Consider the following 144,179-nt stretch of genomic DNA (forward strand, 5'->3'; position numbering starts at 1 on the left):
TCCCTGTAGGATCACTGGCAGAGTTGGCCATCAGGCCATTGTAACAGCAATCAAGAACCCATTCAAGAAGAATTAAACTTGAATCTGATGCTGCTTCCTCTTCTTCCAACTTTTATTCCATCCAAGCCACCATCCTATTGAATGGTGATGCCCATGCTTAGGGAGGGTCTCCACTTTGGTTTGCTATCCCACATGCCAATCATTCCTAGAAACACCCTCACTGACACACCCAAAAGCCTCTTAATCTTCAGCATCATTTAATCTAATCAAGTTGACAATTCAAATTAAATTAACCATTACACCATATTTTCTTTATCCATATGTCTGTGAAAAGGCACCTAGTTTGATTGTATGGCTTACTAATTGTGTATTGAGCTGCTATATACATTGTGTGGCCACATCTCTGTAGTTTGCTGATTTTAAGTTCTTTGGTTATATACTGAGGAATGGGATGTTTGGGTTAAATGGTGGTTCCATTCCATGTTCTCTGAGAAATCTTCATATTACTTTCCAGAGTGGTTGCACCAGTTTGCAGTCCTACAAGCAATGTATAAGTGTACCTTTTTCTCCATATCCTCGCCAACATTTGTTTTTGCTTGTATTTTTGATAATTGCTGTTCTGAGTAGTGAGATAGAATCCCATTGTGGTTTTGCATTTGCATTTTTCTAATTCCTAGAGATGTTGAGCATTTTTTCATATATTTGTTGAATCTTGTATTTCTTCCACTTTATTCCAATCTTAATTTGTCACACACACACACATATTCTATTATATATATGAAAAACTAAGAAAGGGTTAAAGCAGACATGGGGCTTCAGGAAGCTGAACTGAGAGCAAAGAGAAAGACCAGATGCAAACAGTCACTGTAGGAGGTAGCAGATAAGATTAAGAACCAGTCTAAGAACTTGCTCAGGGTGCAGAGCTATCAAATTCAGGAACTTATTCCAGAGCAAGGTCCAGATGAACTTCAGTTTCAGTGTATCAGCTTGAAATGGGAGCTTAGAGTAGGTCCTGAATAATCATGCTGGGCAGGAGAAGCTATGCCCCTCTGAATTCTAAAGACAGCTATTCAAAATTCATCCCTGTGGTGATTTTACTGTGCAAGACTCCTGATGAGTGACCAGGTGACAGCATCAGGATACCACTGTGTCAGGTCTTAAGGTGCTCCTTCTTTTATTGGCCTCAAGTGAGGGGATTGCTTCATTTGGTGGTTTGTTGTGTTTCCTAAGATCATGAACCTGTTTTTTCTGACACAAGTTTGGATTCACCCATGCACCCATGTGCTTCTGATTGATTGGAACTGAAGCCAGATTTAAAGTTAGGTAGTCAGTGTAGTTAGGTAAATCTGATCTAATATTGAGTAAGATCCAAAATGGAGGCCATGTTTAGAATGAATTCCGGGAAAAGCTGAACAACTCATGGAATGTTAATGAAGTCCAGGAAAAGCCCAAGGCCAGAGCCCATCCCAAAGAAGTGCTAATGAACAGCCCCCAGCAAACTTGAAGATGCTGACTCAGAAGTCCTTCCTGACCAGATTACTTCTTTGGCCCACCTGTGTCCCACCCCTTGGGCCTTCCCACCTACATTCCATCACTGAAAGAACTATAAAAAGGGGAAACAACCGCACTTCCACAGATTCCATCTCTTGGGACCCCTTCTTCCTCCGGGAGAAGTCTTTTCTGCTGTCCTTTAATAAACTTCTATTTTCCACTCTGACCTTGCCTCGGCGTGCTTCTCTGGTGTTATTCTTCAACATTGGGGAAGCAAGGACTAGTCACTGGTAACAGAACACCAGAGGTTGTTTTTATTACCACAATTAATTTAATTATCAGTTTATGCCTTATGGTTGTGCCAGACGAATGGTGGTTGTTTACTTGAACAAACAAGTTGTAGAGTCATTTTGTAAGGGGACAAATAGATGAGAATGTTAGGAACACAAACTTAAGAGAATAATTTTATAAAATAAGTCCATTGTGTTGATACCTGCCCCTGCCCAACATGATTTCTTTGCCAAAAAGCAATATGCCTATAGCCCTGCTGCCAGGGGTAAAGATCAGGCAGTCAGTGTAGGTAATCAAGCACAGGGTTTGAGAGAAGTTGATTACTGGTTATCAGAGAACAAAGAGTTGTTAACCTCTGTGATCTTGTTTTTGGGCACTTGGGGTTGCTAACAATTAACCCCTGTGTCCCTGCTCCCAGGCACATAAATGGAAAAGAAAGGATAGGCAATAATGAAAACGGAGGTCTGTAAAAGAACATACCCCCTCCCACAGACACCTAGCTCTGGAGCCTCTTCCCTTTGAAAAAGTTTCTATCACTTTCTTAAACTTGCCTTCATGTTTCTAAAGCCAGATTTAAAGATAGGTAGTTAGTGTAGTTAGGTAAATCGGGTCTAATATTGAGTAAGATAAATAAAATGGAGGCCATTATTGAGAATGGAATCCAGGAAATCAGAGCAGCGCTTGGGGAAATTGAAATGTTAATGTCCTCAAGCCCCAGAGTCCATCCTAAGGAAATGTTAATGAAGCAGCTCCCAGCAAACGTGGAGATGCTAATCCAAAAGCCCCCCCAGGCTCTTCCTTCCCAGATTACTCCTTCAGCCCACCTATCTCCCACCTTTTGGGCCTTCCCACCTGCATTTTATCACTGCAAGATAACAAGGGACAGGAGTGTGGGAAAGCTGAAAGAAGACCTCAATTATAAAAGAGGGAAGACCTCCCCCTTCCATGGATTTGCCTTTTGGGTCCCCTTCTTCCTCCAGGGAGAAGTCTTTTCTGCTGTCCTTTAAGAAAGCTTCTACTTTCCACTCTACACTTGCCTCAGCGTGCTTCTCTGGTGTTATACTTAAGCATTCGGGGAAGCAAGGACTCACTGTTAAAGAGTGGTAACATTTCTTGGGTGGTTATTCTCCAATATGGGGGAACAAGAACCCATTCCTGGTCTCCAAGACCAGTATCACTTCCACCTTAGCACTTAAAACAGAGCAGCTTTTGGCAAACTGCTGCTTTACAAAATTGAGTAATTCAAATGTAAGTATAGTCTGAGAATTACTGGTCTATGCATCATGTAGTAACTCAGCCGAGCACAGCCTACTCTTCACATTTTCTAACTTGAATTTTATATTAAAAACAGTTTCTAAAGTTTTTTTTTTTTTTTTCCAATTTGTTTCTCCATTATTGCCCTGAAATAAATCCAGTAAAAGCAAGACAAGAGAGAGGAAAAATTTCCACCTGGAGGAAAGACAAAGAATGGAGTTCATTCAGAAATTTGTCCTTTTGATAATTTAGCCATTGGGATAATTGACTTTTACTGAATTAGCTCAAAGGGAATTGGCTGTCTTTCTACAACTTTAGCTTCTAAAACTGAAAGTTTCCTACTGACTTTCATAGGAGAGAAAATTTGTTTTCTCTTGACTGTGAAGTTCCTATAAAACTATAGAATACAATCTTGCCAGAGAAAGAAAAACTATTCAAAACAAAGGTCATTGTACCTTTTTCATGCTTTTTACAATTGTTAAATATGCAACTACATTAGTTAAGTGGGACAGAAGTTAAGCAGACAGTATAATGGGACTCTTGAATATAAGTGAAATTATTTGTGCTAGAAATGATAATTCTCTGAGAGCAGTCTAACAAATCCCAGTATAAATAAGGATGGTTGTAGAGCTGAGTTAAAAGAATCATTTCTGTTTTCAAGGATTTCTTTCTTAAGTTTGCAAGAGAAAATACTTCTGGTGGATTGACAGCACTAAGCTATGTAGTCACGCTGAGCCTTTCAGAGAATAGCAGCTGTTGGTCAGAATAAGAGAAATGTAAAGTCAGACTATAATCAGAATTTGGCCTGTGATAACTCAGGATTGAAAACCTACTTTGGGAAGGTAAAACTAGATATTATGAAGTGGGAGTATTCAAATTTAAACAACTGGCCCATTTTCTTCTTTTCTGGAAGTCTATTTCCCACACATGAGTGTTGATAATGTCAGAAATTTAGACTGGACTTCTGTTACTTTGCATATTTACCACATTGTCGAAGAGTTATTTAAAAATTTACAAAAATAAATTTGTTTGGAGAATTTGTGTTGCTAATGTAATGAAGAGATGACTAAAAATATTAACTTATCTGTTGATAATGATTTTAAAATGAAATGTTGTTAAAACTAAGTATAAAACCACTTATTTTCACAAATATTCAAGTAGTTTTCCAGATGTATCTGCTCTCTCTTTTCATATGGGATCAAAATTCAAGAGATAAACAGGACATTCAGTAGTCAGATTCTTCTGGGTCCATCATTGGCACATAATACAAGAACTACAATAAGGAAGAGGAAGATGAGCTGCATCAGAAAAGTTACTGAAGGGCTGAAGTGAAAGAGTTCAACTGAATATCATGTACTGGGAACTATTAATCAGTAATGATGCCATTACTAGACTCTATCCATGCAGGAATCTAGCGATTGATGTTAATGTAGACAAATGACAGGTATCCAGAGGGTCCTAAACCATCTCTTGAGAATTTTCTAAATTATGCTGAAATCAATTCCAAGCTATTTGGAAGGAACAAAAAGGTTATTTTCATCAGATATTACATTACTATTCTTGTGACATAGTGACTTGGTCCTTGCAATCTGCAGAACCCTTAAGAAAATAAGCATTAGGAGATCCAACATGGCGGCCGGCAAGGAAGCAGCACTTTCAGTATCTCCACATTAACAGGATCAGAAACACCCATTAAAACAGCTACATTCTACCTACTGAGGAACTTCTAGCAAAATTCCGCTGAAAGGAGACCTGCCAGGAATTAGTAAGTTATATTAGAGGTGACAGTTGGCCCCAGGCAAGTGAATCTTGGCCGGCCACGCGGGCGCAGAGGTCCAATCCCGCAGCCACCACCCAACCGGCTCTGCAAGCGGCGGCCCGGGGCAGCAGTGAGAAGGGTCCCCGCCTAGCCCGGCAGACGGCTCCCACCATCCCGGCTCTCCTGGCGGCCCCGCTCGCTCTGTGATCGGCCACCCCGCCCACCCGGCTCTTAGCCACGAGGCCGCTGCCTATCAAGTTCTACAAGCGGCCCCCAGCGGCCGGCGCGGCGAGAAGGGTCCCCGCCGGGCCTGGCAAATGGCCTGCGCCCTCCTGGCTCTGCTAACGCACCCCCCCCCTGCCCTCCCGGCTCTGCTGGCAGCCCCGCCCCTGGCCGGCTCTGCAGGCGGCCCCCGGCAGCCCGAACAGCGAGAAGGGTCCCCGCCTGGCCCAGCAGACAGCCTGTGCCCTCCCGGCTCTGATAATGCCCCGCCCGCACGGCTAATGGCCCCCTGCCCGCCCGGCTCTGCAAACGGCCCCGCCCACCTGGCAAACGGCCCCCCCTCCACCCTCCGGGCTCTGCTGGTGCTCTGCCCGCGTCCAGCGCCGGGCGGCTCTGCAGGCAGCCCCCAGCGGCCCCGTGCGGTGAGAAGGGTCCCCGCCCGGCAGACGGCCTGTGCCCTCCGGGCTCTGCTAACGGCCCCGCCCACCCGGCAAATGGCTCCCCCCCCTGAGAGGACGTGAAGGAAATCTAACCAAGCCTTTATGAAATAGCAAACTGGGAACTAAAACCAGAGATTGTGTCAGACCAGAGACAAGCCAGTTCCACCCCTCCCTTCAGACACTCCAGCAAGGAGGCAGGAGCCCGCCATAGCAGAGAGGGGAAGTCACCAAAGTTCAGCCAAAGAGATTCCTTCCCAGTGGAATCTACTTTAGCAAGTGTGTGACTCCCACCCACATCAGATACAAACAACCGGGAAATTTCAAAATCTCTCCATGGGTGTGACCATAAGGGCCAAAGGACTCTCGACCCCCAACTCCCAATACTGCCAGTGACGTGGGCGTGACTGTAGGGGCGGACCCCAACTCCCCCAACCGCCAACTGAGAGGGCGTGACGGTAGGGGAGGAGGCGTGACGGTAGGGGAGGAGGGAAACAGAGGACACTCCAGACCCCCAACTCCTCCTACCGCCAGCGGAGTGGTCGTGATTGTAGGGGCTGAGGGAAGCAGAGGGGATTCTCGACCCCCAACTCCCATTACCACCAGTGGCGACACCAATGGTCTTAGCCGCCAGACTCCAAAGGTGTGCCCACCAAAGGGGTCCGGAAAAATTAAACTATTGACTCCCAGAACACAGCTCCACAGCACTGGGGCTTAGATGAATGACAGAGAGAGTGCTCAGTCATTAGGGAAATAGAGCACTCGGAGGGGCTGAAAGTGTAACCAAATCCTTGGAGAACCTCCTCCGGTGCACAGGACCTGGCTGGCTGGCAGGAGGAAGGGGAGGAGGGGCCGTAGAAGTGAAATGGCTCTGGACCAACAGGATCGAAAGACTCCCAGGAGCCACCTTACAGGGATTGCTCTTCACACATTGAGGGCAAATCTCAGCCTGGAGGGCACAGCTTTGCCTACGGGAAGAGAAGAAAATGGATCTCTAAGACCTAATTTTATTTCTTATTTTATTTTATTTTTTCTCTCCCTTTTTCCCTCTTTCTCTCCCCTTCCAAGTTTTATTGTTCTTTCCATTCTCCTCTATGCTATCTAACTCCCCCTCCTTCTTTCTTTTCAAGAGCACCTTCCTTCCCCTTCCCCCCAACTTTCATCCCAAGCATTACATCCTCCATTTCGTGTAACTGTCTAAATGCAAACAGGTGAATGTTTCGAGGCCATCTATAGTGCTACTAAATACCTAGCTACTACCAACACCCTGATCCAATTGACGGTTAGCATCCCCCTTCAGTAGAGCAATCTTCTAAAGTAGCCAAGACATATTAACCCTTATACCTTCATAGCACCTAACCTAAAGTCCTAAGAACAAAAAACAAATCACTATATGCATACAAAATCCGGAAGCCCTTTATAAGTTGAATGAATCAGCTCTAAAGTACAATAAAGCCCAACATCTATAGGCATAATCTCCCACCAAAAAGGAGAGACAACAGATACAAAGCCAAAACAAATGTATAGGAGAAAGCAGTTACAAAGCAGTCAAACAGAGCAGGAAAGTAACGTGAACAACATGAAAAAACAAGGGAAAAAAGGATTACAGATAATGCAGGACAACTTAAATCTACAGGAGGACCTAGAAGCATCAGAAATATGGAAAGGGAAAGAAATCAAGGCATACCTAACTCAGATGGAACGGAATTTTAGAGAAGACATGAGACAGCAAATCCAAGAATTGAAAGTATATTTTGAAAACCAACTAAACAAACAAATTCAAACTGCAAAGAACGAGCTTTACCAGGAGATAGAGATCTTTAAAAAAAAAACCAAACAGTGATTTTAGAAATTCAAGAAACCATAAACCAGATTAAAAATGCTAACGAGAATATTACAAATAGACTAGATCAAGTAGAAGTCAGAACATCAGATAATGAAGACAAAGTTTATCAACTTGAAAAGAATATAGTCAATACTGAAAAGATGCTTAAATCTCACGAGCAATCTATTCAAGAGATATGCATCTCATCAAAAAACCAAATTTGAGAGTCATTGGGATAGAAGAAGGCACAGAGATTCAAGCCAAAGGAATGGACAACCTATTGAATGGAATAATCCTAGAAAACTTCCCAGAGATGAAAGATGGAATGGATTGCCAAATCCTGGAAGCCTACAGGACCCCAAACATCCAAAACTGTAATAGGCCAACTCCAAGACATATAATTATGAAGATAGCCAACATACAGAACAAGGAGAGAATATTAAAAGCTACGAGGGAAAGGAGGCAGATTACATTCAGGGGTAAACCAATTAGGTTAATGACTGATTTTTCATCACAGACTTTGAAAGCGAGAAGATCCTGGAACAATGTATTTCAAATGCTGAAAAATAATGGATTCCAACCAAGAATACTGTATCCAGCAAAATTAAGCTTCAGATTTGACAATGAAATTAAAATCTTTCACGATAAACAAAAGCTAAAAGAATTCGCAGCCAGAAAACCAGCACTGCAAAGCATTTTGGGCAAAATTCTACAAGAAGAGGAATGGAAAAACAGTGCCCAAAACCAACAGTGGGAGGTATCTCAGTAAAGGGGGAGGAAAACAACCAAAGAGTAAAAACTGGCCAAACTAAAATAAATAAATAAATAAACATGACTGGAAGTACAAATCATATTTCAATTGTAACCTTAAATGTTAATGGAATAAACTCACCAATCAAGAGACACAGGCTGGTAACCTGGATCAAAAAAACAAATCCAACAATATGCTGCCTTCAGGAGACTCATATGATAGGAAAAGACATACACAGGATGAAGGTAAAAGGTTGGGAAAAATCATACCACTCACATGGCCCTTGGAAGCAAGCAGGAGTGGCCATACTTATATTGAATAAAATCAACTACAAACCTAAGTTAATCAAAAGGGATAAAGAAGGAAACTATATCCTGTTAAAAGGAACTATTCACCAACAAGACATAACAATTATCAATTTATATGCACCAAATAATGGTGCAGCAATGTTCATAAAACAAACTCTCCTCAAGTTCAAGAGTCAAATTGACCACAACACAATAATTATGGGTGACTTCAACACACCGCTCTCGCCATTAGACAGATCCTCCAGACAAAAGCTGAATAAAGAAACTATAGAACTCAATGACACAATCAATAACCTAGACTTAACCGACATATATAGAATATATCAACCATCATCAAGTGGATACACGTTCTTCTCAGCAGCACATGGATCTTACTCAAAGATACACCATATATTATGCCATAGGGCAACTCTTAGTAAATATAAAGGAGTGGAGATAATACCATGCACCATATCTGATCATAATGGAATGAAACTGGAAATCAATGAAAAAAGAAGGAAGGAAAAATCCTGCATCACATGGAAAATAAACAATATGTTACTGAATGATCAATGGGTTACAGAAGACATAAAGGAGGAAATCAAAAAATTCTTAGAGATAAACGACAATTCAGACACAACATACCGGAATCTATGGGACACAATGAAAGCAGTTTTAAGAGGGAAATTCATTTCCTGGAGTTCATTCCTCAAAAAAAGAAAAAACCAACAAATAAACGAACTCACACTACATCTCAAAACCCTAGAAAAGGAAGAGCAAAACAACAGCAAATATAGCAGAAGACAAGAAATAATTAAAATCAGAGCAGAAATCAATGAAATTGAAACAAAAAAAACCATTGAAAAATTGATAAAAATAAAAGTTGGTTCTTTGAAAAAATAAATAAGATCGACAGACCCTTAGCCATGCTAACGAAGAGAAGAAGAGAGAAAACTCAAATCACTAACATACGGGATGAAAAAGGCAATATCACAACAGACACTACAGAAATACAGAAGATAATTAGAAAGTATTTTGAAACCCTATATTCTAATAAAATAGAAGACAGTGAAGACATCGATAAATTTCTTAAGTCATATGAGCTGCCCAGATTGAGTCAGGAAGACACACACAATTTAAACAGACCAATAACAAAGGAAGAAATAGAAGAAGCCATCAAAAGACTGCCAACCACAAAAAGCCCTGGACCAGATGGGTATACAGCGGAGTTTTACAAAACCTTCAAAGAAGAATTAATACCAATACTTTTCAAGCTATTTCAAGAAATAGAAAAAGAAGGAGCTCTTCCAAATTCATTCTATGAGGCCAACATCACCCTGATCCCGAAACCAGACAAAGACTCTTCAAAGAAAGAAAACTACAGACCAATAACTCTAATTAACATAGATGCAAAAATTCTCAATAAAATCCTGGCGAATCGAACACAAAAGCATATCAAAAAAATTGTGCACCATGATCAAGTAGGATTCATCCCTGGGATGCAAGGTTGGTTCAATATACGGAAATCAATAAATATTATTCACCACATCAATAGACTTAAAGATAAGAACCATATGATCATCTCGATAGATGCAGAAAAAGCATTCGACAAAGTACAGCATCCCTTTATGTTCAAAACACTAGAAAAACTGGGGATAACAGGAACTTACCTCAACATTGTAAAAGCTATATATGCTAAGCCTCAGGCTAGCATCATTCTAAATGGAGAAAAACTGAAGGCATTCCCTCTAAAATCTGGAACAAGACAGGGATGCCCTCTCTCACCACTTCTATTTAATTTAGTCCTTGAAATACTAGCCAGAGGAATTAGACAGACAAAAGAAATTAAAGGCATAAAAATAGGAAAAGAAGAACTTAAAATATCACTATTTGTGGACGATATGATCCTATACTTAGAAGACCCAAAAGGGTCTACAAAGAAACTACTAGAACTAATAAATGAATTCAGCAAAGTGGCAGGATATAAAATCAACACGCATAAATCAAAGGCATTCCTGTATATCAGTAACAAAACTTCTGAAATGGAAATGAGGAAAACCACCCCATTCACAATATCCTCAAAAAAATAAAATACTTGGGAATCAACCTAACAAAAGAGGTGAAAGATTTATACAATGAAAACTACAGAACCCTAAAGAGAGAGATAGAAGATGATCTTAGAAGATGGAAAAATGTACCCTGTTCATGGATAGGCAGAACTAACATCATCAAAATGGCGATATTACCCAAAGTTCTCTACAGGTTCAATGCAATGCCAATCAAAATCCCAACGGCATTTCTGGTAGAAATAGATAAAGCTATCATGAAATTCATATGGAAAAACAAAAGACCCAGAAGAGAAAAAGCAATTCTAAGCAGGAAGTGTGAATCTGGAGGTATAGCGATACCAGATTTCAAACTGTACTACAGAGCAATAGTAACAAAAACAGCATGGTACTGGTACCAAAACAGGCAGGTGGACCAATGGTACAGAATAGAGGACACAGAGACCAATCCACAAAATTACAACTTTCTTATATTTGATAAAGGCGCTAAAAGCATGCAATGGAGAAAGGATAGCATCTTCAACAAATGGTGCTGGGAAAACTGGAAATCCATATGCAACAAAATGAAGCTGAACCCCTTTCTCTCGCCATGCACAAAAGTTAATTCAAAATGGATCAAGGAGCTAGATATAAAATCAGAGACTCTGCACCTGATAGAAGAAAAAGTTGGCTCCGATCTACACATTGTGGGGTCGGGCTCCAAATTCCTTAATAGGACGCCCATAGCACAAAAGTTAATAACTAGAATCAACAAATGGGACTTACTCAAACTAAAAAGTTTTTTCTCAGCAAGAGAAACAAAAAGAGAGGTAAATAGGGAACCTACATCATGGGAACAAATCTTTACTCCTCACACTTCAGATAGAGCCCTAATATCCAGAATATACAAAGAACTCAAAAAATTAAACAACAAGATAACAAACAACCCAATCAACAAATGGGCCAAGGACCTGAACAGACACTTCTCAGAGGAGGACATACAATCTATCAATAAGTACATGAAAAAATGCTCACCATCTCTAGCAGTCAGAGAAATGCAAATCAAAACCACCCTAAGATACCATCTCACTCCGGTAAGATTGGCAGCCATTATGAAGTCAAGCAACAATAAGTGCTGGCGAGGATGTGGGGAAAAGGGTACACTTGTACATTGCTGGTGGAACTGCAAACTGGTGCGGCCAATATGGAAAGCAGTATGGAGATTCCTAGGAAAGCTGGGAATGGAACCACCATTTGACCCAGCTATTGCCCTTCTCGGTCTATTCCCTGAGGACCTTAAAAGAGCATACTATAGGGATACTGCCACATCAATGATCATGGCAGCACAATTCACAATAGCTAGACTTTGGAATCAACCCAGATGCCCTTCAATAGATGAATGGATTAAAAAACTGTGGCATTTATACACAATGGAGTATTACGCAGCACTAAAAAATGACAAAATCATGGATTTTGCAGGGAAATGGATGGCACTAGAGCAGATTATGCTAAGTGAAGCTAGCCAATCCTTAAAAAACAAATGCCAAATGTCTTCTTTGATATAAAGAGAGCAACTAAGATCAGAACAGGGAAGAAGAGCATGAGGAAAAGATTAACATTAAACAGAGACGAGTGGGGGGAGAGAAAGGGAGAGAGAAGGGAAACTATGGAAATGGAAGGAGACCCTCATTGTTACACAAAATTACATATAAGAGTTTGTGAGGGGAAAGGGGAAAAAAAAACAAGGGAGAGAATTAAACAACGGCAGATGGGGTAGAGAGGGAAGATGAGAGGGAAGGGGAGGGGGGATAGTATGGGATAGGAAAGGTAGCAGAATACAACAGTCATTAATATGGTATTATGTAAAAATGTGGATGTGTAACCTATGTGATTCTGCAACTTGTATTTGGGGTAAAAAATGGGAGTTCATAACCCATTTGAATCAAATGTATGGAAGATGATATGTCATGAGCTTTTTAATGTTTTGAACAACCAATTAAAAAAAAGAAAATAAGCATTATTCTCACTGCCATGTCCAGCCACAGTAATGATCATTAGGTAATATATAAAATAACCAAAAATATTTCCCAGTAGAAAAATGTGCAGATGTGGTAATAGTATCCCTGCTACTTGGTAGGCTGAGGTAGAAGGATCACACATTCAAGGTCACCTGGGCAATTTAGAGAGACACTGTCTTAAAATTAACAAAAAGGATTTTTGATAACTCAGTAGTGGAGTGCTCTTGGGTTCAATCCACAGTACTACTGCAAAAAAAGAAAGAAAGAAAGAAAAGAAAAATGTGAACTATAACATAGCTATTATCATGAGATATTGGCTGAAAAGAAAGCTTTCATTGTATTTCAAAAAAAAAAAAAGCAGTTTGATATGAGATTTATTATTCCAGATTCAAGTTCATTTTGACTTTGCTCTTCCATTTATAATCCTAAACTCAAAAGATTAAAACTCCACCTGCTTCTGGTCTGAATTCTTCCTTTTTCATCAGATGAGAAAAGCTGTGAAGTTATTTTCTTCTTCCAGGTTTGTCCCTTAATTGCTAATCTCCAGTCATTTGGTTTTTCTGTCTTTGGCTTTTAATTTTCCTCCTTTCATTAGCTTGGTTTAAAACTATGTGTTTTTTTACTCTACCTCCACCACCTCAAGCCTTTTTAAAATAAATACTTCAAATCGTCTGTAAATAAATCAATAACATCTTTTTTGATCAAGGGAGATTAGTTACAAGTCTTTTTTACAAAGTCTCAATTCCTAGAAATATTTGTTCACATAAACTCTTATTTTGCTATGAGCTTTGTTTAGCATATCAATTAGGTAAATTTGCTTAAACCTATTCAAAATGTCAAATGATTAGTAGAAAACAATCGGCAATTTGGTTGCTGTTCTTATTCTTATTTTTGATGCTATTGTCATTGTAATTTTACAAATAGAAAAGATAATCTCATAAATTCAGTAGTGTACAGTGATTAAAAGATGCAAATGAAATTGTAAAACTTATTTGATCATGCCATTTTTGACATCGTGGTTAAGGATCATATGATTAGACTTCAAATGGTATTATGTAAAATCAAATCATTACATCAAGAGAGATTCATTTAAAAATTAAACTAAGGCTAGTGATAAGGCACATGACACCAGAGCTGAAAGATGCTTAAAATCCCAGAGCTAAACAATATACTCTGTGTCAGTAAGGGGTTCACAGGGTTATTAGAAAAGCAAAAACAAGAAAGGAATAATAAACAAATACATAAAATACATTACAAACTTTAAAAAAAATGCTGTGCTATTGTACAACCTGTCAGCTTAACTGGTGCTTTAGAAGACTATTAAAACACCCTATATATAGTATTTACATCATAAACCTTATTTATTTACTTGTTTCTTATGTTGAATTGATATTATTTTTCTCTTTCCAAAACAAAGTATATTATATCTGGGTCCCTTCAATTTCAACTAATGACTAGGAGCAATAAAAGGGCTGGGGAAAAAATTACTATGGGTACTTAATTAGAAATAAATGTGCTTCAATATTTTACCATGTGGTAGGTACTTTTAATATAGAGAATATTTTTTTTTCCTTTTAAACAATACACAAAAGATATTTATGCCTTTGGTAGAATGACCTAAGTCACACTTTTCTAAAACATTTTAATAAATGTTTTGAGCTGGGGATATGGCTCAGTTATAGAGCACTAATGTAGCCTGCTTCAGGCCCTGTGTTTGAACCTCAGCACAGCAAAAATAAATAAATAAAGGAATAAATAGATAAATATTTTAAATGGTTATTCCTCCTAAGATGTTCCTAATTTCTACCTTTATTTATTATGATTCTATTTCCAGTCTCCCATTCAATATTTATCTATGATTAGTATTAGTCCCCACTTAGAAACAGGTAGGGATAGTTTCCAGCTCCATATGCAAGTGATTGCAACCAGGATCATTTTAGTGATCATGCAAACCATACAATATAAATTATATGAGAGACTCCAAGATGACGGCGAATAGAGTGCATCACACCCCATGTACCGCATCACTGTGCAGGTGAATAACTAGTTAGAGCGACAAAAAGCTATCTTGTTAGGAATTTACAGCAAAATAGGGGTGCACCGAAACCTAGAGGAAGAATTTCCAGCACTGAGGACCAGTTATTGAATCTCTAACACGAGCCAACTGTGTGACTGGAATTCCAGGCTGACTGATCTGCCGCCCGTCTCACGGCCCACCCCGTGGCTACAGATGGCGGGGCGCTGCTGAGAAGCGACCAGCAAGCAGAGAGAAACAGTGCTACAGATTCTGTGGAATCCTGACGGCTGTGCCCTCACTGAGCTTCGGGCTGAGTTTGGGATTTGAGACGGGGAAGGAAGCGGTCCAGTTCTATCTCCCACAACAGAAAGTCCACCAAGAAAGCCAGCAGCCACCATCTTGGAGAGCTGACATCACCACCGCCACTCTCCAACAGATTGCAACAATAAAACAGGTGTGTGTTACTCATCCCATCTCCCATACAGCAGGGAATTTGCATAAAATCTCTCCCAGGCTTTCCGGGGGAGGGATTATCAGAATGAGCCTGCATAGAGACACGGAGAAAGGTAGAGACACCTGACCTTCAACTCCCCCTCCCATCAGCAGTGAAAACGAAACCTGTCTAGCCAGCGCTGGGGGAGGGGCAAACAGAAAAAATCAAAACAATAGGGTGCCGGGGTTCCCAATAGCCACCCTCCACACCCAGCAAACTGCAAGCCCAGAGGACAGTTTGAACTGCCAATAGGCATCACACAGGGGAAGGCCGGGCTAGCAGGAGAAACCAGGGCTAGCAGGAGAAGCCAGGGGACGAGAGGCCAGGCCCTTGCGACTGGGCGGCTAGAGATCGCCTGCCCGCTGGCAACAGCCCGCCCACTGCCCACGCGATTGGGCAGCTAGAGACTGCCCACCCGCAGGCGACTGCCCGCAGCCCCCGTGACTGGGCGGCTGGAGACCGCCCGCCCACCAGCGACCGTGCGGCTAGACCCCGAGGTGTGGCACAGCAGGTACGGCGCAGAGACTCTAGGAAGAGGTTTTTAGCCAAGCCTTCATGAAGTAGCTAACCGGGAGCTGAAACCAACCAGAGACAGACCAGTCCCACCCCTCCCTTCGGACACCCCAGCAAGGAGCCTGGGGCCCGCCATAGCAGAGAGGTGACGTCACTGGAGCTCAGCCATCAGAATTCCTTCCCAGCGGAATCCACTTTAGCAGGCATAGTCTACCACCACAAAGGAGCAACAACAGAGATATACAAAACCAAAACAAATTTATAGGAGAGAGCAGAAACACAGCAATCAAACAGAGCTGGAAAGTAACGTGAACAACATGAAAAAACAAGGGAAAAAATGATTACAAACAATGCAGGACAACTTAAATCTACAGGAGGACCTAGAAGCATCAGAAACATGGATAGGGAAAGAACTCAAGGCATACCTAACTCAGATGGAATGGAATATTAGAGAAGACATGAGACAGAAAGTCCAAGCAATGAAAGTATATTTTGAAAACAAATTAAACAAACAAATTCAAATGGCAAAGAACGAGCTTTACCAGGAGATAGAGATCTTTAAAAAAATCAAACAGTAATCCTAGAAATGCAGGAAACTATAAACCAAATTAAAACTCAAACGAGAATATCACAAATAGATTAGATCAAGTAGAAGTCAGAACATCAGATAATGAAGACAAAGTTTATCAACTTGAAAAGAATATAGTCAACACAGAAAAGATGCATAAATCTCATGAGCAATCTATTCAAGAGATATGGGATATCATAAAAAAACAAATTTCAGAGTCATTGGGATAGAAGAAGGCATAGAGGTTCAAAGCAAAGGAATGGACAACCGATTAAATGAAATAATCCTAGAAAATTTCCCAGAGATGAAAGATGGAATGGATTGCCAAATCCTGGAAGCCTACAGGACCCCAAACATTCAAAACCATAATAGACCAACTCCAAGACATATAATTATGAAGATAGCCAACATACAGAACAAGGAGAGAATATTAAAAGCTACGAGGGAAAGGAGGCAGATTACATTCAGGGGTAAACCAATTAGGTTAATGACTGATTTTTCATCACAGACTTTGAAAGCGAGAAGATCCTGGAACAATGTATTTCAAACGCAGAAAAATAATGGATTCCAACCAAGAATGCTGTACCCAGCAAAATTAAGTTTCAGATTTGACAATGAAATTAAAATATTTCATGATAAACAAAAGCTAAAAGAATTCGCAGCCAGAAAACCAGCACTGCAAAGCATTTTGAGCAAAATACTACAAGAAGAGGAATTGAAAAATAGCGCCCAAAGCTAACAGTGGGAGGTATCTCAGTAAAGGGGGAGGAAAATAACCAAAGAGTAAAAACTAGCCAAACTAAAATAAATAAATAAATAAACGTGACTGGAAGTACAAACCATATTTCAATTGTAACCTTAAATGTTAATGGCCTAAATTCACCAATCAAGAGACATAGGCTAGTAACCTGGATCAAAAAAACAAATCCAACAATATGCTGCCTTCAGGAGACTCATATGATAGGAAAAGACATACACAGGCTGAAGGTGAAAGACTGGTAAAAATCATACCACTCACATGGCCCTTGGAAGCAAGCAGGATTGGCCATACTCATATCGAATAAAATCAACTTCAAACCTAAGTTAATCAAAAGGGATAAAGAAGGACACTATATCCTGTTAAAAGGAACCATCCACCAACAAGACATAACAATTATCAATTTGTATGCACCAAACAATGGTGCTGCAACGTTCATAAAACAAACTCTCCTCAAGTTCAAGAGTCAAATAGACCACAACACAATAATTATGGGTGACTTCAACACACCGCACTTGCCATTAGAAAGATCCTCTAGACAAAAGCTGAATAAAGAAACTATAGAACTCAATAGCACAATCAATAACCTAGACTTAACCGACATATATAGAATATATCAACCATCATCAAGTGGATACACATTCTTCTCAGCAGCATATGGATCCTACTCAAAGATAGACCATATATTATGCCATAGGGCAACTCTTAGTAAATATAAAGGAGTGGAGATAATACCATGCACCATATCTGATCATAATGGAATGAAACTGGAAATCAATGAAAAAAGAAGGAAGGAAAAATCCTGTATCACATGGAAAATGAACAATATGTTACTGAATGATCAATGGGTTACAGAAGACATAAAGGAGGAGATAAAAAAATTCTTAGAGATAAATGACAATAAAGACACAACATACCTGAATCTATGGGACACAATGAAAGCAGTTTTAAGAGGGAAATTCATTTCCTGGAGTTCATTCCTCAAAAAAAGAAAAAAACAACAACAAATAAAGGAACTCACACTACACCTCAAAACCCTAGAAAAGGCAGAGCAAAACAACAGCAAATGTAGTAGATGACAAGAAATAATTAAAATCAGAGCAGAAATCAATGAAATTGTAACAAAAAAAAACATTGAAAAAATTGATAAAAATAAAAGTTGGTTCTTTGAAAAAATAAATAAGATCAACAGGCCCTTAGCCATGCTAATGAAGAGAAGAAGAGAGAGAACTCAAATTACTAACATATGGGATGAAAAAGGCAATATCACAACAGACACTACAGAGATACAGAAGATAATTAGAAAGTATTTTAAAACCCTATATTCCAATAAAATAGAAGATAGTGAAGATATCGATAAATTTCTTAAGTCATACGATCTCCCCAGATTGAGTCAGGAAGACACACACAATTTAAACAGACCAATAACAAAGGAAGAAATAGAAGAAGCCATCAAAAGACTGCCAACCAAGAAAAGCCCTGGACCGGATGGGTATACAGCGGAGTTTTACAAACCCTCAAAGAAGAATTAATACCAATACTTTTCAAGCTATTTCAAGAAATAGAAAACGAAGGATCTCTTCCAAATTCATTCTATGAGGCCAACATCACCCTGATCTCGAAACCAGACAAAGACACTTCAAAGAAAGAAAACTACAGACCAATATCTCTAATGAACTTGGATGCAAAAATACTCTATAAAATCCTGGCGAATCGAATACAAAAGCATAACAAAAAAATTGTGCACCATGATCAAGTAGGATTCATCCCTGGGATGCAAGGCTTGTTCAATATATGGAAATCAATAAATGCTATTCACCACATCAATAGACTTAAAGATAAGAACCATATGATCATCTCGATAGATGCAGAAAAAGCATTCAACAAAGTACAGCATCCCTTTATGTTCAAAACAGTAGAAAAACTAGGGATAACAGGAACTTACCTCAACATTGTAAAAGCTATATATGCTAAACCTCAGGCTAGCATCATTCTAAATGGAGAAAAACTGAAGGCATTCCCTCTAAAATCTGGAACAAGACAGGGATGCCCTCTCTCGCCACTACTATTCAATTTAGTTCTTGAAATACTAGCCAGAGCAATTAGACAGACGAAAGAAATTAAAGGCATAAAAACAGGAAAAGAAGAACTTAAATTATCACTATTTGCGGGTGATATGATACTATATCTAACAGACCCAAAAGGGTCTACAAAGAAACTGCTAGAGTTAATAAATGAATTCACCAAAGTGGCAGGATATAAAATCAACACGAATAAATCAAAAGCATTCCTGTATATCAGCAACAAAATTTCTGAAGTGGAAATGAGGAAAACCACTCCATTCACAATATCCTCAAAGAAAATAAGATACTTGGGAATCAACCTAACAAAAGAGGTGAAAGATTCATACAATGAAAACTACAGAACCCTAAAGAGAGAGATAGAAGATGATCTAAGAAGATGGAAAAATGTACCCTGTTCATGGATAGGCAGAACTAACATCATCAAAATGGCGATTTACCCAAAGTTCTCTACAGGTTCAATGCAATGCCAATCAAAATCCCAACGGCATTTCTGGTAGAAATAGATAAAGCTATCATGAAATTCATATGGAAAAACAAAAGACCCAGAAGAGAAAAAGCAATTCTAAGCAGGAAGTGTGATCTGGAGGTATAGTGATACCAGAGTTCAAACTGTGCTACAAAGCAATAGTAACAAAAACAGCATGGTACTGGTACCAAAACAGGTGGGTGGACCAATGGTACAGATAGAGGACACAGAGACCAATCCACAAAATTACAACTTTCTAATATTTGATAAAGGGGCTTAAATCATGCAATGGAGGAAGGATAGCATCTTCAACAAATGGTGCTGGGAAAACTGGAAATCCATATGCAACAAAATGAAACTGAATCCCTTTCTCTCGCCATGCACAAAAGTTAACTCAAAATGGATCAAGGAGCTAGATATCAAATCAGAGACACTGCATCTGATAGAAGAAAAAGTTGGCTACGATCTACAGTCGGTGGGGTCGGGCTCCAAATTCCTTAATAGGACGCCCATAGCACAAAAGTTAATAACTAGAATCAACAAATGGGACTTACTTAAACTAAAAAGTTTTTTCTCAGCAAGAGAAACAATAAGAGAGATAAATAGAGAGCCTACATCCTGGGAACAAATTTTACCCCTCACACGTCAGATAGAGCCCTAATATCCAGAATATACAAATAACTCAAAAAATTAAACAATAAGATAACAAATAACCCAATCAACAAATGGGCCAAGGACCTGAACAGACACTTCTCAGAGCAGGACATACAGTCAATCAACAAGTACATGAAAAAATGCTCACCTTCTCTAGCAGTCAGAGAAATGCAAATCAAGATCACCCTAAGATACCACCATACTCCAGTAAGATTGGCAGCCATTATGAAGTCAAGCAACAATAAGTGTTGGCGAGGATGTGGGGAAAAGGGTACACTTGTACATGGCTTGTGGGACTGCAAATTGGTGAGCCCAATTTGGAAAGCAGTATGGGGATTCCTGGGAAAGCTGGGAATGGAGCCACCATTTGACCCAGCTATCGCCCTTCTCGGACTATTCCCTGAGGATCTTAAAAGAGCGTACTATAGGGATACTACCACATCAATGATCATAGCAGCACAATTCACAATAGCAAGACTGTGGAACCAACCTAGATGCCCTTTAATAGATGAATGGATTAAAAAAATGTGGCATTTATACACAATGGAGTATTATGAAGCACTAAAAAATGACAAAATCATGGAATTTGCAGGGAAATGTATGGCATCAGAGCAGATTATGCTAAGCGAAGCTAGCCAATCCTTAAAAAACAAATGCCAAATGCCTTCCTTGATATAAAGAGAGCAACTAGGGGCTGAGGATGTAGCTCAAGCGGTATCGCGCTCACCTGGCATGTGTGCGGCCCAGGTTCGATCCTCAGCACCACATACAAACAAAGATGTTGTGTCCGCAGAAAACTAAAAAAATAAATAAAAATTCTCTCTCTCTCTTAAAAAAGACAAACAAACAAAAAAAAAAACAGAGCAACTAAGCACAGAACAGGGTGGAAGAGCATGAGGAAAAGATTAACATTAAACAGAGACGAGTCGGGGGAGAGAAAGGGAGAGAGAAGGGAAATCATATGGAAATGGCAGGAGACCCTCAATGTTACACAAAATTACATATAAGAGGTTGTGAGGGGAAGGGGGGGAAACAAAGGAGAGAATTGAACAACAGCAGATGAGGTAGAGAGCGAAGATGGGAGGGGAGGGGAGGGGGGATAGTAGGGGATAGGAAAGGCAGCAGAATACAACAGTCACTAATATGCCATTATGGAAAAATGTGAATGTGTAACCGATGTGATTCTGCAATTTGTATTTGGGGTAAAAATGGGAGTTCATAACCCACTTCAGTCAAATGTATGAAAGATGATATGTCATGAGCTTTGTAATGTTTTGAAGAACCAATAAAAAAATAAAATAATAAATAAATAAATAAATTATATGAGGCTCTTCATTTAGAAGGGCCCTGAACTTGGTGTAATTCTCTGAGTCTAATGCCTTAAAATTCTTAATAATTTTATTATGAACTTAGGTTTATAATTAAAATCTGATGAATTAATGGATATATATATATATATATATATATATATATATATATATATATATATATATTTCCACTCCTCCTTGTCCTTGCTGCTCTATTTGCATCTGGTGCTTGCACAGAACTTGGAATACCAAAAATATCAATAATTCTTACTCAATGCTCAACTGAGTACACGCAAGCATGTTTTAGTCAGTTCAGTTGGTCATAACAGAATACCATAGGCCCGGTGGCTAAACAATAGCATTTAGTTGCTCAGAGTTTTGCAGTTTGGAATTTGAAGATCAGGGATTTCACAAGATCAGGTTTTGGTGAGGACTCTTTTTTTTTTTTTTTTGGCCTTTAAATTTCTGTTTTTTCACTATATCTTCACATGTGAGACAGAAGGATCTCTGGCATCCCTTCCTTTTCCTATAATAGGAACTACTCCCATAATAACTGTCCTACCCTCAGGACCTCATCTAAACCTCAATTGCCCCCAAAGACCCCATCTCCAAATGGCATCACAAGAATGATCAGTGCTTCAACACAAATCCTGAATGGAGCAGGGATTCAGTCCACAGAAGCTTGTTGCATCTGCAACTGACTGAGGACTGCCTACAGCCATTTAGGCTAAACCTTCTTTTCAAACCAGTCATGCTTTTTAATATAGAGAACATCATGGTTTCCTAAGAAGCATAGATGACTCTGAAACTTTATCGTATCCTTTTTACTTGTATTTCTGTCAATGTTAGCCAGTGTATGCTGAAAAGGACACAGAAGGAAAGAGAAAGACAAACCCACAGTTCAATTTCCTTCAATTTTTTATTATTCCTCCATAAATCAAAGTTAGAGGTGTTGGTAGCATGTGTACATGTCAAAATGCAAAATAAGAACAGTATAAATTAGGTTCATTCAACAATTTTATTCTTCTTTCAAAAACCATGTCTGTGTACATATAAGCAAGAAACTTCAAATAGTGGATTTCAGGATTCTATATTTGTGGCCAGTATTTAATTATCTGTGTTTGAAACTGGTGTTGCCCAACAAAAAGATAAACAGTTAAACTTCATTCTAGAAACTAAAAAGTTTAGTTTTTTTTAATTTAATACAGTAATCATATCAAGTAAAAAATAACCCAAGAGGTCAAGACATTTTCTTTTAGCACCCTGAAAGATACTTTGTTTTAAAGAAAGGAAACAACGAATTTTGTACCTGGTCCCGATCATGTTGTTCTGAGAAGACTCTGGTCATTTGGGGTGAATATGGAGTGACAAGTACCAACCTGTTTTGCAGGAAAGATGCAACAGTGTCATAAATGTCGCAACCCCTCGCCGGCAAGGGAAAACACGACACAGGATTCTTCTTTCAGCAGTTTATTCAGGCCTTGTTTCATGTATCATCTTCTAGTGACCCCCCGCGGAGCGCCCAAGCACAGCCTAATAAAGCCTCCCGCATAGCAATCCCAAGCTGCCATGTGGATCTCTCTCATAGGGTGGGAAGGGATTGCACGCCAACTCTCCAAAAAAGGAGTTGTTTATCACAGGCCACAGTGGAAGCCGGCGCCATCTTCTAATGGCGGCCAAGGTCTATAAGAATGGCTTACCACACATAAACATTTAATTGAAGGATAAATTCTCTGTTCTAGATCCATTGAAGGGGAAAGAGAATTGGTGCAGAAGCCAAGTCCTTAACTGAAAGTTACAATCAAAGGTTAGTTAATCAAGCACTAACTTCAGGGCTTCATTGATGGAGACCAGTCTGCATGACTAAAATGTTGTAAAAAATTGGTGGCATCAGGGGAACTAGCTTCTGTGTGTGAAGATGACCAACACTTAAACTGGCCCTTGTTATGCTTCAGATGCTATATATGAATAAGGAGTCAAAGGAAATTTTTTACTGTGTTTTAGCTGTTGAAATGAAGATATGCCTGCTCTATCTTCTCCCTAATGTCCATTTATAGACAGCAAAGCACAAAGGTATATTCAATGTGAGTTATAATTCACAACATGTGGTAGTGGTTAATATTCAGAAATTACCACCAGTAATAAGAACAGTGTCACTTTGGGATAGAAAGGGTACAACTTTACAGAAGAGGAAAATCGTCCACTTTCTTCTTGTCTCTGAAGAAATATACTTCACAAAAGTTGTAAACAAATGCCAAATATTTTGTCTGATATAAGGAGGCTGACTCATAGTGGGGTAGGGAGGGGGATCATGGGAGCAATAGATGAATTCTAGATAGGGCAGAGGGGCGGGAGGGGAAAGGAGAGGGCAGGGGATTAGCAAGGATGGTGGAATGTGATGTACATCATTATCCAAAGAACATGTATGAAGACACGAATTGGGTGTCAACATACTTTATATATAAACAGAGACATGAAAAATTGTGGTATATATGTGTAATAAGAATTGTAATGCAAAAAACAAGTATATGTATAAAGACATGAATTTCATGAACATACTTTATATACAAAGATAGGAAAAACTGTGCTCTACATGTGTAATAAGAATTGTAATGCATTCCACTGTCGTGTATTTAAAAAAATAAAATCAATTAAATAAAAAAAGATTCCACTTACATATATTAAGGATTAAATTTTCAAGTCATTTGTGGTATCACTTATGTTCTTCCATATATCAAGGGTCCACCGATGATGACCAATATGTTTCTTTCCTTTCACAAAATCCAATTTTCCTTATTAAAGTTTACCCTGTCACAGATGAATCTCAAAGTTACAATGGTGATATTTCAATGGCTCCTTTCATATTTTGAAGCAAAATGATGTTGAAATGAATAGATTGGTGTGATATTTGATGCTTTATTCCCCATTTTCAATTGGGGGCAGATAGTTTTCTGAAATATTGGAACAAAAGAATGAGAACTACCAATATGACAAGAACAAATAAAAGAGTGTAAATTTCTCCTGCAAGTGGCAAGTTCCATCCTATAAAAATATGGTTTGCTATTGTAGGGCAATAAGAACTCTAGAGTACTTTTTATATACTGTACTTTTAGGGCAATTGTAGAAACACTGATTTCTGACTAAAAGTACTTTTTAAAGGACTGACACAGTGTATAGAAAATTGAACATTTGCCTGTCCTTTATAAGGTAGTTTAGAGAAGGTTTTTATTATTTTTTAAATGGGACAACTTTTCCAGCTTTTAGGTAGCCCTCTATAGCAAATATTTAAATTATGTAATCCTCTGCAGAGACTCTGCTCTAGTCTTGTATCTAAAGATTTAGATTTTCCTAATGGTTAAGAATTTGGTGTTGGTGTTAAGGAGCCTGGCTTTAAATCCTGGATTTGCATTTTCCAGCTGTGTGCTCTCAAAGTATTGTTTAAGACTCAGTTTTCTAAAAATATTAACAAATTATTGATAGTTGTCTGAGAAAGCATTACTAGATTAAGGGACACTGTGTTAGTCAGCTATCCATCTCTGTGATGAAATACCTGAGATAATCAACTTAAAGGAGAAAAGGTTTACTTTCACTTAGGGGTTCAAAAGTTTCAGTCCATGTTCACTTAGCCACATCACTTTAAATCTGTGGTGGCAGAATACATCATGGTAGAGAACGTAGAGCATATGGCAGAGAAGGTCTCTTCACTTCATGGTGGCCAAGAAGTAGAAAGAGGGGAGAGGTCAGGGCTCCCATATCTCCTTCAAAAACATGCCCGCACTGACTTCACTTCCTTTCACTAGGCTGTTGCTCATAAAGGCACTGCCACCCCTAATAATAATATGTCGCAAGCTGAAGACCAAGCCTTTGATGCATGGGTCTTTGGGTAACACTACAAATCCAAACTATAAAAGATATTACAATGAATGACATTAATCTATTAAAATGTTGTTCATGTAAGAAGATCTTATGCTGTAATTAATGTTCTCATTTCTCCTGTCATTTTCTTTATATATCCTTAAGCAAATTCTATATAGATGGAAATCGAGAGAAAATATAAATCAGTAGCTTATTACTACCCTTTCTGTAATAGAAGAATAAAAATTTGAAAAGATTTTGAAATTGTCCTATCCCTCAAATTTCCATCAGAAAGTAGCAGTTTCTTTATTTTGAATATTTGCAAGCATATCTTAGGGATATTATTATAGGCTTAGTTGCAGAACACCATAATTAAACAAATCTTGTAATAAAGTGAGTCATATGAAGTTTCTGATTTCTCAGTGCACATAAATAAAAACCAGGGCAATAACTTTATATCTAAAAAATTCTGTTGCTTAATTGAAAAATACTTTGCTAAAAATGCTAAAGATCATCTCAGCTTTCAGCAGGGTCTTAGCCTCCATGCTAATGGCTGCTGACTGAAGGCTGGAAAGGATGTGGTAGTGCCCTAAAACAAAACAGTGATGTTTCTTCCTTTCTCACAAAACTGTTCTCTGTAGAATGCAATGCTGTTGATAGCATTTTACCCACAATAGAACTTTGCTATAGTTAGAAGGGTGTTTTGACTATATGAAAATCTGTTGTTAAATGTAGTTACACTCATCAATTATTTTAGATAGACCTTTTGAATAAATTGCTGCAGCTTATACTTCCACTTTTGCTACTTCAACCATTTCCCTCTCTCTTTATGTATACACATAATCAAAAATAGGGATACTTGTTTCCTTAAACTTCATGAACCAACTTCTGTTAGCTTTGCATTCTTCTTCTGCAATTGCCTTGCCTCTATCAGCCTCCAAAGAATTCAAGAAAGTTAGACAGGGCACAGTGGCACCTGCCTGTAGTCTCAGTGGCTCTGGAGGCCCAGGCTAGAAGACTGCAAGTTCAAAGCTAGCCTCAACAACTTAGTGAGGCCCTAAGTACCTTAGTGAAACCCATCAAAATAAAAAAATAAAAAATAAAAAAGGCTGGGGATGTGGTTCCAGTGTTTAAGCACCCTTGGGTTCAATCCCCGACACTGAGAAAATAAAAAAATAAGTTAGGATTTTGCTGTTATTAGACTTTGCCTAAAGGAAATTATGGTATCTGGTTTGGTTTTCTATCCAGACTACTAGAACTTTATTCAGATCAATAATAACACTGTTGTCCTTTCTTGTTATTTGTGTGCTCACTGAAGTAATGTTTTTAACTTCGTTCAAAAACTTTGCTTTGCTTTCACAACTCAGCTGCTGGGCATAAGAGGCCCCTCTTCAGCCAGTCTAGGCTTTTGACATGCCTTTTCTACTAAGCTTAATCATGTCTAACTTTTGATTTAAAGAATGAAAATCATGGCTCTTCCTTTCACTTGTACACTCATTTAGAGGACACGGTAGGGTTATTCACAGCCTACTTTCAATATTGTTGTAGCTCAGGGAATAGGAAACTCTGAGGAAAAGGAAATAGACTGGAGAACAGTAGATTGATGGTGCCTGAGAACACACCCTGTCTTGATGGATCAAATTCACTGTCTTATATTGGGATGCTTTGTGGCACCCAGGACAGTTACAATAGTAACATTGAAGATCACTAATCACAGATCACCTTAACATATAACAATGATGAGAATAGTTAGCAAGTTATTAAAATGACCAAAATGTGACATAGATGAAACAAACAAGTTATTGAAAAATGGTGTAAATTGCTCAATGCCAGATTGCCATGAATTTTCAATTTGTAAAAAAAAAAAAAACACAAAACACCATATCTATGATGCATAATAATGTGAAGCAAAATAAAATGTGCATGTGGAACCCTTATCTGTGATCTTCACTTATGATTTAAGATACTGATAAATTTATACATCATGTATAACCAGAAGAATGAGAAATTATACTCCATCATACACGATGTATCAAAGTGCATTCTACTGTCCTGTATAACTAATTAAAACAAAAAATTAAAAATTATATTTTAATAACTAATTAAGCACAGGATATGAATGAAAGAGACTGAAAAGATGTTTATTGCCCAGTCAGTGACTGAACTTAGTATTTTATTTCATCCTTTTGGGTACACCTCAATATTATAATATTAGATATGGTTGTATTATTAATAACAGTGACTAATATTTATTAAGCACTTATAGCATTATAGACATTTTTTGATGGTGCTGGGGATTGAACCCAAGGCCTTGTGCATGCGAGGCATGCACTCTATCACCTGAGCCATATCCCTAGACCAATAGACATTCTTCTCAGTGATTTTTTTTATGTATTAGAGTCCTTCATTTTTCACTACAACCCTTAGGAAAGTTTTTTTTTTCCTAGAAAAATTATTTTATTTAGCTATCATGTGCATCTCCAATAGCTTATAATATAAATTTCCTGGTCTGAACTGTATGTTACTTTCTTTTAGAATGTTCCTTTTTTCTTTAAAATAATCTCCAACCTACTCCATGTGCTTGATTTTTCTAATCACTCAGAAATGAGTTTTTGAAAGTCCAAAAGTCACCAGCTCCATGAAGTGGTGAGCTGGTTCTTGTTTTGGTAAACCATCTAAGTGTTTATACAGAGATATATGTTCATTAAATTCTCAACCATCATCATCAAATCCTGCTTCCCACTTAATTGGTAACTCTCACAGTTTCCCCTTTTCATTCACTCTTCAGACCCAATCTGAAAGGGTTGTTCATTTACTGTGGTTAGTTGTTTAGCAAATTTCACATCCCAAAGAGAAGACAGTGTCTCTGTTTCAAGTGCTTTTTCAGTAAATGCCTCACTGTCAAAAAGATTGTCTCCTCTTGAATAAATTTTTCATAATAATTTGTTGTTGTTGTTGTTGTTTTCTTTTGTTTTTAAGATCAGCTGTCTAGCTCTCTTTTCCTGGCCACAATAATCTGATGCTCTAGTCTTGTACTAACTCTAACTGTAGCAGATTGGGTAACTTTCATATCTGATATTAGGTTGTTGAAACTAATTTTAGGTTTCTCTCCATCTTGCTGTGCCCGCGAGTTTTTCTCATGCTGCCAGAACTATCCAAGCAGCTCTGACTTGGTTATCTACTTGTCAAAAGGGACAGAATCTGTCACAGCCACCACCAACTTAGGGCACGGTACTCGTTTTGCTTCCTTGGAGCATCTCCTAAAGTTCTACTAAGCCAGTTGCAACCTCCAAACCTTTAAGTGGTTTTCTGCCAGGTGGCTTTGTTATGTGAACATTTATAAACTTTCATGTCCTTAATTCCTAAACAATTCTTCTTTTATATTCTTTTCCTCTGTTTGGCTTCTCTGAGGTCTTCTTGGGAATTTCACCAATTGGAACACACTGCTCATCTTTCTTGTTAAATATCACCCTGCTAAGTGCCAAAATGTCTTTCAATATTACCTTTTGTTCTGACCTTTCAGAGAAGAGCATCAAGTAGCACAATCACAGCCACTGATGCCTCCTGTCCTCTAGAGGACAAAGGGAGACAGATAAGAATGCAGAGACTTTATGGAACATTGCAGAAAAACAATCTAGGAATGATGCTTAAGCAAGTTTTACTATTATCATTCCTAGTTTACAGAGAAAGAATTTAAAGCAAAAGGAAGTAAAGCTTCTTGCTAAATTTCACAAAGTTAATACATAGTAGATTCAGAATAGAGACCCAGGCATTGTTGATCCAAGATAGGCCTTACACTGTAGAGTCAGTTCAATTTATGATAAATATCATGTCAGAGTGCAGATATGTCTGTGTGTACGTTTGTGTAAACTGAAAAAATCAAAGGAAAAGAAATTTGAATCAGTGATAAATCCATGGAGGAAATGCATTTTTGAAGGAACACTAAGATTCTGAAATGGCAAAAAGAATACTCAGAAAAGTTTTTTCTTTGTATTAAATCAAGTTTTTAAGCTTCTAAAAAGTAGGTACAACAAAAATTTATGTAGTATCTCTTGTGTCTATTTTAAAAATGTAATTCTCATTTGATTAAGTGATGCTCCTTTAAAATTCCTATATCATGAAAATTTCACAGATAAACTAATAATATTCAATACAAAATTTAGATATGCATCTTTGCTAATGGACATGAGATATATTCATTAGACTAGTTCTCTTTATTATCTTTTGTGATTATTAAAATCTTTCTATCATCATAATACAATTTAGGTACCCAGAAAAAGCCTCTCCCACCCAAATAATTAAGAAAGGGTAGGGTTAGGCAAGACAAGACTTACAAAAAGGTAAGACTTATAAAATGCTTAATTTGTTGATACTTTATCTTTAATGCTCTTAATCTTTTCTTTCTAACCCATCTTCTTATCTATAGGGATTCTTTTCTCATCCTTTCTTGTTTCTTCTTCTGAGATCCAATCAAATATATGCACAATAAATATCTCAATAATAGCCCCTAATGATTCAGCTTCCATTTAAGTCAGTTTTACCTTTTCTGAAGGCTTATCAGTTTAAGACTCCTCTCTCAGTGGAGGCATTGAGAGTCAGGTATTTGAAGGATGCTTCTCCAGGAGAATTTGCTTGATGTCTTTCTAATGCTCCTACTAGGGTTTGGGTATTCAAAGGCAGACAACATAGGTGAAGTGTCGTGCTCATCACACAACTCCAAATGTCTCTACTATCAACACAATATATCTCTGTCAGTGCTGACCTTTACCACTCTGTTGAGTTAATGTTTATCAGATCACTCTTTTCTCTGCTTTTCCACATTATATTCTTTGGATAGAAGTCTCTATGTACATCCTACACTAATGGGGGTGGGGCAAGGTGGATGCATGCTCACCTCCTTGAGGGCAGAGTTTCTACATAAATTATCTGGGATTTTTCTGCATAGCTGATTTGTTTCTTATATTTATTTACTTATTTAGTCCATCGTTTATTTATATCAGTACAGAATATTGGGTATTTACTTTGTGTTTTACATTACAATTCTACACTGCTTTAAGTGTCTTTCTTTCTTTCTTTAACTTCATTATTTTCTGGTTTTGATCATTGGTACTTTTCTGTTGACACAAGTGTCCCCTGAACATTCTGATCAGCATAAGACTAATTTGCTTTTAACAGTTGCTCAATTTCTGGCATTATCAAAGGCTCTAGGTTTATCTTACATATTTTCTTCTCCAGTTTTAACTTAAGCCTTTCCCCAAGTGACCCTTGTTGCTTATACTAGGTCAGAGCAATGGAAATGTGCTAAGTGTGCTTACTGCTACTGGATGTCATTTCTTTCAGACCCTAACATCTGACAGAGCAAAGAATTGTATGTGTGTATATGAACACGTATATACACATCTGTCTTTCTTTATGTACCATTTGAATTTACATTAAGTAAAAAACTTATTCATAGTAATGTCTTCAGCTCTAATTCCTTACTACATGTGTCATTCTAAATTACAAAGAGTTATCAAATGTTAACAAAGATTAATCTATGCAATCTTCTACAAGGTAAAAAAGGCGTGAATAACTCTCAATTCCCATAATAAAGATATTACCATAATGAAAACACAAGAGGAAAAATATAAAAAGGAAAACCGCAGATCAATATATCTATCTCTTATGAACAGAGAATGAGTAATCCTTAAAATATTACCAAATAGAATTCAGAATGTGTGAGTGCACTTGTGTTTATGTGTGTGTGAGGGTTGGGTGTGTGTATCCCCATCCAAAATGAAAGACTGGTTTGGTAGCCCATCATATTAGATGGCTAAAGAAAAAAAAATCACATGATAATATTAATGTAGAAAAACACTCCATATAATTAACACCCATTTATGACATTAATGCTCAGAAAAATAGAAATAGATAATACAGCCTATTCGTGAGGAACATTTACCAAATATCTGTAGCTGTTTCATTTAATGATGAAAGACTGAATGCTTTCCTTCTAAGATCAGAAGCAAGGCAAGAGTGTCTGCAGTCACCACACTCTAATTCAACATCAGCTGTATGTTCTATCCAGTGCAATAAAAGAACAATAGGAAATAAAAGCTGTATGGATCAGAGAGGAAGAAGTAAATTTTCTCTATTTGTGGATGATATGATTGTGTATATAGAAGATCCCTAGGAATCTACAAAATGACTACTATTAATAATAACTCAGCAAGGTGGCAAATAAACTTATAAAAGCAAGTAAAAATATAAGAAGCAATGAATGTATGGGCACAAAAATATTAACACCCCTTAAAATCATCTTTCTTGTTGTCCTCAAAAAATTCTTAGATGTCAAGTTAACAAAACATTTATATTCTGAAAGTGGCAAAACATTGATGAGTGAAATGAAAGGATATTAAAAGAATTGGAAAGATGTATTTTGTTCATGTATTGAATGCTTAGTATAGTAAATACAGCAATTTCCCCAAACCAACATATAGGTGTAATGCGATTCTTATCAAACCTTAGCAATAAGGTTTTACAAATGTAGACAAGATACATCTAAGATACATCTGGAAATGTTGAGGAATTGGAGGAGCTAAAGCACCTTTTAAAAACATGAATAAAGTGCAATTCTTATATCTCATTTCAAGAAGTATACATATAGTATGTATATTAATATATACTATTATAATGAAATATTCATACAGTATGTATATTAATATATATACTATTATATATTTGAAATATATATAGTAATTGAGACTGCCTAGTATTTGCAGAGAAATAAACACTCAGATAGAATAAACCAGAAATTCTGAAAATGAAACCACTTAAATGTCCACAAGTGATTTTGATAAAGTTATAAATGCAAATCAATGAAGAAAAAATTCCCTTTTCAAAAATGATTCTGGAGCAAATAGACACAACACACACACACACACACACACACATACATCCACACACACATCCACACACATCCACACACAGAGCTTTGACCTAAAAGTTACATTTTAAACAAAAATTTAATATGGATCATTTATGTGGAGGTAAAATTATATGATTTCAAAAAATCAATAATAGAAAATGTTTGGAATTGAGAGTGAGTCAAAGGTTTCTTAGATTTGACCCAAAATGCATGATCCATAAAGGAAAAACTGATTAATTGGAACTTATAAAATTAAAATATCTTGTTCTCAAAAATTTCTAGTTAATAGGATTAAATAAAAACTCCACTGTGGAGAAATGATTTGGAAACCCCATCTGACAAAAGACTAGTATCTAAAATATTAAAAAGGCTCTTAAATTCTTTAGATTTTTAAAAGACATATTTCATCTAAAAAGACATTTTATTAGGAAAGATATAGAAGTGAAAAATAAGCACACGAAAACACATTCAAAACTTTAGTCATTAGGGACATGCAAATTTAAATCACAATAAGATATAGTTAGACATCTATGAGAATGACTAAAATAAAAATTAGTGGCAACACTAAATTCTGGTAAAGATATGGAGATTCTGGATCACTCACATATTGCTACCATACATTTCAAGTTACTCTTGAAAACAATCCAGCAATTTCTTAAAAGACTAAATATGCAACTACCATATGACTCAGAATTACTACTATCATTGGCATTTATCTGCAAGAAATGATAACATATGTTCACACCAACACTGAGCATGAATATTCATAGCATATTTCTTCCTAATAGCCCCAAATGGAAACCACCCAGATGCCCTTTAAGTGGGCTAAATGGTAGGCAATATGTAGTGCATCCGTACCGTAGAATACTGCTGAGGAATAAAAGAAATAAACTGTTAAAACAAAACAACCTAGATGAAACTTCAAACAAGTATTTTGAAAATAATATAAAAAATCAAATCTTCAAGGATTATACAATTTCTGATCCCATTTATATATTATTCTTGATCAGGCAAAATTATAAAAATGGGTAGCAGAGTCCTTTGGTTTTGTAAAATGAAATAAAATGACAATTAGTTTTTTTTTTGGTAAAGAAAATATTGCACATATAAATGTCAATATCATTATCTTGGTGATAATATTGTCTTATAATTTTGATATTTTCTTTGAGGTAATTTGGGCAAAAAGCAAGTGGACTATCTATACATTATTTATTACAACTATATGTGAAGTACAATTGCTTTGAAGTATGTTTAATTTAAAATAAAACCAAAAATTATAAAGAATATTTCAAATATTTATTTCATTTTTGTTTCCATTTCTAAGCACCTTAACCATTAATAAGAGAGACATTCTTTTTTTCCTCAAGAATTTTCCTAACTATTGAGTTATCACTCAATAACAACAACCATGATAGAAACAATGTACAATTGAATATTGCTTTATAATGTTTACCATATTTTCATAAAAAATTCCATGGCATAGTTAAAATTAATTATAGTTAATGCTATATTATATATGATAACTTTGAGACTTAGAGATAATAAGTAATCTATAGGAGCTGAAGTTTTTGCTCTGGGGTAGAGCTCTCACCTAGCATATGTGAGGCACTGGTCGATTCTCAGCACCACATGAAAATAAAATAAAAAGGTATTGTGTCCACCTACATTTAAAAAAATAAATGGTTTTTTTTAAAGTAAACTATAAAATATAGATCACACAAAACATCTATAGTACTAAAATTGTACATCTATAGTTTATACATTTTAAGCTCTGAAACCAAAATAATGTAGGATTAAAAATCACACAAACTCAAAGCTTAGAAATCCCATTATAATGTAGGCAAGCACTTACCTTCTGGATCCAATGAGAACTGTGAATGATAGCAACAAAAAAGAAAACTTGCATACATAATATGAGATAATATAAGGCTAGTAAATTATTTTAGAATTCAGACTTAAATATTAAATTGAGTTTAAAATGTGTAAACTATAGATGTACAATTTTAATACTATAGATGTATTCTGTCATCTATATTTTATAGTTTACTTTAATTAGTGTAGATAAACAGGTGTACCATGGTTTACTCAGCCATTTTCTTCCTGGGAAAACTCCTCAGTTTTCCTATTTCTTCTTACAAATGACAAATAGCATGACAACAAATATAGTATCAAGTCCCTATTATGGCTTTTAATTATTGTTTTTAACTTTAGGCCAGCTTTCCTTTGTGTGTGTGGTGTGTGTGTGTGTGTGTGTGTGTGTGTGTGTGTGTGTATAGGGAATTGAACTTAGAGGCACTTAACCACTAAGCCACATCGCCAGCCTTTTTTGGTACTTTATTTAGCGACAGGGTCTCACTGAGTTTTTTTAGATCCTCAATAATTTGCTGAGGTTAGTTTTAAATCCTCCTGCCTCAGCCTCCTGAGTCACTGGGATTACAGATGTGTGCCATGGAAACCAGCTAGCTTTCCTTTTAAATTTATCTTTTCACTTTTTGTTGATATTTATTATTTAGTTCTATGTATGTATGTATGTGTTTATTTGGTACTGGGGATTGAACTCGGGGGCACTCAACCACTGAGGCATATCCCCAACCGGATTTTGTATTTTATTTAGACAGGGTCCCACTGAATTGCTTAGCCTCTCACTTTTGCTGAGGTTGGCTTTGAACTCGCAATCCTCCTGTCTTGGCCTCCTGAGCTGCTGAGATTACAGACATGCACCACCATGCCCAGCTTAGTTGTATTTTCTTAATAATTATGTTCTACCTTTTATAATCTTCAAACTTGTCAGTTCCACCAATTTTCCTATTTTAACACTTATTTTAATCACTCGATAAACTTGCTCTTCTCAAACAAAAACTGAAGACCACAGTTTCACTTTTCATTAACAATAAAGGTCTGGGATTATAATCTACATTTAATTATCAGTCACAGATGTTTTATATTATATCATACTTTTCTTAAATGCTGCCTTACAAGAAGCAAAACACATTTTATACATTTTTATCCTAAATGAAGAAATGGAAACCTAAATAAATAAAATTATCTGTCCAAGAAACAGGAGAAATTAAGTGAACAAACCACAACTTTTGTATTTCATCTCAAGCCTTGAAACTACCTTTGAAATCTTAATTTTATGTTTTTGACTCCTTTTGGTTAGGAATATTTAATCATAATCATCCTTCCATTTGTACATTTGTAACATGGTAGTGTCTAGGCTATCACAGTGGCCCAGTTGTAAACATGTCCATGAAAAAAGGAGAAGCTCTGAATCAAAATCATTCAAATATTAATAATTTATCCTTATAAAATCAACATTTGACCACAGTTGTTTTTCTGAAATCCAGGAACTTATGTTTCCTTTGTTTTTACTATAATCTTAGTAAAAACATGCTCAGTTAATAGTGCATAAGCCCAACACTGAAAGGAGTTTAAATTTTGCTCTAAGAAGCTTTTGACTCTCATAGCCTGAACAAAGAAGTCAGATGCAAAAAGGAGAACTAGAAGAAGAAAGAAAAAAAAACACCAACTTGATTATTTTATATCTGAGAAACTATGGTAAAATTATTTTTGTTGACCGGGGAGGACTTTGGCTTTAAAGTGGAAACAAATACATTCTGGTAGTTCATAAGCCTATTATTTCAAAAACGTCTCAGGATATCTTCCTGCTTCTCTTCAGATGTTCTCACTGAAGAGGAACTGGCTTCATGGTGCTGAGCTTTAATGTGATACGATGTTTCATACTTGCCATTCTAAAGCTATGGGGCAACTGTCTCTTGGGAAAGAAAAGGCTATATTTTGTTTCAGAAAAAAAATAATAATTAAACCCTTTCTAACTTAGTCGATCCCGGGCTAGAAGGAAAAAGAAGATGCTAATTCCTAGGGGATCTATATAATCTGATGTCCTGAAAAATCATTTGGCTCATAAGTTAAATAACTTTTAAAAAATAAAATTCAAAGAAAAAAAAGTGACAAAAGCCAAAATAAATAAATAACAGTTCTGTTTTAGTCAGCTTTGTTGCTACTGCAACTAAAAGACCGGACCAGCTCAATTATAGAGGAGGAAAAGTTTAAGGACTCATGGTTTCAGAGGTCTCAATCCACAGACAGCAGCCTCCATTCCTGGGGCTGCAGGTGGGCAGGATATCATGGCAGAAGTGTGGCAGAGGGAACCAGGACACATGATGATCAGAAAACACAGAGAGAGTTTTCCACTTGCCAGATACAAATATATACCACATTGCCATGCCCCCAGTGAACTACTTCCTCCAGCCACACCTCACCTGCCTCCAGTTACCACTCAGTTAATCCCACCAGGGATTAATTCAATGATTAGGTTGAAGATACAACCCAATCATTTATTCTCCAAACTTTTTCTCATTCTCACGTGTGAGCTTTTGGGGGACCCCTCATGTCCAAATCATAACAAGTTCTAATGCTAAAAAACTTTCTTCCAAATAAAGGAATACTGAAAAAGATTGATTCTGAAAGAACCACCTGTGGTAAATTATTTAAGTCTACAAGCATTTATTGTATTAACTTTCACAATTTTTAGTCAAATTTGAAATTTCAAAAAGCAGATTGGCCTTTGTCTAATGAATGAATAAGTTCTATGTTTTTAAAATACGTTTTTTTCTTCTCATGCAAATCTAAAATAGTTTAACTCAATTTTTTCTTCAATAGAATATATGAGTGTGGAAATTAGTAATTCAACCTGATTATGGCACATACTTTCTTTATTTTTCTAAGCTTTTAATTTTCATCTCCCTTTGACTTTTTTATCCTGTCTCAGAAATAAAGCCTCTTGAACTTAAATTTTGAGCATTATGTGAGAGAATTGGCACAAGGAAAGTGAAAAGAAGCTGAAGATTATTAAGCTAAAATTATCATTAGTGAATGTGCCAATGTTTTGTGAAGTCTCAGTGCTATGGGTAAGACCAATGAGACATGGAATCCCACTAAGGAGGCATATTAACTTAAGAAAATAAAATACCTCCCTGAGTCTTCCCAGTTCCCAGCACAGACATTAATTAGCTTTATTTACATAGTAAATGTGTCAAGAGGAATTTGAAACAACCTTTAAGGAAATATAATCTGATGTATTCTAGCTGTTTTGACTTTCAAGGTAAATGCAGAAGAAATACTTTATTTTAAGGATAAAAATAATTAAATGCCTTTCTAAACTTGTACTTCAGTGTTATCAGGGAACACTGTCTTGACCATATCAGTTAAAGGAAGGGGCTCTGTATACCTCATACTTGTAAATTCAGCTTATACACAAAGTCTATGAACAAAAGCATTTATCTATATGTAAAGGCAAGGTGATATAGATGGCATATTCGAGCAATTAATACTGTTTTCTCCCATTTCTATAAATGATTTTCTGACTATAATCCCCTCTTCCATGAATTCTACGTTCCCAGTAGGCCTCATTACAAGTCTTGGAAAATTATCTTTCATAAGTAATCTAGATATGGAGAACTTTGGGGTTAGTGGTACATTTGCTTTCCAAATGTACTTATCTTGTTTATTGAGGCTACACAGTTTGATCTCATGATACTAAAATTTCTTTAAAAATGCTGTTGAATTTTACCATCTAAAAACTATACACGTTGATTATTCCAAGGAGTTCAGAAAATGAAATTGTGATGATGGAGTTTCAGTTACATTTTTCAATGACTTGAGAAATGTAGTTCTTCATTGCATCTTCCAAATTATACCACATGAAAAGTGGTTTCCATCAAAGTTGATATGATGAAAAATTGTATTATAGCTCCTCTGTTATATCAACTAATATAATATGATGACTCTCTGTTCATTCAAGGGAAGATAGGGAAAGGGAAGTTTATAATTTGATTTAAAAAGTATTTTAAAGGTGCTGTAGTCTTTTCTGACAATAGTATATTTAGGTAGAAAAACTCAATTCTGTGTTCACACACTCATACCCCCACAAGCATATACATAAGTGTCCAGGCTAACAGTGATGTTATGGTATTGTAATATATGAAATATTTAATTGAGCAATGTTCCCAGAGAAGCTAAGATGAAAGATAATGACTTCTTTAAAGGATGATGAAACCAGTGACTTTAATACTTCAATCCTGAAAAACTTCTGTTCCTATAACCCCTTTATCACCAGGCCATCCATCAGAAGATAAGTTATCCTGGGCTCCCACCCCAGGAGCAGCTGACATAGTCTGGATTGTATGCTTCAAGCACAGTAATCACATGAATGATGGAAAAATCACAACCAAGGAAGTTTAGGCATGAAAACAATCAACAGGTATTAAATTAATTTCTTAGTTAAATAGCAAAAATATTATACATACACAACACTGTTCCAATTTGTCAGAATGGGTGTTGTAAACAGAAAAGAACCTGGAGTCAGAATTGTGATATTTTCACCCTCCAAAAAAGGATCAAATTCATAGAACTTTTAGAAAAAAAACGAATCTTGTGGAAATGTAGTGTACATTTTTAAATAAATGGCTAAGTTCTAATTTTTTGATGTATTGGCATTTTGCTATGAATATTTTTAATGCATATATAAAAATGGATAACATTTACTGAATGCTACAAAATGTCTGGTACTGTTTTTTCTAGACGTTTCATGTGCATGCAATTATCCCTTGTAATAGTTGCAAAAATATTCTCATATTTCATATAAGGAAATTGTGACAAAGATTGACTAAGTGACTCATTCAAGGTCATAAAACTATTAATTACAAAAACAAAATATAAACTTAAGCAGAATGACTTGCAGTTTACTTATTTAAACAGTAGGTAAATGGTCTATCCACATAGAACATCAATTTATTCTTGCTCAATATGTCCTGATCAACTTGATATGCTTGATACATAAAAACTTTTTTTTCAACAAATATAATTTTAATTACAGTGAAATCCAAAATTAAAAGATTAGAAGAAGGCTAGATTAGACGTAGCTTATTTATTATAGTATTTAATCAAATTTAATACTTTATATACAACCAGAGATATGAAAAATGTGCTCTATATGCTTAATAAGAATTGTAATGCATTTCACAGTCATATATAAATAAAAAAGTAATTAAAAAAGAATTTAACTCTTTTAATCTTTCCTTAAATTTATTTTTTAAAAAACATTTATTGTATGGAAATTATAATCAATAAACTAGCTTATCAACCAAGTGATTTAAACATAATGATGCTTTACATTTTCATTTGTTTGTAAGGTCATCTGTTTCTGTACAAACTACTTTGATTTGACGACAGGAAATTTCAGGTTATAGGAGACTTCTTAGTATCCAGCATTTACATCCTGCAACTATACCATAAGTTGGTGGGAAATAATGAAGACTGAAAAAGTTCTGAAAATTTCATTTGATTGCAAATTTTACTAATCTAATACCATTCCAGGTTCCCAGATTATTTTTTCCTTTTTTATGTACATGCATAATCTCATTTTTTTATTTTTTGTAAATGTGCTTCAAATTGACAATTTCAGAATTCTTCTCTTTGAAGGGATATTGGGGAAAGATGGGCCTTCACTGCCACAGCACTGCAGAATAAATTTAGATTAAGGTATTCTTTGATGAGCTATTGAGACCAGCAAGCCACCTTTAGAGTCTTGGCTATAAATACTAACAATGTCACTTCCCATTAGGTGTGCAAGTGTCGGGAATATTAGCAAATCATATCCTGTTTGGGTTTTATTATCCTCTTTAATTTGGGGCCAGAAAAGTTGATATGAATGATGTGACTTCTAAAATCATATCTAAAACGAAGTTTATGTAATTTCTGTATGATTTGCCTTGATAATTTTTTTTGTCCTTTATAAAAGAACAATGTGTAGCCAAAGCCCAGCTAGCTCTAATAGCTTCCTGAGCAAAACACTCTAGCCACTAGCATCTTAATTCTCATTCTAAAGCCATGTTTAAATTTAGCATTATTACACACATTGCTTTGTTTCAATTTAAGCAGTTTGATAGGAAGAACATTTCTATATACAGTTGTTGAGATAATATACTTGTCTTATATTTAGATTTTAATTTTTTAACCATCAAAAATTCAATAAAAGATTTTGCATATTTTACTAATCAGTCTAAAGTAGATCACTGTGTTCATCAACCCTGCCATATCTTTCAGTTTGTGCCTGGAAGGTTTCAAGATCTTCATCAATGTTGTCATATTCCATTTTCACAGCTACCCTATGTTGTAGGAATTATCATTATCTTCATTTTCACTTATGGAAACAGGTACAGAGAGGAATAGAGGGTGAAGGAGTCAGAATACAAACCCAGGCAGATGAGTTCCAAGTTCATGCTTGTCTAGCATAGGAGCAAGATCATAGAAAAATTCCATTTGAAAGTTTTAGACAAATGTAGACAAATCCCAAGTGCCAAAAACTCATTTTAAAAAATAGTTTTGTGTTCCTAGGCCATGGGAATAAGGATGATATTTGAATTTTTAAAAGGGAATCTTATGCATAGGCAACATATTTAATGACAAATGTGACATTTATGTCAAATAGAGTGAACATGCAAGCACTGAAATTCCACAATCAATATTGTGATCGGTGTTGAGCTTCTAATATCTTGATGTGAGTATCTTTACTAGACAGCCTTACTTCATAAAATGAGAGAGTTACAAAAAACAATAGTGATCAAGTTCTTTATAGAGTAAGGTCACCCAGAAAGTGTATGGACAGGAAAGGAACTACAGTAAACAGCCTTCACTCTTTTTTTTTTTTTTTGAAAATTTTTATTTGATTTTCTTCCAAGTCAGAAAATTTTGCACATTTTAAAATAACTTTATGATATGAGCTTTAAAACACTTTAAAATCAGCAACTTGAACTAAAGAGTATAGCCATAGCCTAAGCCAGGTTCCTATCCTGCTTCTGGCTCAGATGAAGGGTTAATGGGCTGCTTCTTCCTGGGTCTATTTGGCAATCTCAGTCCACTCCATGGTTGTGCTTTTGAATGGATTTCAGAACATATGAAACCACATCCCTAAAGAGAAGTGATCATCCAACCCTACTTTGCCTAGTAGGTTCGATGGCAATTGTCTAACTTGGCTACCAAATTTACTGAGAAAACTTGAAGGCAGCCTCTGGACAGTCAGATTCTTAGAGCTGGAGAAGGCTTTTATAAAGACCTTGTGAGACAGGAATAATAGAGTAAGATCTAATTCTTGGGATCAGAGCAGAAGTTTTTAATATACATGGTTAGATTCTATCACAGAGACAATAGCGTACTAATATTGATGGATTAAAGAAAATTAGATGGATTTTTAAAATTGGCTACTGAATGTTTATCTGAAGAAGATATTTTAAAGGCACAGGAAAACTTTTCTTTTTTGTTCCTTTCACTTAAGTTTTAGACAAATGTAGGACTCCATTCTACATTTTCTTTGGTCTATTCTTTAACCTCATCCAGGAGTTAATTTCATTCCAATGAAGAAAAAAAAAATGTTGTTTTCCCAGAGATATGAAAAACTAGTCCTAAAGAAAAGGAAAACACCTGTACTTTTCTCCCAAAGAGGTATTTACTTTCCTTCTTTCATCAAAAATAAGATGTTGTGTCCGCCGAAAATTAAAAATAAATAAATATTAAAAAAAAAAAATATATATATATATATATATTTTTTTTTTAACAGTTTGGCCCTCTATCTTGAGACTTTATAAGTTGTGATGGATGAGATTTCTGAGAACTCCATGAAAGTTTCTTATATGTGGAATCTTAAAGAGAGAGAGAGAGAGAGAGAGAGAGAGAGAGAGAGAGAGAGAAGATGACACGAAAGCAAAAAGGAGAGTAATGGAGATATGGAAGAGGATGGGGGAAGGGGAAAGCAAAGAGTAATGGGGTTAATATGATCAAAACATGTTCTATGCATGTATGAATATGCCACCATGCAACCCATTATTCTGTATAATTAATGTGCACTAATAAAAATAAAAACAAGTAAATTAAAGGACATCACACACATATCTAACAATTTGAAAGTTAAAAAAAAGATGAAATACTTGAATGTTTTATCTTGAATGTTTTTATCTTTAATGTCTTAAAAATTACTTGGTAAAAATTGTTCTTAACACTTACACATTCATCCACAACCCAAGCTCTTTTATATATTTTATTTAGAGACAGGGTCTCGCTGAGTTGCTGAGGGTGGCTTTGAACTCGTGATCCTCCTGCCTCAGCCTCCTAAGCTGCTGGGATTACAGGTGAGCACCACCATGCCTCGTCTCATCCATTCTTTTTTTTTATTATTATTCTAATTTGTATATGACAGCAGAATGAGTTATGGTTCTTATTACACACATAGAGCATAATTGTTCATCTCTCTGGTTGTATACAAAGTATATTCACACCATTCATATTTTATCTGTGATTTCAGTTCATGAATAAGTAAGATGTTCACAATTGAATTTTATTCTCTTTTTTCTTGGATTATTAGGTCTACAGAATTTTTTAGTCAATTTTTATATATATTAAACTTTCACAAATTACCAAAAAAAACAAACAAACAAAAAACACTCTGTTTTTTTCGGTCATCATGTCCTTAACAGAACATGAAAAAAAATATAAATAATTTTTGATCTTCACATTTCTTCACCAAAAATATGAGTATTTTTGAAAGAGCTTTTACAATTTGGAATATCTTTCCTGAGCTCAAGACCTTTAAGCACTCTGTGGAGTACAAAGTATTTTGGCACAGTGCTCACAAGAGATGCATTGCATCTGTGAGAATAGTGTAGTTAATGCTTATATTAAGGCCAATAAATGCTGTACTATGACTTTGGTATGCTTTATATTTTTTTGCAAATTGTTTTTGCATTTGTTATGATCTTGTGAAGTATTAAAATGAAAAAAATACATGTTCTTAGTAGAAAATTGAAGGTAATAAAAGCTAAGAACATTTAAATTTCTCTTTAAAATAACATCTATTTTTAAAATTATCTTATAAAATGAGAACTTTTTGAAGAAACATAAATACCCAAATGCAATGACTAGAGTGTTAGTATCCAATATTTTAAAATTTAAATAAGTCAAATAACAGCTTGAAAAGAACTCAGAGATTGGAGTGTAAGGAAAAGATATTATGCTAAGTAGCATTTAAATATTTATTAATCATTTATTCATATTTGAAATCGCTTATTAAGAAAACAATAATTTCAAATTACTTGGAAATAAGCAAGAGGATAACTGTATACCTTCTCAGTATTTACTAGAGCTTACTAGGTGGCTCAAACTGTCCTATTTAAAGATTAATTTAATTCTTTGCTTAGCTTAAGGTGCTTTGTTTTCCCTGACTTACTATTTACTACCAGATAAGATATTTTACAACTCTGTAAAGGTTGATGTTTGCTTGTAAAAAAAATGATCTTTATACAATAATAAAACACATTAATTTTGTTTTATACAAGTAATTTATGAACATAATAAAGCTAATTCTACAGGTTATAGTTTCCTTGTCTTGTAGGACAATATCCAGTATTGAATCTGTTTTAACAATCTTATTTCAATATTTCTTCTTTCAGTGATTCTAAATTACTTTATTCCTTCTACATTTTAGGGGGGTGGGGTTTAGTACCAGACATTGAACTGAGGGGCACTTAACCAATGAGACACATCCCCAGCCCTTTTTTTGTATTTTATTTAAAGATAGGGTCTCACTGAGTTGCTTAGTGCCCTGCTAAGTTGCTGAAGCTGGCTTTGAACTTGAGATCTCCTGACTCAGCCTCTTTAGTGGCTGGGATTACTGGTGTGCACCACCAGGAATCTTCCTTCTACCATTTTTGAACCAGCATTCCCTGTATGACCCAAGTGATCTTTGAAACATGTTCATCCTATGTTTATTAGAAAGTCATGGTTTTTCACCTTTTGAAATCTATATTTTAACAGGCGTTTATTTACATTTTTCTTTACTCTTTAGTTAAAATATATATGAGATTTGAATTTGCATATAATCTGTTGTATATTTCTATAATACTAATTCAAAGCTTGCACCTCTTAGTAACATTATAACTTATTAGGTCCTCTTTTAATTGCATTTTCATTATTATCTATTATCTTAAATTTTCTCAAAAATCAATTAAGATTAACCTAAAAACTTTTCTCCTAAGTTTACCCCAGGGCTTTGACTCCCAATCCCGATCTTTATTTTAGAATTAACAACTAAATATGTTTATCATCAAAATTGTCATCTTTGTCTGCCATTATTATATGTGTTTCAACATTCTTAATTTATATAGACCTTCGATTATGCTTTTTATGACTTTGTGAAAGTTTTATTTAATTATAGTTTATTGTATTTTTGTTTTCTTTCTCATGTGAATCTCTAAATCTATGTATAATTTATTCTAGTGCATGGTGAGGTAAAAACTTACTTTAATGATATCATTTCTTTGAATTTCTTAAGTTATGCCAATACTAATAATTGACAATTCATCCTTTACCCACAGATAAACTTTACTTTCTATTAAATCCCAAGTTCAGTTGGGATATTTCTTAATTTTCTGTTCTGTTGTGTTTATATGAGTACTCAAATGTGACTACCACCTTCTATTACACATGATACATATAGTAAAGAAAGACTATAGGGACTATATAAAAGGTTGGACAAAATTCAGTTTTTAGTCTGGTAACTTAAAGAATTGAGACAAACTTTTTTCCTACCCTTATGGCAAGAAAAATGATAGGTACACTGCACTCTCATGACTCTTCTTAGAATCACCTGAAAACTGATGCCCAAGGATAAATCACTAACTCAAAGTCTGAAGAAAAGCAGATACCTCTAGGCAAAAAAAAAACAAAAACAATCAACAAACAAAAAAGGCCAGGCATGGTGGCACATGCCTATAATCCCAGCATCTCAGGAGGCAGAGGCAGGAGAATTGCAGGTTCAAAGCCAGCTTCAGCAATTTAGCGAGGCACTAAGCAACTCAGTGACACCCTGTCTCTAAATAAAATATAAAATAGGGCTGGTGGTGTGCTCAGTGCTGGAGTGCCCCTGAGTTCAATCCTGGTACCCACCCTTCAAAAAGAAAAACAACTGCTAACCTAGGACAGGCTCCAATGGGTACAAATAAGCCATTAAGAAAATTCCCCATCCTCTCTCTATTTTTCAGAATAGGGGAAAAGAGATGGTACAAAATGAAATTGATGAAAACTCAGAGACTGTCCAAAGTTTTCTTGAGGAAAGTCAAGGAGTATTAAACACAATACTAAAAGTGGGTAGTGAATTTAAAAACATATATCAAAGACCTTCATATTACCCAAAGAGAAAAGATTCATCTTTGACTTGGTTAAACAATTATTCTCCTACAGTCTTAGAATTATCAAACATGGACTACAATAGTAGTCAAAATACCTAAATAGTAGTCAACATATTAAGTCTTTAAATCAGAGTGTATTATGAGATATGGACTCCTTGGAAAATAACAGGCCAGAATTCTGCTGTACAGAGTCATTACCAAAGGTCCAAAGCAGGCAAAGGATCACGAATGTAGGAATCAAGTAAGAGAATCAGGGAAAAATGAAGCTTACCTGAAGCATCATTTTCCAACTCTTTCTATATGTGTCCTGCCAGGGTAGCAAAGTAATTCATGCTATGGCTCACCTGACCCCATATTATTGTGGAATAATAATAATTGTCACAACCTAATAATTCTAACTTATATTATTTGTACACATAATATTCTGTCTTTTCTCTCTCTCTCTTTCTCTAATTATCATAGGAAGTGACTACTATTATTTTTCTCATTTTTATTAGAAAGAAAGTGAACATGAGAGAGAGAAAAGTATACCAAAGATCATTCTATGTCTTAAATATTACATCATATTATCACTTACAGAAAATGATGCTTTGAACAGGCAGTGAGAGGTTAATTATAAATGTTTTGAGGAATATTATATAACTTACAATGTTACAGGAAGAAAGCCTGACATCCGATTGCCATGGACTCCACAGAGCGGCATTTCCCAGTCACTGAGATCAGATCCTCATTCTTTTATATGAGAGACTATTTAACCCAGAGACAATGAGACTCTCGGTGATAGAGTCAAACTAGACTGTTGGATAATAGTTTATATATGCATTCTGACTCACTTATGTACAGAAGGATATACACTTTAAATGAATAAAATGTCATAATGCTTCCTAGGGCACTTTCTTTTTCAAAATCAATATGTACATGACATCTATTTGTAACCAGAAAGTTACTTGATATGGGGTAACAATAGAAACAAATGGATAGCCAGAGATACACTTAGGTAATAGAGAAGACTGAGTAATTTTGTTTTTATGGATTTTGTTTTCATGTATTTCCCCATGAAGGACCCATATAGAGAGGTGTAGTTATGGTTACATTGTAGAACTTAATGTCCCAGATATTCAAGGTACCTGGGAGATAGATCACTGTTTCAGATACACAGACCCAAATCAGAGGTTTGTGGTCAGATTGAATGTGTGAAGAGGGTTGTAAAAAAATCTGAAAAGTATAATTGTTTTCATTTAGTGTTAAGTCTGGCAGAGGCTCTTGATCTTACAGAAAGAGCTATTTATATTCTGACTTAAGCAGTCATGATATGTGATTGGATGATAACTAGCTGCTTTATACCCTCCAGTGAAGCAGGGATCTCAAAGTATTGGGACTCAGAATCCTGGAAGTCTTCTTTCTCAGGAAGATTCTCTGAGTAAAATTCTTCCAAAATCTCTGACTTTTACTCTTGTCTCCCTCTTGTGAACAAGGCAACATTTATCAGGAGTTTATCTCATTTTTAGGAAGTAGAAGCAAGAAATTGACTAGTCAAGAAATAATATCTCTTGTGAGCTCTTCTTTTTCATGTGACTCAGATTATTGTTCCTTAAAATTGGCCTCTTCTCTGAATATGTGAGACTTACTTTTATGAAAAGAATTAAATGCCAAAGTATTGCTACTTTGATATTAGACCATAAAACAAAGCTGTTAGTTTGTAACAGAATTATTAATGAGCAGAAAGTACAGAAAATATTTGGTCAAGGGACTGAGAGCTGTCAGAAAGAGCCCAGACAAGATGACTTCTAAGTTTTCTTTGACTCTAGTATTATAAGATTTTTAGTATGTAGAGCTTAATTGTCTTTTTGTATTCTCATATTATGTTAGGAAAGTGCATTTTTCTCTTTTATGTACACCTTATTAATGTAGTACTAAACAAGATATTTGGTCTTCCCACTTGTTTTTCTGTACCTATTATTGCACAGAAAATTCAGTCAGGAGATTTAGCATGCCTTTGATTTCAACTGAGTCAGGTTTTTGTTGTTTGTTTTTATTACTTTGGTCTTGCATACCTAAGAAAAATCTTGCCTGGCTTCTACAAATTATTTTACTTTCTTTCTATTTTTGCTTTATTACATGGGTGAATTGATTTCCTTTGTCTATTGAGTACCTTCTGCTCTGATCTTTTATTTTTCTGGAGTAGTAAACTGCGTGACAACTGTAAAAGGAAGACAATAATTTATACCCATTTGCTTTAAGAATTTAACTCTAACTGTTCACCCATTGCATCAAAGAGTCAAATTATTCACTATGAGTTCTAAGTTAGTATTGACAATATTCAAGGAAATGTTTTTTGCTGAAAGTCTTTTGTTGGAGCTGAACAATAAATCATGACTTAGTTTTCATGCTCATTTTGTCCTCTTGATGACAATAGGAAAATGAATGTGTTCTATTTCTTTTTCTTTTTTTTTGTTTGTTTGTTTTTTTTAAATTTTTTATTGTGGGTTGTTCAAAACATTACAAATTTCTTGACATATCATATTCCACACTTTGATTCAAGTGGGATATGAACTCCCACCTTCACCCCATACACAGATTGCAGAATCACATCAGTTACACATCCATTGATTTACATATTGCCATACTAGTGTCTGTTGTGCTCCACTGCCTTTCCGATCCTCCACCCTCCCCCCTCCCCACCTCTCCCCTCCCCTCCCCTCCTCTCTCTCTACCCCCTCCACTGTATAACCCTGAGGGTCTCCTTCCATTACCATGCAATTTCCCTTCTCTCTCCCTTTCCCTCCCACCTCTCATCCCTGTTAAATGTTAATCTTCTTCTCCTGCTCTTCGTCCCTACTCTGATCTTAGTTACTCTCCTTATATCAAAGAAGACATTTGGCATTTGTTTTTTAGGGATTGGCTAGCTTCACTTAGCATAATCTGCTCTAATGCCATCCATTTCCCTGTAAATTCTATGATTTTGTCATTTTTTAATGCAGAGTAATACTCCATTGTGTATAAATGCCACATTTTTTTTATCCATTCGTCTATTGAAGGGCATCTAGGTTGGTTCCACAGTCTTGCTATTGTGAACTGTGCTGCTATGAACATCGATGTAGCAGTGTCCCTGTAGCATGCTCTTTTTAGGTCTTTAGGGAATAGACCAAGAAGGGGAATAGCTGGGTCAAATGGTGGCTCCATTCCCAGCTTTCCAAGAAATCTCCATACTGCTTTCCAAATTGGCTGCACCAATCTGCAGTCCCACCAGCAATGTACAAGTGTACCCTTTTCCCCACATCCTCGCCAGCACTTGTTGTTGTTTGACTTCATAATGGCTGCCAATCTTACTGGAGTGAGATGGTATCTTAGGGTGGTTTTGATTTGCATTTCTCTGACAGCTAGAGATGTTGAGCATTTTTTCATGTACTTGTTGATTGACTGTATGTCCTCCTCTGAGAAGTGTCTGTTCAGGTCCTTGGCCCATTTGTTGATTGGGTTGTTTGTTCTCTTATTGTCTAATTTTTTGAGTTCTTTGTATACTCTGGATATTAGGGCTCTATCTGAAGTGTGAGGAGTAAAGATTTGTTCCCAGGGTGTAGGCTCCCTATTTACCTCTCTTATTGTTTCTTTTGCTGAGAAAAAACTTTTTAGTTTGAGTAAGTCCCATTTGTTGATTCTAGTTATTAACTTTTGTGCTATGGGTGTCCTATTGAGGAATTTGGAGCCCGACCCCACCGACTGTAGATCGTAGCCAACTTTTTCTTCTATCAGACGGGGCGTCTCTGACTTGATATCAAGCTCCTTGATCCATTTTGAATTCACTTTTGTGCATGGCGAGAGAAAGGGATTCAGTTTCATTTTGTTGCATATGGATTTCCAGTTTTCCCAGCACCATTTGTTGAAGATGCTATCCTTCCTCCATTGCATGCTTTTAGCCCCTTTATCAAATATAAGATAGTTGTAGTTTTGTGGATTGGTTTCTGTGTCCTCTATTCTGTACCATTGGTCCACCCGCCTGTTTTGGTACCAGTACCATGCTGTTTTTGTTACTATTGCTCTGTAGTATAGTTTGAAGTCTGGTATCGCTATACCGCCTGATTCACACTTCCTGCTTAGCATTGTTTTTGCTATTCTGGGTCTTTTATTTTTCCATATGAATTTCATGATTGCTTTCTCTATTTCTACAAGAAATGCCGTTGGGATTTTGATTGGCATTGCATTAAACCTATAGAGAACTTTTGGTAATATCGCCATTTTGATGATGTTAGTTCTGCCTATCCATGAACAGGGTATATTTTTCCATCTTCTAAGATCTTCTTCTATTTCTCTCTTTAGGGTTCTGTATTTTTCACTGTATAAGTCTTTCACCTCTTTTGTTAGGTTGATTCCCAAGTATTTTATTTTTTTTGAAGATATTGTGAATGGAGTGGTTGTCCTCATTTCCATTTCAGAGGATTTGTCGCTGATATACAGGAATGCCTTTGATTTATGCGTGTTGATTTTATATCCTGCCACTTTGCTGAATTCATTTATTAGCTCTAATAGTTTCTTTGTAGAGCCTTTTGGGTCTGCTAGGTATAGAATCATATCATCTGCAAATAGTGATAATTTAAGTTCTTCTTTTCCTATTTTTATGCCTTTAATTTCTTTCGTCTGTCTAATTGCTCTGGCCAGTGTTTCGAGAACTATGTTGAACAGAAGTGGAAAGAGAGGGCATCCCTGTCTTGTTCCAGATTTTAGAGGGAATGCCTTCAGTTTTTCTCCATTCAGAATGATGCTAGCCTGAGGCTTAGCATAGATTGCTTTTACAATATTGAGGTATGTTCCTGTTATCCCTAGATTTTCTAGAGTTTTGAACATAAAGGGATGCTGTACTTTGTCAAATGCTTTTTCCACATCTATCGAGATGATCATATGGTTCTTATTTTTAAGTCTATTGATGTGGTGAATAACATTTATTGATTTCCGTATATTGAACCAGCCTTGCATCCCAGGGATGAATCCTACTTGATCATGGTGTACAATTTTTTTGATATGTTTTTGTATCCGAGTGGCCAGAATTTTATTGAGGATTTTTGCATCTAGGTTCATTAGAGATATTGGTCTGTAGTTTTCTTTCTTTGAAGTGTCTTTGTCTGGTTTAGGTATCAGGGTGATGTTGGCCTCATAGAATGAATTTGGAAGTTCTCCCTCCTTTTCTATTTCCTGAAGTAGCTTGAAAAGTATTGGTATTAGTTCTTCTTTAAAGGTTTTGTAAAATTCTGCTGTATACCCATCCGGTCCTGGGCTTTTCTTAGTTGGTAGTCTTTTGATGGTTTCTTCTATTTCCTCAATTGATATTGGTCTGTTTATGTTGTCCATATCCTCCTGACTCAATCTGGGCAGATCGTATGACTTAAGAAATTTATCTATGCCTTCACTATCTTCTAATTTATTGGAGTATAAGGATTCAAAATAGTTTTTGATTATCTTCTGTATTTCTGAAGTGTCTGTTGTGATATTGCCTTTTTCATCCCGTATGCTAGTAATTTGAGTTCTCTCTCTTCTTCTCTTTGCTAGCATCGCTAAGGGTCTGTCGATTTTGTTTATTTTTTCAAAGAACCAACTTTTAGTTTTGTCAATTTTTTCAATTGTTTCTTTTGTTTTGATTTCATTAATTTCAGCTCTGATTTTAATTATTTCTTGCCTTCTACTTCTTTTGCTGTTGTTTTACTCTTCTTTTTCAAGGATTTTGAGATGAAGTATGAGATCATTTATTTGTTGTTTTTTTCTTTTTTTAAGGAATGAACTCCAAGCAATGAATTTTCCTCTTAGAACTGCTTTCAAGGTGTCCCATAGATTCCGATATGTTGTGTCTGTGTTTTCATTTACCTCTAAGAATTTTTTAATTTCCTCCTTGATGTCTTCTATAACCCATTGATCATTCAGTAACCTATTGTTCATTCTCCAAGTGATGTATGCTTTTTCCTTCCTTCTTTTATCGTTGATTTTCAGTTTCATTCCATTATGATCAGATAAGATGCATGGTATTATCTCTACTCCTTTATATTGTCTAAGAGTTGCCCTGTGACATAATATATGATCTATTTTTGAGAAGGATCCATGTGCTTCTGAGAAAAAAGTGTAACTGCTTGATGTTGGGTGGTATACTCTATATATGTCAATTAGGTCTAGGTTATTAATAGTGTTATTGAGTTCTATAGTTTCCTTATTCAACTTTTGTTTGGAAGATCTTTCCAGTGTCGAGAGAGGTGTGTTGAAGTTTCCCATGATTATGGTATGGTGGTCTATTAGACTCTTGAACTTGAGAAGAGTTTGTTTGACGAACATAGCTGCACCATTGTTTGGGGCATAAATATTTATGATTGTTATGTCTTGTTGGTGTATGGTTCCCTTAAGCAGTATGTAGTGTCCCTCTTTATCCCTTTTGATTAACTTTGGCTTGAAATCTATTTTATTTGATATGAGTATGGACACTCCTGCTTGTTTCCGAAGTCCATATGAGTGATATGATTTTTCCCAACCTTTCACCTTCAGCCTATGTATGTCTTTTCCTATCAAATGCGTCTCCTGTAGGCAGCATATTGTTGGGTCTTGTTTTGTGATCCATTCTACTAGCCTGTGTCTCTTAATTGGTGAGTTTAAGCCATTAACATTTAGGGTTATTATTGAGATATGGGTTGTTCTTCCAGCCATATTTGTTTATTTCTGTTACTAAACATGGTTTGTTTTCCTCTTTGATTATTCCCCCCCCCCTTTACTGTCCTACCTCCCACTGTTGGTTTTCATTGTTATTTTCCATTTCCTCTTCCTGTAATGCTTTGGGGAGGATGTTTTGAAGAGATGGTTTTTCTAGCTGTGAATTCTTTAAACTTTTGTTTATCGTGGAAGGTTTTAATTTCATCTTCCATCCTGAAGCTTAATTTCGCTGGATACACAATTCTTGGTTGGAACCCATTTTCTTTCAGTGTTTGAAATATGTTATTCCAGGATCTTCTAGCTTTCAGAGTCTGTGTTGAAAGATCAGCTGTTATCCTGATTGGCTTACCCCTAAATGTCATCTGCTTCCTTTCTCTTGTAGCTTTTAAAATTCTCTCCTTATTCTGTATGTTGGGCATCTTCATTATAATGTGTCTAGGTGTGGATCTCTTATGATTTTGCACATTCGGCGTCCTGTAGGCTTCTAGGATTTGGGATTCTATCTCATTCTTCAAGTCTGGGAAGTTTTCTCATATTATTTCATTGAATAGACTGCTCATTCCTTTGGTTTGGAGCTCTGTACCTTCCTGTATCCCAATGACTCTTAAGTTTGGTCTCTTAATGTTATCCCATATTTCTTGGATGTTCTGCTCATGGTTTCTTAACAGTCTTGCTGAGCTGTCTATGTTCTTTTCCAGTTGAAATACTTTGTCTTCATTGTCTGATGTTCTATCTTCTAAGTGTTCTACTCTGCTGGTAGTATTCTCCATTGAGTTTTTAAGTTGGTTTATTGCTTCCTGCATTTCTAGGATTTCTGTTTGTTTGTTTTTTATAACCTCTATCTCCCTGTATAGTTGATCCTTTGCTTCCTGGATTTGTTTGCGTAATTCATTGTTGAAGTGATCTTTCATTGTCTGATTTTGCTGTTTAATGTCTTCCTTGATACTCCAGATCATCTGAAGCATGTATATCCTGAATTCTTTATCTGACATTCCATCTGCTGCAGCTGTTACCTCTTCTAAAGTTGCGTTGACCTGCATTGCTTGTGGTCCTTTCTTTCCTTGTCTTTTCATACTGCTTGCTTATCTTTCCTGCAGGCGCGGGCGGCGGCTCTGCTCTCTCCTTATTCCAATTGGGGTGTCGTGACTACCACGCCGGCAGGTTACTGGGCCTGTTCTGGGCGCTGGCGGCGGCTTTGTTCTGCCCCTACTCCAATTGGGGTGACGAGTGTACCACGCCGGCAGGCCACCGGGCCTGATCCGCCGGTCGGTTGCAGGTTTGCCTACCCTGCAGGCGCGGGCGGCGGCTCTACTCTGCCCCTACTCCAAATGGGGTGACGTGTCTGTCATACCGGCAGGCCACTGGGCCTGTCCCGCTGGTCGGTCGCAGATCTGCCCACCTTTCGGGCACGGGTGGAGGCTCTGCTCTGCCCCTACTCCAATTGGGGTGTCGTGACTACCCCGCCTGCAAGACGCTGGGCCTGTTCCTGGCACGGGCGGGGACTCTGCTCTGCCCCTACTCCAATTAGGGTGGTGTGTGTACCACGCCGGCAGGCTCCTGGGCCTGATCCGCCGGTCTGTTGCAGGTCTGCCTACCTTGGAAGCGCGGGCGGCGGATCTGCCCTGCCCCTCCTACCACGCCTGCGGACCCCTGGGCCTGATCTGCAGGTTGGTCATAGGTCTGCTCACCCTGCGGGCATGGGTGGCAGTTCCGCTCCACCCCCACTCCAATTGGGGTCACGTGACCACCACACCGGCAGGGCCTGATCCGGGCGTGGGAGAAGGATCTGCTCTGCCCCTACTCCAGTTGGGGTGACGTGTGTACCACACTGGCAGGCCACTGGGCCTGACCCGCCAGGCTGTCACAGGTCTGTTTACTTTGCAAGCGCGAACGGCGGCTCTGCCCTGCCCCTCCTACCACGCCCATGTACCACTGGGTTGCGGGTCTGCCCACCTTGCGGGTGCGGGTGGCGGCTCCACTCCGCCCCCTCTCCAATTGGGGTCACGCGGTCACCACGCTGGCGAGCCGCTGGGCCTGCTCCGGGCGCTGGCGGCGGCCCGGCTCCTCCCCTCTGGCTCGACGACAAATTGAGGAGACTCGGGTGTCTGTGCCTCACCCCCCCTACCAGGACACCAACTGTTTATGTCGCCGCTGGTATTGATGAAGTTCTCTCCTCCGCCGCTTTCTGATGACATCAGATCTCTGCCATGTTGGTATCCTATGCGAATGGCAGCATTTCGTTCCCCTTACCGGGCAACCAAAGCAACGGGTGAGTCCTGACCGGCCCTCAGCAGGACCCGGACCGAGAAGCAGTTTCCGTGGGCTCCTAGCCCCGGGCCAGGGAAGTTCTGGGAGCCGGAACTCGGCCGCTCCGTGCTCGGTGTAAGCTCCTATAAGTGTAGGCTCCAAGAAGCAGTCCCCGCGGGCTCAGTTCCGGGAGCCGGAATTCGGCCGCTTAGTGCTTGGTGTATGCTCTGATAGGAGCAGGGTCCAAGAAGCAGCCTCCGCAGGCTCCGCAGCCCTGGGCCAGGGCGGTTCCGGGACGGTTCCGGGAGCCGGAACTCGGCTGCCCCGCGCTCGGTGTTCGCTCCGATAAGATCAGGTTCTAAGAAGCACCCAGGCACTGAACCCTAGCAATCTGTCTGCAAGCCGCAGGCAAATTGCAGCCTGAAATTACCTGTTCTATGGCTGAATCGAATGTGTTCTATTTCTTTAAGCTGAAGTTTAAACCATAACAAAGTCAATATAATTTTCTGACTCAGTGACACCCATTATCCATTCTAGTCCAATATTTTATTTTTAATATGGAAGTATTTTGAAATTAAAACATAAACTTTCTCTATGGTTTAATAAGAAGTGGTCAGGAAGTAACCCAAACATCATCAACCCCTCAGCAAATTTCTTATTAAAACTAAATGTTAATTTATTTCCTTAATTTAGTGGCTGGTGATCTGCTATAGGCTCTAACACAAATCATGAGTTTAAATTCCTCTTCTGCTTACTCCTTTGCACCTTGAGGGCTTACTTAAATAACATTAAGGTGTTTTTTTTTTTTTTTTGATGGTATTGACAGAGATTAGAATATCACAGATTTGGAAGATACACTCAATCTTACATATAAAGTTTGTTTTTCTTATTTTATTAGTACCTCTGTTGTCCATAATAGTTGGGTTCATTTTGACATAATCATACATGCTTGGAATTTAATATACTCTATTTCAGTCCATGCCCCCACTTTCTTCTTTTTTCCCATCTCACTCCCTCTATCCCCCATCTTCTATTCCATTGCTTTACCTTCCACTTATTTATCTCTGTATTTTAAATCAGTACTTTATAGATTCACTGTTGTATATCTATACATATACGTACTGTAATTTTTTCAGATTTATTTCACATTTCCTCCTTTTTCCTGATCCTCTTCTCTCCCTGTCAATCTCCTTCCTCTAATCGACTAACCTTCCCTCTATATTTATAATATCCAGCCCCACCTTTTTGTCCCCTTACTTTGCTCTAGTGCCCACATATGAAATAAATCATTCAACACTTTATTTTCTGAGTCTGGCTTATTTTATTTAGCATGATGTTCTCTAGTTCCATTCATTTACTGGAAAATGCCCAAATGTCGTTATTCTTTATGTCAGAGTAAATCGCCATATGTATATGTATACATACCACATTTTCTTAGTCCACTCATCTATGGACAGGCATCTGGGCTAGTTCCATTTCTTGGCTATTGTGAGTTGTGCTGCTATAAACATTTATGTGACTATATCACCTTAGAATGCTGATTTTAGTTTATTTGAATAAATACCAAAGAGTAGGATAGCTGGGTCTAATAGTGGCTCCATTCCTAGTTTTCTGAGGAGTATGCTATTGCTTTCCAGAGTAGTTATACTAATTTGCAGTCCCACCAACAATGTCTGAGTATGCCTTCCCCCCTAGTTGTCTCCAGCATTTGTTATCATGTATATTCTTATCTACATTATTATTCTTATTATATTTATACTTGTATTATATTATATTTCCATTATTTGTATTGCCATTATAATTGGAGTGAGATAAAATTTCAGAGTAGTTTCGACTAAAATTTTTCTGATTGCTAGAGATGTTGAACATTTTACCATGTATTTGTTGGCCATTTGTGTTTCATCTTTTAAGATGTGTTTGCTCAGTTCTTTTTCCATTTCTTGATTGGGTTATTTGACTTTTTTGTGTTAATTTTTGGAGGGTTTTATATATTCTGAATATTAATTCCCAGATGAGGAGAGAGCAAAATTTTGTTCCTATGCTTTAGTCTCTCTCTTTATGCTCTTTATCATTTCTTTTGCTGCACAGAAGCTTGATGACATCCCACTTATTGATTCTTGGTTTTATCTCTTGTATTTTCAGAGTCTTGTTAAGAAAGTCAGCATCTGCTACAATATGTTTTGAGTGTTGAACCTATGTTTTCTTCTAGCAGTTGCAAAGTTTCTGGTCTGATTCCTAAGTCTTTGATCCAGTTTGATATGACTTTTGTGCAGGGTGAGAGATGGGGTCCTGGTTTCATTATTCTACATACGAATATTCAGGTATCATTATTCTACATAGGAATATTCAGTTTTCAACCATTTGTTGAAGAGGCTGTCTTTTCTCCAACATATACTTTTGACACTTTTGTCAAGTATCAGATGACTGTAGGTATGTGGGTTTGTCTGTGTCCTCCATTCTGATCCATTGATTTTCATGTCTACTTTGATGCCAATACCATGCTGGTTTTATTGCTACAGCCCTGTAGAATAATTTGAGGTTGGATATTACAATGCCTCCTGCATAGCTATTTATGCTCAAGATTGCTTTGACTATACTAGGCCTTTTATTCTTCTCAACAAATTCCAGGACTGTTTTTTTTTTCCTAATTCCGTGAAGAATGTCATTGGCATTTTGATGGATATTGCACTGAATCTGTATATTGTTTTTGGTAATATTGCCATTTGAACAATTTTAATTCTGCCTATCTAAGAACATGGGTGATCTTTCCACCTTCAAAAGTCTTCATCAATTTCTTTCTTTGGTGTTCTATAGTTTTCATTATACTGGTCTTTCACCTCCTTGGTTAGGTTAATTCCAAAGGTTTTTTTTGAGGTAATTGTGAATGGAATAATTTTCATGATTTCTTTCTCAGCATAATCACTTTTAGAGAATAAAAAAGTTATTGATCTATTAATGTTGATCTCATATTATGTTATATTATTAGCTCTAGAAGTCCTCCAGTGAGGCTTTTGGGTCCTGTAGATATAGGATTATGTCTTCAGCCAATGGAGTTAGTTTGACTTCTTTTCCTATTTATATACCTCTAATCTCTTTCTCTTGCCTTATTTCACTGGTTAGAGTTTAAAGAACTATAAGGAATCAGAACTGTGAGAGTAGACATATTTATGTGCTTGCTGATTTTAGAATAAATGCTTTCAGTTTTTCTCTATTCTGTAGGAAGTAGTCTTTGATAGCCTTTATAATGTTAAAGTAAGTTCCTTCTATCCCTAGTTTCTCCAGTGTTTTTAATATGAGTTAGTGCTACATTTTATCAAAGGCCTTTTGTGCATCTATTGAAATAATATGATTGCTGTCCTTGGGTCTATTTATATAGTGAATTACATTTATTGATTTGTGCATATTGAAACAACCTTGTATGCCTGAGACTCAACCCACTTGATAATGATGTATTATCTTCTTGATGTGTTTTGAATGTGGTTTGCTAATATTTTATTAAGTATTTTTCCATCTATGTTCATCAGAGTTAATGGTCTATAGTTTTCTTTCTTTAATGTGTCCTTGTCAAGTCTTGTTATCAGGGTTATACTGGCTTCATAAAATGCATTTAGAACCTTTCAACTTCATGGAATAATTTGAGGAATACTGATGTTAATTCTTCTTTAAATGTCTGGTAGATCTGAGGCAAGAAACCATCCATTCCTGGGCTTTTTATCTTTATTGGAAGTTTTTTAATAGCTACTTCAATATCATTAACTTGATATTGATCTATTCAGGTTTTCTATATCTTCCTGGAATAATTTGGGCAGATCATATGTATGTAGAAATTTGTTAGTGTCTTCTAGATTTTACAGTTTTTTGGAGTATGAATTTTCAAAATAATTTCTAAGGATTCTCTAGATTCCAGAAGTGTCTATGGTGATATTTCCCTTTTCATCTTTAATCTTGTTTATTTGGCCTTCTCTTTCTTTTTGTTAGTTTGGCTAAGATCGATCTTTTATATTTTTTCAGAAAACCAACTCTTTGTTGCATTGATCCTGTGTGTTGTTTTCTCTCAATTTCATTAATTTCAGGACTATTATTTCTTGTCTTTCATTGCTTTTGGAGTTAGTTTTTTCTTTCTTTTCCACATTGGATTTCCACAGTTAAATCCTAGCACTTGCAAATTATGTAACCGTAGGAAAACTGCTAATGGCCTTTATGGCTTTGTTTCCTAATCTGCCAATTAGGTTATTAATAACATTTATTTTATGAAATTAAACTAATATAAAAATTAATTCTAGGTAAAACACTTTTAATTGTACCTGACTCATAGTAAATACTCAAAATATATTAGCAATTATTATAATCATTCAGCACTAGATAATTATTTCTGAGGGGTATACAAGGGTATTATATTTCTTGAAGGAATTTAATTTTTAGATATGATTCTCAAAATGTTAAAATATCATGTAAACAAATTAGATTGACCCTTCTGTAGATAAGGGATGACATTATGACTCTATTTAAATATCTAATAGTTGTAGAGTGGATTCATGAAAGAGCAGAAGCTTAACCATATCTACTTATTTGTTAATTTATTAGAAATAAGGAAATAAGTAAGAATTACTAGGAAAGTACATCATGTGGAAGTACCCCCAAGTTTTCTTCCTTGCAAATCAAGTCTGGAAACATTTGCATTTATCCAGATCATCTAGGAGGAAAGCACTAACAGCTCTGTAACCTATCTCCTCTTCCTCCATAGAGACATCATTCATATTAATTACGACTTCAAATAAATTAACATACCATATTCTCCCTGAGTATAAGAGAAAGCTCCAACACAGGAGACAAAATAGCTATGAAACTATACTTTTTATATGAACTCACTCAGAAAAGAATTTATTGATTGATTTTTAAATTAAAGCTTAATTTTTAGGTTACCTTTAAAATTTAAATCATCTGAAGTCCAACTCAACTTTTGTGGGAACTGAAAAATCGTGTCACAAATCTCTGCATCTATACATTAAAACAATAAGTTTTGTATGTCCTCCAAATCTTCTAAAAATCTAACATTTCTGCTTATGTAAGAACCAAGAACATTGCCAAAGTTCCAAATTAAACTGTTTCTTTTTTTTAGATTTACATATTTGCTAAGGGAAATATATTCAAAGGCAGCAAAAATACTTTATCCTTTTTTACTTTATGTTATAAATTATTGACTATAAAATCTAACTGGACTGGAATTCCTAATATGTGCAAATCATAACAAAAATATTTCATAAATCATTAATCTTCAAAAATTCTCAAGAGGGACAAAAAGAATAACAAAGAGAGGAAATTTAGAGGATATAAAGCAAACCTATTAAAGACTAATTTATTTATCTTCTCCTCTGAAGAGGAGAAAAGGATTTTCCACTTTGGAAAAATATTTTCAGACATTCACATTGAAAGGGGAAGATAAGTATGTTTTTAAAAGCTACATAAGCACTAAAACATGGTCATTTTAAAATTTTATCAAGCCATCCAAAAATGTTACTTATTAATTTCCAAAATATAAAAGCAGAGAGTCCCTGTACTAAACAAAGTGCAGTCCTAGAATTAGGCACTCTTCTCCTGAGTGTTTCTTTCATAATTGTGGTAGCTCACATTTCAAATGTAAGATCTTTTATCAAATTTTTTAATGTGACTTAGAAGTTTTTGAGAGATATAAAAATCTATTGTTTTGATATATGGATACAGAGGTTTGATACACTAAAGAGTTTATGAAGTATTCCTAATACATAGAAAAATTAAGATCTAATTTTTTTTAGTAAAAATTATACCAATTACAGAAATAGACTGGAATTAAAACAGTCATTCAAGTCATAGAGTAACTTATATGAGGGCTATAATAGTAACGGTAATGGATTTGTTTATTCAAGCCTCCTATTTTAAAAAGAAATGGCTTAAGACCAGTCATCTCTAACTTGACAAATCCTTCAATTCCTAGCAACTTGAAAGAAAGCTGTTATCTGTTATCTTATTCTCTAATTTTTTGAGTTCTTTGTATACTCTGGATATTAGGGCTCTATCTGAAGTGTGAGGAGTAAAAATTTGTTCCCATGATGTAGGCTCCCTATTTACCTCTCTTATTGTTTCTCTTGCTGAGAAAAAACTTCTCAGTTTAAGTAAGTCCCATTTGTTGATTCTTGTTATTAACTCTTGTGCTATGGGTGTCCTATTCAGGAATTTGGAGCCCGACCCCACAATATGTAGATCGGAGCCAACTTTCTCTTCTATCAGACGCAGAGTCTCTGATTTGATATGTACCTCCTTGATCCACTTTGAGTTAACTTTTGTGCATGGCGAGAGGAGGGGATTCAGTTTCATTTTGTTGCATATGAATTTCCAGTTTTCCCAGCACCATTTGTTGAAGATGCTATCCTTCCTCCATTGCATGCTTTTAGCTCCTTTATCAAATATAAGATAGTTGTAGTTTTGTGGGTTAGTCTCTGTGTCCTCTATTCTGTACCATTGGTCCACCTGCCTGTTTTGGTACCAGTACCATGCTGTTTTTGTTACTATTGCTCTGTAGTATAGTTTGAAATCTGGTATCGCTATACCGCCTGATTCACACTTTCTGCTTAGAATTGCTTTTGCTATTCTGGGTCTTTTATTTTTCCATATGAATTTCATGATTGCTTTCTCTATTTATACAAGAAATGCCGTTGGAATTTTGATTGGCATTGCATTAAACCTATAAAGAACTTTTGGTAATATCGCCATTTTGATGATGTTAGTTCTGCCTATCCATGAACAGGGTATATTTTTCCATCTTCTAAGATCTTCTTCTAATTCTCTTTTTAGGGTTCTGTAGTTTTCATTGTATAGATCTTTCACCTCTTTTATTAGGTTGATTCCCAAGTATTTTATTTTTTTTTTTAAGATATTGTGAATGGAGTGTTTTTCCTCATTTCCGTTTCAGAAGTTTTGTCGCTGATATACAGAAATGCCTTTGATTTATGCGTGTTGATTTTATATCCTGCCACTTTGCTGAATTCATTTATTAGTTCTAGTAGTTTTTTTGTAGACCCTTTTGGGTCTTCTAGGTATAGAATCATGTCACCTGCAAATAGTGATAATTTAAGTTCTTCTTTTCCTATTTTTATGCCTTTAATTTCTTTCGTCTGTCTAATTGCTCTGGCCAGTGTTTCGAGAACTATATTGAATAGAAGTGGTGATAGAGGGCATCCCTGTCTTGTTCCAGATTTTAGAGGGAATGCCTTCAATTTTTCTCCATTCAGAATGATGCCAGTCAACAAATGGGCCAAGGACCTGAACAGACACTTCTCAGAGGAGGACATACAATCAATCAACAAATACATGAAAAAATGCTCACCATCTCTAGCTGTCAGAGAAATGCAAATCAAAACCACCCTAAGATACCATCTCACTCCAGTAAGATTGGCAGCCATTATGAAGTCAAACAACAACAAGTGCTGGCGAGGATGTGGGGAAAGGTGTACACTTATACATTGCTGGTGGGACTGCAAACTGGTGCGGCCAATTTGGAAAGCAGTATGGAGATTTCTGGGAAAGCTGGGAATGGAACCACCATTTGACCCAGCTAGTGCCCTTCTTGGACTATTACCTGAAGACCTTAAAAGAGCGTACTACAGGGATACTGCCACATCGATGTTCATAGTAGCACAATTCACAATTGCTAGACTGTGGAACCAACCCAGATGCCCTTCAATAGATGAATGGATAAAAAAATGTGGCATTTATACACCATGGAGCATTATGCAGCACTAAAAAATGACAAAATCATGGAATTTGCAGGGAAATGGATGGCACTAGAGCAGATTATGCTTAGTGAAGCTAGCCAATCCCTAAAAAACAAATACCAAATGTCTTCTTTGATATAATAAGAGCAACTAAGAACAGAGCAGGGAGGAAGAGCAGGAAGAAAAGATTAACATTAAACAGGGACATGAGGTGGGAGGGAAAGGGAGAGAAAAGGGAAATTGCATGGTAATGGAGGGAGACCCTCATTGTTATACAAAATTACATATAAGAGGTTGTGAGGGGAATGGGAAAATAAATAAGGAGAGAAATGAATTACAGTAGATGGGGTAGAGAGAGATGATGGGAGGGGAGGGGAGGGGGGATAGTAGAGGATAGGAAAGGTAGCAGAATACAACAGTCACTAATATGGCATTATGTAAAAATGTGGATGTGTAACTGATGTGATTCTGCAATCTGTATTTGGGGTAAAATTGGGAGTTCATAACCAACTTGAATCTAATACATGAAATATGATATGTCAAGAGCTTTGTAATGTTTTGAACAACCAATTAAAAAAAAGAAAGCTGTTATCAGGGACATAACAACATAAGGAAGAAAATTTCTCATTTATTTTTGTTTTAAAGATGACTAAAGGCAAAGTTTACCAAAGTATGCTGGCAGATAAACTCTTCTTCTTTGTCCTTGATACTTCCTTGATACTCATCCTTCCTTCATCTTCCGATAGAAATCAAAAGCATATATTGATGAAGACAGACATGAATTTGGGAAAGACATTTGTCCACTGAAACACTTTTCAAATATTTTAAAATAATTTCTAAAGTTTTCTTTTTCCTAACAGACAAAATTAACATCTATAAAGAAAGAGGGAGAGAAGAGACAGAGACAGAGAAAGAGAGTGAAGAAAAGAGGAGGAAAGGGGAGGGGGGAGGGAAGGGAAAGAAAGGGAGAGGAAAGGAGGGAAGAAAAGGGAAGGGAAGTAAAAAAGGAAGAAAACAATTTAGACTTACTGAGGGATTGTCTTACTCTCATACTCACATAGACGTCTGAGGGGACCTGAGACTGAGGCAGTGATCCCCAAGAAAGAAGATCAAGCTCAAAGGAACATGCTTTTCTTCATATGTGGAACTTGAACTACTATAGCAAGGGAATTTGTATTGAATGTCAGTGAAATCTCTGTTTGTCAAAAAGCAGCATCTCAAAAGCCAAACCAAACAACAACAAAAGTTGAATAAGTAAAGCTAAACTTATTAATCTTACTGCGTAAAGAGAAAATCACCATTATTTTCTTCCTTTGTAGTATCCCAGAAGCAAAACATCAGAGAAGGTTATTGATAAAATAGAAAAAAAGCATGAGCCTGGTGTCTTCATGGAGGGTGTAGCACAACAGAGCTTTGGTTGGTATTGTACAATATCACGTAACAGTTTTGGATTACATGGCACTGAGAGCAAGTACAATGAAGCAATTCTTGATAAGCAAACCAACTTGTCCCTATTAAGTAAGCTAGTATTGTTTGCTTTCAGTCTGATATTTCAGGAGTATTTCCTAGTCAAGTAGCTAAGTTGACATTGCCTATCCTCAATATTGGTTAACATATGAATAGGAAGTTATGCCCAGTATCATCCAAGAGAAAAACAGGAAATTGTATTGGATTCAGTTTTCAAGTTGTATATCGTTAGTAAGAGTAAACTTCAATTTTTAAGCTCAGATTTTTCATCTTTATGATTCCCTCAAGATTAGGTACTTTGTCCAAGGACTAAATTACCATATCCATTTCTTGAATCCTAAAAGAGATTTATTTTTGTTATTGCATAGTTTAGTATTTCTAGGTTAAGTTGTGAATTCAGAAAGCATTTTATTGAACCATCCTCTAAGTGTGAGGAAATAAACATTGATATAAAGAAACAAGATGTGTACAATGTAAATATTTTGTCTAAGAAGCATTCACTCATCATTTCTTGAAAGAAAGAAAAGAAATTCTAAAATTTGACAAAGTACTATATGCAAGTAAGAAGAAAGAGTAATAGTTAGCTTATTTTAATGTTTATTCATTTTTTTAAGCCCAGAAAGTGGAACTGAATTTAGTAAATATCTACTTCCTAAAACACTCTTTTCTTGCAAGTGTCAATCTTTTGTTCTGTGACTTTCACCAAACTATTCAGCCTTTTGTATGTAATAGTCACAGAAAAACATTTTTGTCTACACACAGCTTTATAAAAAAAATAAAAAAGCTTTTCCTACAATTTGGTAAATACTTGATATTTATATACAGAAGAGTAATTGATGGGTTTTTTGTGCCTACAAGGCTGTAATTCACTTCAGAGTTTTCTGCTGACTTAAAAATAACAAGAACATCTTTTCAGTGATTTATAACTTGCTTTAAAATCCTGAAGCTATATTTAGAGCACTGACATACATATCATATATATAGATACATACATATATAGACAGATAGATACATAGATAGATATAGATAGATAGATAGATTTGTTCCTCAAAATATAAGGACTGTATAGATACATAAAATCTGTCACTCAAGTATTGAAATAATTGCAATAAAAGGAAGGAAAAAATTTCTAATATAAATTTTGGACATGTCTGTGTCATGAGAAGATGAACTATGAAGAGAATTGTTTTTTTTAAATATTTTAAAGTATATTTGTTCTGACTTTATGGTTTCAAATGATGGAAAATTAATTCCAAAGTAAAGATAATTTGTTCCCAACTCCGGGAAAGATAGTGATGTCTCTAGAACTCAAGTCCAATGATAACATGGGCTCCATGCTGCTAGGATTTTGATTGTCATCCCAGCTTCGCAATTATCTTTGAATTAGCTTCACTTTCTTGCATTATAAGTAGTTACACTTACCTGTTGGACAATACAGTCATCAAGAACTCTTGAACTTCATATCTCAAGCTCCCACTAACATTAACTCTTCTTTCATTTTCAGTTAGAAAAAAATAATGACTTAGATACCTTGGGGTTTTTAAAATATTTTTAGTTATACATGAACACAATGTCTTTATTTTGTTTATTCATTTTTATGTGGTGCTGAGGATTGAACCCAGTGCCTCATATGTGTAAGGCAAGCACTCTGCCACTGAGCCACAACCCCAGCCTGATGCCTTGGTTTTCATTAGGAGCAGTTTGTAGTTACAGCAGTAGGGCAAGGTAATACATTTTCAGCTTCCACTAAGGCAATGGTTGTGAGTGGGTGGAATACAATTTTAGGAGAAGCAACAGATAATGAATCAACATTATCAGAAATGTTGAACTTTTTTTTTTTAATCTCATCTGAAAAACATAATAAGCCTTTTTCTCTGAAGCCTACATCAGTTATATATTATTGGTTACTATGATAACAAACTTTCCATTGCTATAATAAAGTGCCTGAGATAACCAACATTTATTTTTGCTTACAATTTTGGAAGTTCCAGTCCATGATAAAATGGGTGGGAGCATGTGATAGAGCAAAACCACTAACCTCATAATCAAGAAACAAAAAAGAATAAGAAGGGACTGGAGTCCCATCATTGTTTTTGAGGACACACACCAATGACCAAAGAACCTTTTAGTAGGCTGTGCATCATAAAGTTTCTGCTACCTCCAAATAAGCCACCTTAGGTACCAGATTTTAACACATGGGCATTTAGGTGATCTTCAACATCCACCTCAGCAGCTATGATAATATAAATGTTGATTCAAACAATATAGACATATAAATTGATTAAGACAGATACAATGTTGTTGGATACAGCTCAACAATATACATGAAAACTCCATAGGTGCATTTGGTATGATCCAAAAATTCAGTGTGTTCCCAGGAACTCAATTACTTTATGACCCTCTCCTTTGACTCTACAATGTCAGCCTCAGGCTAGGGGGGCTGTGCTTGGGTTTGGGGGATAATTACTGTAAGCTCTTCGTAATCCTTGAACCAATGTTTCCTCCCAGAGTTCTAATGTTCACTCTTAGAATGGAACAGCTTGGACTCAAGTCCATCTAGACATCACATTTGGTCAGGGCAGAGGAATACAGTGCTTGGTTATAGTCTCTACTTGTGGTCTTGGCTGTTGAGACAAATGGGTCATTTGTCACCTAACTTGAGAGCTATTGCAAAACAGGACATCGAGGAACACTTGCTGGGAATGTAACCTAGACTATCTACTGTTCATCTTCATATCACCATTTTTTTAAATTATTATGTTGCTATTTATCCTTTTTTATATTACTTAAAAGTAAGCTGCCAAAATTTAACTAAGGTTTAATATGGTTGGAGCTTAAATATGAAACCCCTTCTTCTTTCCAGAATATCCAAACAATACTGAAATTCTGGTATTTCAATGGAAACTCTTCAATTTGAGTTAAAAACCAGGTTAGATTTGGAACAGATTATTGCTGTATGAGCAGATCCCTAGAAAGCACCTAGTTCAGTTTACATTTTACACTGGAGAGATGAGGATTGGCATCCTGTTATGCTCACAATAGATGTCAGAGAGTGAAGATGATGTAAGGGAGTGCTGGCTGCATCATAGGGATGTGTCCATTCATGCTGATTGCTCCCTTAGGAAAGACTTCAAAAGGGAATAAAGAGAGAGGAAGATACTTTCTTTTCATTATTCCCTTACAGATGATAGGATAAAAAAAAAATCTATGTTTAAGTTGTCGATGAGCAAAGAGGCAATATTTCCACAACTTTAATTACATCTCCACTTCCTTACATATGGCATGTCAGATAGGAAACTCTAATTTTATGTATAAATAAAATTCTCACATCCTTTGTAAGTAGTGCATGTCTACATTTACCTTAAATTTATATTTATTTAGTAACAGGGGGAAAATGGTTGAAAAAGGGAAAGAAAGATCAATAATTGAGTTCACTGAAATGGGACTTTTACTGAAGTCAGAGCAGGTAGAAAAGGAATAGCAGAAACAGATGTGCCAGGCAGTTTATTCACTGTATTGATTATGTGATGATGAGCAGGTGTACATTTTTATTAGGAACAGTTACTCCTAAGGCTTGGAAGCATATTGATCCATTTGAGAGTGAAAACTTTAACTAATACACTTTGGGTTACTTTACTTGCATTTGTTTTCATTTTTTGTTTGTCTTTCTTAGAAGTAATCTATCAATAAAACCCATTTATATGTGTGATGGGATTACAGTGTTTCATTAAAAAAATGGAGAATAAAAAGTTGACCAAAGTCCTGGAATACACCTCAACTCTTGTTCATATCTTCTGTTTATATTTTGTTTATGTATTTATTATTTTATTAAAGAGGCATTGCTTATTGTTAGGGGTGAGGTATAAAGCAAAGGATCTATTCCCTCTCAGGCCAGTAAGCAGTACTGTATTAGGACTTACCCATGGAAATTTTATGTAAACAGATGTTTTTTATTAAAATATAGAAATTCTTGATCTTATCATGAATTATACTGTTTCATATTAAACATTTCTAATGTAAATGAGGAAGTAAGGACCCTCTGTCTTAAGTCCATAGAGCACTGTGTGATTTCTTGGGTTTTGTCATTTGCCTAAGTTAAATGCTAGACTCAAACTCATTGAAAAGATTTACAATAGAGTGTGGATTCTTTAAATGTAAAAAGAGTGGGCAAACATCGAGGCACCAGGCAGCAGGTGGGTTGATCTGAAATGTAACACAGATTCTTCAGCAGATGTCACCATGTTTATTTCCAATATCAATTCTCTTTTTTTTTTTTTTGAGAAAAAGGAAAAGTAAGGTTTATTGCTTTGCTAGCACAGGAGAAACATAGGGCACTCCTGTCCCAGAGGCTGTGATTCTGCCCATCAATAGGAACACTTTTTTTTTTTTAATTTTTTATTGTTGGCTGTTCAAAACATTACATAGTTCTTGATATATCATATTTCACAATTTGATTCAAGTGGGTTATGAGCTCCCATTTTTACCCCATATACAGATTGCAGAATCACATCAGTTACACATCCATTGATTTACATATTGCCATACTAGTGTCTGTTGTATTCTGCTGCCTTTCCTATCCTCTACTATCCCCCCTCCCCTCCCCTCCCCTCCCCTCCCCTCTTCTCTCTCTGCTCCCTCTACTGACATTCGTTTGTCCCCCTTATATTATTTTTCCCCTTCCCCTCACTTCCTCTTGTATGTACTTTTGTATAACTCTGAGGGTCTCCTTCCATTTCCATGCATTTTCCCTTCTCTCTCCCTTTCCCTCCCACCTCTCATCCCTGTTTAATGTTAATCTTCTTCTCATGCTCTTCGACCCTACTCTGTTCTTAGTTACTCTCCTTATATCAAAGAAGACATTTGGCATTTGTTTTTTAGGGATTGGCTAGCTTCACTTAGCATAATCTGCTCTAATGCCATCCATTTCCCTGTAAATTCTATGATTTTGTCATTTTTTAATGCAGAGTAATACTCCATTGTGTATAAATGCCACATTTTTTTTATCCATTCATCCATTGAAGGGCATCTAGGTTGGTTCCACAGTCTAGCTATTGTGAATTGTGCTGCTATGAACATCGATGTAGCAGTGTCCCTGTAGCATGCTCTTTTTAGGTCTTTAGGGAATAGACCGAGAAGGGGAATAGCTGGGTCAAATGGTGGCTCCATTCCCAGCTTTCCAAGAAATCTCCATACTGCTTTCCAAATTGGCTGCACCAATCTGCAGTCCCACCAGCAATGTACAAGTGTACCCTTTTCCCCACATCCTCCCCAGCACTTGTTGTTGTTTGACTTCATAATGGCTGCCAATCTTACTGGAGTGAGATGGTATCTTAGGGTGGTTTTGATTTGCATTTCTCTGACAGCTAGAGATGGTGAGCATTTTTTCATGTACTTGTTGATTGATTGTATGTCCTCCTCTGAGAAGTGTCTGTTCAGGTCCTTGGCCCATTTGTTGATTGGGTTGTTTGTTCTCTTATTGTCTAATTTTTTGAGTTCTTTGTATACTCTGGATATTAGGGCTCTATCTGAAGTGTGAGGAGTAAAGATTTGTTCCCAGGATGTAGGCTCTCTATTTACCTCTCTTATTGTATCTTTTGCTGATTGCTGTTTGTTTTTACTCCTTCATCTCGCCATTTTGCTTTCTGAATTCCAAATGTGACTTCTTTGATGGAGAAAGTGTTTCTTGTACCCTTCCAATTTAGCAGGAAATATGTTGCCATCCTGTTCAATGAGTCATTAGCTTTGTTCCTAAGGGTGAACATCAGGAGGTCTGCCTTGAAAGAGTGGGGACTTCATCACTCTGATGCTTCATTCTCAGGGAACTAACTGACTGATGATGTTCATGATTGGACTTAGGTTTCAAATATTTCAGTAGGATTCACCACTGCTAAAGCAAGTTGATAATAAGGCAAACAGAAAATTATAATTTACCTTAGCAGTGTTTGTGTTAATCTATTTTTTAATAAATGAAGAGACAAACAAGGTATTTTGATTTCTAACAAGACTCTACATCTTGTCAGGTTAGACAAAGAATCCTATGTCTAAATTCTTTATCACTTCCTTTTACTTCACAAGTAACACTGTTAGTAAAGTATTATAGTAATGATCCTAATTTTCATGCATATTCTGAAAAGATAAATCCCATCACTAGGTCATTACTGTAAATTTAGGTGCCTTTATATTAACAAGAATATAACAATTTAGTGTCATATAGTTATGTACAGAGTGCTATTAAATATAGATAGCCACATACATGCCTAATTTTAAAAACAGATGTGGAAATGAACTCAGAAAAGTTAATATCTGCAACCTCCAGTCTCATCACTGACCAAGTTCATTAATGGAGGATGGCATTAAATGGACACATGACAGCATGCATGATGGCATTCTCTTCCTTTCATCTACAGTAAGCTGTGTGAGGATCAGTGTGCCAAATAAAAATATCTTCAGATTTAGAGTTTATTTGTGGAACTCTGTAAATATAACTAATTAGAGAGTTTGGTCATTTATTACATTTATGGCTCCAAATGAACCAAATCTCTTGACATTTACGACCTGTGCATTCCTTCGTCTCCTCCTTAATCTGGGCTGAATCTGTGACTTCTTTGAACTAGCAAGATACAGGGAAAGTAAAACTGTCCCAGTTATCTACTTAAGACAAAAGAAGGTCTGTAGCTTCTACTAATATGCTGAGGGAAGCCCTGAATAATCATATAAGAACTCTAGATATCCTGCTTAAGATATAGTGTGGAGAGGGACTTCATGGGGAAGAAAGCTCTTAGAATATATAGGGGGACAGAAAGAAGTTCAGCCATTAGAAACACCCAGCACCTCTGAGGCACTAAATTGACCAATCCACTCAAATCCAGCCTCCTGAAGAACAACTGGCAAGGAGAGCTGAAGAAATAAAATACAGATGAAACGCTGACCATCTGAAAGCCACAGTCTTTTTAAAGAAGAATGTTAATTATTTTTTTATATAATTTTTTAAATTTGTTTTAAAAAGTTACACATGACAGTACAATGATCTTGACGTATCATACATTTGAATCAGATGGGATATAATTTCTCATTTATCTGAGTGTACAGTTTTCAGAAATACATTGGTTATGCAGTCATGCATATACACATAGCAATAATAATGTCTATTTTATTCTGCTGTCCTTTCTCTCCCCCTCCCCCTCCCCTCCCCTCCCATTACTTCTCTCTACCCAATCTAATGTGACACACTTCTTTTTTTTCCCCTCACATCATCATACATGTATTTTGCATAAAGATGAGCATCTTCTTCCATCTTCCATGCAATTCCCCTTCTCCCTCCCTTTCCTTCCACCTCTTTTCCCTATATAGAGGTAATCTTCTTCTCATTCTCTTCCTCCCTACCCCATTTTGAGTCACCCCCCTTATATCAGAGAAGACATTCGGCATTTGTCTTTTGGGGATTGGCTAACTTCACTTAGCATAATCTGCTCTAATGCCATCCATTTCCCTGCAAATGCCATGATCTTTTTATTTCTTAGTGCTGAGTAATATTCCATTGCGTATAAATGCCACATATTTTTATTCATTCATCCATTGAAAGACATCTAGGTTGGCTCCACAGTCTAGCTATTGTGAATTGTGCTGCTATAAACATTGATGTGGCTATGTCCCTGTAGTATGCTGTTTTTAGGTCTTTGGGTTATAGTCTGAGAAGAGGAATAGCTGGGTCAAATGGTGGTTCCATTCCCAGCTTTCCAAGGAATCTCCATACTGCTTTCCAAATTGACTGCACCAATTTGCAGTCCCACCGGCAATGTATGAATGTGCCTTTTTCCCCGCATCCTCACCAGCACTTGTTGTTTGACTTCATAATGGCTGCGATTCTTACTGGAGTAAGATGGTATCTTAGAGTACTTTTAATTTGTATTTCTCTGATTGCTAGAGATGGTGAGCATTTTTTGTGTATTTGTTGATTGATTGTATATCCTCTTCTGAGAAGTGTCTGTTCAGGTCCTTGGCCCATTTGTTGATTGGGTTATTTGTTTTTTTGGTGTTTAACTTTTTGAGTTCTTTGTATATCCTAGAGATTAGAGCTCTATCTGATGTATGAGGGGTAAAAATTTGTTCCCAGGACGTAGGCTCCCTATTCACCTCACATATTAATTCTCTTGCTGAGAAAAAACTTTTTAGTTTGAATCCGTCCCATTTGTTGATTCTTGGTTTTAATTCTTGTGCAATAGATGTCTTATTAAGGAATTTGGGGCCTAAACCCACGTGATGGAGATTAGGGCCAACTTTTTCTTCTATTACACGCAGAGTCTCTGGTTTGATTCCTAGATCCTTGATCCATTTTGAGGTAACTTTTGTGCATGGTGAGAGATAGGGATTCAATTTCATTTTGTTGCACATGGATTTCCAGTTCTCCCAGCACCATTTGTTGAAGATGCTATCCTTTCTCCATTGCATGCTTTTAGCATCTTTGTCTAATATAAGGTAGTTGTAATTTTGTGGGTTGGTCTCTGTGTTCTCTATTCTGTACCATTGGTCTACCAGCCTATTTTGGTGCCAGTATCATGCTGTTTTTTGTTGTTATTGCTCTGTAGTATAGTTGAAGATCTGGTATAGTGATACCACCTGTTTCACTCTTCCTGCTTAGAATTGCTTTGGCTATTCTGGGTCTCTTATTTTTCTAGATGAATTTCATAATTGCTTTTTCTATTTCTGTGAGGAATGCCATTGGGATTTTGATTGGAATTGCATTGAATCTGTAAAGTGCTTTTGGTAATATGGCCATTTAAATAATATTATTTCTGCCTATCCATGAGCAAGGTACTTCAAAGCATCCTGGGCAAAACATTACAAGAAGAGGAATTGAAAAACAACAATGAAAATCAACAGTGGGAGGTAGTACAGTAAAGGGAAAAACTAATCAAAGAAGAAAAACAAATCAAGTTAAATAACAAAAATAAACAAACATGGTTGGAAGTACAAACCATTTCTCAATAATAACTCTAAATGTTAATGGCTTAAACTCACCAATCAAAAGACATCGACTAGTAGACTGGATTAAAAAAAAAGATCCAACAATATGCTGCCTACAGGAGACTCATCTGATAGAAAAGACATACACAGACTGAAGGTGAAAGGTTGGGAAAAATCATACCATTCACATGAACCTTAGAAGCATGCAGTGGTGTCCATACTCATAACAAATTCAAGCCAAAGTTAATCAAAAGGGATAAAGAAGAACACTACATACTGCTAAAAGGAACCATTCACCAACAAGACATAACAATCATTAATATGTATGCCCCAAACAGTGGTGCAGCTATGTTCATCAAACAAACTCTTCTCAAGTTCAAGAGACAGTTAGACCACAACACAATAATCATGGGTGACTTTAATACACCTCTCTCACCACTGGACAGATCTTCCAAACAAAAGTTGAATAAAGAAACTATAGAACTCAATAACACAATTAATAACTTAGACTTAATTGACATACATAGAATATATCAACCAACATCAAGCAGATACACTTTTTTCTCAGCAGCACATGGATCCTTTTCAAAAATAGAGCATATATTATGCCATAGGGCAACTCTTAGCAAATATAAAGGAATAGAGATATTACCATGTATTTTATCAGATCATAAAGGAATGAAATTGGAAATCAATGATAAAATAAGGAAGAAAAATTCCTACATCACTTGGAGAATGAACAATATGTTGCTGAATGATCAATGGATTACAGAAGACATCAAGGAGGAAATTAAAAAATTCTTAGAGATAAATGAAAACACAGACACAACATATTGAAATCTCTGGGACACTGTGAAAGCAATACTAAGAGGAAAATTCATTGTATGGAGTTCATTCCTCAAAAAAAGAAAAAGCCAACAAATAAATGATCTTACACTAAATCTCAAATCCCTAGAAAAAGAGGAGCAAATCAGCAGCAAATGCAGTAGAAAGCAAGAAATAATTAAAATCAGAGCTGAAATCAATGAAATTGAAATAAAAGAAACAATTGAAAAAATTGACAAAACTAAAAGTTGGTTCTTTGAAAAAATAAAGAAGATTGACAAACCCTTAGCCTTGCTAACAAAGAGAAGAAGAGAGAGAACCCAAATTACTAGCATACAGAATGAAAAAGGCAACATCACAGCAGACACTAGAGAAATATAGAAGATAATTAGAAATTATTTTGAAACTTTATACTCTAATAAAATAGAAGACAATGAAGGCATCGATAAATTCCTTAAGTCATATGATCTGCCCAGATCGAGTCAGGAAGATATACACAACTTAAACAGATCAATATCAAGTGAGTAAATAGAAGAAGCCATCAAAATATTACCAACCAAGAAAAGCCCAGGACCTATGGATATACAACAGAGTTTTAAAAGACCTTTAAAGAAGAACTAATGCCAAAACTCTTCAATCCATTTCAGGAAATAGAAAAAGAGAGAGTACTTCCAAATTCATTCTACGAGGCCAACATCACCCTGATTCCAAAACCAGACAAAGACACTTCAAAGAAAGAAAACTTCAGACCAATATTTCTAAAGAATATAGATGCAAAAATCCTCAATAAAATTCTGGCAAATCAGATACAAAAACATATCAAAAGGATCGTGCACCATGATCAAATGGGATTCATCCCTGGGATGCAAGGCTGGTTCAACGTATGGAAATCAATAAATATAATTCACCACATCAATAGACTTAAAGATAAGAACCATATGATCTTCTCAATAGACACAGAAAAAGCATTTGACAAAATACAGCATCCCTTTATGTTCAAAACATTAGAAAAACTAGAGATAACAGGAACTTACCTCAACACTGTAAAAGCTATCTACACTAAGCCTCAGGCGAGCATCATTCTAAACAGAGAAAAATTGAAGGCATTCCCTCTAAAATCTGGAACAAGACAGGGATGCCCTCTCTCACCACTTCTATTCAACATAGTTCTTGAAGCACTAGTCAGAGCAATTAGACAGACTAAAGAAATTAAAGGTATAACTATATGAAAAGAACAAACTTAAACTAGCACTATTTGTTGATGATATGATCCTATACCTAGCAGACACAAAAGGTTCTACCAAGAAACTTCTAGAGCTAGTAAATGAATTCAGCAAAGTGGCAGGATATAAAATAAACACCCATAAATCAAAGGCATTCCTGTATATCAGTGACAAATCCTCTGAAATGGAAATGAGGAAAACTACCCCTTCACAATATCCTAAAAAAATAAAATAAAATACTTGGAAATCAACTTAACAAAAGAGGTGAAAGATCTATACAATGAAAACTATAGAAGCCTAAAGAGAGAAATAGAAGAAGACCTTAGAAGAAAGAAGAACGTTATTATTCTGCAATAAGTAATACATAAAACAGAGATGGCAAAAACTGAGAATCTCCCACCTCCAATCCCCATCCTATGCTCAGTCATAGAGCATATTAGATTTCTGCTGTTGTGATTTTACATGGGCAACTGAAGTGTATGGTATTTACCTACTTGGAATGGGAAATGATGAGACAAGCTAAATTGACAAAACTATATCAAGATTCTAACCAAATAAAGTATGGTATTACATATGGAATAAGATTCCTCTAATATATGCCTCCTCCATTTGATGTAGCAGCTACCATGTTGGCTTGGGAAGGGAAGAAATTATGGGTGTGTAGAATAATTTTAGTTCTAAAAATATTTGTGTCAGTCCTCATCACCACCACCCCTCCATGCATCTGATTCTCTCTTCTCTGAGTTAACCTTGAATGGAATATTTTCCATAGTTCCCTAAAATTCTACCACTGTTCTCTCAGCTCTAAATTGCTTTATTTGGAATACACACAGGGAGAGTAATCATGTGTGTGTTTGTGTGAGTGTGTGTGAATGTACACAAACTTATGTATGAAATTGGCCACGATGCTTTACTGAAATGATTTTACATTATGTTCTTTTGTGGTATTTTTATGTCAATTCAAATTAATTTCACTACTTAATACAAAATGAATGGATTTGCTGAGATTTTGAAAGTTTTCACCACAGTAATTTAAACAAACTTACATAATACATATTTTAATAATTCTCACAATTTGTGTAAAACTTACTTTTTATAAAACTAATGCTACATATGTGATAAGAACTTATTATTTTGAAAATTTCCCAGAAAATGATGTTTTTAAGTATCATATTAAAAATAAAATAGTAATTAAATGTTTTTCAACTTTTATTATATAAAATCACCTGAAATAATTCTTAAAAATGCATAATATTAGTCCATAGGTCTAGATTCTGATTAAGGTACCATTGTGGTATTTCATTTAAACACATGTCTCAAAACTATATACTAGTAACTTCACAGTGAATTAGTAAGGAAAATTAAATATAAAATGAATAAATTATATTCACTGTCTTATTAGAATTCTTGTAATACTTGCTTGGTAAGAAATTTGCTTGTTACAATATCTTAAACCTCAGCTCATGAAAATATTTGCAACTCCCTCATTTTTAGCTTCAGTGCTGTTTCAATGCATCATGCATCACTGAGCTGGTTGTAGTTTTTAATTGCTTTCTCCCTCTTTTTACAAAAAAATATGAATAATTATAGTTTATATTTAGCTAACATTTTACCTTGTTATCCACACTCCTGTGTGGTATCCTTGTTATGGAATATTGCTTATTCCTACAATGTATAGAGATATATATTCCAGCAACAGGACTTTAAAACTATAAATTTTATTAACTAGAATTTTATGCTATTATTAAATTGGATGTATACAAAATTATTTTTAAAATTCTTAAGCAGTAAAACTTTACTGATTAAATGTGCTACCTATGAATCTGTATTATTTTAGTATGTTACAATATCAAAGTAAAAACACTGTAAATACTTTTAATTATTGTTTTTTTTTTAATTTATAGGTGGCCATTTAGATGTATATATTCATATATTAAGTATATATTCACTTTTATTGAATATTCATTAAATATGTATTTCATGTTGATACAGAATATTAGTATTTATATTATTAAGAAATAATTTTATCATGGAATATTGAGGGTAGTTGAAGTAGCAAGGTCTGGTAGTAAATGACCCTGCAATTTGGGTAGTTGAAGTGGAGTTCTCAAAAGACGTGCTCAGGGATACTACACAGGAGTGTGGAGCCTGGTTCTAGCAATAGTGGAAGCACGTACAATTACTTGGAACAAGTGCTTGGGTAATTTTCAGGATCCAGAGAGGAAAACTGTGTTGGAATTCACTCCTACCAAAAGCAGAGGCTTGATAGAAGAAAAGCAAATCAGCAGGAAAGGAGTTGGAAAGATAAATATACCACATACCACAACCTTTCACTCCCTGAATTTTGTCTATCTACTCAAAGTGCCTCTCTCCATCCTACCCAGAGCCAGAAGACAAGGGCCTACTGATGCCATTCTTAACAGTCAATCTTTCAGGGCACAGAGGACTCAAAAGAAGGTCCCAGGGTACAATCTGGAAAAACAAATGAAAATATCTATTACGTACAGGTAACTTAAAGATTTTGGAGAATTTTTGTTTTAACAAATGTCAATAGTGTTTATATACATTATTTTGAATGTGCATAGCAGGGTTGAGTTTATTGTAATGTTTAAACATTCATCTCTTTCAAACCTAGGTATTGGATCCTTAGCATCTTTGAAAACTTCTAGCTAAAGAGGAAATACTAAATCTTAACCAGTATTTTTAAGAAATTTCTCTCATTTTTCAAGGTCAATTTATATTGAGTGTATATCTTAAAGAAATTAAAATTTCATATACTTCATAGTTAAATGGAAATATATAAGGGACATCATTACTCATTTTTACACAGATAAAAGAAATGATATTTTAAAAATTACATCTTGGTAAACTTATAAGTAGGTACTCAATTATGATGCTATGAAAGGATAGATGTGATATAAATGAAAAATTACAAAATAATAACTGAATACAGTGTAACTTACTTTACAAAAAACAAAGAATGGTCAATTTTCCTTTGATTATAATATTTCAAAGGTTATATTTATTTTTTTATGTAAGCAAAAGTAAAAGCACAAATCATAGTGACAGCTAAACTTAAATCAGGAATGAAAAAAAAATATTCTGAATAGTTTTTAAAGAGGAGAGAATGAAAAAAAAAACCAAGAAACTTCAAGTTTGAGATAGGTAAATTACAAATGTATAGAAATAATGGGAGTTTCAGTGTTAGCCCCTGGAGTCAGAGAAAATTATAAAGGGTTTATAAGTCATTTTATAGTCAAGCCAATACTGCAGTAGAATAAAAAAAAGAATTTTCAAATTTTATTTCTTTGTATAGCTAGGTGATCTTATTAAAATATGTAGATATGTTACCTTTTTATTTTTCTCCCCTGAAAATAAAGGAGTTTGTGATATTGGCCCTTCCTGCTTTCATATATTGTATTTTAAAGTTAAAAATACTAGTATCTCAAATTAGCTTCCTCTTTCTTTGTTGAAATGTGATAAACTAAACATGCATTTTTCAAAAATTTCTAAATAACAATTCTTCCTCCAACAATGATACAAAATCATAAATCCAAATACATTTTCACCAATCTTTAATCCAACTAAGAAGGTATATCTTCTTCCCTTTCAGCTTTGTTTTCCATTCCTTGTATTTTCTGTCATCTATCTCTTCACTGTTATTTGCATATATTTTTAAGAATATGGCCTATTTATTGTTACTTTTCAGTTAAAACATATAAACCATGGCGACTGTATATTTTCTTCCTATAATTGACTTTTTTCTCCAACTGACAAATTCTCACCTGGGATCATGTTAGAAATACTAATTCTCAGATCCCAATTCAGAGTAATTTAATCAGAAAATCTGCAAACAGTGTCCTTGTTGTTTCTTTTACCTCTCTGGAATGACTTTTTTCCATCTGTCTACTTAGAAAATTTTACCTGTTCTTTATGATTTGGTTCAGTTATCATCCATTTATAACACAAATATAGCTTCTTTCTCTAGAAAAGAATTTTTGTTCTGTTAGTGTGCTATGTACCATTCCTGAAGCATAGAGCATTCAATTACTAAAGGTTAATTCAAAAAGCTTTATTGTGAATTGGAAATACCTGAAAAAAAATGAAAGAACATAATATTTCAACATAGAGTAAAATGTTTCAATCCCTAAGAGCTCATTCTCATTTAGCAAGGAAAACAAAAGGTTGATAATTCATGAAATCTATGGAAACTACTTCAATGTGGGCAGAGTGTTGATTGGCTGGGAACAGACTAGCTGCACTTTGAGAATATGTTGAGCTTTTATCTGAAAACATAAGGAAAAAGAACCTTCTAGAGAAGGAGAATGGTTGTCCAAACTTGTCCATTGTCCTATAAGTTTTTCCGGAAGAGTGTTGAGCAGTGGAACCTGTCGCGACCCCTCGCCGGCATAGCCTAATAAAGCTTACTCAAGTCCAATCCCAAGCTGCCACACGGGGTTTTCTCATAGGGTGCTGAGGGACAGCGCGCCAACTCTTCCTAATAAGGAGTTGTTTACCAAGATCCACAACGGAGACCGACGCCATCTTCTAATGGCGGCAACCGTCTACAAACACGGCTCACCACAGTTCCCCCTTATCTCTTAAAAAACAATGCAGGCGAAAGTAGAGGTCCTATCCCACTGTGCAAACATGGCTGCAATGTATGGCTCAGTCCCAAAGAGGCGCGTTCCCTAGATCTGACACCATATCAGCCGACGCCTTTTTTCGTGGGACGGGGCGTGGACGCCAAACCCGTATGCAATAGGACATGCTTCCCTTGAGGTCCGGAGATCGGATCACTCAAGTGCAGTGCCTTGCCTCACATCCTGCATCATGATGACGGTGAAAAAGAAAGGGGATTTTACAAGTAGCCGGTCAGTGACTATGAGGTTGGAAGTGGCAACACCATCCCTCAGCCCCTGAGAAAACAAAGGGTAAAGTGCAGCACCAGCATGGAAGCCCACCTGCGTGCAATGGCAACAAGGCCTGCAGAGTGCATGGGCCTTCCATAACTGGGAAGCAGGAAGAGGAGGGCATGCCAAACCCAGTGCAATGTCAAAGATAACTTGGGGTGCAATGGCCAAAACCCAGGAAATTATTGTTTAAGTTGTGCAAGCCAAACTTGTGGAGAGATACCATTCTCTAGGGCTGCAAAAGCCTGGACGATCATAGCCTTTTCTTGGCTATGACGAGCTCTTAGGCGACAGAAAAGCCACAGACAAAGGACAATCCCAAAACAACACATCGCTCCAAAAATGTCTACTCCCACCCATTCCTTAAAGAAAGAAAAAGCAGAAGACAACCAATTCGTAAATTGGCCCAATGTCACAGGGTCCACACGAGTGTAGTTCAACATGGCAATTTGTGTCAGTTGGGTCTGGATCAACTTCTCTGCTTCCATGGACCAGTTTCCGGCCAGGTACTGTCCGATGATTTGAGAGGTATTTCTGGAATCATTAAATCTGAGAGATGTTATACATAGATGTGCACGATGATCAACACAACCCAAATGTACTAGGTCTAACAATTCCTCAATCTGAGCTTGGAGGAGATCCACCCTTTGATTAACGGCAAAAATTCCTGATAAAATATGTTGATTGATTTTACTTTGAGACTCTAAAATGCTGGAAGTTTGTTGGATAACCTGATTAACCGTGGCCACAGTCTGCACTTGATTAGCCATGGCCACTCCAGCAGTGACAGCTGCAGCAGCAGACACTGCAACCGCTGTCACAATAGCTGCCATGATTCCAAAATCCCTATGGCTCCTGAGCACCTCAACAATAGGGAAGGAGTCCGGATCCGCAGTAACCGGAATCGGGACAAAAGTTGGAATTTTCATAACCACTGCCATAGGCCAGGATCCATTCCAACACTCAGACAAGTAACAGGTAGTATTAGAACAATTAAGCATCCCCTGTGATGTAACATTAGCCAAAAGGAACAGAAACGGAGATTGGAGACAGACTGCTGCAGAGGGTAAAGTTGCATTACCTAATAGTGCATTGTGTGAAATAGATTTGAGTCTCCTATCCCACCCCGAGTCTTGGGTACTGCCAGAAACATTAAACAGCCAACTTTGGACTCCTCGTAATTGAGCCAAAGCGGAGATGTCGGCTGTGGCCCCCGGCGGTGCTCCGCTTTCTCTGCAGCATGAGCCCGCTCCGCAGCAGTGCAGGCAGGTCCTTCAGCCGCGGCCACAGCGACGCCAGCAGCTGCTCGCGCTCCAGCTCGCGGGCGCTGGGACTGTGGCACAGAGCGCTGTCCGCCGCCACCACCGCCGCGGCCAGGGCCGGGTTCTCGCACGGCGGCTGCATCTTGACTGAGCCCACTGCCATCCTCATGCCCAGACCGCGGCCGCGGCCCCGGCAGCTTCTCTAAAAAAAAACATCTGCAAAGTGCTCTGCTTTACCTTAAGTCCTTTTGAACGTAGCAACCCATCTAGGGCCAACAAAATTGGGCTTGAAGAGGTAGCGCCCATAATGTTTTTAGAGCTATAAAGAAAGTGAAAGTACAAAAAATCCCCGCTCTCTTCCTTTTACAGGGGAGCATTCCGTTCTATGAATTCCCCGCTCTCTTCCTTTTACAGGGGAGCGTCCTTTTTCCCGCTCTCTCTCTATTTACAGAGAGAGCACCCCGCTATTTGCTTGCGGATTCCCACTTTACCTGGGAACTTACCGGTGCACCACCCTGACTGCTGAAAGTTCTGGATCCTGGGTTCGAGGAATATAATTCCCCGTCCGGGCCACCAATTGTCGCGACCCCTCACCGGCAAGGGAAAACACGACACAGGATTCTTCTTTCAGCAGTTTATTCAGGCCTTGTTTCATGTATCATCTTCTAGTGACCCCCCGCCGAGCGCCCAAGCATAGCCTAATAAAGCTTACTCAAGTCCAATCCCAAGCTGCCACGTGGGGTTTTCTCATAGGGTGCTGAGGGACAGCGCGCCAACTCTTCCTAATAAGGAGTTGTTTACCAAGATCCACAACGGAGACCGACGCCATCTTCTAATGGCGGCAACAGTCTACAAACACGGCTCACCACAGGAACCTATAGCTGATATGTACATTTAGGGGAGGGGAATTTATCAAAGGAAAGCAGAGATAAAATATTCTTTTAAAACACTGACCAAAAAATCTGGGAAAACAAAAATCAGTTGACAAGTCTAAAGGATGAGAGAAGGCAAAAGTCTGCAAGAACAATAGAAAATAAAAATCAGGAGTAGGAAGAAGCTTGAACGTGAGATTAGTTTGGGTGGAAATTGAGGTGATCCTGATGAATTCACCTTTATTTTTGTCACTCACAGTCTGTGATTGTGTTTGACTGGTTTAAGATAAAGTTTCAAGTGTGGGGAAACATGAAAGAGATGCTCTGAATTATGTGGGAAAAATTTAAGGCATTCATGAATCAATAGATTCATGGAGAAGAACAAGATTTTAAATGCTGACACATCCTGACTTACAGAGGTAGAAAATAAGGCATGTTTACAAAACTGGGGAAAATAACAAAATATGCATTCCTTTCAGTAAGGCATATCAGAACTGTGAGGCCAAAATAATAACTGCCTTGTTTAGGAGAGAATCTTAAAATACAAGGACAAAACAGATTTAGTAATATTGGTCACATGCTTGTTGAGGATTTAAACAGAACTAATGATGAAATGACATAGTGAAAGTTGAAAACCTCAGAACTGATAGACAATGATAATACCAACATATTCATTTTTCATTTATCAACAAATAAAAGAAATTGTTTTGTCAGTGTATTTTCCAGTCATGAAGCCCATGAGCCACATGTAATAGCATAATGATACTTTGAGTTTTCACAGTGTCTTCCAAATGCATTTTTTCATGGCAGCGTCATTGTTCCCTAGACTGGAGGACCATGCAAGCTGTTAAATTGAACAAATGATTTTTGCAACTGGACCTAAATAACACTAACAGAAACAGCGTAAGTACCATGCATGTCTATAGTTTGTCCCAAGTTATTTTTCTTGATCCTTGTGTTTACATGCTAGAAGGAGCCATGGGACACTGGAGGATTCTTAATCACTAAGTGACTATTCTAAATAAAGAAGGATTTTCCTTCCTCTGTGCTTTTCCTAGTTGTAATGAACACCTGATATTATCAGTATTAATTTTGAAATTGCCTTTTATTGTTTTGGGTCCTATAGACATTGAATGGACATCTAGAAAAATGAAAATTAACAATGAATATTATGATAAAATGAATAATATTTAGAGTGGATTAGAATCTTTAAAAATGATTACCCTGTTTGAACATTACAGGGCTGGTATGATTTGGGATTGACATGAGGACACTTTATTTAAGATCGTACAGTCAGTTGCAAAGTCCTTATTTGAAACCAGGTTTGTCAAATGATAAAAATGCTTTCACACTATATCATAGAATTGATTCACTTTACATTATATGTTGATTCAGTTTGGAGTTTGTTTCTAAGTTTTCAGTTAATATGTGACATTATTTTTTATAACGTCTGTGTCTTATCCAATTGGTCTCCTTATATTTAGTTTGAATAATCACCTTTCTGTCAGGATCTATTTCAGCTACCTAGAATATCTCACTCTAGTTAGGTTTGATTTCCAAAGAGCTTTCTCAGAGGATAGACTCTTTAACAAAGGAGAGTGAAATGAGAAATATCAGAGGTGAAGGGCCATTTGTGCTGAGTTCTGAAAGGTCAGGTAGACATTTGTGAGTTATAGGAAATAATGCTTCTTATACCTAGAATGACTGTTAGAATTTCCAGGAAACCAAAGAGTGTGTATTAATGGCTATCATCACAGAATTTCTACTATGTTGTCACCAGGTTAATGCCCTGTCATTAAGCCCATAAAGAGTGAATGCATCAGTCAGCTTTTTGTGCTGCTGTGACTAAAAGATCTGATCAGAACAATTTTAGGGAAGAAAAGTTTATTTGAGAACTCGTGGTTTCAGAGGTCTCAATCCATAGAAGGCAAGTTCCATTCCTCAGGGCTCCAGGTGAGGCTGAACATAAGTATGACAGACTCAAGCCGCTCACATTATGATGGGAAAGCAGAGAGAGAAGGCTCCACTTGCCAGATACAAATATACAGCCCAAAGCCATGGCCCAATTTCCACTTCCTCCAGCCACACCCTGCTACTTCAGTTACCACTCAGTTAATTCTTATCAGGGGATTAATTCACTGATTGGGTTAAGACTTTAACAACCCGTGAACCTTCTTTTATTATCTCACACATGAGCTTTTGGGGGACACCTCACATCCAAACCATAACAGTGTGCACATCCCAGTGTATCCTCTTTAGTGTCATTACAATTGTGTCTATACAATACTGTACTCTGTTCAATCCTCTGATTGTAATTCTCTACACTCATCTTGCTCCCTGTCTGTGACACTTTTCATTTTTAGGTTTCCCTACTCTGGATATTTTTTGCCATATATACCTTTTTCATGCTCTGGAAATTTCTTCTCTTTCTCTCCCCAACCCTTCTTTCTCTCTGTCTCTGTCTCACACACACATTCCTTTTCTCTTGCTTTGTCTGTCATTGTTATAGATGAACAAAATGCTGCAGTAAACCAGAGTGAAGTCATTTTTATCAAATAGAATTATATCAAAATTGTGTATGAAAAACATATAATTCAAGAATAAAACAATATGTCTGTTCAATTGCTTTAAGTTTAGAATCATGTTTAACTTTAGATTTAAACAATATTCAATAGGAGTGAGGTTTTTTGGTATATTAAGTAACAAGTAGGGTTTAAGTGGTTAAGAAAACAGAGAGGGTTTCTCTGCAGTCTCAGAACTGAAAGATGAATGATATTTCAGCACCTTATTTTCAATTCTATTGCATTTATTTTATTTTTCTTACAGTCTTTTTATTATAGGATATGAGCATACTCCTAATAACACAGAATGATAAAGAATGAATTTTCAGTTTTTCTTCAGATGTTTTACCATTTGCTCCATGATATAAATTTGGAGAGAGAGAGAGAAAGAGAATGAGAGAGGAGGAGAAGGAGGAGGAGGATGTCTGGATTTCTCCCAATACAATATAATGATATTCAAAGTGATTTATTTTCTCACAGTTATTCCCCTCAAGGAACAGAAGCAGATTTTCAGAAGTATCACACACTTTTTAAAAAATCTAACTGAAATCAATGAGGAATTTTTTCAATTTGAACTAAAGAGATGAAAATTGGAGATTGAAAATACTAGGTCATTATATTTACTCTTTGGAGATATATATATATATCCAACTAGTAAAAACTGAATTTCCACCACCCCATATATATAATAGCTAATATTTCATGGTGCTATGCACTAGACCAGTAGTTAAGTATATAATAGTGAGCAAGTTTGATATAAGCAATAGACTCAGAAATAATTTCATATATCATGGCATTTCATGATAAAACACATTGTGCATTTTTTGCTAAAAGTTAACATTGTTAAGGAATGATGCAAATAAGAAAAAGTATAAAAAAGGAGTTGTGAAAAGTTATACAGAAAACACACAATAATTAAAATGTGTCTATATTTTTGTTATTCAGATTTAAAATGTTACTGTGTATCACACCTTAAAAGAGAAACATATAAAAGAACCTCTTTGACAGCTCCACTGACCCCTTCCCCCAGCACAGGCAGGCCCAGGACAGCCCCACAGATACCTGCAGAGACCAGACAGGCCCGGGACAACCCCACTGACTCCCATGGAGCCTGCCCTGGGTCCAAACTTCATCTTTGAACACATCACCCAATGCCACTGCCCATCCCTGCCAACCCGACCTGACACTCCATGGCTGAAAGCAGCCACCTCCATCTTGGGACACATTCCCCGCCATCTTTAGTTGGGGCAATTCACAGCTTGGAACACCAGCTGGGCAGGTATGGATAGTCCCCAACTCCTCCCTCTTCCTGCCAGCCACTAACTGGCACACAGTGACTGCCCAATACAAAAAACAAAAACAAAAACAAATAAAACCTCTCCAAGACAAATATGTAGGCCCCAGAGTGCAATCCACAAGACTTCCAGAAAGAAAGGACCCCAATTAGGAAGTAGAAAGGGAGAGGGTGATGAGATACAGTTTAGAGACCAGGATATGTAAGGTTTATAGGCAATATAAGGAGATAAGACCAGGCAAGCCCATCACAGGAGCAGGCCCCAAAGGAGATCCTTGAAGTGCAGTTTCCCATCAGGGACCTGCTGGTGCCATACCCCATTTTCAGGTGCCCTGCAGCAAAGACCAACCCTCCCACCCTGATAACCTTTACCATCCTGAAGGTGGAGATACCAGCAAATAACAGACAACATCACATATTGGATGAAAAGGGAACCAGGAAAGATACTGAACTCCAATCAAAACAATCCTTGTTTCTTCCTTCAAAACTTTTTTTTCTCCCTCTCTATTCTCCTTTTCTTACATCCCCAACATTTGTGAAACCAAGTACTTTTCATGAATAAGAATGCTGAATACTGATATGTCTGAATAGAATATAACAGTTGTGTTGTATATCCTTTTATCTCCTAATTTTACATTTTTTATTTTTCTTAATATTTATGTATTTGTTTTATATACTCTGTTCTTTCTCCACTTACTTGTCTCCCCAAAATTATTTCCTCTCTCTTACCCTGCTACTCATTATTTTCTTTAGATTGACAGCCCCACTGACCCACCCACCCCCAGGAAGCTCAGGCAGGCCCTGTGCTCTTTCATAGATCTAATAGCTCTATATCCTCATCTCCTATTCCTCAACATCTCATCTTATACCTGACCACTGGTTCTTCATCCACCATCAGAAACTGTAAACCCTTTTGCAAACATACTGTTTATATTGTAGATAATGACTGAATTCACCATTTTTGTATCTTGTGACAAAACTGTAAACACCTTAATAGCAACTATTTGATTTAAGGTTGTATCTTGGTTGTATTGGGATCAATTAACATTGTTCTTCCCCTCAAAGGAGAGGCATTGGAACCTTGCAGAGGCACTATAAGCCTAGTGGATAAAAATGGTAAAACATGGGGTTCATAGTGCTGTAGAAGGAAAGACACATGAACAACGTGAAAAATCAAGGGAAAAAAAGTGCCCCAAACAAATCAAGATACTATTATTAGAATCCATGGCCAGTACAACAGAAGAAATGATAGAGAAGGAGTTCAGGATTAATATAATTAAAATGTTCTGTGAATTAAAGGATGATATAAGAGAACAAATACAGGCAACAAAGATTATTTCCATAAAGACTACGTAAGCAAATACAGGAAAAAAAAGATTACTTCATTAAGGAGATGGAGTTTCTGAAAAAGACAAAAACAAACAAACAAAAACAAAAACAAAAAACAGAAATAATTGAGATGAAAGAAAAAACAAACCAAATTAACAGCTCAATAGAAAGCATCACTAACTGATTATATCACTTGGAAGATAGGACCTCAGACAATGAAGACAAAATATATAATCTCAAAAAGAAAGTAGATAACACAGTGAAGATGAAAAGAGACAATGAGAAGAACATTCAAGAAATATGGGATAACATAAAAAGACCCAATTTAAGAGTTATTGGGATAGAGGAAGGCATAGAGGTCCAAACCAAAGGAATGAACAATCTATTTAATGAAATAATATCAGAAAACTTTTTAAACATGAAGAATGAATTGGAAAACCAAAAACAAGAGATAGGATGCCAAATGTACAAAATCACACAGATCCACACCAAGGCACTTTATAATGAAAATGCCTGGCATACAGAATAACGAAAAAATCTTAAAGCCCATGAAAAAGGGAACCAGATTACATATAGGGGGAGACCAATTAGAATACCTGGAGATTTTTCCATCCAGACCCTGAAAGCTAGAAGATGCTAGAACAAGATATACCAAGCTCTGAAAGAAAATGGGTGTCAACCAAGAATCTTATATCCATCAAAATTAAGCTTTAGATTTGATGATGAAATAAAAACCTTCTATGATAAAGAAAAGTTATAAGAATTTATAGCTAGAAAGCCTGCAGATGTTTTGCAGAACATCCTCTGCAAAATATTCCATGAGGAGGAAACAAAAAACAACAATGAAAATCATCAGAGGGAGATATTACACTAAAGGAAAAACTAATCAAAGGAGAAACAAAGTCAGTTAAATAGCAAAAAATAAACAAAAATGGCTGGAATACGAATCATGTCTCAATAATAACACTGAATGTTAATAGCCTAAATTTACCAATCAAAAGACATATAATGGCAGATTGAATTAAAAAAAAAGACCCAACATTATGCTGCCTTCAAGGACTTATCTCATAGGAAAAGACATCCACAGACTGAAGGTGAAAAGTTGAGAAGAAACATAGCACTCATATGGACTGTGGAAACAAGCAGGGGTCTCCATCTTCATAACAAATAAAGTAGGCTTGAAACTAAAGTTAATCAAAAAAGATAAAGAAGTGCATTCCATACTGCTCAAAGGAACCATACATAAACAAGACATAACAATTATAGATATGTACGCCCCAAACAATGGATCATCTGTGCTCAATCCAACAAACTCTTCTCAAGCTCAATAGTCAAATAGACCACAACACAATAATTCTAGATGACCTTAACACACCTCTTTCATCACTGGATAGATCTTCCAAACAAAACCCAAACAAACAAACTATAGAACTCAATTATACAATCAATTACTTAGACTTAATAGACATATATAGAATATTTCATTCATTAACAAGTGAATACACTTTTTTCTCAGCAGCATATGGATTCTTCTCTAAAATAGACCATATCTTATGCCACAAAGCAACTCTTAGCAAATGCAAAAAGTAGAGATACTATCCTGAATTCTATCAGATCACAGTGAAATGAAATTAGAAATCAATAATAAAAAATGAAAACTACTTCAACACCTGGAAAATAAATAATATGCTATTAAATGAACAATGGAAGGCAGAATACATTGAAGAAGAGATTAAAAAATTCTTAAAGGTAAATGAGAACACTAATTCAACATATTGAAATCTCTGGCACACTATGAAGGCAGTACTAAGAGGAAAGTTCATTGCATGGAGTTCATTCCTTAAAAGAAGAAAAGTAAACAAATCAATTATCTATATCATTACATCTAAAAGGCCTATAAAAAGAACAAATCAACACCATAAGTGGTAGAAGACAGAAAATAATTAAAATTGAGCTGAAATCAATGAAATTGAAACAAAAGAAACAATAGAAAAAATTGACAAAACAAAAAGTCAGTTCTTTGAAAAAATAAGTAAAGTTGATATACCCTTAGCCATGCTAATGAAGAGAGGGAGAAAGAAAACTCAAATTACTAAACTCTGTGATGAAAAAAGAAATATCATGACAGCTTCTACAGAAATACAGAAAATAATTAGAAGTTATTTTGAAAAGTTAGACTCCAATAAAATAGAAAATACTGAAGGCACTGACAAATTTTTAGAGTCACATAATTTTCCCAAACTGAACAAGGATAATATACATGATTTAAACAGATAAATTTCAAGCAGTGAAATAGAAGATACCATCAGAAGCTACCAACCAAGAAAACCAAGAAAAGCCCAGGGCCAGATGGATACAGAGCTGAGTTCTACAAGACTTTTTTAGAAGAACTAATACAAATACATCTCAAATTATTTCATGAAACAGAAAAAAAGATAAAACTTCCAACCTCATTCTTTGAGGCCAATATCACCCTGATTCCAAAACCAGACAAAGACACAACAAAGAAAGAAAACTTCAGACCAATATCTCTAATGCAAATAGATACAAAAATTCTCAATAAAATTCTGACATATCAAATACAAAAACATCAAAAAGATAGTGCACCACAATCAAATGGGGTTCATCCCAGGCATGCAAGATGGTTTAACATAAGAAAATCAATAAATGTAATTTATCACATCAATAGAGTTAAGGATAAGAATCATATGATCATCTTAGTAGATTCAGAAAAAAAAATTTGACAAATTACAGCACCCCTTCATGTTCAAAACACTAGAAAAATTAGGGATAACAGGAACATATTACAACATTGTAAAAGCTATCTATGTAAAGCTCCAGGCCAACATCATTCTAAACAAAGAAAAAATTGAAGGCATTCCCTCTAATAATTAGAGTAAGACAGGGATGCCCTCTTTCCTTACTTCTATTTAACAAATTTCCTGAAACACTGGCCAGAGCAATTAGAGAGACAAAAGAAATTAAAGGGATATGGATAGGCAAAAAAGAATTCAAACTCACACTATTTGAAAACAATGAGACTCTATACATAGAATACCCAAAAAAATTCCACCAGAAAACTTCCATAACTAAAAAATGAATTCATCAAAGTAGCAGGATAGAAAATCAATATCCATAAATCAAAGGCAATTCTGTATATCAGTGACAAATCCTCTGAAAAAGAAATGAGGAAAACTAATCCATTTACAATACCCTCAAAAATATAAAATAAAATACTTGGGAATCAACTTAATGAAAGAGGTGAAAAACCTCTACAATGAAAACTACAGCATGCTAAAGAAAGAAATTAAACAAGACCCCAGAAGATGATCTCCCTTGTTCTTGGATAGTCAGAATGAACATTGTCAAAATGTCCATACTGCCAAAAGCACTGTACAGATTTAATGTATTTCCAATCAAAATCTCAATGACATTTTTCATGGAAATAGAAAAAGCAGTCATGAAATTCATCTGTAAAAATAAGAGACCCATAATATATAAAGCAATCCTTAGCAAGAAGAGTGAAGCTGGTGGCATCACTATAGCAGACCTTAAATTATACTACAGAGCAATGGTAACAAAAATGGCATGGTATTGGCACCAAAATAAACTTGTAGACCTATGGTACAAAATAGAAGACACAGAGACAAATCCACATAAATACAGTTATCTTATATTAGAAAAAGGTGCCAAAAACATACGTTGGAGAAAAGATAGCCTCTTCAACAAATGGTGCTGGGAAAACTGGACATCCATACGCAGCAAAATGAACTTAAAGCCATATCTCTGACCATGGACAAAACTCAACTCAAAATGGATTGAGGACCTAGGAATTAAACTATTGCATTTAATAGAAGAAAAAGTAGGCCCAAATCGCCATCATATCATATTAGGCCACAACTTCCTTAATATACCTCCTATAGCACAAGAATTAAAATCAAGAAGTAATAAATGGGATGGATTCAAACTCAAAAGTTCTTCTCAGCAAAAGAAACAATCAGTGAAGTGAATTCAGAACCTACAAAATGAGAGTAAATTTTTACCACATGCCCATCAGATAGAGCACTAATCTCTAGGATATATAAAGAACTCAAAAATCTTAACACCAAAAAACAAACAAACAAACAAAAAACAATAACCCAATCAATAAATGGGCTAAGGAACTGAACAGATACTTCTCAGAAGATGATATACAATCAATCAACAAATATATTTTAAAAAGTTCAACATCTCTAGCAATTAGAGAAACACAAATCAAAACTACTCTAAGATTTCATCTCACTCCTCTCAGAATGGGAGCTATTAAGAACACAAACAACAATAAGTGTTGGCGAGAATGTGGGGAAAAGGGCTCACTCTTACATTGCTGGTGGAACTGCAAATTGGTGCAACCAATCTGGAAAGCAGTATGAAGATTCCTTGGAAAACTGGGAATGGAACCACCATTTGACCCAGCTCTCCATCTCCTTGGTCTATACCCAAAGGATTTATAAACAGCACACTACAGGGACACAGCCACTCAATGTTTATAGCAGCACAATTCACAATAACTAAATTCTGGAACCAACTTAACTATCCTTCAGTAGATGAATGGTTAAAGAAAATGTGGTATATATACATAATGGAATATTACTCAGCATTAAAACAGAATAAAATCATGGCATTTGCAGGTAAATGGATGGAGTTGGAGAATATAATGCTGAGTGAAGTAAGCCTATCCCCCCAAAACCAAATGCCAAATGTTTTCTCTGATTTAAGGATGCTAATTTATAATGGGCATGGGGGTGTGGGAGCATGGGAGGAATAGACAAACTTTCCATAGGGCAAAGGAAAGGGAAGGGAAAAGAGGAGACATAGGGATGGAAAAGATGGTATAATGAGATGATATCATTACCCTAAGTTTACGTATGTGGATACGAATGGTGAGACTCTACTTTGTGTATGAAAAATTGACATGAAAAATTGTGGTCTCTTTGTGTAATATGGAGTGAATTGCTTTCTTCTGTCAAATATAACAAATATTAGAATAAATAAAATGAAATAAAAATTTCAAATAAAAACAAAAACAGAAAAAGAACCTCTTTTGTGAGCATGCAAATGCAAATATTGGTGTTAAACAAGTCTGAAAAGTTCAGTGAACAAGGCTACTAAATATGTGGTAGGCTTGTGCAGTATGTTTTCTTTGATATAAGGAGGCTGATTCATAGTGGGATAGGGAGAGGGAGCATGGGCGGAATAGATGAACTCTAGATAGGGCAGAGGGGTTGGAGGGGAAGGGAGAAGGCATGGGATTAGAAATGATTGTGGAATATGATGATTATTATTATCCAAAGTACAGGTATGAAGACACAAATTGATGTAAATATACTTCGTATACAATCAGAGATATGAAAAAATGAGTTCTGTATGTATAATAAGAATTGCAATGCATTCCACTCTCATGTATAAATTTAAAAAAAAAAGAAAGAAAACATTGATCACTATCTAGGTAAATACATACATGATTTACTATAAAACATAAACATCTAATTAAAATTTTCTTTTAACTAAAAATAAATAAATAAATATGTGGCAGGGACCAGAAAAAGGATAAGAAGTGGCAGTTTTTACTCAATTTTCTGTTACTGTTACAGATACTTATGATAGATAAACTGAAAAAGAGAAAAGGTTTTACTTTGAGTAACAGTTTTGTAGATTTAAGTCCATTATTGATGGGCATGTTGTTTTGAACGTGTGCTACTTTACCACAGGTAAATGGTGGCAGCACTTGGTCAAACTGTTCACTTCAAGGCCAGGATAGGACAAATGAAAAAAAAAGGAGCTTACATCCCATTTTTCCTTTTCAAAATATGTCATCAGTGACCAAAGAACTCCAAGTATAACCCACCTTTTAAAGAGTCTAAGACTTTTGTATATTCCCAAGTTAGGAATCAAGTATTTAACATATGGGCCTTTGGAGGACTTACAGATTCAGACCATAGCAATGGCTAACTAATGACTGAGTACTGAAAAAAAAAAAAAACGCATCCAGCTAGACATGTACATTCGCCAGGACACTGTGTCTGATCCTCTTCTGTACTTACTTCAACAACAACTCTAACCTCAGCCTTCTCTGTTCTTGCATTTACATTGTTTGTGCACATTTCCTTCAGAAACTGAATTTCGAAAGAATAAGAAATAGTTGGAACATTCTAGTAGCTTATTCATTATATCAAGAACATTTTTCAAAAAAACATGAAACAACAATATTTTTGTTAGGTTTCTTTTGAGCTTTTATATCCATCTTCTCCTCTCTCATGATAGTTTCACAGTATATCCTGCTGGTCAGTCATTGGAACACACTTGTCTTCTTATCTCATGTTTTCATGAGATGGTACATCCTTGAGGATGACTGAAGAGCTTGTTTTAGATTAGAGTCTCTTCAAAAAAGTCGTATTAACTTTTTCATCCCCTGCCCCCAAATATGTGGCAGATTTGCTTCAAATGAGAGCTATTTCAGCCCCTGATCCATTACAAAGTAAAGAAGTCACAGAGGTCTTCAAAGTTTAATGAATATTTGGCTGATTTTCTATTGTATTAGCTATATTTTCAGGCTTTGGAAAACTGGTCTAAAACACCTCACCTCTACGGAATTTTTCAGTCACAGTGGTCAAAACAGTTTCTCTCCTAATTATATCTGGAATATTGATTTTAAAAATGCTACAAAATTTTTAGTCCACTGACTCCATGTTTCCTAAGTATGAAGAAGCCCTCTCTGAACAACTTTAAAACAGTCTATGATATAAGAATCTTAATTGAAAGGGAATTAGGCCTTTAGTAAAGAATAAAGGCCTAATTCTACTTCTACTTTGCTACACAAATTCCTTAGGCAATTGTTGAAGATTTACTCTTAATTACAATCCCTGTATGCAGTTCATCCTGTTAACACTAGCCCATGTCACCTTGCAATATAGAAATTGCATCTTTATTTTAAATCTCAGCTTGATTTGAAATACTTAGTATTTACTCCTATTTAAGTACTCAGCTTCATGAGATTTTAGTAGACCACACTGGGATTCAGATTTATTCTGGAGAACACATGACAAGAAATAGAACACAACAGCCTGGCAACAGCAGGAGTTTCTACTTAGTGGAAGTACTTAGAGCAGACCAGAGAGTAATCCTGGGGTTATATTAAGACACCTTATGCTATGGTTCAACAGAGAGTAAATGAGACCCAGTGGGATGTGGAGTCACCTTCGCCTAGAAACCTATATTCTAAGTAAGAACCAATATTTATTATAATGGTCCCATAGGCATAGCTACTAAGAGATCATTGTAAGGAGCATTCCCCATTGCAAAAGTTACTCAGGAAATTCCAAGGTATAGCTTTCAGCTAGGCATTTCATTTATTTTATGGTATTCCAAAATCCAAGTGAAATTTTCCAAACAGGGGTCATTTTAAAGTAATTTATGTTGAAATAATGTTCAATTTTTATCATGCTTCAAGTGAATAAGGTTAGAAATTTATTACAAAGTTGAATTTGTCAAGAAAAGAGAGAGACTTGTTAATACTCCTCCCTGAGTAAGAGGGCTAAAATCTCATTTAAAATCTATACACAATTTAAAATAAAGGATATCCTTATTCTTAACACCATTAATCTGAGACTAAAATAAGTATAATCCACAGAATTGTAGACCTGAGGTTATAATATTACACAGGATGACTGGAATACTGTAGCACAACAGAAAGTACTTCTGAGTGCATGATGCCCAATAACATATACTGGTCCTAAGTTCCGATCTCTTCCACTTGGGAAAATGAATTGATATCATTTCTTTTATAACAATTCAGTAGATTTCATAGTATATTCAGAATTTCATCTAAGTTTTTGTGCAATATGTTTCTTGTTCCAATGTAATCTTATGCAGGATTCTGTGTCAATAGGCTAAATATTTTGAAAGCTTCAGATACGATACTAAGTTCTAGATAAGTTCCTACAGTGAAACCTACATCCAAAATATATATCAATTCAAATTAATATGAATTGCTTCTCTTTCAAAGTAAAATGAGCCTAATATCATCACACCCCCATAAATTGATTCCTGTAAAGGATTATTCTAGATCAGGAGTTCAATATTGGTCTCTATAGCTAGCAAAGTAGACATGAAGCTATAGTTGTAGATAAAATAGCTTTCATGAAGTGAAGCCCAGGCTGTAGGCCCTATGTTGAGCTTCTATCCTTGTCACCATGGGTACTCCATTTATACATCTATTGCACAAGAAATCGGTTGAACACTGGCAAAAACTATTAGGTATCAACTGACTTATTAACTCCATCTATTTATTTATTTAGTGCCTCTTCCACAATGAATACCATTAAGTGAGAATTAGCATTGAGTTTAAAGGGCTTTACATCTTGTGATGACTTCTGTAAGTCTATAAACTTGACTTTTCCTCAGGCCTCCTTTTCGCCAATATTGTAATTGCTATTGGTAGGTAGACTAGTCAGCCAAGCTACTCATCGATTCCATGGATCAGATAATAGTCTACTTTGTGCTATTATTTCTACACAAAGTGGATTAAACAGTGTTAATTGGGAGGAATTTTTTCCTATCCATTTGTCTTACTATCCATTGTTCTCTGGCTTTAGTGCAACAGTAGTTCTTAATTGGCTTGCACCCTATCCTGAGCTTTACATTTTTTCCTCCTCCATTGGCTAGTCATAAGGTAACCCAATGTGGACACAGGTTTGTTTCTGAGAAGGAAGTGATGGTGTGGGATGACATGGAAACTATCTACTCATGTAGTTTAATCTAGTTTTCTTTGTACCTGATCTTGAATGTATCACTCCTATCTTAGGATGGATTCTTGCTGGACCAACTGGACCTTAGACTTGTTAGCTTTGACTGAACCTGGCTTATGGTGGGGAAGTTGTGATCACATGGCCTCTTAAGATCTTTAATCATACTCTCTGCTTCTACTAGATGTATAAAACATCAGAGCTATTTTTGTACAAAGAACAATTTCTTCTTACAGATGTCAAATCTGGTTCATTAGCCAAGGGATGCTGTGTTATAATTTTCATATTAGGGTTTCTACACTCTCAGTATAAGGTATTTCCAACAGCATATACCTCTAATTTCTGTTAAGTCTTGTTGCTCAGATGGTAGAGCTGATGCTGACTGTATTGCTTTCTTAACCACAACTACTTTTCCTATTCTGGGTCCTACTCAAATATGATAGTCTTTTGTATCATTTAGCAAAAGTGGCACTGTATTATTTACAAGTGTGAAATATGCCATTGCCTCTGGAACCAAACAAGACAACCAGGATTGTGCTACTTTTTTAGTGGTATGACATAAGATGGAATAATTTGTCCTTTGTTTAGAAAGTATGTCTCCACATCCTCTGAATACCTAAGTTATAAAATATAGATAAATAAAAAGAAAAAGAAGTCAAATATATGGTGAAGACTTGAATTTTTAAAAAAAAAAAAACTTTACCCTCAATGTTGTGGAAGAAAAGGATTTTACCAAGATCTCCAATTCATTTGGCAATTCTTGATCGCCTGCTTCATATATCAATGACTAGTCATTAAAAGAATTACTAATGTGATATTTGGTGGTTTGTATATATTTCCAGGTCCATTCAAAATATATCATGCAGAATAGGAGAGATAACCAAACCCTAAATAACTCTGGAATATATACATTGTTTCATTTCTCATGAAATTGTAAAATACATTTATAAGAATAAAGAATAATCCATTTGTCAGTTTCAATGGCAATTTATCACATAATTGAGTTCATGATTTAATCCAACTTCATGTTCCATCCCTTCTTATTTTAGCAACAACAGATGTGTTTCTACATATATTGTCTTGTCTCCTACAGTATAAACCATATTCTAGTTCTTTCATCCATATAATCCCTGTGACCTTTACAATTCATTCTAAATTTATGATTAAAATACCTTTATCCCTTTACTGTCTTTGTCTGATTCATTGATCGCTCCAGCAATATCATTCAGTTCCTTAGTCCCTATCATTAATATTTCCTCTGTATTTCTCAAAAAGTAAGGCATTGCCCTTGCCGGCACTTTTCCTGTCTCATCTACCTTGGATATTATTATTAAATTATAATTAAAATTATTTCAGTCCCATCGAAATAATTTTAAAAACTGCACTACAAAATTATAAGAGATCTCACTAATCCACCAAGAGCAATGAAAATGTCTTTATTACCAGGCTGCTAGTGGGTGTTTCTTGTTTCAAATTCTCACCTTATATTTACTGCTTCAGAGCAGGCCTAGTAACAACAGTCTTATATTGGATTCTCTTATAAATAGATCCATGATGGAAAATTTTGTGTTGCACGAATACCTTTGGGAAGGAAGTGTGATTGGAAACACAGAGGAGGTAAACTCAAAAAAAAAAACAAAACAGTTTGACAACAGGCTTCAATAAACTGGTAGGGAACTATGGATTCGAGATAGGCCTTCAGAATTATCCTTCCCTGAGAAGAGCAAGACTGCAGAGACCCATGAGTGGAGAGTGATAGGAAAAGAATGTCATGGGGTAAAGCAGTTCTCAGGTATCCTGCAGAGAGACTCAGCTGAGCAGAGCCCTAATACCTCCAAAGTTAGAGGAATAAGTACCTAAAATGGGTTCCAGATGCCTACGACAGCATCTAGTACACTTTAAAGAATTCCATGAGAATAAGAGGGAGATAAATCCTCACTTTTTCTACCATCTACCAAACATATATATAAATAAGAGGCAGACAGTGATGAAATCACCATAATAATAAATCACAAGAACAGTGAGCAATGTATATTTCATTCTAAAGGACCAATGCTAGAATTGTTGAGTAATCATAGCTGCTATCAGACTAAAGAACTTGAAATTCTGTTATATCATACATTAATTATCTGTTTCTCAAAAGACCTCATTATGTACTTGCAAAGATAACTTTCTCCCCATTATTTTTAAGGGTTCCTCATTTCACATCCCATTTATAGAGATATGTATATCCTTATCGATAGATGCATAAATATATAGATACATATATCCTTTTTATTCAAGCTAAGATAAAACTTTAATAAGATAATTTCTATTCCAGAAAAAAAGAGCCAAGCTTTGCCAAAATCATTTCAGAAGAAGTTTTTCTGCTGATTCATATCGTCAGTTTTCGCAAATGTTTTTATTGTGATGATCATATTAACATAATGAATGTGTGATCTATAAAGGTGATCTTGATCCTTATGGGACCCATTGTCTGTGATTTAATTCCCATGGCAAATTAAATAACTGTTATCATTTCTAATTCATGTAATTCATTATAAGGAATAAGAATTAAGTCAATTAAACTTACATCAGGGCAATATGTTGTTCTAAATTATTTATTTGAACACAAAACTAAAATTTATGCAAGTCAACTTGCGCTGGTAATAGCACAAGATTTATCATTTCTTAAAAATCCACATTTCAGCATCTTCTAGACATCTGTGACACACATTCTATTCTGAAAGAATATATTCATTTCATTTTTTCTAGATTTTTGGCACCACAACATTTTTAAGCACTAATAGGCCTTCATTCGGTAAAAGATACATTGAAGCCAATCTCTATAAGTACATGGATATTATTACGCAGGATTATATTTCACTTAATTTAAGCGTTTTAATTTACATAATCAACATAATCCTGTAGTTCCACATTTACAATGAAGACAAAAGCATACTTTATGCAACCTACCCCCAGCAATATGGATTGCATTTAAATATAAAATCAATTTTATGAGTTTTTTCAATATAATCTTTTGAACATGCAGAAGTTTTAAAGCCATTATGAAATTAACTGATTCAAAACACAAACAACAACAATCCTTCACCTCTTTATCAGTTAAGGCAGGAACATAGGTTCATAAAAACCTTAGTTACTCTAAAGCCTGGAACAGTTTAATTGTGATTAAAAAAAAAAAGCAAAATGAAAAATTCGATCATTATATTCATGTGAAAAGAAAGAATTAACTAACTAAAATATTGTGGAAAATAAGATGCTGGAATTTTGTGAAACATTTTTAGCAAAACTATCCTTTATGCCCATACTTTTTGGTGGCCTGGAATTCCTATAATATATACAATTCTTTTTTTTTTTTTTTTAAAGAAAGAGAGAGAGAGAGAGAGAGAATTTTTTAGTATTTATTTTTTAGTTTTCGGTGGACACAACATCTTTGTTTGTATGTGGTGCTGAGGATCGAACCCGGGCCACACGCATGCCAGGCGAGCGCGCTGCCACTTGAGCCACATCCCCAGCCCTACAATTCCTTTTAATACTAACTGATATTATGTTAGTGCTAGTGAGTAACTATGTCATATGCAACAGTTCGATTTTCTAAGGGAAGAGTAAAATCTGGGTGTGTACAATGCAGTTAAGCATTAAAAATAATGCTTCTTAGCTGGGTATGGTGGCACATGCCTCTAATCCCAGGGATTTGGGAGGATGAGATAGGAGGATCACAAGTTTGAGGCCAGCCTCAGTAACTTAGCAAGGCCCTAAGCGACTTAGTGAAACCATGTTTTCAAAATTAAAAATGTAAAGGGCTGAGATGTGGGTCAGTGGTTAAGTACTTCTGGGTTCAATCCCCAGTACCAATGAATGAATAAATAAATCTTCTTAGCAATGATTGGAGATAGCAAAGCAAAATAAAAATAAAATACTCATTAGATTTTGTCTTCATTAATTATATGTATTCAGCAGAATTGATAGCCTAAAACTTTGGAAAGCCTGTTCATTTTTGCAGTGGTAATTTATCACAGGACTTCTTTCTTTCTTTCTTTCTTTCTTTCTTTCTTTCTTTCTTTCTTTCTTTCTTTCTTTCTTTCGTTATAGGTGGACACAATACCTTTATTTTATTTTTATGTGGTGCTGAGGATCAAACCCAGTGTCTCATGCATGCTAGGCGAGTGCTCTATCTCTGAGCCACAACCCCAGCCCACCACAAAACTTTTAAGAAGCATGCTTTATAATATTTGCAGGTTATATAAACTATTTCTATGTGAACCATTTACCTGTTAAGTGAGATTAAATGCATTTATGGTGTATTTGAATTCCAAATGAAAGAAAGAAAGATCCTACTAAAATATTCCTTTATTAGCTGTTACAGCCACTTTTAGCATTCCTGGATTACAATTTCACTTATGCAGTCTAATTTCAGAGTTAGTAATTCCAACAACAAGTTTCGAGCTTCAAGTTTACGGAAACTCCCCACTTTGTAACTTATTAAAGCACTAGAGACTTCTTCAGTACCATTTATTTTCTATTATTTATTTTTGTAAGTAGTCATCTATAACTGTGTAAAACCTTCCACAGTGTAAGAGGAAGAACAGCACACTTCTGCTTCACCATCCTTAATTGTAGTTATATTAGTTAATACGTAAATATGTTAATTAATATGTAGTTAATATATTAGTTAATATTAGTTAACATGACAGAGAGTATGGAAAAGTTATAATTTGAAATATCTAGCACTTTTATTCTAGGGATCAGGCAAGCAAATTATGTTTTCATAAAATCAGAGTAATCAACTTAAAAGTTTAAAGAAAATACTTTAGGTATTACATACTGAACAATTAAAAGTTAGCTTTACCTTTTCTTCCTGTGGCTAGAAAATTTATCAGTACAATATTTTAGAATCCAAAATGCACACCTTTGAAGCATGAATATTGACCAAGACATCAAGTTATTTTTTTTAATGTGTCAAACATAATTCATAGAAAGTGTCTGAATACTGAATAAAAAATATGCAAAACTCATGGAAATGTATTCACTGACATTTTTGCCCTACTTTTAGGAACACTTATTATCATAGGGATATTATTGTACACTCTTCAATTTGTGAGGAATAAAACTGGAGTCAACAGTCTGTGCCTCCTAAATTACAAGCTGGTGACACACATAGTTTAGGATTCATCACTATTCCTAGGATTGAAGGATCTTTCTTTTAGCTGAGGTAAGATTAAAAAAAAGAAGAAGAAGACAGAAAAGAGAAAAAGTAGAAAGAAGAAAAACAAGTACAAGGAAATACAATTTTAATTTAAATTTCTACATTTTTTTAGATCAGTCACTCCACAATTAGTTCTTTCAGACCTGTCACTGACATATTTGTTGAAAATCTGTAAATCTTAAATTTACAATAACTTTGCCCACTTATGAAAATTATCCTCAGCATCATTAATTAACCCAAGCAATAAACAGGTTAAACAGAGAGAGATGGTATTTTAAGAAATTTCTATTCAGCAGATGATCCCAGTGCTATCTACTCTTCAAAGTAGACACAAGGTCATCCTAAGATCCTCTGAACAGCCAAACTACTGTAAACTCTCTTGTGATCACCAAATTATCACCATCCCCACCTACTTCCCCATGTCCACCCCTCACCAAGTTTCCTTTCAAGGCAGAACTTAATAACCCTGAAAATATCTAATTCTTGATGGTTTTCTTCCTTGAATCTGTGTTGTTGGCTTTACCTCCAAAGATGTCTCTCTCTCTCTCTCTCTCTCTCTCTCTCTCTCTCTCTCTCTCTCTCTCTCTCTCTCTCTTATCTCTCGACATATCCTATATTCTCCCTTGAACATGTATCTATTTTCCTAAATAATTTCTATCTATGTATCTGGTTTCCTAAATCATTTCTAACTAGTGTCTTTCCTGTCATTTATGCCAAGGACCCTACTTGTCCCAAGTCAAGGTCCCCCATCTCTAGAACTACTCAAACTTCTTCCAGTGACATGATAAACTTACGATGGTATGAAAAGACCTATGGACTATTTGCTATTATTAGGGCTTCTGGGAATTCTTTCTGGTTAATAGACACACAATATTAATAGAGTTTCAGTGGAAGGTTTAAACCTTGAAATGATCACAGTTGCTCATTTTATGTTGTAACCTAGCACTGTGTTGAATGTATGTGTATAGTTCAGATGCCTCCCCTTGCACACTATTATGATATCAAGACTATAAGCACCTGAATTTCTTATTTATTATCATATGTCTTGTCCTTTTAAAAAGTCAGAGAAAGCCTGGCACAGTGTCACATGCCTGTAATCCCAGTAGCTAGGGAGGCTGAGACAGGAGGATTGTGAGTTCAAAGCCAGCCTCAGTAAAAGTGAGGATGCTAAGCAACTCAATGAGACCATGTCTCTAAGTAAAATTCAAAATATGACTGGGGATGTGACTCCATGGTCTAGTGCCCCTGAATTAAATCCCCCTCACTCCCCTCACCTCCCACCCCCCCCAAAAAAAGTAAAAAACAGGGAAAGATTTCTGAATAAACCTGGTGTATTGATGACTTTCACTCCCATTTCCATGGAACCTCACTAGCAAAAAGAAATGATTTTTTCAAAAGACATCATCTGAACTAAAAATAGAACAGAAAAGACAAAAACCTTTTGGAGAATGGAAAACATATCACTAAAACTAACTTGGCAAATCCTACATTGTAAGTCAGGAGTGGATAAAACACAATGATTTACCTGCTATTGCATCCCCAGAATGCTCAAAAATGTTAGCATCCAAGACAAAGACATGGATAAAATTGGGGTTAAAATGCAAGCACTTCAGGGGGTTTGTTTGTTTTCAAGAATCTGATTCTCATTATCTTTTCTCTACTTTGAACATTTGGATAGTTATCCCCTTTTGACAGAATATTGGAATTTATTTTCTACAAAGTAAAGTGGAATCAGAAAACACTGTTGAAACAAAAGAAATTTTATGAAAACAATCTACTTGTTAAAATCTATATTGTGAACATTACATCCCCATCCTTTGATTTCACATGGTTCTTAGAATAACGCAACTAGACTTATAAAACACAGGTAAGAGTTTATTATATTATGGATTAGGGTGTGTGTGTATATAATATCAGCATTCAAAAAAATTTTAAGGTGCTAATACACACATTCCCCAGTGAACAACCAACCAGTAAATCCCACAATCGATTTACCCATAGATGTAGAGCCTCTCTTCAGCTTCCAACTGATCTTTCCTTATTAGGAATAGGCATAAAAGGGATCCAAAACATTTTGATCAAACCACTGTGTCAAAGTCAGAGATGAAACAAAAAGCAGAAAATGGAGAAAAGAAAATAAATTTTAAAATATATATTTCAATAATATCATTGGAGCCAGAAAAGACAATTCCTGTTCTCTGTCAGAAGTAAAACACTGAGCTATCCTGCATGGGATCAGATGGTTAGTCTTTGCAGGTCCCTTATCAACCTTTGAAGAAATGGACAACAGGACCCTTCCAGCCCAGCCTGGCTCTGCAGAAGCCAAATATGACAGGCTGGCTGGGCTGCTTGCCAAGTCTGAGTAGAGTGGTCCACAACAGGTTTGCCAGTAACATACCATTTCCATCTTTTGTCTCACAGTAATTATTAATAATACCACCTTCACCCACATATGTGTTTCAGTTTGAGGGGAAAAAAAGAAGAAGAGAGATGATCTTCATCTATGTATTTTCAGTTGCCTGCTGTGCCAGGAGTCTGTGAAGGAGGAAATGTCAGGAGTGAGCACTATGGTGCCAGGACCTACACTTACAAACAGAATTCCTTCCATTGTTTTCCCTTATATCCTGACACATTTGTTCCAAAAGCCTAGTTTTAACCCTGTACTCAGCGTTGAGCGAACCCTGACATGAAGTTGTGGCTTTCTTCTGGCTGTTTGCTGGTCATCTGAATCCTACATTGTATGATGTTGCATATTTTATGTCCCCATCACCCTGGTTCTTCATAGGAGGTATCCTAACTTTGCTGAACTTAGTGCAGAAAAAAGGAATACATTCAGGCCACTTTTTGACCATGGGAGTGAGACAGTCTTATGGTAATTAACTGATTTAATTACAAGATTCCCCCCTCCCAACTGAAGGGATAATTGGTAATATCTGAGAGTATTTTCTGAATAAAAGCCAAGAATTCCACTAAGCATACAATAATAGCCTACCATGACAAAGAATTTTCTGTCCCAAACCATCAATAGTGCTAAAATTGCTAAACCCTGCTCTAGAAGACAATGTCTCACCTAGTAAGAAGAGAACAATTGAAATTTTACAAAAGGGAGTGAACTGAACACTGTCTTGACTTGGAGAAATATCACCCAGTATACTTCAAATTATTTTATGTTTTTTGGTAGTCTTATCTGCCAAACTCTCATTGTATCTGATGAACAGTTGGGTTTACCTACCAAGAACCAATTGTGGGTCTAATAATGGCATTGCTTTGCTTATGGAATCTACTGGTGAATGATTGTTATGTAGTACTTGTCGATGAAATTGACTATTCGTGGATCCAACAATGAAAGATGAGCAAGCCATTCATGGTGACTTTTCCATTCTCCTGCTAATGGTGATAATTGGAAAACATTTGAGAATAATGCCATGGGTACAGGTAAACCTCTTCTTGGCCCCCACATCACAGCTATGAATATTAACTTAAAAAAATACAGTCTAATGAATGTTTGCTTTCTTTCTTTATTTTTTTTCCTTGCAAATGATCGTTTCACTTTGCATCAGAAAAATATCATCATTATCCTAGGAGTGGTATCCTAACTAGCTATTTTTCAGCAAAAATCAGTGAGAAGGTCCTAGCCAGTGTAATTTGAAGTTATGAAGAATTGCTGAAAGAAGACCTATTTTGCTTAGAGCGCACCCTTGGGATCAGTGAAGAAACTAGAAATTCTAGCTAAGAGTTAAAAAGTGCAAGCCTGCTCTATACATAGCTGGCTTTCTACGAAAGGACTGATTTACTATAAACCTCAAAAAAAAACTGTTATAGCCTGATACTTAATCCTAGTCAGCCACAGGATATGGAATGCAGCCTCCTGGTCATATCAAGGTTCTTCCATATTGAATTGCTCTGGTTTCCTACCCCTGATTACATTATGAAAAGGGTCAGTGCTATACTAATCATGCATGTTATAAACCTCAAGGAAACATAAATTAGAAGAAAAAATAAAAAGGTCTCTAATCGTTTGGATATGGGGTATCCCCCCTAAAGCTCCTGTTAATGCAGGAATATCCAGAGGTGAAATGATTTCATCATGAAAGTGGTCAACTAATCAGTCCATCCTAGTTTCAATGATCTGAGTGGTAACGGCACAGATGGAGTATGGCTAAAAGAGGTGAGTCATCAGGGGCATGCACTAGAAGGATATACCTTCCCTGTAATGACCCCTCCCCAACCCTTGACTTTCTGACCTTGCCTTGAAGTGAGCAACCTTCTCTCTTTGGCTCTTCCCCCAATATGCTGTCTCATTTGGGGCCTAGAGCCATGGAGTACGGCATCTATGGAGTAGGTATTCTATGGAAATCTCTGAAACCCTGAGCCCCAAATAAACTTTTCCTCCTCTGGGTTGTTCATGTCAGGTACGTTGGCCACAGCAATGCAAAAGCTGACTAAAACAGGGTCCAGTAAAATGGGAGATCTCTTAGTACTCTATGAAAACTGAAGAGAACAAAGTTATAGATGGCTGATGGTAAGGACTGAAATAACATTTGAATCTGGGATTACATTTGGGATTTACCTAAACATACTAAGGTAAATTTTAAGAAAATGGAAGAAGCATGGGGTATTTAAATGGAGAAAATTCAAGAAACAGGATTCTACATTTATGTAAACACATATACAACAATTTTATACTAAAAATTTGCTACAAAAATTCTTTACTAATATTTACTGAATGACAGTAAATTTACTGAATGACAGTAAGTAACTTAAGGATATATTGCTCTCAGAATCTAACACATAAAAGAGTGAGAACATATATTCCAGCATAGCACTGAACACTTATGAGTTCCTATTAACAAATGAAATAAAGGCTCAAATGCATTTGTTTAGTCAAGTAAGAATTAGCTCAAACAAGCTACATTTATAAAAAATATGTATTGTTTTTAAATATTTATTTTTTACTTGTAATTGGACACAAAATTTCCATCTTATTTATTTATTTTTATGTGGTGCTGAGGATTGAACCCAGGGCCTCGCATGTACTAGGCGAGTACTGAGCCACAACACTGAGCCACAACCCCAGCTCCTAAAAAATCTGTATCTTAAAAATTATATTCAATTAAAACTTATTCATTCACCAAACTGTGGATATAGGAGTAAAACTTCTCATTCAGTATGGATCTGCTGATTAGGTTTTCCTTTGATTATTCCTCATGTAAATCATACCCAGAAGTCATTTTCTTTGATAGATATTTTTAGTTTTTACAAAATGATTTAGAACTGAGAGTTCCTTTTGCATCACTATGATAACAGACTCCTTCAAAACTATATAAATCTTCTCAAGATTTTAAAATTATCTACTCGATTTAATTCAATAGATAATTTTCATTTGGGATTTTTTGTTATTAAATCTTTCCATAGTAGTCATAGAAATATGATTTCTCTCTTCTTTTTTACTATGTGAATTTTATTGGTTTACATTATTATGTTGTACATATTATATTAATTCCCTGGTTTCTATCATCCCTACATTCATGTCTCATGCCACATAGCCTTGTGGTAGCTTTCTGCACTGTCTCTGGATCCAGCTATCTTCCTTTGAGGAACAAGCAGTTGTGACAAGCAGAGACTTAAAAAAAAAAGGTGCAATATTTTTGCTTGCATTGCTATTCTCCTATCACTGTTCTGATAGCATGCTCAGGTGAGTCCAATGGAAGACACACAGACAAATTGTCTTAATAATATAACTCAAGGCTATTCTAGATAATCTATAAACAATTGACCACAGAAGTGACGGAAGCCAGCACTCTTATGAGAACTGCCTAGTCAAACCACTGCTGACCACAGATACACCAGTGAGCTCAGCAGAATTGAGCCAAGAGCAGCCCAACTCCGCTGAATCTCAGTGAACTAAGAACTTAACATTTTGTAAAGTGCCACTGAAACTGTGAATACTTGACACTCAGTTGTTATTAATGTGTTCCTAGATTTTTTTATAAAGAAATCAATACCAGGAAGGAACATAAATTAAAATAAACCAAAGCTACAATATATGGCACAAGCATCGTGAATGGGTCATGCATGCAAAAGCAAGAAAAGTGGTAAAGTAACTCTTCTAAAAAGCAGGAAAAATATGAGAGATCTGTTCTAAGAGATCAAAAAAAAATCTACTCTCATATTGTGGTGGTAAAATATATGTGAAAGTTGTCCCTTTTGAACACTTATGATTTCCTATTAAAAAAGGAAAAATTGCACTGGACTAGATGAGCAAATGGAAATGGTACTTGACTAAATTCTGATAAGCTTGCCAGCAACAGGGAAAAGAACACGGGTCAAGTGTGGATCCTCAGCCCCATTGGACAAAGAACAGGAGAGCTGTTAGGAGGTGCACTGGGAGAGAGTAAGATAGTAGAACATTTGTGTTTGTTGATTAGTTTTATTCAAAGGAAAAGTAAACTTTCCCTTTTCTTCAAGACAGCAGGTAGTTTCTTCATCTGGGAGGAAGAAACCACCAATATTAAACTTCCACCTCTCACAGACTGGGCTAAGGAGGCTCTATCTTACTCCACGATTAGATTTCAAAGTGATGACACCCAGAGTCTTTAGAATGGTAAAAGATATTTTAAAAATTTTTAAATTTGTTTTAATTAGTTATACATGACAGTAGAATACATTTATACACTTTGATATATCATGCATCAATAGAGTATAATTTTTCATTTTTCTGATTCTACATGTTGTAGAATCACATCAGCCATGCAGTCATATATGCACATAATGTAATAATATCTGTTTCATTCTATTATCCTTCCTGTCCCCATTTCCCCTCCCATCTCTTCACTCCCCTCTACCTAATCTAAAGTAACTCTATTCTTCCCTAGCTCCCATCCTGTTTACCATGAATTAGCATCCACATGTCAGAGAAAACATTCAGCCTTTGTTTTGGGGGGATTGGCTTATTTTGCTTAGCATGATACTCTCTAGCTCCATCCATTTACTGGCAAATGCCATAATTTCATTCTTCTTTAAGTCTGAGTAATACTCCATGGTATGGCTGGTGGTATTGCAAATTGGTGCACATTATGGAAAACAGTATGGAGATTCCTCATAAAACTGGGAATGGAACCATCATTTGACTCAGCTGTCCCATTTCTTGGTTTATACCCATAGGACTTAAAGTCAGCATACTACAGTGACATAGCCATGTCAATGTTTACAGCAGCTCAATTCAAATAACTCAACTATGGAACCAACCTAGGTGCCCTTCAATAGATGAATGGATAGAAAATGGTAAGAGTTTTTCTTTTAAAAGACTTACATCTCAAAGTTACATAGAAAACAATTTTCTGTTTCTAATTTTCTAAAGTGCTAGAATATGATGATGATGGGTGTCCTAGAGTCAGGAAGAACATTGTCTCAAGTTCAGTGAAGTTGAGGGGAATATTAAGTAACTTTAAACAGAAGAAAAGTAACTAGTATGATATTCTTTAACTCCAACCATTTACTGTAAATGCCATAGTTATACTCTTGTTTAGAGCTGAGTAATATTCCATTGAGTATATATACCACAGTTTCTTTATCCATTCATCTATTGAGGGACACCTAGGTTGGTTCCATAGTCTAGCTGTTGTGAATTGAGCAGCAAAGGCCAAATGTTTTCTCTAATATGCAGATGCTAATTACCAATAAGGCAGAGGGCACTAGGGAAGAATAGCGTTACCTTAGATTAGGTAGAGGGAGGTGATGGGAGGAAAGGGGAGAGGATGTGGGGATAGGAAAGATAGTAGAATGAAACAGACATTATTACTCTATGTATATATGTGACTGCAAGTCCAATATGATTCTGCAAATGTACACTCAGAAAAATGAGAAATTATATCCCACCTATGTATGATATATCAAAGTGCATAAATGTATTCTGATGTCATGTATAACTAATTAAAACAAATAAAAAAAATTAAAAAGTACCTAGTATCTTCCAGACATGAGTAAACAGGTTTTCAAGCAGAGTATTCAAGAGTATTTAAAGTGAAGTCTTGTTTATAATAGATCTCTATGAGTCTATAGACAAATGGAATCATCTAAGAAAAAAGCATGGCAAGTTTTAAGGCAAAATACAGAGGTACTATAGAGACCTCACTATTCAGTAGTTTGAAAATTAAAGCTTTTTGACATACCCAGGCTTTCATGGCAATAAAACATACCTAATTAAGACATAGCCTCATGGTAACAGTAAAATCAAGGGTTTAGATGTTATGCTTTTTGTCAAAATCTTTGGAAGACTTACTATGATGCCAATTGAACATTTCAGTTGTACAAAAGAGTTTCTAGAAATATGAAGGGTGTTTTCTATAGAAAATTACCATGCTAAAGTTTGTAGTGATTTAATCTAGTGAGTCTTGAAAAGAACTGTTAGTGTAACTTTTGGCACTTGGAATAGAACCAAATGATATCCTTTCAGAGCCTAGAGTTTTTGACAGTTGTATTGGCAGAAGCAGCGTGAGAGTTTACTAACTGAATAAGACGGCTGAAAATTTATGAAAGCTTCTGGTTTCCCATCCTTTTAGACAGAAAGTAGAGTGAGAAAGTTATACAAAGGGCATATTTTCTAGTAATCTCTCAAGGAATAGATGAAGAGGAAATTTTGTAAAGGAATTCCCTTCTAATGAATGGAATAAAGAGCTCTGGGGAAAAATAAACTTGAGAGTAGAGAAAAAACAGAGCTGAAAAAAAGTATGTTCCATGTCAGGAGTAGAGGAACATTTGTACCATAAGATACCAGAGCTACTATAGGCCATGTTTTGGGGCTCATATATAATGATTATCAAGGGATATCCTGATTATTATTCTCATCATCAAGACCTGCATACACACCTACAGACATGCTGTTCTGTAATTATGCTGTTCCTGTTTCATCATTGTTTATTTAGTTCAGACATCTTTGTATCAAGGGGTATTACACTCAGATGTTGTATAGATTATGTGATTCTGTACTCTGCACTTCATTCAATTATGGGATGAGATGTTGAGTATACTATATACTGAACATGTGTATATGCTGATGTGTATATTTCAAATACAGGAAATTTTGTTAATGGTGATTGGACTGTGGTGGAATGTTAAGGAACCCCAATTCTTCACCATAGCTGTATCCATTCTCTTTGTTGTAAAACCTATATTTGCTCTTACTCCGATTTCCTGATTGGTTATGTAATTTGCTTTGGCCAATGGGCTATTGGCAGATATGGTGCAAGCAGTGACTTGAAAAGTGTTTGCATACTTCTGCTTTCATTTTGCTCCTCTGCCAAGCTCTGGCCTAGCTAGTCAGCAGGTGGGTGAAATATCCAGGGGGCAGATCCGATTTGCCCAAATTATGCCATCTGTGGCTGTTCTAGACCAGCTGACAACTAGCCAAACTTCTCTGAGGAGAGCTGAAAGCCATTATACAACTGACTGCAAATTTGTGAATGAGCCAGAAAGCCCAACCAAGCTGATAGCTAAGCCCCACAAATGTCATGAACAAAACCAGGGCTCATTATTTTTGCCACTGATGTTTTGAGTTATTTGTTACACAAAATTATCATGGCAATACATAGTAGATACAATCATATTTACTTAAATGTTGTGGTCATAACCCCAAGTATAACAAGTCTGAACACATTTGAGAATACATGACACTGATAGATGACAAAAAAATTATAAGCACTTACTAGAACTTAGCTTACTGGCTAAAGTAGTAGTCATGAATGGGGTTTGTGTTTTGAAATCTGTTTGGTGATGTAGAACTTAGTTAATGTGGATTCTTGTTGACTTTGACCATTTAATACTTGCAACTGTTTATAGAATGAAGGAACAGATTTCCATTTTATGAAGAGTGAGCTGGAGGAATGAGATGTACATCATTAACCTAAGTACATGTATGAAGACATGAATGGTGTAACTCTGTGTACAACCAGAGGTAGGAAAATTGTGTTCTATGTATGTAATATGAATTTTAATGCATTAGGTTGTCATATATAACAAATTAAATTTTAAAAATTTTAAGAAAAATCATTAATAAGTCAAAAAAAGAAGAATAAGCTAGGACTTTTAGAGGTTAAATTGTAGAGTTTATTAGTAAGAAGAGAACCCATAATTGTATATGACTCCAGAGCCTTCATTTGTATAATTGCATTACATTCATTTCCTATTTGAAATATTTATTTTCCTCAAATTATTCACTAATGTTGACTGATTTGAAAATTTCTGAGGCAGAAAGAAAGAAAGGAAGGAAGAACAGAAGGAAGGAAACACATTTTACCCTATTCCAAAAATGACATATTTTAAAAATTTGACTTATTGAATAATAAATTTTTCACTTATTTGTTTTTACTCATCCAGAGTCTCTTCAGAACATTTGGATATTGAGGTTCTGAATCATATGTTGATGCTAACATTAAAAAAAAAAGTTGAAATAAAAGGAAAAGAGAAAAAAAGAAGGAAGAGTCAGGAATCACAAAATAAAAGCAAAAATTCATAAAAAGTAAGTTCTTAGTCTCACAATTAACATGTTTTGGGGCTCATATATAATGATTATGAAACAATATCCTGATTATTATTCTCAACATCAAGACCTGCATATACACCTACAGACATGCTGTCTCTTTCTCACACACACATTTACTGGTCTAATGTACCAAAACTCTTATTTGGTATGGGAGGAACAAATTATTCATTTAACTTATATTATTAAATAGTTAAACAAAATGTTTAGAGAAACTATTTTCCACGATAGTTATGAACTTTAAAGCATTTTTATCCATGACCTAAGTGTAGGTGGCTATTAAAATAATTATAATACAATATTGAAGTTTTATATTTCTTTTCCTATTACTAGAAAAGATGCTTAGCAAAATGCATCTTTGTTTTCAATGAGTTCATTCCTGCTCTCTGACAGGTAACAAAAGAAATTAGATGAAAGCAATCTCTGAGGTGTGAAGACATTTGTTTGAATGAAGATTAATTTTAACACTTTTATTTTTCATAATCTTATAAATAACTAATCTCAAATCTTCAGGTGGTTTCATACACAACCCACATTATAATTAATTATTTGGTTAGAAAATACATTATTAGTATAAGTTTAAATATGGAATCAACTAATCATCAATGTTTATTTCTACATGCTTGTCCCAAATTGCTACTTACTTCAGGAAGACAGGTGATGTATCTAAAATGAATTTGACAGACTATTTCATAAAAACATTGAATAGACTCATTTTTTGAACACAGATATACATAGAGGCAGATAGACACAGACGTACACAGAATAAATTTTATAATAACTACAATCACCACATTACCAAGAAGGCACAATTTTTACAGAATCTGCACATTTGAAAAAGACAAGTAATCACATTAAAAAACCATGGAGTTGTATAATCTTCTTGAATATTGAAAAATCAGTAAGTTCCTCTAAAGAACATATTTTTCTTTAATGGCTAATTGGCCAGTATTCATTTGAACTATCCTTTCAGTTAATTGCAGTGTCAAAGTTCAGAGTGTCACTAGAGTCACTATAAATTATAACTACATGGGCAAAGTTTTTGCCATCTTTATTTATGTTTCTTGTGACAGAATCAATATGTTCTGAACTTTATCTTTAATATAATATAAGAGCAGATGCTAAAAGAAGTTTGAGAGAAATACAAGAGAGATGACTGCTTACAAAAATGTATTGCTTGGAATATTGCTGGAATATACTGATTGGTAAAAACTCTTTACTAATATTAGAAGAGATATCTACAAAATTGCCGGGTTTCTGTTCTCGCGACTAAAAGGCTCAGGGGTCACTCTAGTTAAACTGGGCTGACTGGGCTGCACGAAATAACCACACAAGAGACACAAATACCTTTTTCTTTGGGGTCGCTGTGACGGCTCCTCTGACCTTAAGGGTCCGCAGAAAGAGAGAGAGCAAGAGCATGCGCTGACCCCTTTTATTGAGGAGAAGCTATTCAAATGATGCAAGGGGACAGGTTTCAGGGGGCTGAGTCTATCTTCATGATGTCCACTATCAGAAGGTTGATTGACACCTGGGTAGGCCACACCCAAGGGCACAGTAAGAGGAGGGGACACACACAAGGCACTTCCATGGAAGATTCTGTCCTAAACAGGGCAAGGGGTTATATTACAAAGAAACAGGTGAGCATAGCTTCACCCATGGGGCTGTAGCAAGACACTCCCATTTCTGTGACTGAGCACCTCAGCACCCAGCTGGGGAGTGTAACTCGGTCACCTGTAAGGTTGGTCTCCCACATATTCCCCCTTTCTTAATATAAAAAAAGAATGTAACTGAGAAATTTTTTTTCAGTCACTTGGCTCTTGGTCCAAGATCATCACAGTCTGCTATTGAAACACAAAAAGAATTAGTAGAAAACATATTATCTTCATAATACTCAACACAATAATCTGGATTATTATTAGCTTGCCAAACACTCATCAGAAGATTTTTAATCTTTTCCCAGTTCTATTGGGACTCATTGTGTTTGGCCATAGTAACAGACATTTTTATTGCCATAGCATTTAGGCCTCTCCATAAACCATAGAGCAAAGGGCTCACTCACATTATTCATTACATTGTCTTCTAGAACATCATTTCTTAGTTCTCATCCTTCCATCAGCACTTATCTGACCATGAAGGAAGTTGGATGTAATTTAAGTCAAACATTAAGAAAATCCATACAATGTAAGTTTTAAGACATAGCCACAAAGGCTGAAATTGAACAAGCAAGGAATAATATAATATTTAAAGTAGTCACTTTAGGGATTATGAGACCAGCAGTTTGTCTAGGTCTGGTTAATAGACATACACCTGTTTCAAAGCCTGAATATTAACTTCATCATATTATAGTTCTGAAATATTAGCTGGCAATAATTAATGAGGCAATAAGTTGCATTCTTATAGGGTACAGGAGATTTATCATTTTTTATCTTCACTCTCATATTTAAGGAGTTAATTAGGTCTGTCAGTAATACAAATACCCTTGGAAAAATCTATTTTAATAATCTTTCCAACAATTTTCCATAAAGGTAAATGTAGTCTTAGTCACTAAAGTCCAGCATAATTGGCTGGCTTGGGTTTTTTATCTGCTGTCTAGCATAAGTTTCTGTCACTGGTGTGGTCAATTTGTTGCTTCACTATTTGGCTACCTCAGTCACGGGAGCTGGTGATAACTGGCTGATGACAAACCTCAAGTCAATGTCCAGTAGCTCAGTTTCTTTTTGGAATGTACACAATTGTTACAGGGTTTGAGTGGCGCGTGCCTGTCAATTTACATTAGCAAAATAATATCCATAAGCCAATCATCTTCTGCCTAATGTAACCATACTGTGAGGAAACTCTATATGCTCCTAGCTGTTAGTTGCAACTGAAGGCTTTTCTAACATTTTCTCCTCTTCTATTAAATTTATTGTCAAAGGAGAACCCTGATAAGGAAAAGAAAGGAAAAGGAAAAGCATAGAAAAAAATGAGAACCAAGAAAGAGAAAAGCATCCAGACATGGCCCATTCCTGTAGCTGCATTTGTCTCCTGCTGTGGTGAGCAGGCAGTCACTGTTGACTAGGTCTCTGTCACTAGGGTTCTGATCTGAGCTGGATGTGGGGAGCAAAGCAACCATGGGGCAGGAGACCTCTCTCAGAAGGGGAGAAGAATTAGGACTTTGCACCAGTGGGGGGGTGAGGTTCTTTGCCTCACCTCTGTTGGCCCCCAAATTTTCTCCTGATGGCCCCTCTGCGAGTGTGCCTGTCTTAAGTTGTCCCTCCCTTGAGGAATCTTACCCGTCATTGGCTAACCAGCCATTCTCCAGGGCCAAACAGGGTGATGTGGAGTGTGCATGGCATCGTCCCCAAGAGGGCTCTCTGTCTCCTTGATAGATAATGCCCCCGTGGCCTCCACGCCAGCATTTACCCTAGGATCAGCAACTCAGGTTTCTTCTCCATGTAGGGCCCAGTTCACAGCACTGGGCTGGTAGGGATGCATTCAGGAAGGAAGGAGACAGGCCATAGACAGACAAACAGTAATATAGTGACAAAGCTGAGAGAGACAGATGAAGAGGAGATCCCTCATACAGAACTGGCCCTTAATTGGTGTTACTCACATCTGGTCCATAGCCGCCATCTATACAGATGTGGAACAATCCATTATTTCAACACTGACTTTTTCTCAAAAGATACTTCCAGACAGTCTGTTTACCATAGAATCAATATATAGGTATAACTGACCATGACAGTCAGGACAATTAACCTAGTTTCATGGGTGGACTTTCCAGTCCACACTGCAAGACACATTAAAGGTGGACCTGGGAAATGGGTCCATACAAGTCTTTCCATAATTTTTATTTACCTGACAAGCTTGTGAAGCTACATGGCTATAAACTCTGTAGCCGGAAATTTACCTTCCTGTGCCCGGTTTCTCAGTCATTATAATGATGACTGGTTTAAACTCTCCTTTGATATCTGATTTAATTTACTGAATCATGTTCAGTAACATTAAGACTCTCAATATTACAATTTAAGAAAAAACTTTTAAAGTATTTTGTAAAATCTAGTGTCTTTCTGGGAACCTGTATTCCCCCTTTTCCTTATTTAATAAAATTGAGTAAAGGCTTGGCATAAGTCATAGTATTATTAGTTTAAGTTATAGATAATAGTACAAGTATTTAAATGATTAAGAATAGATTTACCTTTTATTGATTATTAAAATTTTTTAATATAGTCTAGTCGATCCATCCTAAAAATTTAGAAAGAATCCTCAATCTTTTTGAGAGAAGGTCTCAAAATCTCTATATTTTAGAATATTATCCTTTAAATAGGTATCTCTTAATTGCCTTTAAAAAATATGATTAAGGTTATTTTTTGTGTAGGGAGCAGTGTATAAATCTTACTATATTTTTTATGGACAATAGATCTAGTCAGAGAACTTATATAACATCAATGAATTTTTTTTTTTTAAGTTTGTAACCTTTATTGTTTAAAATTAATATATAACTTTAATTTGGAGAACCTTAGTCTAATAAAATGTTTTTTTTTTAATTTTATAATTATCTAACCAACAAAATATGTAAAAATTAGTATCTCTGTGTCTTAGAATCAATCAATTTTAGTCTCTAAGGACAATTGTTAAAATCGGGATTTAAGTTAGTAGTTCAATATACTTAGTGTTTAATCAACAATGTGAATTTATTTACCAAAATTAATCTTTGTCTTAAACAGTAAGAATTATTAGGCAATAAGGATCTTTCTTTAAAGAAATAAACTTACATTTTAATATGTGCTTATCCTGTCAAAATATGGACAAAATCTTAGCTCACATTAGTATAGTTAAATTAGGAAAATAGCCTGAAACACCCTTAAATTAATTACAGTCAGTTTAGTATATATAAATCTCTTTTTTAATCATTCTAACTTTTTACATCATTTTGTTTAGATAATAATATAAAAACCTTTTTTTACTTAGGAAAATACCTTTATCATTGAAATATGAATATAAGGACCTTGTTTTACCCAAAGATGATTTCTTTCTTCTTTTTAGGATCCATGTGTGCTTTTTCTTTGTTGAAGCATCTTTTTCTTTTAGAAAATTTTTTTGGTTATACTTTGGAACAATTTCTGAAAACCTTAGAATCTATAAACAAATTATTATACTTTGATAAGAAATATCAATGAAAATATAATTAAAATCCTTAGATATTTTGTAGACATAATTATAATTATTTATCATCTTATGAGTTTGAACAGTAACTTTGAGAATTAGAAACTACTTGAAGATTGTATTTTCACTTAAAACCAAATTTATAGTAAATACATTTATCTCAAATATCTGTAACTGAAAAGGTAGAGTAGCTGATAAATGTAAATATAAAACATAAATTATGGGTTTCCTGTTGAAGAAAAACAATTAGGCAAATATATATTAACTAATCAATTAGGCATGTGCTAATTATTTTACAGATTAACAAATATAGGTTATCTAAATATCTAAAAAAATATATATTAAGAATAAGAACATAACTTATAATTGTATTAACTTTATGTAACCATGTGGTCTTAAAATATATGGATCCATTTTAATTTAATTTTAACTAGAAGTACATTCTTCTATGTGACGTCACTTGATGTAACTTAAATAAGATCCTTGAGTATACATATTTATTTTTTATAGTTAGGAATGAGAATAAGGATTTTTTGGTCATCACAGGAACATTGCTGGCTTTGTTCCTGTGGCGAGCAAATGCATCCTCATAACCTCCAAAATTAAAAGTAAAATATAAAGAAGCATGTTTGATATCTCTCATCAATAGAACATTATTTAGAAACACAACTATAGAGAAAAGTCAGGTTATTTAACTCAGAACTAACTTAAATTTAGGGCTGCAACATAGAAACCTGTGGAATTAAATTTTGTCTGAAAAAGATATCTTTCGTTAGCATTTACAGGTAGGCATTCTTAAAAATACAGGCTCTGAACAGCTCCGGTAGGACTCTGAAACACAGTAGTACAGGTTAGTGGCTGGAAGGCGGGACTAGAAGTCCTGTCTGAGTGACTGTGGAAGAACCAATCGGAAGCCTGCGAAAGTGTGGGAGGTGGGACCAGGAAACCCGCTCTTCCAGCCAGGCACCCCATGGTTACCATGGTGATGCAAACAACATGGAGTCTGCTGCCCGTTGTTGGGGCAAAAGTTCCCCAAGTTTTCCTAGCCAATTGCATGTTGTTTGATTTTTGTCTGCATTTTCCCCCCACCTGGCCAAGATCCTACTGCAGTAGCAGCTTGTTCTGTCTCTGCGACCTGAGGTTACAGCTCCTGTACATCCTGCACTTTTTTCTGTGGCATGTGGGTGCTCCAAAGGTTTTTTAGCAGCAAACGCTAGCATTACCATCAGATCTTAAGTTAGTCTGTGTTTGGCATTTAGGTCAAGTAATTCAAGGGTTAAAAGCACTGCTGGCTGCAGGGGCTAGGACCCCATAGCGAGCAGTGAGCAGCAGCTGCTAAAGTCTCTTGTCCCCAGTGGCCTAGTTACAGCCATTCTGATTCATAGGACAATCATGTAGTAAAAAGGTCCATACATACTTTCTGAGTATTGACAAAAACAATAGAAAATTGAAACTTATTTCTTTCAAGGTAAACATCACATTTTCTCTCCCTTTTTCTCACTCTCCTAGCACAAACTTCTAGAACATAAAGGCCAAAAAAATCTCTTTTTTTTGTAAAGCTTTTTTTTTTTTATGTGATGCTGAGGATCGAACTCAGGTTCCACCCATGCTAGGCAAGCACTCTACCTCTGAGCAACAATCCTAGCCCCCAAAAAATCTTTTATAAAGATTTATAAAAACAATTTTTAAAAATCCACAAAAGTGTGCTTTCCATGGAGAGGACTCAACTCAACAACATAGCCCATCAATCATCTTAATAACTATATTTATTTAGAGTCTCTACAATTATACCCAATATTAAAAATTTTAACGTCACAGATTTTCCTTTTGTCTAAATTCACTTACTTTCTACAATTCTGCCCACAATACTCTGCAATCCTAAGCATGCTTAACTTCTGGAGAGAACTTTCAACTTCACTAACTTTCTTTAATATTTAAATTGGAGTCCCCTTAGGAGCCAGCATTTGTCGCTTTTGTCCCGGAGGCTTAAAGACGCAGACCTTTCGCCCCACGTTGGGCGCCAATTTCCGGGTTTCTGTTCTCACGACTAAAAGGCTCAGGGGTCACTCTAGTTAAACTGGGCTAATGGGCTGCACGAAATAACCACACAAGAGACACAAATACCTTTTTCTTTGGGGTCGCTGTGACGGCTCCTCTGACCTTAAGGGTCCGAAGAAAGAGAGAGAGCAAGAGCATGCGCTGACCCCTTTTATTGAGGAGACGCTATTCAAATGACGCAAGGGGTCAGGTTTCAGGGGGCTGAGTCTATCTTCATGATGTCCACTATCAGAAGGTTGATTGACACCTGGGTAGGCCACACCCAAGGGCACAGTAAGAGGAGGGGACACACACAAGGCACTTCCATGGAAGATTCTATCCTAAACAGGGCAAGGGGTTATATTACAAAGAAACAGGTGAGCTTAGCTTCACCCATGGGGCTGTAGCAAGACACTCCCATTTCTGTGACTGAGCGCCTCAGCACCCAGCTGGGGAGTGTAACTCAGTCACCTGTAAGGTTGGTCTCCCACACAAAATTTATAACTATTAAGTATGTTCAGCAAAAAAATAAAATAACTAAGCTAAAGGTGAATTTATATTATTATGTATCATTCAAATTTTTATAAAGTTTATAATTTTTTAAAAAAAATTATTAAAAATTCATATCATATAATTAGAATGTAGTCTCAGATAGTATTTTTTTATAAAAAACTGAAAGATTTATGAAATTATAACTAACTCTCCACTCCATCTAAAATAAACTTTCTACTCAAAGATTCATATTAATAATGTTTCTTTCTATTAATTACTCATATCATCACTTATGTAAAAACAGTTACAACCCAAGAGTATGTATCTTAACAATAGTTTATTTGCATCTAATGAAAAAAACTCAATAGTTTTGCATCAACAATATAAAATGTGTGCTGTAGTATAATTATGATATTGATTGGAATCATTTGGTATGATTATTCCCTTAGAGATCTATTGAAAATATTTTTGTCTTTAGGTCAATAGTTGAATTTTTTGCTAGTCTAATAGCAAAATCATCATGAATTTATCATAGATTGGATCTCAGCTAAAATGCATCATTTAAAGTGTTTATTATTTTCTCAATCAATTCAATAATTGTTGATATATCACACACTAAATTTGATTCACTAGGCTGTCTTATGTCTTTTTTAAAAAGGTATAGATTCTGCATGACTGAAATTAAAAAAGTAAAAATAATGAGTGTAAATGATGGCATAATGTTACCTTCCATACTGTGATAAAATGAAGAAATGAATAGATTTTGGAGATGAAAAGACAGTAAAACATAGGAAATAAGATGTGCTTTATTTTTTTCTTTAACTTAATTTCTTTAGCATGTTGTAGTTTTCACTGTAGAGGTCTTTCACTTCTTTTGTTACATTTATTCCCAAGTATTTTTTTTAAGGCTATTGTAAATGCGGTGGTTTTCCTAGTTTCTCATTTTGAGGATTTATCACTGATATACAGAAATGCCTTGATTTATGGGTGTTGATTTTATATCCTGCTACTTTGCTGAATTTATTTTTTAGTTCTAGAAGTTTTCTGGTGGAATTTTTTGGGGCTTCTAGGATAGAATCATATCATTAGCAAATAATGCTAATTTGAGTTCTTTTCTTATCTATATCCCTTTAATATCTTTCATCTTTCTGATTGCATTGGCTAGAGTTTCAAGAACTATGTTAAATAGAAGTGATGAAAGAGGGCATTCTTGTCTAGTTCCAGTTTTTAGAGGGAATGCTTTTAAGTTTTCTCCATTTAGAATGATGTTGGCCTGGGGCTTAGCATAGATAGCTTTTACAATATTGAGGTATGTTCCTGATATCCCTAGTTTTTCTCGTGTTTTGAACATGAAGGGATGCTGTATTTTGTCAAATGCTTTGTCTGCATCTATTGAGATGATCCTTTGATTTTTATCTTTGAGTCTATTGATGTGATGAATTACTTTTATTGATTTCCATATGTTGAACCAACCTTGCATCCCTGGGATGAACCCTACTTGATCATGGTGCACTATCTTTTTGATATGTTTTTTGTATCCAATTTGCCAGAATTTTGTTGAGAATTTTTGCATCCATATTCATTAGACATATTGGTCTGAAGTTTTCTTTCTTTGATGTGTCTTTGTCTGGTTTTGTAATAAGGATGATATTGGTCTTATATTGGTATTTGGAAGTGTTACCTGTTTTTCTATTTCAAGAAATTCTTTGATAAGTATTGGTGTTAGTTCTTCTTTAAAGGTCTTGTAGAATTCAGCTGTGTATCAATTCAGTCCTGGGCTTTTCTTGGTTGGTAGGCTTCTGATGGCATCCTGTATTTCCTTGCTTGAAATTGATCTGTTTAAATTGTGTATATCATCCTAATTTACTTTGGGAATATCATATGTCTCTAGAAATTTGCCAATGCCCTTAGTATTTTCTATTTTATTGGAGTACAAATTTTCAAAATAATTTCTAATTATTTTAATTACTTTCTATATTTCTGTAGTATCCTTTGTAATATTTTCTTTTCATCATGGAGAACTAGTAATTTGAATTTTCTCTCTCCTTCTCTTTGTTTGCATGGCTAATGCTTTATCAATTTTATTTATTTTTCCAAAGAACCAACTTTTTATTTTTTCAATTGTTTCTTTTGTTTCAGTTTCATTGATTTCAGCTCTGATTTTAATTATTTCCAGTCTTCTACTGCTTTTGGGGGTTGATTTGTTCTTTTTTCCCAGGGCTTTGGCATGTAATGTTAGGTCATTTACTTGTTGGCTTTTTCTTCTTTAAAGGAATGAACTACATGCAATGAACTTTCTTCTAAGAACTGCCTTCATAGTGTCCCAGAGATTTTTATATGCCATATCCGTGTTCTCATTTATCTCGAAGAATTTTTGAAGACCTTAGGAGATGGAAAGATCTACCTTGTTCTTGGATAGACAGAATAAATATTGTCAAATTGCCATACTACCAAAACCTCTATACAGATTCAATGCAATTCCAATCAAAATTCCAATGACATTTTTCATAGAAATTGAAAAAGCAATCATGAAATTTATTTGGAAAAATAAGAGACCCAAAATAGCCAAAGCAATCCTTTGCAAGAAAAGTAAATTTGATGGCATTACTATCCCAGGCCTTAAACTATACTACAGAGCAATAGTAATAAAAATGGCATGGTATTGGCACCAAAATAGACCTGTAGACCAATGGTACAGAATATAGGACACAGAGACTAACCCACGTATATACAGTTATCTCATAATAGACAAAGGCACCAAATAGATATATTGGAGGAAAAAATAGCCTCTTTAACAAGTGGTGCTGGGGAAACTGGAAATCCACATGTAACAAAATGAATTTAAACCTCTCTCTCATCATGTACAAAAGTCAACTCAAAGAGGATCAAGAGCCTAATGGAAGAAAAAGTAGTCCCAAATCTCCATAATGTCAGATTAGGCCCCAATTTCCTTAATAAGACTCCTATAGCACAAGAATTAAAACCAACAATCAATAAATGGGATGGATTCAAACTCAACAGTTTTTCTTAGCAAAAGAAAAAATCAGTGAGGTGAATAAAGTGCTTACAGAATGGGATCAAATCTTTACCATTCACACATCAGATACAGCACTAATCTCTAGGATATATAAAGCCTCAAAAACCTTAACACCAAAAAACCAATAACCCAAACTATAAATGGGCCAAGGAACTGAACAGATGCTTCTCAGAAGAGGATATACAATCAATAAATAAACATATGAAAAAATGTTTAATATCTCTAGCAATTAGAGAAATGCAAATTCCAAAACTCTAAGATATCCTCTCACTCTCATCAGAATGGCAGCTATCGAGAATACAAACAACAGTAAGTGCTGGTGAGGATATGAGGGAAAAGGCACACTCATACATTGCTGGTGGGACTGCAATTTGGTGCAGCCAATCTGGAAAGCAGTATGGAGATTCCTTTGAAAATTTGTAATAGAACCACCAGTTGACCCCAGTATCTCACAACTCAGTTTATACCCAAAGGACTTAAAAACAGCATACTACAGGGACACTGCCATATCAATGTTTATAGCAGAACAATTCACAATAGCTAAATTGTGGAACCAACCCAGATGTCCTTCAGTAGATAGATGGATAGGGAAACTTTGGTATATATACACATTGGAACATTACTCAGCATTAAAAGAGAATAAAATCATGGCATTTGTAGGTAAATGGATGGAGTTGGAGAATATAATGCTAAGTGAAGTAAGCTGCCGCGTCCGGCCAAGGGAGCCGAGTCCGGCGAGGGACGGCGAGGTTAAAAGACACACAGGACACCAAGGTTCTTCATCCAGGAGTCAATAATAATCTTTATTGCTAACACACCTTTTTTTATACCCCAAGCAGCAGAAGTGGAAAACTACCCAAAAGCAGGAGGGAGGGGGGAGAAATTTAGTTTCAACATCTATTATTGTCAGGTACCGAAACCTCCCTTAACAATAAGTCCATCAGACCAGAAAAGGTCAAGGCATTCCCGTGGGACACATATGTCTCAGACGGACAAGCAGGAACAGAAAAACCGCAAGTTCGCCATGGCCTTGTGAGCTGGCCACACTGGCATGCAGAACAAACTAGTGGAGGTAGGGCTCCAGGGGCCAAGGTGGACCTGCTGCCAACAAGTCCCCCTCTTTTGTTTTTTGCATGCCAGTGGGAATCAAGTAGCCCCTGTCTTAGGTCGTTCACAGCCCTTGCGATGCTTACCCGTCTCTGGGAAGGCCCCGATTCCCTGTCTTAGGTCGCACAGCAAGCGTGAAAGTTGCCCGTCACTGGGTACTACAAGATCAGCTCAAGGTGTTATGACCTATCAAGACATTATTGCGGTAAACGCTTAACCGTCTCCACCCACGGGACCCACGACCTTCACCACCGAATGGCAGATGTGATTGGACCAAGAGATTAGACAGCAAAGATCCTAGTACAGGAAGGCAAGAGGGAGAGGTATGCATAGAGAAAAGATATGGCAGGAGTTCTTCTTTTAAGGAGGACACTCATCTTCGGATCGGTCTGAAGTATATCTCAGAGGGGCGATCATCCATCTTCAAGTGTTGATAGTGAACCTGTATTGGCTTAGAGGCTAAGATATTAATTTGATCCTTAATGAATTGTACTATCTTATTTACAATGCAGGGTCCTATTGCCACTACTAGAAGGAGGCCTAACAATGGCCCCAATAAGGGAAGAAGATAAGGCAAAAATCCATTAAGTCCAGTCCAGAGAGGGTTCTCAAATAATTCCCTCCTCTTTTTTTCTAGGTCTTCTTGGAGTTGTTTAATTTTTGTGTGAACTATGCCAGATTTGTTAGCATAAAAACAGCACCTCTCCCCAAGGGCTAAACAAATTCCCCCTTGATTGGCAGTAAGCAAGTCTAAACCCTGCCTGTTCTGAAGAACTACTTCTGCTAGGGAGTCTATCTGGTCTTGTAAGTCTTTAATGGTTCCCGACAGGGTTTGCACATCATCTATAAGCTGTTGAGATAGGCGGCGGTAAGAATGTATAGCCGTACCCAATCCTGCCGTGCCTGTACCCACAGCAGCTGTTATTCCAAGGCCAACAAGGAGTGGTAAGGCCTGAACAGCTCTCTTGTGTCTTCTAACTAAGATGTCTAGGCTAGGAATGGGTAGGGGTTCATCTCCTGAGATAATTGTGATATCAGGAAGCAGTAATGCCAGAACGCAACCACCAGTCCAATTTGCTGGGAGCCTGGGAAAAGCTAAATTTCCACCACACATAAAAACTGTACCATTAGGGGGACAAATGGGCGGAGTAGGTGAGGAGTAATTCTTTACTAATGAGCAGTTTCCAAAGGAAGAGATTCCAACATCAACATCATAGGTATTATTTTGCATCATGCCCAGAAGGCATGACATAAAACCACCTATAGGCTGCACCTTAAAGGGTAGCCCTGGTTGTAAGGGTCCCATGGGTTGCATAGTTTTATTGATAGCCCGTAGGTCCTGAAGAAGCCTCCACTTCCCAGACCCCTTTTGTATAACAAAAATAGGGGTATTCCAAGGGGAGGTAGAGGGCACCACGTGTCCTAACTCAAGCTGGTCTTGAACTAATAGGGAAGTGGCCTGTAATTTGTCCTTAGTTAGGGGCCACTGTTCTACCCACACAGGGTCATCTGATAACCAAGTAATGGACAGTGGAGGTGGCCGCACTTCAGTGGCCCCTAGGATAAATTTCCCAGTCCTCTCCAGTCTCTTCCCCGCCGGGTAACCTGTTCTGCTGGATCCACGGGTGATATTCTGCCCTCATGTCTCTTTCCTAGTCCCCTTCCAGGGATCCATCCCATGTCTAGCATTGCATCATTAACAAAGTCATTATTTCCTTTCAAAGTCTGGGTAGTGAGAATAGCCCCCATTTAATGAAGCAAGTCCCTCCCCCAAAGGTTCGTGGGGAGTCCAGTCACCACATAAGGCTGGAAATGGCCACTATGTCCTTCACCATCTCTCCATTTTAAAAAGGAGGCACTTCTTTTTGGTCGGGTCTGTCCTATCCCCTGTAATATGGCCGAGGGACTCTGGAGGGGCCAGGCAGGTGGCCATTGTTTTTCAGAAATGACAGAGACATCCGCCCCCGTATCTAGTATTTCCTTGAAAGCCTTGTCCTGTATCTCAATGGTCAGGTTGGGACGCGAATCCAAATGAGCTACCCAAAAGGCCTGGGGAGTTCCAGTGGAGCCAAAGCTGCCGTCGCCCTGGGACCCACGGAGGGCGTGCCCAGGAATGGAAGCTAAAGGTAGCAGCAGCAATTGAGCTATACGCTCCCCGGGGGGAAGAATAACAATTCCTTGGGTAGCTTCTACTACTATTTTTATTTCTCCCTGATAATCAGCATCAACAACCCCCGTAAGAATCTTCAAGCCCCACTGAGTTGCGCTACCTCGTCCCAACACTAGTCCCACCGTCCTCTCTGGCAGGGGTCCAAAAACCCCAGTAGGCAGCGTCTGAGGTCCCATTTGGGGAGTTAATACCGCTCGGGAGGTGGAACTGAGGTCCAGTCCTGCGCTTCCTGGTGTTCCCCTGGGGAGTTCCCGGATAGAAAGGGGTTGGTCAGTGGGAGGCAGCGGAGACGCCCACTCCCTGGGGCACTGTTTTGTCCCTGCACTGCCCCGTACACTTTGGCTTCCGGGGCCCAGGGCGGGCCCCTGCTCCCGTTTCCCGACGGTATTGGGTTACCCTGGATGTCAAATTTTGACCTGCACTCACTGCTCCAATGATTTCCTTTATGACATCTAGGACAAATTCCAGGCATCCCTCTGCCAGCACCCTCGCTCTTTTCCGGGCAGTTTCTCCTTATATGTCCCTCTTTCCCACACTTAAAACACCCCTTAGAGCGGGTTCCCCTGTTATCAGATTTTTTTGCATTCCAGTCTTAAGGGCAGCAGCCAAAACCTGACTAGTAATATGAGGCCCATCTATATCTTTGCATGCTCGAATCATGTCATCTATACTTTTGGCCCGGGAGGACTTAATAGCATTTTGGCAGTAAGTGTTGGCGTTTTCATATGCCAGTTGTCTAATAAGTGGCATAGCCTGTTCTAGATTAGGGAATATTTTTCCAGCAGCCTGCATTAGGCCGGCTATAAAGTCCGAATAAGGTTCAGAGGGTCCTTGAGAGATCTTGGAAATTTTTGCTTCAGTCTTAGAAATGGGCAGGGCTTTCCAGGCATGGACTGCAGCTGAGGCTATTTGAGCATAAACACCTGGGTCGTAATTAATTTGTTGGCCTATGGTGGCATACTGCCCAGTTCCTGTCAACATTTCAGCATTTCGCCGTTGATGGCCCGCATTCAGGTTAATCTGAGCCAGCTCGCGGCACCTTTCATGATATTCACTTTTCCACAATAAGAAATCCCCTCCAGATAACACAGCCCTGCAAAGTTGCTGCCAATCATTAGGTATCAGTTGACTGGCTGAGAAAGACTCGAAGAGGGTCAATGTGAAAGGGGCATGAGGTCCATAATTAATGACCGCCTCCTTAAGCTGTTTTATGTCCTTGAAGGCTAGGGGGACATGGGCTCTGGCCGGCTGTCCATCAGCATTGGCGTTTTCAATCATTGGAAAAACCTGAGCCGCTCTAGAACCCCAGTGGACCCCCGCCCATCTAGTAGGGGCGTCCTCATTCCAATCAGGATTATAGGGAGGAGGTGCGGCAATTGAGGGGGCCCTAGGCACCCTCACATTTGCCCTTTTAAGGTGATGTTCTAGTTCCTCTATCTCCATTTCTAATCCCTCCTCTTCCTCAGAGAGAGAACTGAGGTCCTCAGGATCCTTTTTGGGCTTAGAAATCTGGAGGTGTTTCCTACCCTCCGAGCCCGAGTCCTCAAGGGGACCCTCATCCTTTAAGGATTCTGCCATTTGCTCTTCCTGCACCTGATTAAGGGCCTGTTCACATTCAGCAAGCTGATCCTTGATCTTTACTTTATCTGTTAATAAAGCATCCTTTACCAACCTCCATAAGGAAAAGGTGGCAACTGGGACACTATCCGAGCCCCGGTCCCTCAATAATTTCTGAAGGTCATGCCTCACCAGGTCCCAGTCACTATTATTAAGAAATCCTCCTGTCAGAAACCAAGGACAAGCCTGGGCAATAATTTCAACGAATTCGGTTGCAGTCTTAGTTTTTATTCCTGTTCCTTGTGTATTTAACAGCTCTTTCAGTTCGTTGGCCAGACGAACCTTCGCTGTTGAGTTACCCATGGTACGTACCCTGTCTCTTTAAAATATCTTTAAACCAATCCTCCCCCTTCTTTCTTAGAAGGTGAGCCCCGTCCGCTTACCCCTGCTTTCCGGATCTCGGTGGGAGCCTCCAATTGCCGCGTCCGGCCAAGGGAGCCGAGTCCGGCGAGGGACGGCGAGGTTAAAAGACACACAGGACACCAAGGTTCTTCATCCAGGAGTCAATAATAATCTTTATTGCTAACACACCTTTTTTTATACCCCAAGCAGCAGAAGTGGAAAACTACCCAAAAGCAGGAGGGAGGGGGGAGAAATTTAGTTTCAACATCTATTATTGTCAGGTACCGAAACCTCCCTTAACAATAAGTCCATCAGACCAGAAAAGGTCAAGGCATTCCCGTGGGACACATATGTCTCAGACGGACAAGCAGGAACAGAAAAACCGCAAGTTCGCCATGGCCTTGTGAGCTGGCCACACTGGCATGCAGAACAAACTAGTGGAGGTAGGGCTCCAGGGGCCAAGGTGGACCTGCTGCCAACAGTAAGCCACTCCCAAAAAAGCAAAGGCTGAATGTTTTCTTTGATATGGGGTTCCTGATTCATAATGGTGATTGGGGCAGGAGAGCATGGCAGGAATAAAGGAACTTTAGATAGGGCAAAAAGGAGGGAGAGGAAGGGAGGGGGCAAGGGGTAGAAATGATGGTAGAATGAGTTAGACATCATTACCCTGTGAAGACACAAATGGTATGAAAATACTTTGTGTACAACCAGTGACTTGAAAAATTGTCCTCTATATGTGTAATATGAAATGAATTGCATTCTACCATAATGTATAACAAGTTAGAATAAATAAATGATTTTATTTTTAAAAAGGAAAAGATAATCCTCAAAAGAAAAAAAAATGTAAAGAGTGCTGGGGTTGTGGCTCAAGGTAGAGCACTTGCCTAGCATGTGTGAGGCACAGGGTTCGATCCTCAACACCACATAAAAATAAATAAATAAATGTATTGTGTCCATCTCCAACTAAAAATTTAAAAAAAAATAAAAATAAAAAATAGAAGGGTCACATAATGGGAAGTAAAATAGGAAGTAAACATGCTGTATGTTTACTCTAGAGTCAGAAAGCCCATTTCACCTACTTCAATATGTACTTTGGTTTGTTCCCATGGTTGCGGTGGAGAATAATTTCCTTTATTCAATGTAAACAGTAAGTGAAAACAGTGGTTTTCAAGTAATAACTAACAAAGTTATAATTGTGCATACGTATATTTTCAGAACATTTTATCTCAGTTTAAGAAACAATAATAATATAATGTGCTATCATATTCACTAACACTCACACTAGCCCTGTAGTTTCCACAGGCAATTATACAGATATTTTAGAAATGGAATAAATTACTGATTGAAAAACCAACCTACTTCTTTAAAATTACAAAATCTGAGGGCTCAGGTTCTAGATGATATTTTAGTGCTTTTCTTATCATTTTGAGATGTATAAATATTTCTGAAATATTTCACATTTTACAATTTGAAAGAAATTATTTTTGCCAGTCATTACTGATTTTGCAACATTAATGATTTTTGATAAAGCTTTGCAACATGTGGAAACATGAGCAATGCTGGATTATAGGTTTACAGATCCTTCCACTGTCGACTTTTTATTTGGGAAATACCTAGGATGTCCCTTTAAATGCTTTCTTTAAAAAAAATATTTTTAATTGTACATGGATGTGGAGAGTGAGAGAGTGACAGAGAATAAAAGAGCAGTGTCTGAGATTGGGGTCTCTGATGACCTCACGGATGTGGCAAGTCTGGTGCCTGGGAATGTTTCTGTGCAAGGGTGCAGTGTCGCGACCCCTTGCCCGCAAGGAAGACGCAACTCAGGAATCTTCTTTCAGCAGTTTATTCAGGCCCTTGATATTTCTTCTTCTCTCTCTCGGATGCCCCTCCCAGCCTTAATAAAGCATCTCAAGCCCCAATGCGAAGCTGCCACGTGGAGCTTTCTCATAGGGTGGTGAAAAACCATGCGCCAACTCTCCCAAATAAGGAGTTGTTTGTCACAGACCACAGCGGAGCCAGCGCCATCTTGTAATGGCGACCATAGTCTGCAGAAACGGCAGAAGCGGCTCACCACAGTGCAGGATGCCTAGCTGTTGTGGTAATGTACTGCATGAGGAGGCTCTGCAGAAGAGTCTTATCAGCTTGGTATCATGCACATTGCTCCTGGGAATACAGGAACTCTCCTGCTAGTAACCACAATATTTCACCAGTTCCGCTGCTCCTGAACCTGCCTGCCCAACAGTAACTTTAAACAATGGACTTCTTGAGAGCTGAACAAAGCTCCTAACATTGAACACTGCAACTGCAGATTGCAACTGTGGAAAAGCTGCATGAATGTTTCTAGTCCTGTCACTTTCTGAGTACAAAGAATAATGCTTGCATAGTCTTTTTTTTTTTTTTTTTTTTTGGTAGCAGGATTGAATCCAGGGATGCTTCACCACTGAGCCACATTCTCAACCCTTTTTTTGTATTTTATTTAGAGACAGGGTCTCACTTAGTTGATTAGGGCCTCACTAAGTTGCTGAGGCTGGCTTTGAACCAGCAATCCTCCTGTCCCAGCCTCCTATCTTAGTTGCATAGTCTTTAACCTGATAATGAGACATATAAAAATAAAGATCACTGGAAACTCTTGAACCTGTTTCTCCGTTAGAGAGCAGTGCTCCACCTGACCCTCAACCTGGGCTCTATTTTCAAAATCATCTGCATGTCTGAGTCACTGGAATCTGCTCAATTGGCCATGCTGGTTGTGACAGATGGACACAATACTCTTATTTTTATCTATTTATTTCACGTGGTGCTGAGGATCAAAATCAGTGCTTCACAATGACAGGCGGGTGCTCTAACACTGAGCTACAACCACAGCCCCCTTTAAATGCTTTGAAGAACATTGTAACCTTACACTGACAAATTGAGACTATCTATATAATATTAATATCTATATAATATTAATAATTTTCACTATTTTAAGCAAATTAGTTGATAACACCTAATATTAAGAAACCAGCCCTTCACTCTGCTGTGCTTTTGTAAAACCAACAAAATTTCTTGAGGCAATTACTCTTGGAGATGATTTTGACAAATGTTAAAAATAAAACGTTATGATTTAAATAGAATAATTTTTAATGAAAAAAGTAACAAGAACAGCCAGGCACAGTGACACAGGACTGTAATCCCAGAAAGTTTGGAGGCTGAGTCAGAAAGAATGCAAGTTCAAAGCTAGCCTCAGCAACTTAGTGAGGCCCTATCTCAAAAAAAAGGCTGGGAATATGGTTCAGTAGTTAAGCTCCTCTGGGTTTCATCCTTAGTATAAAAACAAACAAACAGTAACCAGAACTTTGAATGTAAGTATTCATATTCCACATGATTGAACATATTCAGAGAAGTCTATTTATTGGCATATTATCTTCTACTTACTACAGAGATCATGCTGCTCATTCTTTGTTTAAAATAAATGGAAAAAACATACTTGAAAACAAAAGCCTCTAAATGAACAAAGAGATGGAATTCAATTTAATTTGAAAAATATTGCTAAATGCAATGGAAATTAATCACTCAAAGTCAAAATATCACATTTTAAAATTTTCAGTTTTAATTTTTTTCTTCATATGAAAATATCTTCAGATATGTGTGTGTATGTGTGTGTGTGTGTGTGTGTGTGTGTGTATGTGTATGTATAAACTGTCTTCTCTCCCCTGTTTGAGTTCTGGAACGGTTTTAGAAAAGAAAAAGTATATAAGTATATAGCCCAATGTATGTTATAAATAACTCTGATATAAAAAAAATCTTATATCTCATTTATTATTGTTTTGTTTATGTGGTGTTTATATGGTGTTTTCTAAGTGTTTACAAGAAAGAGGGCAAAGTAATATCCATTCAACTTGTTGTCCTTGTACAGTAATAAAATATAAGATTTTATTATGATTATGTTGTTTCATTGACTGGTATATTTTATGTGTGTTTCCCTGCCTCAAGGGAAGGTTCTTATGCCTCAAGGAGGGCATTTATACTCTACATATTCTGCTATTGATGTGGAGGAGTCTGTCATGTCATTTCTCATGACCACAGAACACAGAATTGATATCATTTTGTATTTTTTGCATGTCTTTTCTGAAGTTTGTCCTAGCTGATTTTGCCCACTTTAGTCAATCAGTGTGAACACTACATTTTTTCTTCAAAATCTATATGCCAACTGGTACCATTATGTACAACCCATTATATTGAAATTAATTATTAACACAAGTTCCTCAATTAGAAATCATGTAACATTTAATTACACTAGCAATCACTTTCCATTTTATTTATTCAGCTTGTCTAGTATTTCAAAATACAATCAGGAAGCTGACATGTTAGATACCCAACATATGACTAAAGATTTTAAAAACAACTAAATAAATGCACTGTTTCTTTAAAAACAGTGGTAATTAATTTTTCTATACCTATTATTCAAATATCTGTTATTTCATTTGAATTGATTTACTGTTTTCTTCTCATTTAAAATTATATTTCAAGATCTAGCCAGGCATTGTGGCCAATGTCTATAATCCCAGTGACTTGGGAGGGTGAAGCAGGAGGATCATGAGTTCAAAGCCAGCCTCAGCAACTTAGCAAGGCCCTGATCAATTTAGTTATACCTGTCTCAAAATAAAATATAAAAAGGGCTGGGATTTTGATTGGAATTGCATTAAACCTATATAGTGCTTTTGGAAGTACGGTCATTTTGATAATATTAATTCTGCCTATCCAAGAGCAAGGTAGATCTTTCCATCTTCTAAGGTCTTCTTTGATGTCTTTCTTTAGGGTTCTGTAGTTTTCATTGTATAGATCTTTCACCTTTTTCGTTAAGTTGATTCCCAAGTATTTTATTTTATTTTTTTGAGGCTATTGTAGATGGGGTAGTTTCCTCATTACCCTCTCAGAGAATTTGTCATTGATATACAGAAATGCCTTCGATTTATGGGTGTTGATTTTATAATCTGCTACTTTGCTGAATTTGTTTACTAGTTTTAGAAGTTTTCTGGTGGAGCTTTGTGGGTCTTCTAGGTATAGAATCATATCATCAGAAAATAGTGCTAATTTAAGGGTTTTTTTTCTATATATATCCCTTTAATTTCTTTAGTCTGACTAACTGCTCTGGCCAGTGTTTCAAGGACTATGTTAAATACAAGTGTTTGAAAGAGGGCATCCCTGTCTTGTTCCAGTTTTTAGAGGAAATGCCTTCAATTTTTCTCTGTTTAGAATGATGTTGGCCTGGGGCTTAGCGTAGATAGCCTTTACAAAGTTGAGATATGTTTCTGTTATCCTTAGTTTTTCTAGTGTTTTGAACAAGAAGGGGTGCCGTATTTTGTCAAATGCTTTTTCTGGCATCTATTGAAATGATCATATAATTCTTATCTTTGATTTTATAGATGTTATGAATTACATTAATTGATTTTCATATGTTTCGTATCCAAACTTGCATACCTGGGATGAATCCCCCTTGATCATGGTGCACTATCTTTTTGATATGTTTTTGTATTCAATTTTCCAGAATTTTATTGAGAATTTTTGCATCTATGTTCATTTGAGATATTGTTCTAAAGTCTTCTTTCTTTACACTCATACATTGCTGGTGGGACTGCAAATTGGTGCAGCCAGTATGGAAAGCAGTATGGAGATTCCTTGGAAAACTGGGAATGGAACCACCATTTGACCCAGCTATCCCTCTCCTTGGTCTATACCCAAAGGACTTAAAAACAGCATACTACAGAGACACAGCCACATCAATATTTATAGCACAATTCACAATATCTAAACTGTGGAACCAACATAGATGCCCGTCAGTAAATGAAGGGATTTAAAAAACGTAGCATATATACACAATGGAATATTACTCAGCAATAAAAGAGAACAAAATCATGGAATTTGCAGGGAAATGGATGGCATTAGAGCAGATTATACTCCAGGGAAATGGATGGCATTAGAGCAGATTATGCTAAGTGAAGTTAGCCAATCCCCCCCCCAAAAAAAAATGGCAAACGTTTTCTTTGATATAAGGTGACTGACTCATAGTTGGGTAGGGAGAGGGAGCATGGGAGGAATAGACAAACTCTAGATAGGGCAGAGGGGTGGGAAGAGAAAGGAGGGGGCAGGGGTTAGCAATGATGGAGGAATGTGATGGACATCATTATCCAAAGTACATGTATGAGGATATAAATTGGTGTGAACAAACTTTATATACAAACAGAGGTATGAAATAGTGTTCTATATGTGTAATAAGAATTGTGATGCATTCAGATGTCATGTATTTAAAAAATAAAATCAATAAAGAAAGGGGGGCTCGGAATGTGGCTCAGTGATAAAGCACACTTGGGTTCAAACCCTGGTATGAAAAAAAGACATAAATAAAACATTATTATAACATCCTCATTTGCTTTGATTATGAATGTGCTGTAGATATTTCAATTATTTTTCTGACTTATACCATGTTGTTCTAAGTGAGTTTTCCAGTGCCTTTCTTCTCTTTTTTCATGCTCTTTTGCTTATTGATTATAAAATAATAACTTTTATGTCTTTGGGATGTTTTAGTAGGCTAACTGAAACTTAAACTTCTTTTATAAAAGCCTAATTTTAATAATGACATGCAATAGGTAACACTAACATGGCAAAAACACTGACAAGAAAATTAAGAAAATATACATATAAATTAAAAATTTTATTATAGCCCTTTTATAAATATGATCTTATGATAATTTTTCAACCAAATTTCCAAAATTAAACAATAAAATGTCAGTAATTTTAAGTATTTTTGAAGTGACAAAATTACCCACCAAGTCTACAAGGGAAAAACAATGGAAAGAAAAGGAGTGTTTAGGAAAAGAAAATAATCAAAGAGGACAGAAAATAAAAACTGTCATTTGTCGGGTCTTTCTATTTGGTTAAGGAAGGAAATTACTTTTCTACTAGTTTTTATGGAGTTGGGTGGAGATAGGCATGGCAGGAATAAGTGGTATTCCATTTACAAGCTTGAATATTGAAGATGACCTAGAGACTTATAACCTGTTTCTTAGTAGATTTATTGTTCAGCCATAAAGAAGAAAGAAATTATGACATTTGGTGGTAAATGGATAGAACTGCAGACTATCATGCTATGTGAAATAAGCTAATAAGAAAAAAGTCTAAGGTTGAATTTTTTTTTTTCTGATATGTAAAAGGAAGTCCAAAATAAGGGGTAAGGGGAGGAAGGGCAGGGATACCATCAAATTAAAGGAAAAGTCAGTGAAGTTAGAGGAGGGGAATTGAAAAAGTAGGAAGAGAAATGGGATAGGAGGAGAAAGTGGAAGGAATGAATCTGACCCAATTTTTCAATGTACACATATGAGTATACCACAGTGAATCTCATCATCATGTTCATCCACAATTTTTATAATTTTTTTAATAATTTTATAATTATTTTTATAATTTAAAAATAAAATTATAGGTAAATAGCAAAGAGATCAGTAGAACAGAGGGAAGAAAACGGGGGAGGAAGAAGGAGAGAAAAAGGGGAAATACTGAGGAATTAATCAGGGTGAATTAAATTCCATGCTTTTACCATTATATCAAAATGAATCCTAATGTTAGAGATAACTAAAATGAACCAATAAAATAGAAAATTAATTAGTTAAAAAAGATATATACACAAATTATCTTTCACAATCTATTTAGAAGTAAAAAGTAATATCAAAATAATTTTAGTGACCCTGTCGCTTTAAAGATAATTGAAGTGTATTCTCATGGAGAGAGAACATGATATTATGGGCAGAGTTGAAATCATCATTAATGCATATGTGTATGAATCCTAATTTTCTCAATAACAGTCCATAGTTTTCTTAACTTTTTGGCATCAATTGCTGTACATAGAAGAGAAAAAACGTTGAAATATTGCATCATCTTGGAAATTTCATGGGTATGCCTGTATATTAAGATAATATTTATATTTAAATGCACAATGTCCATTGTAATAAATTTATGACATCTAAATTTTATATATTTATCCTATTCATACTGATTCCAGTTGTATTTGTTTGCTATTGTTTCATGGCTATTTACCAAAAACTTAGGAGTTTATAACAATGCACATTTTACTATCTCTCCCTATTTCCAATAATGAGTAATGAATCTGGACTCAGCTTTGCTAAATTTCCTTCTTAGGGTTTCATAAACCTGAAATCAAGGTGATAGCAGGCTGAGTTTCTCTTTGCTTCTAGGGAAGGGTCTGTTTCTAAGCTCTTTCAAGTTGCTGATAAAATATTTTTCCTTGTGGCTATAGAATCCATGACAACTTGCATCCTTAAAATCAGCAGTGAAAAGAACAATTCTCTGCTTCTTCAAGTCTCTGACTTCAGGAAAGGTCTCTAGGCCTTCTTTTAACAAGCTGACCTGACCAGATCAGGCCCACTCAGTAAAAACTTTCTTTTGATTAATTTGAAGTTAACTGATTAAAAGTCAACCTTAATTACATGTCTAAAATCTCTTCACTTTTTCAATTCGACATAACATAATTCCAGGGATGATATTCCATCAATTTTGTCATGTTCTATTTGTTAGAAGCAGATCACAGGACCATCCCATAGTCTAGGGTAGGAGAATACACACAGACATGAATTCTAGGAGACAGAGGTCATGAGGGCCTCACTAAGGTATATCTACCACATCAGCTCTATGCCAAGCACTGTGTTGATATAAGTAAAACAATGAAATATTTGGGGAGATTTTCTAACTTAGTTGGAGACACAGGCAAGCACACATGTAAGTTAATAAGGATTATTGATATCCTGGTAGAAGGGATATGAATGAATGCTTCCATTCTAGTTGGAATCAGTGAGTGAAGCAAACTGTGATGTGATTTCAGAAAGGGAACCCTTGTGCTAAGCCTTGAAGTCTTGCTACTAGATAAGGTAAGTTTTCCAGATTAAAAATAGATCAAGAGGGAGCTGGGGTTGTGGCTCAGCGGTCCAGCACTCACCTAGCATGTGCGAGGCCCTGGGTTCGATCCTCAGCACCACATATAAATGAAGGTATAATATGCAACTACAACTAAAAAATAAATAAATATTAAAAAAAATAGATCAAGAATGTTCAAAGTGTGTAAGATGGCATGCCAACTGTGTGATGGCAGAGCTCTAGACAGAATATTTTCTTCATTAGCGTAGTGACTATTCTTTGACCTGTACATATTAGCATAGTGCAGTGATCAGACTGTATAGAGCTTTTTGTGTAGTGAATTCTGTGGTGCCCAGATCTCCCTAGGAATAAGACACTTCCTCAAGCTGCCAGGAGTTTTGGCTTCTAATGACTCACAGCAGATACTCTCCATGGAAATTTCTTTTAGCAGAAGGGACATGTATCTCTCAAGGTTATGACCCAGTGCTGATAGCAGTTCAGATCCAATGTCTGAATGATATGGATACAAAGGCCCTTGCTTATATTCAATACCTATCATCTGGAAAGTTAAATATGGCAAAAGTATTTTAAAGTATGGATTCAATTCCTTCCATATTCTCAGTTGTGACTTTATTATTTCCCTTATTGCCAAGAAGTGCCAATCTATTTTATGTTACATTGTGACAGGTTTAAGAATATGTCAAAAGTGATGACGTGACACTTTCAGAGCTCACCCCTCAAGAGGCCTGGCAACTTCTAACGTCACTCTCAGTGTGGAACTTTATAGAAGCGTACCATTCTTATTCAAGGCTCTTAGTTTAGAGGTTCCATTAACAGGAAAGGCACTATATTAGGGGCACAGCAAATGTCCCTATGCACTGTGGATTATGGATGTTATCCAGTAACTTTGTAACTTTTTGTGCCAAGAGACTAGCAGGAGGGGGTAAAGCTGTTGATACAGTGTGGGCAGAGAAGTGTGCACTTGGCACCCACATAATACAGTATGTCCCCTCACTAATTTTGAAGCTAAATAAAAATGGTATGAAAATCAGACTTTCCAACCCCTTAAGAATGGTGGAGTAAAACACCAGATGAGCAGAAATACTAATAGTGAATGAGGGGAATCTAGAATGCATACCAGAGCAGGGAGATGGTGAAAGTCAATTGTAGCTGCTAGGATTTTACTCTGTTCCAGTGACCTTCCATTTGTTAGGTTTTTCAGGATAAGAAAAAGTGCAAATCCAAGTGAAACTGCTCCCAGTTTGATGAATTTACTTTATAAAGAAAATTGATAAAAATTGCAAAAACCTTGGACTAAAGTGGATCTGGTGCTACACACCCAGATCTGCTTTCAGTATGGTGAGTGGTAGCTCTCACTCACAGCTTATATAATCCCTCTCTGGAATTGTCCTGAAGCCAGCTGTATTCCTCAAAGTCACCCCATCCCCTCCTAGGGCAGTCAACATTTAATAATTGGTCAATATTAAAGCACAAAGCCCAGGTCCATTCAGGGAGTCTCTGAAGGCTATACAAGCTCAGAAATTCCCAGGATTCAGGAAAGTCCTGTGATACAGATGCATCACGGTGGGTAGTGTATCTCTTCCTTCCACTCAGTCCTGTTTTCTTCACTCCTTCCTACATTTTTTTGGTAATGAAATTCATCCCCAATTAACTTTTGTATGCAAATCTCAGTTTCAGAGTGTGTTCTAAGCAAGACTGCTAAAATGTGGAGAGTCACAAGAAAATATAGATTTATTGATGTAGCCAGGGTAATTCCTAGAGGGTCTTACACATCATGATGTTGAAGTTAGAATTTCAACAGTGAGGCCTCATTCTTTGCTTGGAATTGATAATAATAATATCTGAAACACAAGGCTATAAAGAAGTAGACAGACACATATCCCTTTTGTGGGTATATGAAAAAATACACTACATCTTCTTATGTTTTATTTTCTCTTCCTAATTGTTTTCTTAAAGCACACTTATTCTGTACATTTGGGAGAAAATGTGGTCTGTTTTAAATTTCCTTCAATTGTTTAAATGGGGTAAGTCATCTTCTCACTGCTGCTAATGTAGAGATTTCTACACCAAGGTCATTGGCTAGACAGTATGTTTCATAATTACTGTCAGCACAATGCAATGTGGATAATGGGTGAATAAAAAGGCCCAGAAACAGTGAACTCAAAGGGGTAATGGTCTCCAAAGTGTGGTAATGGACAATTCTTTTTGATGAATAAGCAGATCACACACTGTGATCAAGGCGGAATATGCATGAGCACATAGGTGCTCTGTACAAAATGTCAAGAAAAATGATTGCTTTTTTTGTTTATGATAAATAAATAAAATAACAATTAATTAGGGTACATTAGTGCACTCAATTTCAGACGTCTTTGAGAAATCTTTCATTTCAATGCAAAGCAACTAAAAATTCATAACTATCAGAAAAATACAAATGTAAACTGCTAGTCAGAAAGGAAATCTATTTTAAATGTGAAAATATAAATTTTTTATGACCTCCTGTTTAAAGAATAGATGACTCTTGATGGTCATCATTCTTTGAAGGCTTTAGCTGAAATAGTAACATCTTATTGGCATCATGGTGCAGCCAGTGATTCTATAATTGACAGGTATAGTATGACATGAATAAAGTGAAGTGTATTTTGAAAGTTTGAGAGTGACCAAGTAGGCCTTAATGTTTCCCTCAGCTAGTCTAAACTTTTACACAGGCTTCTGTCTGACTCTAGGCCCTGACCTTCCGTTTTCTTAGAGCTTTTTCTTTAAAAAAAAAAAAAAAGGAAGAAAGAAAAAATCATTGTAAATTCTTTCTCTGCTACTTTGAGATGTAAATCTTCTTAAAAGCTGTCTGCCAATTTTATAACCCTGGAATGTCTTTCTCAAGGACCTGGGAGCCAGCCCATTGAAATGTAATCATCAAGGAAGATACTGCATCTATTTCTCAGTCTAGGTGAGCCACAGAAATCTAACTTTGGTGCTGGCCTTGCTCCAAGTTGTAAAACTGCCTGCTGTCTCGAACCTAGAACAAAGTTTACTTTTTCTTTGGTAAGGCCAATTAGCAAATACTAATGGCTTAGGAAGCTTTCCCCCACAACCTCCATTCCAGAGAGTTTTAAAACACTCTCACTTTATTTCAGGGTAGCTGAAATCAAACTGAGTTCTAGTCTCTTTTTTCTATCCCAATACCCTTGAATGAAATATTTCTTGCCTGTTTAAATTTTTCTGTTATAATTCTTTGTTGAACAAGAGCATCAGACAATTCCTGAGAAAATATGTTGAAATTCTGCAGTATTAATGCTTTTATAAATCAAGAAATTGGCAAAAAAAAATATATCAGTTAGTGGTTAAGGAATGATTTTGCAGTACCTTCAAAACTAGTCACTAGGTAGCAGCTTGGGGACATCACTGAAATCAGGGTTTCATCAAAATTGTCAAAAGGCTCTCAAGGACAATGGTTCTTCTCAATAGTCACAGATGGACCAATGCTTAAAAAAATTAAAACAGTCCTACAGTCACTCCCAGATTCTGGTGAGCACAGATTAAGTCAAACCCCTTTATAAGTATAGGTGAGCCTCCTGATAAAATTTCACTGGCTAACTGATCAAATTATTATAAAGTGCCAAAAATTTGCCCATTTTAAATTGTTCTGATCCAGGTTTGCAATTTTCATTTTTTTTTTTTTTACAAATAGAACATATGAATGATTGGAGTGAAATGGTTCATGGTGTACCATGAGCTACATTGTGAAATGTTACACTTCCTCTTTTTTTTTTTTTTTGGAATTGAACTCAGGGGTATTCAACCACTGAGCCACATTCTCAGCCCTATTTTGTATTTTATTTAGAGACAGGGTCTTACTGAGTGGTTTAACACTTTGATTTTGCTGAGGCTGGCTTTGAACTCTCAGATCCTTCAGGCATGTGCCACCATGCCTACCCATTTCCTCTTTTTTTCCTCAGTTAGGAGATTGAACAATATTAAATAACTTTAAATTAGTCTCTTTTTTTTTTTATCTGTTTTGACATTAGAAGCGCTGCCTGGCTTTGGATTCCTAAATTGTGTACTTTTTAATTTCACATCGTTTATAATAAATCCAAATTTTAGCTCTCTCTCTCTCTTTTTTTTTTTTGTTCTGGTGATTGATTGAACCCATGACTTTGCACATCCTAGGCAAGTGCTCCACCTCCTGAGTAGCTGCAGTTTCTGGCATGTACCACCATACACCATATCTGGCTGTTTTCAATACTTGTACTTAAAATTCTTCACAGGGCCACAAGAGTTGTAAGACTTAATTTATATTGCTGTTATTTTGTAGTCTTGGATTGAATTCTTTTCATCAGTACCTATTCACTTAGTCCTGAACCTTAGTTCTCCATGGTCTCCATTTAAATGTTGGTTCCTCCTCCTTTTTTTTTTAATCATTTTGGTTTTTGTACCCTATACTATGGTTCCATGGTTGTGTATCCTATAATCTACAAGCAAATTTGTATGCATATGAAGTATTTTCAACAATCTGCATTAAATGTTTAGAAATATATAGCTGTAGAATAAATAATAAACATAATTGAGAGTTCGTAAAAAACCAAGCTGAAGTAGATGGGAAAGCCTTCTTAATATGACTTAGTTTGCAACATATCCTAACTTGTCTTACTTTGAACCACAACTTTATAAGAATGTTTTTAAATGAATACTGCAATAGATTTGATTATCCCCTCTCTCTACTCTTCTAAGAGACAAGTTCTAATTTAAAATGAATTTTTAAGTTTGTTTCAAAGCACTTGCATTTTGTCCTCCCATTTTAAATTTTAATTCTTTAAATATTCCATTAAATTTGTGTTCATTATGTGTGCTTAGTAGCAGAATTTAATAGTAAAGGGAAAACACATATTTTATATTAATAATCTCTTTTCTATTATCTACTTTGAAGTGAGACCTATATGCCAGAGAAGGATCATGCATGCAAAACTTTTTGACTTTGTACATAGAATAGTATAGATTTGGTAAAGGAGGTGAGTGAGAGCAAGAAGAATAAATATTTAAATACGCATACTTGGTCTTTTGTTTCTTTAATCTAGAATAATTAGTTATTAAATTCATATTGAATTTGAATTAATTTTTCAATATTAATAATATATGTGAAAAACCCAAATAGTCAATATATGTATCTAAAATAATAATTTTACCACATCAGGAAATTTTTTTCCAGCAAATAAAAACAGTTGTATTTGAAAAGAATTTTTTATTTGTTTTGATCTTTGACTAAACAACATTTGCCTAAAGAACTATGTAGGAAAAAACTAAAGATATATGCCATTCTGATATATTGCAGTTAATATTTTCATGGTGCACTCATTTTCATTGTCAAGCCTAATCATTGGAATAAAGACCCAGAGAAGACTTAGAAGCAGGCGAGCTGTTCCTTGGTTGTTGTTGTTGTTGTTGTTGTTTAATATATTTTTTTTAAATTACAGATGAACAAACAGTATCTTTACTTATTTTTATGTGGTGCTGAGAATCAAACCTACTTCCTCACACATGCCAGGAAAAGGCTTTACCACTGAGCTACAGCCCCAACCCTCCTTGTTTTTTTTTTTTTTTTTAGTTTTTGTTTGTTTGTTTGTGTTACTTCAAAATTAATTAGGATTGCTCTAAAATTAGATGTTTGTCCACAGAGGTGCAGAGTCATGGAGTCCACACATCTGAATCACATAGTCAAGGCAACAAGTAAAGAATTAGAATTCTAAATATAGGAAGTGAAACTTTTTCCTGTAAGGTCAATGGCCATATAAATCATTCTTTTTTATGTGCTTAGGTATTCCAGTTACTAAGACTGCATAACAAATCACTCCAAACATTAGTGGCTTAAGTATCAATAATTTAATTTGCTCATGAATCTGCAATTTGAGTTGTACTCCACAGGTACAGTTTGCCTGATTCATAGCATTAAATGGAGTGATTCAAAGGCAGATGCTGAGGTCATCTGAAGCTCTTCAGTCAAGTATGACAATTGGTGCTAGACGTCCCAATAGATGAGGACTGGGGCAACTGGGTCTCCTTGGATAGTTCTGTCTTCAAGTGATCTCTCCATGTGGTGTATCCATGGAGCAAGGCTTGTTATATGATGGCTCAGAACTCCCACAGAGTTTCTTCAGAAGAGACCAAATGCAAGGTCTTTCTGAAGTCATGAAGCTTCTGTACTGCTTTGGTCTACACGGTTACAAAGGGGAGAACCTCAGGTTCTAACACTGGCATGTTAATATTTTCTTTCAAGAATGTTTGGGATAGGATGTATATCAGTGTGATAATCTTTGGAAAATACAATCTTTATAAATATAAAATTCATTTGATTAAACTTTAAAGTAACATCTTTATAGTGAGTTTTAATATTACAATATTCTGGTTAAAGCCATCATGGGAATTAAAAAAAAAAAAAAAACTATCAAGTGTTAGACCAGGACGCAAGAAAAGACCACTGACTCCAATTAAAATCAAATTAAAGCAAGCTTATTATTTCGACCGGCCTGGCTGCCTTGCCCATCAAAATCTTGGGAGCCAAGGACAGTGGCGAGGCTTCTTTGCGGCCCAGTTTTATATCCCAAAAGTTACACAAAGGGGGTTACAGATAACAACACTCTGAGGAGCATAACACAAGTTTACATTTTTGCTGGCCCCGGCATCAGAATTTATGGAGATCTTAGAGACTCAGAGAGGGTCGTTATCTGGCCAGGGAAGGCCAGAATTTATGAGGCGTCACTAAGGTTTAGGAAAGGGTTGTTATCTGGTCAGGGAAAACCAGACATGAGTGAGTTCAGGGCATGGGCAGGCATTCCAAGCAGGTTCAGAATTTGCAGTAATTTATAGTAAAGCCGAAATTATCTTTTCATGGTTTTGCGGCAAGATGCCCAATTTTAAGAAAAGATCAGGTTGGGTCTATCACAAGCCCTTAGCATATACCAAGTGTTATGATAAATATAGTAAGCAGAGTATCTTACGCTATTGTTCCAGTAATTTGATGTGATAGTTGTAAATGTTCTCTTCAATTTGTACATTAGAAAAAAAATAGTAAGGTAGCTAATTATACACAGATATATGGTGGATGAACCTTTGAATTCATACATAACTGTTTATTATTATTGCCCTCAACAGCTGCACTACAACATAGTGGTCCCTCATTTTAGGAAAAGGAGATTTCAGGTGATTTATTTTAAGATCACAAAACTCTGTGGTGGTTGACCTGAGATTAGTGTCTAAGATCTCTGAATCTTTGAGCTCTGACCAATGAATTTCTACACCAGGTTGTTTCTAATGAGTTAAGCAGAAGAGAGAAAGCTTGGAGGTATACTTGCAATAATTTTTTAGAAGGTAATATAATTTTTTTAAAAGGTGAATAGAAATAAGTTCAGAGTTTACCCTGGATAATAAACTGGATAGATTGCCAGATCCCCAGTTCTCAATTCCTCTGATGGAAATGCTTACAAACTCACTCTTACTGCAGAGACTCACCATATCTGTGCCAACACATACTGATGGACCCATGTTATCTCCAGGTACTGCCCTCATCTTTCAAGGTGACCAACTGCCCTCTCTGTGCCCCTCAAGCAATGAATAAACTCAATGCTACATGTACTTAGACACTCTGGCTCACTATTTTTCCTTCTGATTTTCTTTTATTATCTCTTCAACTCTATTTTGTCCTTTTTATTTTCATTTTTTCTATGAAAATTTAATTTTAAAAAACCAAAAAGAAAAGAAAATTCATAGTTTTAAACTGTATATATATATATATATATATATATATATATATATATATATATATATATTCATTTTAATATGTTTCAAAATAACCATTTAAGATAAGATTTAATACATTTTTATATGAGAAAAAAAATTCTGAATACTAAAGTGATTTGCCACATATCATGTAAAGGCAGAGAAAAGATTTTAACTTGAGACATTTGGACAAAAACTATTTTTCACTCTCCAATTTCACTCTTTTTATATAAAATAAATACCTTGATTTGGGGGGCATAGTCTGGATTTATCACTTTTGTCCTGGTGTTATTATTACTAGTGTGCTCTTCAGCTCTCAAAACTGTCTTAAGATGATTGATAAGTGTGCCTATCCAATGTGCTTACTGAGCAGA

General features: G+C 36.2%; 1 protein-coding gene and 1 pseudogene across 1 annotated transcript; one reads left to right on the plus strand and one right to left on the minus strand.

Annotated features, from left to right (window-relative positions):
* Positions 1–5,112: 5,112 nt before the first annotated feature.
* On the plus strand, positions 5,113–25,126 carry LOC124075952 (basic proline-rich protein-like). The gene is made up of 3 exons (XM_046419594.1): positions 5,113–5,439; positions 15,192–15,401; positions 25,040–25,126. The coding sequence occupies exons 1-3, from the start codon at positions 5,113–5,115 to the stop codon at positions 25,124–25,126; spliced, it is 624 nt and encodes a 207-aa protein (XP_046275550.1).
* Positions 25,127–27,551: 2,425 nt separating this feature from the next.
* LOC124075954 (small ribosomal subunit protein mS31-like) lies at positions 27,552–80,098 on the minus strand (annotated as a pseudogene).
* Positions 80,099–144,179: the final 64,081 nt, after the last annotated feature.

This window comes from Marmota monax, unplaced genomic scaffold (assembly GCF_021218885.2).
Source record: "Marmota monax isolate L192 unplaced genomic scaffold, Marmota_monax_Labrador192_F-V1.1 WCK01_AAM20220418_F8-fsc00019, whole genome shotgun sequence".
Lineage (NCBI taxonomy): Eukaryota > Metazoa > Chordata > Mammalia > Rodentia > Sciuridae > Marmota > Marmota monax.

Bases quoted from the DNA above. Each gene is read 5' to 3' on its own strand.
- LOC124075952 (XM_046419594.1), top strand. From the start codon at position 5,113: ATGGCCTGCGCCCTCCTGGCTCTGCTAACGCACCCCCCCCCTGCCCTC. The intron at 5,440-15,191 runs GTGAGAAGGGTC...CAGGGCTAGCAG, and splicing joins GCCCCCAGCGGCCCCGTGCG to GAGAAGCCAGGGGACGAGAG. The intron at 15,402-25,039 runs GTACGGCGCAGA...TCCTTTCACTAG, and splicing joins CCCGAGGTGTGGCACAGCAG to GCTGTTGCTCATAAAGGCAC.